This window comes from Stegostoma tigrinum, chromosome 5, assembly GCF_030684315.1.
Source record: "Stegostoma tigrinum isolate sSteTig4 chromosome 5, sSteTig4.hap1, whole genome shotgun sequence".
In the NCBI taxonomy this organism is placed as follows: domain Eukaryota; kingdom Metazoa; phylum Chordata; class Chondrichthyes; order Orectolobiformes; family Stegostomatidae; genus Stegostoma; species Stegostoma tigrinum.
In genome coordinates, this window is record NC_081358.1 from 114,885,443 (window position 1) to 115,002,190 (window position 116,748).

At 43.2% G+C, this 116,748-nt stretch overlaps 1 protein-coding gene across 1 annotated transcript; it reads left to right on the forward strand.

Annotated features, from left to right (window-relative positions):
- Window positions 1-1,928: 1,928 nt before the first annotated feature.
- On the forward strand, window positions 1,929-89,634 carry rab31 (RAB31, member RAS oncogene family). The gene is made up of 7 exons (XM_048529919.2): window positions 1,929-2,263; window positions 18,108-18,187; window positions 18,287-18,368; window positions 35,724-35,795; window positions 45,805-45,911; window positions 49,008-49,117; window positions 83,496-89,634. The coding sequence occupies exons 1-7, from the start codon at window positions 2,228-2,230 to the stop codon at window positions 83,591-83,593; spliced, it is 585 nt and encodes a 194-aa protein (XP_048385876.1). The 5' UTR covers window positions 1,929-2,227; the 3' UTR covers window positions 83,594-89,634.
- Window positions 89,635-116,748: the final 27,114 nt, after the last annotated feature.

The window sequence follows — 116,748 nt, forward strand, 5'->3', positions numbered from 1 at the left end:
TGAATTTTCCCCATAACCCTTGATTCTCCTACTGATCAAGGATATATCTATCCCAGCCTAAAATACACAGGACTCTGCACCCACACATCTCTTTGGCAAGGAGTTCCAAAAACTCACAACCCACTGAGAGAATAAATTTCTCTTCATGTCAGTCTGAAATTGGCACCCCTTAATTCTGAAAATGTACCCTTGACTCTTCTAAAAGGGTTAATACCCTCTCAGCATTTATCCTGTCAAGACCCTTAAAAATGTTAAATGTCTCAATGAGATTACCGCTCATTCCTCTAAACTCCAGTGAGTAGAGTTCCAATCTCTTTAGTCTTCACTCATAAGACAATCCTTCCATACCGGGGATTACCTAAGTGAACCTGCTCTGAACTGTTTCCCTTGAAATGTATCTTTTTTTAAATGAGGGGGTCAAAATTACTCACAATACTTCAAATGTGACAGCCTAGCCTGGAACTAGGGAAACTTCAAATGCCACCAAAACTGGGCTTTATGTAGATGTGTCATAACTTTTTTGGTTTTGTACTCTGTACCTCTATTGATATAACTCAGGATTCTTTTTGTGTTCCTAACTTTCCCTGCCTTCTTCATTGATTCGAAACTCCCAGGGCCCTCTACCCCCGTATTCCCTTTATAATTATTCATTTCTCCCTGTTTTCTTCTACCAAAATGAATCATGCACACAGAACTTGGGAAGTCTGCCAGGGGGTTTTGGAATAGTTAAGTCTATGTAACAAATCCTTGCGTGGACAAGGGTTTTAGTTCCAAACAAGTCAGATGAGGGTGGAATTGATTAATGTTACAGAAGTCAAAATTAGCCATTGTAGAGGTTGCACAAGAGTGAATGATAAAGTTTAGGTACAGATCAGCCATAATTTAATTAAACATTGGAAAACCAAAGCCATTGACTTCAGATCCTCTGAAGTCAGCCATTCCCCAACTACTGACGTCATCCTTTCCATGGCAATTGTGAGAGAAAGAGCTGAACCATTTTGCTACCTTGGTGACACACTGGATTCTGTGCTAAACTTCTGATCCCTTTTCCTCACCATCATCAAGATCACTAATGTCGACCCACGGAAGATTGTCCATCTCTGCACTGCCACAGCACATCTGTTGCTGAAACTCTCTTCATTATTACCTCTAGCTTTGACTATTGTAACAGTCTCTCAGTAGATCTTCCACACCCTGCACTCCATAAACGTGAGCATTTCCAAAATTCTGATGCCCTCATAACAAGTCACTTTTATCCATTTGACTCTTGCTCCATAACAGCATGACTTTAAAAATCCCTTCTTTTCTAATGTTTCCTAATTCCTCTTGTGTCTTACCCCTTTGGATCTTGATAACCTCCTTTGGGACAGTTTACCTTCTAGATTTATGAGCTCCTTCAAATCAGTGTCTTATGCATCCTCACTTTCCAATAGTTCAATATTGGTGAGCATCTGATCATCAGCTTCAATCCTAAGCTTTGGAATTCCATCCCTAAAATTCTCTGTCTTTTCCATGAACTAACCCCTTGTGTCCTTTCCATTTGACCAAACTTTTCTTCATTTGTTCCAAGATTTCCCCTTATGGCTTGGTGTCAAGTTGTGTTTGCTAGCACTCCTGTGAAACGCCCAGCAATTTTACACAGGTACAATATGAATATAAGTTGTTATTTGCTGGAGTGATATAATTCCAGATAATTGTGTCAATGTTCCCTGTGAAGAAAGTGAATACAACCTTTTAGCTGCATTCTTATCATGTTTGGAATTTTTAAATTTTTCTCTTACATCATGGTTTTCAACAAAAATAATTAACTTTAATAGCTGTGAGAACTGGAAATGGTTAACATGCGGATAAGAATTTGATATTCTGTTCTTTAAGTGCAGTACAGCGAGAATATTCTGCTGTGTCCCAGCAGCTAGGCACAGTGAAGATACTGTGCTAGAGATAATGGGAACTGCAGACGCTGGAGACACTTTGTTATCTCGAAGATACTGTGCTGTAAGCGGAGTGAGGATATCCTGCTCTTCAAGTGACTTTGGGAGAGGATTGTGAGGAGGGCTGTGGAAGAAGTTTGAGTGTCACGTGATGAGCCAGAGCTGAGAGTTGTTGCAGAAGTTTCTGTTCATTTGGAGGGGAGCTGGTTGCTTGCAGCGTTATAGGAGGTAACGGGCGAACAGCGAACTGGGTCAACCCAGCCTGCAAATAGCATGACACAACCCTTCAACTGATTATGGCTATTCGAGAATTAAAAGTCTGTCTCCTTGGGGTGAGTAAGATAGCCTGAGTTCATTTCCCATTTGAGTTCTGTGCACACCTCAAACAAAAAAAAGCCTGTTACTTCTCTTGGTGTCTAGCTGCTGGGACACTGTGGATTTCTGTGCGTCTGTGTGTGTGTGTGTGTGTGGTTGAGTTGATATCTCTGCCGTTTCTCGCTGTTTCGTGTCTATCTGTGGCCGTCTTTTTTACCCTGTTGGAGACTGGACTTCTTCCGAAGTCTCAGACACTGAAGCTTCTCTCCCCGTTGGCCCCCATCCTGCAATTGGAGCGTCTGCACTCGGGCGATTTGTTGGAATGCTGCGTGTCTCCAAGGAGGAATTCCACATCCACAGTTCCTGCAGCATGACAGCAGCTCGCCTTACCCCCAGATTCTTTCCCTTCATTATTTAAATTAAAAAAATAACTTGAAGGCAATTTAATACAATTCCGGAGCGTAGGATACTCACTTTTGAAACAAACTTCCCCTTTTGTTATGTTACCAGATCAGAAATCTGCTGCCGTTCTGAAATGGCTGTGGAGCTGCAAAGTGGGATTCTGCAAGTCTCGATCGTGCAAAAGTAGGAGGAATTGAAATCATTTTGGGCACTTTGGTGAGAGTGCAGGGAACTAGTCCATGCTGATGGGGTTCACGGTACATGAACCGCGAGAGGGTTTCTGACTGGTCCTTGTATTTCCAATGAAGTCACTGCCAAATGTCTGTTTTTGCTAAAAGGACAAACTGGTTTAATTGCATCTGAGTAATTATTCCGTTTGACTTCGCTTTGTATTGCGTTGGCAAATGGTTGCCCAATGCAGATGTTCACTGTGTGAGCATTGACTCCCTATGAAGCGACCCCCGCCAATCCCAGTCCCTCTCCCTGTCTCAATATCCCTACAAATGCACATCCCCGGGCAGTTATCCAAATTCTTTTTGAAATGTTTGATCTTTTTTGCTCCCACCGCACTGTGTGGGTAGAACGTTCCAGGTCAATCCCACTCACTGGATAATTATGAAGAGGTAACAAAAACAGAATTGTTGGAGAAACTCGGCAGTGTCTGTGCGGAGAAAGCGGAGTTAGGGTTTCATTTCTGGTGACTCTTCTTCAGAAATGGATTCTCTGCTTGTGATACTCTCCCATTTCTGAACAAGGATCACTGGACTTGTAACGTTAACTGTGCTTTCTCTTTTAGCACGAGCTATCAGACCCGCTGAATTTCTCCAGCAATTTCTGTTTTTGTTCCAGATTTCCAACTTTTCCAACATTCGCAGTTCTTGGTCTTAAATTATGAAGAGGTGAAAAGTCGCCTTGTTTTTTTTTGAAGATATTTACTTTTTATATATTTTTAAAAATAAAACCTCATTAATCTGCATACCACTTATCCAATGGAATGATTATCCTGTTAATGTACAGAAAGTTTTCCCTGCAAGTACACCTGACCACATTGTGGTCACAGTCAAGTAAGCTCACTTTTTTAATTGTCCTGGAATCCAGATCTGTGGAAGGTTCAAGGTGAAGATCAATTTGGAGCTGGCTGGAAAAATCAAAATGAGGATATAATATCCAGCTCCAAGCTTCAGCTTCAATACCAGGTTCCCCAGCTAAAATGAGCTACCTTACACTGTCAAAGAACATTTAGTTTCAGGTAAAATGTAGTCAATAATTTCTGTTTTCTTCCACATTAAAAAAAAACTTCAGCCGTTATCAATTTAGATTCACTGTGAGCCATTGAGTTGAATGATGGAAGGGTTGAATGTTTAAATCCTGTGTTTCAATGTAATGCACGCATGGCAAAAATCAATTTTAAAAGTGGAGCAGACCATGCTTTCCCTTTAGCTGTGGCATGGTAATGCGCCCCATCACTTGCTTGTTATGATGGTAATAAGCCACGTTGCCTGCAAAGTGATATTCTCTTGGACTTCAGCAGCTCCTCTTCCAAGTCATTGATAAAATGGCTGGGGATGGTGGTCCTCACAATTGCTTTCAGTCCTTCTTTTGGGAAGGTATCTGTTCTGAGCCATATGTATATGACCATTGTTCTTTTCATTTGTTTTTAAATCATGGAGGTCCTGTAGAGGTGTAGGTACGCCCACACTGCTGGTTGCGAGGGAACTCAGGATTTTGACCCAAAGACATAGAAGGAAAGGTGATATATTTTCAAGCCAGGGAGCCCGTGACTGGGAGGAGAATTCACGGGGTATGCTTCCTATGCACCTGCTGACTTTGTTATTCTAGGTGATAAGAGTTTTTGGGTTTTTATTGAAGGCATTGGTGAGTTATTTTTATTCATTCATAGGATGTGGGGGCTGCTGGCTGGGCCAGTATTATTGTCAACTCCAGGTTCCCCTTGAGAAGGTGGTGCTGAGCTGCTTTCTTGACTTGCTTCAGTCCATTTGGTGCAGATAGAACCCCAATTTTACTAGGGAGAGAGCTCCTAGATATTGATCCAGTGACACTGAAGGAATGATGATATATTTCCAGATCAGGATGGTAAGTGACTTGGAGAGGACCTTGCAGATGTTGGTGTTGCCATGTATCTGCTGCCCTTGTCCTTCTTGATGTAGTGGTTGTAGGTTTGGAGGGCATATTGTAAGTAGCCTTGGTGACTCTCTGCAGTGCCCCTTGTAGATGGTACACACTGCTGCTACTGTGACAATATTGGAGGAAAGAAAGTCATTGGGCAGCGTGCCAATCAAGCATGCTACTTTGTCCTGGATGATGCTGTGTTTCTTATTGAAGCTGCACTCATCCAGACAAGTGGACAGTGTATTCCATCACATTCTTGACCCATGCCTTGTAGATACTGGGCAGTGACTGGAAATTAGAAGTTATTTACCCCTATAGAATTCCTAGAATCTGAGCAGCTCTTGAAGCCATGGAATTTATATGGTTTGTCCAGTTCAGTTTCTGGTCAGTGGAAATCCCCAGGATTTTGATGATAGGGGATTCAGATGTGGTCGTGCCATTGAATCAAGAGGTGGTTTGTAGGAGATACTGAAAGCAGTGAACTCTCTGTTTTCTGTTGGATATGTTTTAGGACAAGCTTAAGCACTAAGCCAGAGGACTTTAATTCTTAAATGTCCACATGACTCCTCTTTCTCCTTGGCACGAATCATACGGGTGATATCATTGTGCATGATGTCAGTTCAACGTTAAACACAAATGTTGGATTCATTCCCTCCCAACTGGGATGTTAATAAGTGATGTAAAGATGCTGCACTCTTTTCTCTGAGCCTATAAACAACAGATCCTCAGCTACATAAAAAATATTTTAACTCATTTTATTAAATGTACAAGACACTCCTTATGATCCATATGATATCATGAAGTCACAATTTTCAAATTTTTGTTTTCAAATAAAGGAGTGATTCTTTGAGGTCGAGTTGGGGGGTGCGGTTGTGGTTATAAAGATGGAAGAGTGGATCCAAGTCTGCAGATGAAGATTTCTCATCTATTTACACCACTCCTGCATGGCATGGGTTTAACCTTTACAGTGCCCACATTCAACTTCCAGCCTTTCCCTGCTATTGTGGTTTCCTTGGCTTGAAGTCATAAAAATTATGAACTGTTGTTTTTGTCAACTTTGGAACAGATGTGCAGTTGGCCACTGTGCTCCACAAAAATGTGCTTGCATGCAAATGAGTACCAAGGGATTGTGTCACAGTTCTACACTTTATCAGTGAGTCTAGAAGGTGCCTCATTCAAGAGTCTAGGCGTCTTCAGTTAGTGTTCAAAAGAGGTAAAGGCTGCAAATCTGTCTGTCTGTGGGTGTAACATGCCTGTGTATATGTGCATATGTGTACATGTGTAAGTGTTGTACTCAAGCCGTTGGTAACCACAGTTATGATGTAAGAACAGTTGAACTTACTTGTTCCAAGTGATGAAATTCTCCCTTACCTTGGAAGAAGACCAGCTTTGCAGCTTTCTTTCTCTTAGAAGTGTGACTCGGAAGACCAAAGACTTATCACTTCCGTCAAAGTCACTTCAGGGTTGTCTCAGAAAAGGGAACTGTCTTCCGCCCCATGCCCTAAACTGGTTGGGCTCATCTCAGCAAAATATTTCCAAACAGGAACCAATATAGTGCACCGTGAAATGTTAATGCCTTTTTAATGAGCAGATGCTAAATATTGGAACTTTTGTCCAGGAAATCCAACCAATTAGAATTTCCTCAGTGGTGGTGGCTGCACCTTCAGTAATCTCAGTCCAAGCTCGGGAATTCCCTCCCTTCATCTCGTCTCCTCTCTACCTCACTTCTTCCCTTTCAAGCATTTCTTAAAGCCTCTCCCATTGACCAAGCTATTAGTCATTTGATCTAACATGTGCAGCTTAGTGCTATACTCTGTTTTATAATGCTCCTGTAAAGTGCCATGGGACATTTCATTTTTATGAAGTAGTATAATATACTTAATAAAATGCTGTTGCGACACATTTGTTGAAAGATGAATTCACAATCCTGCTCATCATGTGGTGTGACCTATCTGGTAGATTCACTGCCACCATCCTCATTCCTGGAAGAAAAGGGCTACTATGGTAGAAGAAACTCACATGCTGATCTAATGAGAAAAGGCCCTTGTCATAAATAAGATGTTACTGCATGATAGCAACTACGTACAAGATCCATTGAAGTGACAACATTGTTACAGAGGTTATGAAGAACGCACCCCCTCCCCCACCGGGCTTTCCTGCTCCAAGAACGTTTCACTGATTGTGAGGTCCAGGAAATTTCAGTGATGGCTCTTGACAAGTCCATTGTCAACATGAAGTGTAGAACCTGCTGTGGCAAGTGAACAACATGTTTCAGAATAAGACACAGTAGAAACAACAGATGCTGCAGAGGCCAGGCTAGGGAGTGGTAGTGGCATAATGGTAATGTCAATGGGCTATTACTTCAGAATGCCTGAACCAATGCTTTGGAGACTAACATTCAAATCCTGCCATGGCAGTTTGTGGAATTTAAAGCCAGTTAATAAAATCAAATTTTGTTCCTTAACGTCCCAGAAGAGAAATCCTTACTGGTATGGCATATATGTGACTTTAGACTCAACAGTCAGTTTTAACTGCCCTTTGAAATGATTGTACAACCACTCAATTCAAGGATAGTTAGAGACAGGCAACAAATATTGGCTGTGCCAGTGACACCTATATCTATAGAAGAATTTAGAAAAGAACTAGCCTATTTGTAAAATGTATTCAAGCCCACATCAGCTGTTGTCAGCTCTGTTCTGAAAAAGGATCATTGAACTGGAAACATTAACTCTGATTTCTCTCCATGGATGCTGCCAGGCCTGCCGAGATTTTCCAGAATTTTTTTTGTTTCAGCTGTTTTCAGAATTGAATATAAGTTTTAAATAAACTTTATAAAGTTGGAAACATAAGTTGCTTTTGCAGGCATTAATGCTTCAAGTCATCGTGTGATTTTTAATGGAAAAACTGCCGTTTAGCAGTGTCACTATCTTTAAGTGTTTGCTTTGATACTTCTCACTCTCTCCTTCTATAAATGTAATTCACATTCACCTCCTCTGTATCAAATATTGTGAATATTGTCAAAGAACCATTTCTTTCCAAAGCAGAAATGGTCCCTTTTGGAAGCAGCATTATCATGTCAGAGGTTGGCCTCAAAACTATTAGCAAACTGTTTTATTTGTTTTGTGCTGCTCTGTGATGTCTCAATTCAACAAGCTATTACAATTCTATGAATTTGGAGTAAGCTGTGCCTGGTGTCTTTTTAGAAGCAGCCAGGTAGCCCTGCAGTTGGAGATAGGTTTAATATTTCACTTTATGATCAATCCTGCTTAAAAGTGATGGAACCATCAGCACATAATTATGGGTCATGTCATTGTGAAGGAGATGATAACACAACTGGCCGCAATGAAGTCTCTGATGAAGGGTCTAGGCCCGAAACGTCAGCTTTTGTGCTCCTGAGATGCTGCTTGGCCTGCTGTGTTCATCCAGCCTCACATTTTATTATCTTGGCCGCAATGAATGTTGTTGGTTAAGGTTGTAAAGGTCTGAATGGGTTAATGCTGAAGAGTGCATGAAACATTGGCTAATATAATGATATCATTTGGACCTGTGGGGAGCACAGCTTTGTATCTTGAAAGGATAATGCCTGCTATCTGTCTAAGCCTTCTTCATAACCTCTGTAACAATGTTGTCACTTCAATGGATCTTGTACGTAGTTGCTATCATGCAGTAACATCTTATTTATGACAAGGGCCTTTTCTCATTAGATCAGCATGTGAGTTTCTTCTACCATAGTAGCCCTTTTCTTCCAGGAATGAGGATGGTGGCAGTGAATCTACCAGATAGGTCACACCACATGATGAGCAGGATTGTGAATTCATCTTTCAACAAATGTGTCGCAACAGCATTTTATTAAGTATATTATACTACTTCATAAAAATGAAATGTCCCATGGCACTTTACAGGAGCATTATAAAACAGAGTATAGCACTAAGCTGCACATGTTAGATCAAATGACTAATAGCTTGGTCAATGGGAGAGACTTTAAGAAATGCTTGAAAGGGAAGAAGTGAGGTAGAGAGGAGACGAGATGAAGGGAGGGAATTCCCGAGCTTGGACTGAGATTACTGAAGGTGCAGCCACCACCACTGAGGAAATTCTAATTGGAAACATGCAAGTGTTCAGAGAAATGAAGATATTTCAAAGGATTGTAAGGTTGGAGGAGATTACACAGAAAGGCAGGGGCAAGGCTGTGGAGGGATTTAGAAACAAAGTGGGAATTGTAAAATTAAAATGTTGTTTGAATGATAGCCAGTGAATGTCAGCGAGTGCCAGGCTGATCGGAGAATGGAAATTGCTGTCAATTAAGGCACAGGCAGCAGAGTTTTGGATGATATGTGGAACTTAGAGATTGCCAGGAATGTACTGGAATGGACAAAAAAAACTAGAGGTAACCAATGCACTTATGGCAGCGTAGGAGTTGTGATAAGGGCAAAGTTAAATAATGTCAAGATGTGAAAAGAGTGACTCAAAGACTCAAAAATGAGGTCAGAAGCTCAACTCAAAATTAATTTGACCCATTAAGAATATACCAATAAAAGCCATAGAATATCCAACTGAATATTAATGAAACTAGCATTGTTAGTCAGGACAGAAGTCAATGTAGTAGTGAGGAAGGATATTAGCTTGGAAAATCATGATGAAGGATCTGTATGGGTGAACATAAGAAACACTAATATGTAGATAATATGTTGGGATTTCTCCACAGCCCCTCAAAAGGAAAGGCATTAAACAGGAAATCAGAGTTGGTACACTGTAATCATGGTTGACTTTAATTTACATACAGAGTGGACAAAGCAAACTAACAATGGTATTGATGGATTCCCTGGAGTGTGTCAGTGATGATAATTTAGACCAGTATACAGAGAAATCAACTTGGGAGCAGACTATCATAGATTCGGTACTGAGCACTGAGAAATGATCAATTAATTATCTTGCTATGTGTCCCTATGGGGTGAGCAGCCCTGATGCAATAGAATTCCCTAGGAAGATGGAAAGTGAAATAGTCAAATCTGAAACTAAAGTTCCCAGGGAATGAAGGGAACTTCGAGGGTAGTAGGTTTGAATTGGGGAACCCTACCAAAAGGGTCGAGAGTGGACAGACAGTTGTTCATACTTAAAGAATGGGCCTTGCTGAGACTACAGCTGGAGCATTGCTTGCGGTTTTGGTTTCCAAACCCAGGATATATTTGCCATTGGAGGAGTGCAGTGAAGGCTCACTAGGCTAACATCGTGGATGGCAGGGCCATTCTAATAGGAGAGATTGGTTCAACTGGGCCTGTACTCATTAGAGTTTAGATGCATAAGAGGATATCCGATTGAGAAGCATAAAAGTCTAACAGGGTTGGACAGACTACATACAGGGAGGATATTTTGCCTGGTTTGCGTGTCTACAGCCTAGACGCAGTCTGAGGTTATGTGGTCATTTAAGATCATTTATAACTGAGATGAGGAAAAATCTCTTCACTCAAATGTACTGAACCTGTGATTTCTTTACCGCAGCAAGCTGCTGATACTGTGAATATAGACAAGAAAAACAAAGATTAATGTAATCAATTTTATAGGCTCTAGAGGGTTTGAGGAGAAAGTGAGAGTGTTCATTAAGAAAGAGGATCAGCTGTGGTCATACTGAATGATGGAACAGGCTTGAAGAGCTGAATGGCCTGCTGCTGCTCCTAGGCCCTATGCTTACACTGTGTGGAGTTTTGAGCCCTCTATGTTCAAAGATATTCTAATTTAAAGAACAGTGATTAAAGGCGTTTACATTTTTTTGCCTTTTGTTTATACACACTCACTCACTCAGACTTGATACTATTTTGACTCATGAATGATAAGAAAACAAATTGATGACTCACTGAAACGTTTGTTCCACCATGGGATGATGGTTCATCTGTATTCTCAGTTGTGGATTTAAAACATGAACAGATTTAAAATCATTACTGAGTGAATACATTGAGGAAGCAAATGCAAAAAACAAATAGTGAAGTGAAACAAACTACTTTGTTATTGTATTACATGTCAACCAATGCTTCAATATTATCTGACATCAGGACGCTCAAATGTGTTTCCAGCAAGCTTTATCTTGCAATGATCTGAAATGGCCAGCTCCTATCAATTGCAGCTTCTCCTTTCAACACATATTCATGATCTTACCTGAGGGAACCGCAATGAAAGGTCTTCAATGTATTTATTCCCCCCTCTTCAGGTGTTAGATCATTAACAGGCCATATTCCTCTCAGAATCATGTTCTGAGTTCTTTTTGCTGAAATCACACAGTCTGAATCTGCACTAAAAATGCCCATCTTTCCTTAGCTTTCTTTAAGTTTCCAGTATGTGAAGCCCCTTTATAGCCAAACTTTGAGGTAACGATGTTCATGGTTAACAAGACAGTTGTTGAGTGCCACTTGGAAGAGGTATTGAAGTGGCAAGTGGATAGAATATGCTCTGGGTAGAAAACTTCAATTTCCATCACCAATGGCTTAATGCCACGACCACTGACTGAACAGGCTGAGCCTAAAGGACATCGCTGCTAGATTGTGTCTGTGGCAACGATGAGGGAACCAATAAAAGAGAAAATTTGTTTGACCTCACCCTCATCAATCTACATGTCACATATCATAGAATCCCCAGAAGTGTGGGGACAGGCCATTCAACCCAACAAGTCTGCACCGACCCTCTGAAAAGCATCATACCCAGACCCATCCCCTTACCCTATCCCTGTAACTCTGCATTTCCTATGGTTAATCTACACATCCCTAAATACTACAGGCAATTCAGCACGACCAATCCACCTACTTGGCACATCTTTGGAGCGGACGAACTGGGCTGGTTTTGGGATGCGGTGGGGGAAGGGAAGATTTTGAAGCTGGTGAAGTCCACATTGATGCCATTGGGCTGCAGGATTCTCAAGCGGAATATGAGTTGCTGTTCCTGCAACCATCGGGTGGCATCATTGTGGCACTGCAGGAGGCCCATGATGGACATGTCATCTAAAGAATGGGAGGGGGAGCGGAAATGGTTTGCGACTGGGAGGTGCAATTGCTTATTGCGAACCGAGCGGAGGTGTTCTGCAAAGCGGTCCCCAAGCCTCCGCTTGGTTTCCCCAATGTAGAGGAAGCCACACCGGGTACAATGGATGCAGTATACCACATTGGCAGATGTGCAGGTGAACCTCTGCTTAATATGGAAAGTCATCTTGGGGCCTGGGATAGGGGTGAGGGAGGAGGTGTGGGGGCAAGTGTAGCATTTCCTGCGGTTGCAGGGGAAGGTGCCGGGTGTGGTGTGGTTGGAGGGCAGTGTGGAGTGAACAAGGGAGTCACGGAGAGAGTGGTCTCTCCGGAAAGCAGAGAAGGGTGGGGATGGAAAAATGTCTTGGGCGGTGGGTTCGTCCCTTCCCCCCACTGCACCACACACCAGCCCAGCTTTTCCCCTCCACCCACTGTATCCCAAAACCAGTCCAACCTGTCTCTGCCTCCCTAACCTGTTCTTCCTCTCACCCATCCCTTCCTCTCACCCCAAGCCGCACCTTCATTTTCTACCTACTAACCTCATCCCGCCTCCTTGACCTGTCCATCTTCCCTGGACTGACCTATCCCCTCCCTACCTCCCCACCTATACTCTCCTCTCCACCTATCTTCTTTTCTCTCCATCTTCGGTCCGCCTCCCCCTCTCTCCCTATTTATTCCAGTTCCCTCTCCCCATCCCCCTCTCTGATGAAGGGTCTAGGCCCGAAACATCAGCTTTTGTGCTCCTGAGATGCTGCTGGGCCTGCTGTGTTCATCCAGCCTCACATTTTATTATCTTGCGTCCATCAGCCCTGTTCTATGCCCTCCAAGGCATGTGAATTGAAAGTCAGGATAAATATTATGTCAGTTTGTTTCTCATGCTTCTATTCCTGCCTTCCTACTTCTTTACTGTGTTGTATGAAGACTCATTACACTGTTTACTGCTCAAATTTATTATTTCCCAAGCTTGTACAATGATAGAATCCTTTGCTTGCCTTAGTCTTTCCTGCAGTCTTTGTGTTGAACAGTGGGGGTGTCACATAGTGCTCAGTTTGTAATTGGTCTTCATTCCCAATGCTGAGAAGGAAGTCTCCCTCGAAACACAGCAGGAAGGCCAATGAGGGACATTAATGGTTGTGTTCTCAAGGGAAAGCAGCAACCTAGGGAACTGGTAGTGTATGGTCAGAAATAATTGAATGAGTAGCGTTAAGACAGAGGTAGATTAGTAAGGGGATCAACGGTAAGATGAGGGGAGGGAAGATAATGAGGTTGAGAAGCATATCAACCATGATTGAATGGTGGAGCAGAATTGATGAGCCAAATGGTTAATTTTTCTCAGTATCTTACTGACTTATAGTCTAATTAGAGGGGGCAGATAGGGTTAAGAATGTACCGAATAAAACATACAGAATCTTGGCTTTCGTAAGTTGGGCCTTCGAGCATCTTCGAGCATGTTTTTTAGGAAAGCTGTGAAGAATTGGAGAGGACACAGAACACATTGAGGAGGAAGGGTCCAGGGATGGGGATCTTCAGCTGTGTGGGTAGATTGGGGAAGCTGGGACCATTCTTCTTGGAGAGGGATGATGAAGAGGACCTTAGTTCAAAGTGTGGAAAACCGTGCAGGGTCTGGACAGAGTAGTTCAGGAAACTATTGCCATTGGCAGACAGAAGGATTGAGAACCAAAAGGCACAGATTTAAGGTGATGGCCAGAAGAAGCCACAATGACATAGGGAAATAGGGAATGGTTAGGATCTGGAATACACTGCCTGAGAACATCGTAGAGACAATTTCATTCTAAGCCTTCAAGAGAGAACGAGATAACTTTCTGAAGAGAAAAGAATTCCTGAAAGAAGTCAGGAAAGTGAGTGAAATTAGTTGAGTTGACTTGGAAGTGATGTACTATACCAATAGCCTGACTCCCTTTCAGTTTGGCTCCGTATAAGAGGCTTATTTTCTGTATTTAGCCTGCTCTTCTTTCACTTTTCAAACTGTGCTTTTACGAGTAGAAAATGAAGGCTGTGATTCTGTTTCTTATAATCCACTCATTGGCAAGTTCCAGAAAATGTATAAATTTCTTCTAAATGCAAACAGTGCAGAAAGCAGCCACAAATTTCGAAATGACAGTGCAATGCCAGAGTTGGCAGTGAGCCAAATTCAGGATATTTCCTGTTCGCTTACATTTATTACTTCTTCAGCTGGATTCTCAGTTTTGCTGTTTCTGCCTACGACAGTCAGTCACAGTACATTTTCTGCAATTGTCATGGGTTTCTGTGCCAGTGCTTTATTTTGAGAGAGAATTGTTGCTACCTACACATTTCCTTTTATCCATAAAAGAATTGACAGATACAAAACACTTTATGCATTTTGCAAAGTATTGTAGCAAATGAGTCATGGTGAGGAAACACAGGCTGTACACTATATTCACAGGATGTCATTTTGCAAAATCACTCGTTCCAATTTCAGCCATGGTCATGCTGAAAGAAAGCAAAGTGCTTACTTTTAAGGAACAGACTGAAATTGAAATGGAACGGTATCGCTCAGCTGTTCTTGGTTCAAATCAGAATGTCCCTTTGGAAGCATCTTTGTTCAACAGTGGCTTAGACAAGGACAAAGATTTGGATCAACAATGATGGCCTAGAAAATGTGGTCAGTTTTCTGCATCTGGGAATCTCCTCTCAATAGAAGCAATGGTGAATTTTATTATCAATGTATCCCTCCAATGTGCCAGCTCAGTCTTTGACTAACTGAGGGAAAGAGCATTTGAAGCCAGGACATCAAACGTGAGAATGGTATCTTGAAGCTAAGACATACTCAATAGTAGCATCCTCTCCAAAGCCAACCTACCTTGAGCTGTTAATTACTCAAAACCTGTTCCACAGGGCAGCATGTTCACCCATATGACTCCAGCTCCTGAATCAATTGTTTCATTCAGATCTCTCTGAGGTGCTGAGGATGACAGCAGAAACACTTTACAGATGTCCTCAGCGCATTCCTGAAAAGATCAAACATACCCGGGAACTTGGTGTGTGAAGAAACAGAATAGACAGGGGAAGTTATGGCCTGGTGTTATTATTGCTGGACTGTTAACCCAGAGACCTAGTTCATGTTCTGGGGACGCGGGTTCAAATCCTGCCAAGGCAGATGGTGGAATTTGAATTTAACTAAAAAAATCTGAAATTAAAAGTCTAGTGATGACCATGAATCTATGGAAAGACGCATCTGGTTCACTAATGCCCTTAAGGAATGGAAACTGCCATCCTTACCTGGTCTGGCCTACATGTAACTCCAGACCCACAGCAATATGGTTGACTGTTAACTGCCCTCTGGGCAATTAGGGATGGGCAATAAATGCTGCCTAGCCAGTGGATGTTCTCGTCCCATTAATGAAAAAAAGAGAAGGTACATTCAGGATAGCACTGATCGCGTCGAGCGAATTGATTAGGAACATGCAGAGGTGAGGTCGAGGTGTCAAAGGAAACACATAAACTTCTAAACAACCCATCTAGCCATCCTGTGGAGCATCATTTGCCCTGTGGATGGGAGAGTCCACAGATGGCTCATTCTCACGTATTATTGAAGAAGAGACCAGGACATTAGGAAGGAAATGAACAGATAGCTGAAACAATGCTTGTTGTCTAATGTTGGAATCATCCCTGCCATCCTCTGCAGTATATTGACCTTTGGTTGTTACATTAAGATCTGATGGTTGTCTGTAGAGGAGTGGAGGGCACTGCGAAGGGGGTTATTGACTGTAGTTCTGACCTGTGTTGCTGCCATGTTTGGAAAGTACATGTAATATATTCTAATAATTAATACTATATCATTGAGGCTGTTCAACTTACAGTTCATTACATTTTGATTTCACAAAAATCTTTGTGCCTTTGTAGAGTTACTGAAGTTTTAACTTCATACTTTATATGTGCTTCAATAAAGAGGGCATACCAGGAGCAACACTGGGAATTCCTGAAAATGAGGCGTAAGGGTGATGAAGCAACAAAACTGGTGCGCTGTGTTCCAAACAATGTCAGCAGCAAGTGATAGACAAGCTTAGAAATTCCATAACGATGGCGCAAATCTAAGTTCTGCAGTCTTTCCACATTCTGTCGTGGACAATTCAATAACTCACTGGAGGAGGAGACTCTACAAAAATTCCCATCGGTGCAACAGACAAGGCTGAAACATTTGCAACAATCTTTGGCCAGAAGTGCCAAGTGAATAATCCATCGTGGCCTTCTCAAGTAGTCCCAGCATCAGAAATGACAGCCTTGAGCTAATTTGTTTCACTTCATGTAATTTCTAGAAATGGTTGGAGGCACGGGATACAGCAAAGGCAATGGGCATTTTCAATATTCTGGTTGTAGCACTGAAGACTTGTGCTCCAAAACATTCCATGCCCCTAGCCAAGTGGTTCCAGCAATCCGAAAATGTGGAAAATTGCCCAGGTATGGCCTGTTCACAAAAAAAAGGACAAGGCGCATCCAACTTGGCCCAATCTGCTGTCTCTCAATGAGAAGTTTTTTTTTCTTACTTGTTCATCGAATGTGGGTGTCACTAGCTAGGCTAGCCTTTACCATCATATCTAACTGACATGGAGAAGGTGGTAGTGACCTGCCTTCTTGAAATGCTTCACTCCAAGTCAGGATGGTGTGTGATCTTGGGTAGTAATATTCCCACACATTTGCTGTCCTTGTCATTTCTATGTGGTAGAGGTCCCAGGTTTTGAAGGGGCTGTTGGAGGAACCATGGTGAGTTGCTGCAGTGTACCTTGGAAATGGTATACACTGAAAAGATTTACTTGTTTGTATTTTTGATTGTGAGTTGAAATGGGAAAAGAACTGATTTAATAAAGTGAGGATTACTGAAGAATTGCTGTACTCTCTAAAAACAAGCAGCCTGACACACTTTGAAAGTGCTGTTTTACACAGCTGCTTGTTCAAGCAGTAGAGGAAGCCAAGTTGGAGGTGAGCTGGAACCAAGGGGTGTACATGATTAAAGTTTGGACTGACAACAAGTAGCTGTCTTGTTTCTGGACTAGTGACCAATTACCGATGACAAAGGCCTTCTGCCTACCAACAAATATGTGATTGGCTCCCAGGTTGCAGAACAGCTTGGGGTGGGAAAATGTTCAGAATAACAATCAGAAACAAAAGGAGCTGCTTTTGCTCTGCACTAAAAAGCATTTCAAGCCTGAAGAGAGCCAGTTTATTTCTTCTTTCTAGTTGCTGTAAGCTGTGAACTTTAATTGATGAAGTCAAAGACCTTTGAGAACAGTGAATCAGTCATTCTGTATTTTCTGTAAGCCAGTGAGAGTGAACCCTGTGAGCAGGGAGCATTGCACTGTATTCCCAGTATTTCCCTCCACCCATCATATCCATGTTTTTTATTTGTCTGTGTATGTGCAAGGAGGGGACTTCATAACAGCCCACAGTTACGTGTCAACAGTTTATAATTATTTATCTATAGTTAAAATTTATGTACTTGTAATAGCAATAGTAGTTCTTGTAAATTATGAGAGCCTGGTCTGTTCTTTCTGTCACCCTGGCTCTGAAAGAATGGTAATTTGAGAAGCTCTGTGTACTTTTCAAATTCTTTAACTTTGTGATCACTCCAGGAATAGTGGGACTTGATTTCTATCCCAGTGAGGTTTGGCAACGCTCTGCCACTGTGCATTGGTGGCTAAGAGAGTAGATGGACTGCTGGTTAAGTAGGCTGATGGTGTCTTGAGTGTTGGAGCTGCATCCATCCAGACAAAGCAAGAGCATTCCAACACGCTCCTGAATTGTGCCACGTGGATAGCGAACAGTCACATGTCAGCCGGAAAAGACACACTGTGTTAGCTCACATCAGCTCATGTATCACGTGTAGCTTCAGCAGAGGGGAGGGGAGGAGAGTAAAGAATGAGGAGCAAAAGCAAGAAAAAGTTTAATTATCTCATAATCACTTCTACCTGACTGAGAACGACTCATTTAGTATCGAGACAAAAAAACTCCAGGTGCTAGAATCCAAGATAGACAAAAATGATGGCAGAAGAACGCAGCAAGGCAGGCGGCATCTGGAGAAAAGGAGGAGTCAACATTTCAGGTATTACCCTTCTTCAGGATTGAAGAGCCCTGAAACACCAACTTCTCTTTTCCTCCAGATGCTGCCTGGCTTGCTGTGTTCTTCCAGCTTCTTTTTTCCTCTTTAGCAGAAACTGGTTTTGGAGTGTGGCCTGTGTAATTTACTTGACTCAGCTAGAAACACACTTTGCAAAATAAACTTTCAAAAATCCTTTTGACTTACCAAATAATTCTGTGATCTGATTCTTTGTATGTTTAACGGTTTTAGGATACTGGTGTGGGAAAGTCGAGCATAGTATGCCGATTCGTTCAAGACACCTTCGATCTCAATACTCTGCCCACCATTGGGTGAGTACTGACACATTTATGTTGATTCTCCCGTTCTGAGAGTTTTAGCCCTCCATTGTTTTGAGACTAACTTCTTGCCTGCTCTGGACTGATTTCCAGTGCCTCATTCATGACTAAGACTGTGAGCTGTGGAAATGAGCTCCATAAGTTTCTGATTTGGGACACAGCTGGCCAAGAGCGGGTATGTAACTTTGCATGTTTTCATCTTGTGGTTTAAAACAAAATCTATGTATTGTTATTTTCACAGTGATCCAGGGAAACCTGACTGTGAATAAGTAGGTTGGAATCACATAAGAGTGATGCAAGAAAATGTATTTTGCTTTAGATGAGGGCTACGTCTGTATTTTAAGATGACGCTTGGAGTTGAAGCCAAAGACTTTGGTTGGCCGAAAGATAACTTTATTTTGTTTCTCTCATTCCTGTGGAGCCTTCTATAAATGACTGTCTTTTCCATGGACAGCAATGGAATAGTGACTTTGGTCCTGTTGTGCAGATTCAATAAACAATGCTCAGAATATCACATTCCTGATTTGCCATGGTGTAGAGCTGGATGAAAACAGCAGGCCTGCTGTGTTCATCCAGCTCCACGCTTTGTTATCTCAGATTCTCCAGCGTCTGCAGTTCCCATTATCTCTTGCCATGCAACTGAAAATATCAATCTTTTTAATGTGGGCTTACTATGGCCTTTCAATTGACTGCTGAACTTGGGAGAGGCCAATGTTGCATGAGCAAATAAAGCAATTCTCCATTTGCAAACCTTTTAGAGTCAGTTTCTCAGAACATTTGTTCCACTTTATAGCGATGGTTCCTTCTTGTTACATTTGTTTTATTTGTGTTTGCATTGGTGTGTTACATTTCATATGCATTTACGCCTGATTTTTCTTTTCCAAATATTTTTCCAAGAACAGTTACACTTCCAATGACCACTTTTGGCCCCTGGAGTTGGGCAGAATGCACGTGTCTTTGGGGCTTCAAATGAGGGTCTAAATTTGGAGGAGAATGATCAGATCCTGAACAGCCAAGAAGGACAAGCATAACCCCCAGTTTGGGGCTGACATTTATTGATCCTGAGGGGCCACGAAAGGATAGATATGGAGAGGATTTTTAATTTTTTGGCAGAGTCTGGATCTAGAGGTCACTTTTAAAAATAAGTGCTCCCTCATTTAAGTCAGAGATAAGGAGAAATTATTTTTCACAGACGGTGGCAAATCTTTGGAATTTTCTTCCTGAAAGGTGATGGAAGAAGAATCTTTGCATGTTTTTAAGGTAGTGGTGGATAGCTTCCTAATGAGGAAGAAGGTGAAAGCTCATAGCCCACATTCCCACCTACCTCTTGTCAGGCCAACTGAGTGTATTGAATGGCTGCACAGGTTTGAGGGACCCGAATCACCTCCTAATTCACGTGTTCTAGGATTTAAATTCACATTGTCTGGATTTTTCTCACATAACCGTCTCTTTACCATGACCTCATACCATTCCACAGAAGTTCCACCAACTTGTTTGCCTTCAACTTGTCCAGAAGGACCATTTTTGATATCTCAAGGGAAGTTAGAATATTGAAGCAACATCCCTCAGAGTCTGAACCGAAGCCAACCCTTGCTTTTCCTTATGGGAATGGCTGCATTGTCTGGAAACACCAAAACATGTCCATTGGCATGTTAAATTTTACAAAATCTGCAAATATATGAGCTTGAAACACAGAATAGTTTTACCTCCTCAGTCCTTTCTGCTGAATAATGGATAGAAAAAAAAAGCCAGAACATAATATTTGGCTGATAGGAATTGATAGTTCCAGGAATGTCCAAAAGCATTGCTGGCTTTGTGGTTATATGTTGCAATGAATTGACTGCTGGCAATGAGAATGTTGTCAGGTGAAGAACTGCTGAAGGAGTTATCACATTTTCTCTGCTGAAAGAATGAGAGCTGATGTCATGGGAACATATACAATTCTGAGAGGGTTTAACACAGTAAATGCTGAGAGGCTGAAGAATCAGGAACTCAAACACAATCTTTCAGGATAACAGTCAGCTATTTCAGGCTGAGTTGAGGAGATTGTGAACCTTTGGAATTGACTACCCTGAAGAAGTGTGCATGTCCAGATGACATCTCCATAACGGATCGGTAAAGTTTTGGATCCTAAATGAATAGGGGATGTAGGGAACGCATGGGCAAATGAAGTTAAAGTTGCAGATGAGTTATGGTCGTGTTGAATGGCAGGTAAGACTTAAGGAAGACTTGCTGCAGCACTTATTTCCTTTCTTCTTCCGTTTTGGTTGGTGGACTCCAGCTGTATGTGAGGGACATTTCTTAGACCAGAAATCCGGGCATTGATCCGTATGCTGAACCCATTCTATCCGAGTCCACTCAGCCTTTAGGAGTTTTGATCCTTTGGTATTCTTGCCAGTGAATTATAACAAATTACCAAAACTGCATGTTGGAGCGAATTACTGTAGATGCTGGAATCTGTACTGTAAACAACAAATGCTGGCAATCACAGTGTGCCAGACAGCATCCGTGTGGAGAGACCAAGCTACCATTTTGCATCTCGATGACTCTTCGTCAGAGCTCTGATCTAGATGAAGATGTGAAACCTTAGCTTGTTCAGTCTCCACGGATGCTGCCCAACCGGCTTGTGATGTCCAGTATTTCTTGTCTTCATACTTCATGTAGTTGGATATGTGTATCAAATTGTGTAAATTATTTTGTTCCCAATTTCAATAATGATACCCAACAATGATACTCCCAATGCTCTCTTTAAGTCAGGATAGATGAATTTAGTTTCTCCATTTCAGATTTAGGAAATGTTGTTCAGGCTTGGACTATTAAGCGTTGAATAACATTCACACCAAGAGAATCTAACCATCACTCCTTGAAACTAATGGCATCACGATCATTGATACCCTTATGTTTAACGTTCCTGGGGGTTACCATTAACCTGAAAGTGAACTGGATCAGCCATACAGATTACTGCAGTTACAAGAGGCTGGAGTCCTGCTTTGAGTATCTCACTTCCTGACTCCTCAAAGTTTGTCTACTTTCCAGAAGGCACAAGTCAGGAGTGTGATGGAATATCCCCACTTGCCTGGATGAGTGCAGCTCCAACAGTATTATTGGCCTTCATAACAAGAGGGATTGAGTATAGGAGCAAAGAGGTCATTCTGCAGCTGTACAGGGCCCTGGTGAGACCCCACCTGGAGTATTGTGTGCAGTTTTGGTCTCCAAATTTGAGGAAGGACATTCTTGCTTTCGAGGGAGTGCAGCGTAGGTTCACGAGGTCAATTCCTGGAATGGCGGGACTATCATATGATCGCAAATTTTGAGAAGATTTGTAGCTCATATGTTGAAAGATTGGAGCGACTGGGCTTGTATACACTTGAGTTTAGAAGGATGAGAGGGGATCTGATTGAGACATATAAGATTATTAAGGGATTGGACATTCTGGAGGCAGAAAACATGTTTCCGCTGATGGGTGAGTCCAGAACCAGAGGACACAGTTTAAAAATAAGGGGTAGGCCATTTAGAACCGAGTTGAGGAAAAACCTCTTCACCCAGAGAATGGTGGATATATGGAATGCTCTGCCCCAGAAGGCAGTGGAGGCCAACTCTCTAGATACTTTCAAGAAAGAGATAAATAGAGCTCTAAAAGATAGTGGAATCAAGCGTTATGGGAATAAGGCAGGAACAGGATACTGATTGTGGATGATCAGCCATGATCATAATGAATGGTGGTCCTGGCTCGAAGGGCCGAATGGCCTACACCAGGACCTATTGTCTAATATTCAAGAAGCTTGATGCTATCCAGGACAAAGCAGTTCACTCGAATGGCACCCAAATACCAACTTAAACATTTACTTCTCTCATTGCCAATGAACAGTGACAACATGTGTACCTTGAAGATGCAATGCAGCAACTCACTAAAGTTCTTTCAAAAGCCGCTTCCAAACATGTGAGCCCAGCCACCTGGAAAGACAAGGGGAACAGACACGTGGGAGCTTCACCATTTTCAGGTTCCTCTCCAGTCCACAAATGTAAACATAACTTGGCCGTATTTCACCATTCCTTCAATATTACAGAACCAAAATCCTGGATCTCCATTCACAGCAACACTGTAGAAATACCTGCACCAAATGGCAGCTAACCACCATCTACTGAAGGGCAATTGGGAATAGGCAACAAGTGATGAGGCTGTACCTTACAGCTTTTTATTCTCTTCAGAAGGGAAAGGCCCAGTTTTGAAGGAAGAAAACTAGATTGCAAAGTTTTGAGGTCTGATAGACTTCTGATTCTGATCGCCAAACAATAATAAATAATTTGATATTCTTGTACCAAACAGGATACAAAGCACCAATCATAGAATTGACAGGAAATCCCCTGGTTCCACTTGAAAGCATGAAATGAAAATTTAGCACTTAATAAAGCAAATAAAACAGAGGAACTATGACTGATATCACCAGGGGCTGTCCTAAAGATCTTTACAAAAATTAAAATATCCTTGAAATGCAGTCTCTGTTGTGATGAATGGAGCAGTGCCAACCAATCACACACAGCTACATTCCAGAAAAAGCATTGAGATTCAAGACCAGGTCAACCATTTTTTGGTGAAGGATTAATTATGGACCAGATACCATAGAAACTCCCAGCTCATTTTCCAGTTGTGGTGCAATGTGGTTTCTGTCTGCTGTAAAATATTTACAATGATAAACAAACAAACTAATCAAATTAGGGAGGCTGAAAGCCCTGGTGAAGGTGGATTACATCTGTGTTCTTAAAAAAACGGTTGACAAGACAGAGCGGAAGGCCTGATACATATACCAATGAGATTCTCCCATTTAAAGTGAGAAATAGAACAAGTCCAGAGATTAAAGCCGAGTTAATTTAACATTGTCAGCTGAGCTTGCCTGCTCCATTCTCCAGAGTGTTTTCTTTCTTATCCCCATTGGCTGCCCCTCAGTTTGAAGATGGTGTCTACTCAACGTCAGGCGTTTCTGCCGTGGGTCTCCATGTGACACAACAGGCCAGTTCTCAGCGCACAGATCTTTGAGCACATGGAGCTAGATGTTCCATGAGGTAGCGCTTTACCCTTTTCTTCTCCTTCTCTCCACCAAGCAGGTCAATTGCTAAACTAGTGAACTGTGCACTCAGTGTTTCCTTAAAGGTGAGGTGACATAGTCAGACCAGGATCCATCATTGTTTCAATCCATTCAAATCAATACATTATTGGAAATGATGTCATTTTGTGGTGTTATGTTCTTCTCTGCCTCCCAGTGTAGTGTTTGCAGGGAGCTGCCAAAATAAATCATTGTATGAGCTGCCCTTTGATCACTGACAAATTAATGTCATCCCTTAGCTGATTTGCCAATGTTTGATGTATCTCTGTAGACGTGGGGCCCTGTTTTTTATGATGTCACCTCTGGCAATTGGTTTTTTTTCATTTCTTGGCCAAAGTATTCATTGAATGTGATGGTATCACAGTGAAGAATATTCCAAACCAAACAAATAGCTAAATGGCCCTCCTAAAAAGCTTTAATCGCGGTCCTAGTTCAATAATAAAGCATGTTTCGTAGAGAAATGCTTTTATAATTCATTAGACAGAATGTCAACCTATTTAACCCATATATGTGTAAAATTTTGACTTTTAACATCCTCTTGGGGTCAAACTGTGCAGCTTATGGAACCCGTTCTGCTAGCAATCTTGCCTTTCAGTGAGAAGCTTGAAGTTTTAAGTCCCATTTTAGAGGCTTGAGCTGAAGACAAAATGTCACAAACCAGTGTAATGTGGCAGTATTTTTAAAATGTAACATTGGAGAAGAGAACTTGACACAAAAAATCCTTGACATTGTTAAGAATCGTAACACTGCAGATTGATTCATGCAGCAGAAAATGGGCTTTAATCAAATAAGGATCAAACTGTATGAATCCACCAGATGTGAGTACCCAATTTAAATGTGGAATCTACTGCAGTTGGGGGTACCGAGCTGAGAGGTAGCAAGGGGACTGCATTCACTGAGGCACTGGCACACCCAGAGCCTTTCTTCCTTATCAGTTCCACCGGGATTAAGTTCTGATTGGGAGGAGCAGGGTCAGCAGCTCTGCTATTTGAGGCCCTTGAGTGGTCTATTATAGGTCACTTGAGTGCCTCAATCACCTGCTGCTGGGATTAACATAACTGCAAATGGACTTGCTGCCATGTAACATGCAAGATGGGGCTTGATGTCTTAAGGGACTGGGTATAGGGCACAGGTAAGCCTGCCCTCGTAGTTCTGAATACCCACATCTTGTCTCTCCATGACTTCTATCCTGTGAGACCACCCCCCCCCTTCCCCACCACCAAAAATGACTTAATATTTAACCCTGGGGCTCCTGTGACATTTGGGAAACTCTCCTATTTTTGCCGGTCAAAACACACAGATGAAGGCCCACTGGTAGCTTTGCTACTGCCTGATTGGCATGGCGTTTGGTGACCTTTCTCTGGAAGAGTCATTTTGGATCTCTCACCAGTTCTCAAGCCAGATGATGAGATCCCCGATCCCTCAAAAAATATTATGCCCTAAATAACTGAAGCTGGTTTTTGAAAAATAATGTTCAGAGTCATCTGATAGTACTGGAGTACTACAGTCAGTTTGTTCATTTAAAGAAAAGTTCATGGACTTTTGAAATATGACTAATTGTATCTCTGAGTTCAAAAGAACCATCTTAAGTTTTAACCTGCCTTCAAAGATCTGCGAATGAGTATAATAAGCCAAAGTTTCCAATTGTGATGTATTAACCTTTGGCAGGGCCCACGTCTACACTGATTTTTGTTTCAAAACTGGCATAACCCAAAGATTCTTGATTTGAACTAAGTTCAATTTGCGTTTAACATTTTGCAATCCTTTTGTTACACTGATTCTTGGGTGAATTATGTCTAAATGGGGTAATGAATGGAAATGTGATCCAATTAGAATTTATAGTGAATCAGTGCTCAGGGCAGAACTTTTCAGACTTCTGGGTGAAGATATTGCAAACAGAACAAACCAGTAAGCAAGAAATGGAAGCACAAATCAATGATAATGGTGAATTGTTATTTAACTCCCATCTGTCTCTTCTTGCTATTTTTTTTTTACAGAAGTTTCAGTATACACTTAACACAATTTGCAAACTATTGGTGACCTATTCCATAAGTCTCTGATGAAGGGTCTAGGCCCGAAATGTCAGCTTTTGTGCTCCTGAGATGCTGCTTGGCCTGCTGTGTTCATCCAGCCTCACATTTTATTATCTTGGAATTCTCCAGCATCTGCAGTTCCCATTATCTCTATTCCATAAGTTGTATGGCCAACATTTCTTTATAAGGTAATGACTTGGGCATTGTTTCATGTGAGGAACATTTGAAAGACCATTTATTTCATTTTTCACTTCCCTTTTCAAGAAGTTTACATCAGTCATTTCCTAATTGCAAGGGCAGGCCACTGACCTGCATTCAGGGTTCTGTTAATTGCATTCAGAAGCCACTTGTTAACTGACATCAACTGTCTGCCGAGGTGACATCCACCTAAACTTATCCTGAGGTTGGGGTTGGTGCTGTGGGACTTGAGGATGGGGCAATGGTGGGAAGTAGTAGTCAGATAGAAGGAAGAATACAATCCCCTTTTTTCTTTGAACAGCCCACTTTCTGATGGGAAGTTCATTGTGTGTGAAATAGTTGCAGATAGTTGTACATTCCACTGTTTTGTGACTCAATTTGCCAACAGCTTTTGAATTCCTGTTTTTAAAAAGCATTGGAGAAAGGAACATAAGGGAGGCACGAAGGGGGATGCAAACAGTCCATTTCCAGTCTAAACGTTCACATTCTCTGTGCTGTGGATGAATTGACTACTCTTCCAACTTTGCTTCTCACTGTTGTCATCAAGGTCTGAAACTGTGAACTTCATGCTATAACAGCCCTGCACACCCTGACTGGGCAGTCCATTATCTTGGTTTAAACTTGCTTATGGTTAACATTTTGAAGTAAACCTAGATTTGTAGTTCGGGCCCTTCCGGGAGTTATTGCAGCTCGGTTTGAAATGTAAAATCCTGCAGCCTGGCTGAAGACAAACTGAAATTCATGGGATTTAACTTTTTAAGATAGAGTTGAGTGCACTATGCTGTGCACCTGAAATGTTTGATAAGGATCGAAAGTTTGAACACTGATGGTAATGTGTAGAATTTGCCATGGCAGGAGAACCAAAATAAACACTCAGAAAAAAAATCTCCAACTGCTACAGAATATGTCATACTGGCTAGGACAATTTGCCAATTTTTCCAAAGTATGGTCTGTTTCATGTTACAACTCATATTCCCGAAAATCAGTTTTGGCTATATTCTAAACTAATTTTACAACCTTTCCACAGGGAGAAAGAAAATTTTGATTCAGACATAACATAAAATTTCAAACCTTCCAGACAACCACTTCCACCATCTAAAAGGCCAATGGCAGCAGATACATGGGAATGCTGCATCCCCACATCCCCTCCAAGCCACTCACCATCCTGAATTGGCAATGTATCACTGACCCTTCCTTCACTGGGTCAGATCGTGGAATTCCCTTCCTAAAGGTACTGTAGCTATCCCAACATCCCAAGGGCTGCAGAGGTTCAAGAAGACAGTTCACTTCCTCCTTGTGAGGGGCAATTAGGGATGGGCAATAAATCCTTACCCACTGATGCCCACACCTCCAGAAAAGATAAAACATAGCCAACTCTGTCCTAACCCTTTGTACTGATCGGTACGTTTGTGATCTGCAAGGACTCAGCCACACAGCGCTCAGGATAAACACGTGACAAATTTCTAAAAAGCATTAACAGCACACACACCCTATGTGCTGTGTTTCTAAATTGTCTTTTCCCACACTTCTGCAAAATTACAAAACTCTCGTGATGAAAGGAATAAGGGACCAGGCCACACTGGAGGTGTTAGTGCAGTGAGCCAAAAGCTTGGCCAAAGAAACATTTTTAATGAGTATATCAAAGGAGTACAGCTTGGGGATAGCTAAATGAAGCTCAACCAGCCATTCAGGCTCAAATAAGCTAGAATCAAAGGAGCAGTGAGATTTTGAGGTGAGTGGGTTTTAGGGATGGAGAAGGGTATAGAAGTGGGATGGGTCATGGCCTTGGAGGGATTTCAATACCAGGGTAAGAATTTGAAGTTTGAGACAATGCTGAGAGCCAATGTGGGTCAGCATGCATGGAGTGAAAGGCAACTGGGACTTAGCACGTGTCACCAGCAGTATTTTGGATGAAGTGAAGTTTATGGAGAGAGCAAAGTTGGAAAGCCAGCCATACAACATTTCAATAATCTCTATTAAAGCATTGCATCAGTTGGATACAACCGTGTAGCATTTTGACTGTAGACCATAAGTTGTAGAAGCAGAAGTATGCCATTCAGCCCATCAGATCTGCTCTGTCATTCAATGAGATCTTGTCTGACTTCATAATCCCAACTCACTTTTCTGCCATTTCCCCACAGCCACTCATTCCCTTACTGATTAAAAATGTATCTATCTCAGTCTTGACCCAGCCTCTATAGACACTTGCAGCAAATAATTCCATGGGCCCACTACCCTCAGGGAGAATAAATTGCTCCTTATTGCCTTTAAATATGTGACCCCTTATTCTGAGATTATGCCGTCTGGTCCTAGACTCTCCCACAAGGGACAACATCTGCTTGATACCTTCAAGTCTCCAAGTTTTGTCCTTAACAAATCGCTTTGTAAATGCAAATTGAAAACACATTTAATGTTTCAGGTAAATTACCCTGAGTAGGAACTTCTAGATGGTGGACCTGAAATGATGGGCTGTATTTTCCCGGCCACTTGGATGGCTAGAATGGCAGCAAGGCTGGACTATGGAGATGAAAGGTGCCAGTTGTCTCCCAGCTGCTGTGGCATGGTGTCAGCATTGGAGACATTAGTGCTGCAGCTGTTCTTTGGGAGGTCGATTCATCCGAACATTTTACTGAGATCAGAAGGACACAGCCTCTCCCAATGAGACCATTTGAAAAACCCTCGTGGTCTTCTAATGGAAACCCCTCTCCCCCAAAACATAATTCCATGCCGAACTCACCACCAGCACATCACGTCCCAGTGTCCCCACCCTGTTCTTGATGGCCAGGCCTGGCCTTGGCTGCTCAAAGTGAACGCATCAGCTCCTCAAAGGCATCTAGGCCAATGAGGTGTTCTCCTGAGTCCAATGGTCACCAACAAAGTGGGTATAATTTTTAAGATGGAGGTTTAAAGGAGATTTGAAGAAACAAAATTTCAGCCAGAGGGGTTGAGGGGTGTGGGTGCAGGTCTGGAATTCACTTATTGAGTGGGTAGTTGAGGCAGGAAACCTCACAACCTTTAAAAAGTCCTTGGATAAGCATTTTAAATGTCGTAAAAGTGGATCAAGTGCTGGAAAGAGGCACTAGTAAGTCGATACAGCGTTGGTGGGCAGAAGGGCCTCTTTAGTTCTTCATGACTCTGACTCTCACGCCTCAGCAATAGCCATTACAAATGGTGTCACCGCTGAGTCACAGGTCTTCTGGTTCTGAGTGACCTTTATCGGTGGATTGATCATTAAATTAGATTAGCAATTAGATTCCCTACAGTGTGGGAACAGGCCCTTTTGGCCCATCAAGTCCACACCGCCACTTGAAGCATCCCAGACCCATCCCTCGAAAACCCACACATCCCTGAACACTACGGGCAATTTAGCATGGCCGATCCACCTAGCCTGCACATCTTTGGACTGCGGGAGGAAACCAGAGCAAACTCACACAGACTCGGGGAGAATGTGCACACAGACAGTTTGTTTGCATCCAGTCAAAATGACATGATCAGAATGGAGTCACCTCTCCCTCACGTTTCTGGCACAAGTGTGTAATTCTGCATCAAGGAAATTTGACCCATCAACTCTGCTTCTGTCTTGATGGATGCTGCTGGACCTATTGAGTACTTCCATCATTTTCTGGTGTTTTCTCCTTGCTCAGAATCCCAGCATTGTTTTTTGTTTTCGTGTTCGGGAGTCTTCCAGATTTGGCCGCACATCAGAAAAAAGCAGGAAAAGAGGCTGAGTTGTCAACCCTGATAAAATAATCTGGCCTCCTGGTTTCACAACCGGGAACAAAAATAAACGTGGATTTCTCAAAGGGGAAGTGAGTCATTGCTGAGTGCTTGCTGCCTGAGCAGCTAAAAGCTGTGTGGAATGATTTTTCCTTTTCCCATAAAAGGAAGAGGTCAGTGTAAGACCTTGAAATGGTCCAAACTGGGATTATTCCAGACCCGTACCAGTCATTTCAAAGTTTTACCGGTTTACCCTCCTCACTAATGTTCCCTGGATGCTAGCTGTGGAATGGCGAAGAAGTCTAGTGAAAGCAAAGGGTTAAAAGTGTTTTAAAAATTAGACAGCCCACATCCTTCAAAACCACTCCGCGAACCATCTTGGATGTTTTCCTGTCTGTGTGAGTATGCACATTTACAGACCCAGGATATGGGAAGGAAGGAATGAAAATATTTAACGTGCAGGAATTTTCACCATCTGTGCTTAAACCAAGAACAAGCTGTACGTTTAATTTCCCATGTTATTAAAAAACAAAAGCCCTTTACAGAACAGCTTGGAATCCAGTTTCAGTAAACCGTTAACTTTTGGCTGTCTTGCTTGTGGGGTCATGGTGCTTCAGGGTGTTTAGGAGGAGAAGAATTCTTTGTCCAGACCCTTTGTGCCTTGTGCATTCCCTTTAATCTGCACAAGCTCCTCCTGCTGCCACCAACAACAGCAACAGCAACCCACAAGATGTGAACAGTGGGGTTGTCTTTTGTACAAATCGTTGTACACAGCAGCGTGTATTAACGTGGTAGTTCATAACACAGGACATTATAGAGATATAGGGCTGAGTAGTCTTGTCTCTGCGTGATACGGACACTACGTGGGTGGGATTTCAAAAGGAGACTGTATGATTCTGGGAGACCCAGATACTGCATTTCCCAATGTTTGGGATTTTTAATGGTCCCCAGGGTAAATCACAGCAATCCTGTTGCTGTACAAGACATTGGTGAGGCCGTTTTTAGAATTCTGTGCTCAATTCTGGTGCCCCTGCTATAGATTAGGTTAGATTCCCTATAGAATGGAAACAGGCCCTTGGGCCCAACAAGTCCACGCCGCCCCTTAGAGCATCCCAGCCAGACCCATCCCCCTATAACCCACACACACCCCTGAATACTACAGGCAATTTTAGCATGGCCAATCCACCTAGCCTGCACATCTTTGGACTGTGGGAGGAAACCGGAGCACCCGGAGGAAACCGACGCAGACACGGGGAGAATGTGCAAACTCCACACAGACAGTTACCTGAGACTGGAATCGAACCCAGGTCCCTGGCGCTGTGAGGGTGCAGTGCTAACCACTGAGCCACCTTGACGCCCCATGTTGTTAAACTTGAAACGCTCCAGAAAAGATTGAAAGAGATATTGCTGGGGTTTCAGGGTTTGAGCTATGGGGACAGGCTGAATAGCTTGGGGCCATTTTCTCTGGAGCATCGAAGGCTGAGGGGTGACCTTATAGAGATTTTTAAAATCATGAGGGGCATGGATGGGGTGAACAGCCATGGTCTTTTTTCCAGGATAGGGAAGTCCTAAACTAGAGGGAGATTTAAAAGAGACCTAAGGGATAACTTTTTCATGCAGAGGATGGTGCATGTATGGAATAAGCAGCCAGAGGATGTGGTGGAGGTGGGTACAATTACAACATTTAAAAGGCATCTGGCTGGGTACATGAGTAAGAATAATTTAAGAAGGATATGGGCCAAATGCTGGAAAATGGGATTAGATTAATTCAGAATATCTGGTCAGCATGGACAAGTTGAATCAAAGAGCCTGTTTCCATACTGTCTAACTCTATCTCCTGCCTACTCTGTTGTAAGGTGGGCACTTTAGATATCTCATTATTTCCATGAAGTTGGGCCTATTTTAGTAGGCGATGTGGTTCCTGGCAACTCAGAAGTCATCAAACCTATGACCTTTCCTATGAAGATCAGTTCAAAAAGTGATGATAACTACATATGACTTGACATATAATGTATTAGAGTTAAATAATATTTTATAGTGATTAATGATAGTACTTTGCTGAGCAACATAAGTGACAACTAAGTTGATCAACATTTTGAAAGTGACCAAATGTGTTACAGTTCTGTGGAGGATCACACATCCCCCTCTACCTCCTCCCCCAAGTCTTCTTTGATCTGAGGTCTCAAGAGCGTGTTGCACCAGCAGCAACCACTGCCCTCCTGATGGCACTGTTGAGTACAGAGGAGCTGCTGCCCTGTGGTTCGTGCAGCCACTCAGTGGAGGTGGGTGGAGGAGTACACCTTCCTCCCTCAGGGCTACTGAATCCTAGTGATAAACCCAATGTCAAGTGCCTGAATGGAACCTGATGCAGTGGGCTTTCTCAAAAAGCCTCAACATAGGGATCTTCCTGGAAAATTAGCCTAGACCTATGTGCCTCCATAAGAGTCTGGTCTTCTGATAATTCAGTAAAATAGATGGGCTTCAAAGGGTACTTTTCATGCAGTTGTAGTGTCTCTACCTCTGGGGAAGAAGTTCTAGGTTCAAGCACCATCTGTACTGGAGATGTCTCATAACAACACGCCTGAGCAAGTTGGTTAAGCCAACTACTGTTGGGGTTTGGAATGAAAAACCGGAGGGATCCAGGAGAAAGGATGTATGGCAGTCCAGATTGTTTATTCAAACTTTTTTGTGTTGTGGTAATGGCAAAAGGTGGATTCCAAATGTATTGTTTCCTATAACTGTACCACGTAAACAATTTCACACATTGCGTATGTAAAGGTAATCAGAGACTATTATTTGAAATAATTCCACAGAGGCTGGTATTCCATTGCCAAGTCACCCTTTATTAACATATAGAGAGTTCTTGACACTGATCCAGCTCTCAAAATGAACAAGATGCCTGACACTTTTTTTATATATGTGTCAGCCAGGGCTCCCTGAATGGACCAGATTAACAGCTCCAACCAAGGAGTTTTTTTTTGAGGGCCACCTCACTGACCTCATTGCAATCACTGCATTATTCACTGAATCACATAAAATATGTCCACCACAAATTCTATCCTTCTGAGAGATGGAAAACAGGAAAACAGACCAATGTGTAGAGGTGCAAATGATGTGGCTGAATTTCTTTCCAGGTTCATTAAAACATAGAATACAAATGATAATGATCAATAGTGAATCAACATAACATTAACAATGAAAATGACACAGAAGGATTAATACGTACAATGTGTAGTATTATTGAGATTTATGTTTTTAATTTTTTAACTCTAAGCACTTTACTTTGTTCATGATGTTTAAAACTGCATGCTTATGCTTGTGATTGGAATCATATGATGTAGGATTCAAGACACATGTGCAGCCTTAGACTAATGTCAGTCTGAGAGCTATTAGTTTGAGTGTGTGTATAATGGAAACCAGAGCTCACATAATTTCTAATAAACTGCTATCAATTCTGAATAGTTTTGCTATACTTTCACTTTTAACTACAGTTCTGTGCAATAGCACAGCATACACATCCATCTTGTGGTCATTATGTTTTCTATGGGTTTTTTTTTATTAGAATGAATGGAAAGTCATATCTGTCAGATTTGAAGTGCTTTCTAACATGGTAGATTTTTCAGATGTTAGAAGCCACTTGAATCTCTGCCAAAAGGAGCCCCTAAAGCAGTTTTAATTTTGGCCTGACTTTTAAATGGGAGAGCCATAGGGCTGAAGGCATAAAGTCGAAAAACTGGATTGAAATGTTCAAGGCACAAATAGAAAGATCCGTCTCAGCTGTGCAACATGGATCACAGATAACTTACTATTTTTTGTCCTGTCATTTCACTATCTGGGACACCATATGCTTGGAGCTGCTGTTCTAAGACTTCAGCCATTTGGACTGGATGATGTGGTAAATTACTACACGCAGTGCAGTCTTTATTGTCAATTCAGCAGATTTTCAAACCGGGACGTGGAAGAGCCCTCGCTCAGCAAAGTTAGTAACAGTGATTGTTCTTACTGGTGACTTTGTAACACCATTTCCCATGCTGGATTCTGATTGCCTTTTTCTGTGGGCTTCTCACTCCATGGCCAGGCCTTCCCGCAATCTCACAGATAATTCCTCACCTTGGAAGGAAAGGGCACCAGACCTGAAACGGTAACTCTGTTTTTTCCTTCGCAGATGCTGCCAGACCTGCTGAGTTTTTCCAGCAACTTTGTTTTTGTCTCTCACGGATAATTCTGTAGTTAATGACTACTGATACATCTAAATGGAGTGAATGTGCCGATACCCTGGAAGTGAGATTCTCAGTGCTCTGGGCTGAGGGGAACACCAGCTGGCATTGGCAGAGGTGATCCACTTTGGAAGCTGTTGGCAGTTTACTTACCTTCAAGTGACAGGCTTCAGTGTCTGCCTCCAGGCCTTGGAGCACACTTGCGATGATTAGACGGAGGCCTGCCTCATCTCTCAGGTGGATGAGAAAGATCCTGCAGTACTCAGGGCAGGGACATTAATAAGACCATAAAATATAGGAGCAGAAATTAGGCCATTCAGCCCATTGATTCTGCTCTGCCATTCAATCATGGCTAATGGGCTTCTGAACTCCATTCTCCTGCTTTCTTCCTGTAACCCTTGATCCCATTGACAATCAAGAACATACCTACCTCTGTGTTAAATGTACTCAGTGACCTGGCCTCCACAGCATTCTGTCGCAGTGAATTCCATAGAGCAAGTTTTGAGAAGATTTGTAGCTCAGGTTGAGGTTCTGGATATGAGTTTGCTTGCTGAGCTGGAAGGTTAGTTTTCAGACGTTTCATCATCATTCTAGGTAACATCATCAGTGAGCCTCCGGCGAAGCGCTGGTGTTATGTCCCGCTTTCTATTTATCTGGTTAGGTTTCCTTGGGTTGGTGATGTCATTTCCTGTTCTTTTTCTCAGGGGATGGACATCACCAATGCAGGAAATGACATCACCAACCCAAGGAAGCCTAACCAGATAAATCGAAAGCGGGACATAACACCAGTGCTTTGTTGGAGGCTCACTGATGATGATATCTAGAATGGTGATGAAATGTCTGAAAACTAACCTTCCAGCTCAGCGAGCAAACTCACATCCAGAATTCCATAGACTCAACACTCTCTGGCTGAAGAAGTTTCTCCTTATATCTGTTCTAAAAGGTCTTCCCTTTGCTCTAAGACTGTGCCCTCGGGTCCTAGACTCTCCTACCAATGGAAACATCTTCCCAACATTCTCTTTGTCTAGGCCATTCAGTATTCTGTAAGCTTCAATTAGATTCTCCCTCATCCTTCTAAACTCCATTGACTAAAGACCCAGAGTCCTCAAACGTTCCTCATATGTTAAGCTTTCCATTCCTGGGACCATTCTCATGAACCTCCTCCGAAATGTTCCAGGGCCGGTACATCCTTCCCGGGATATGGGGCCTAGAACTGTGCACAATACTCCAAGTGCAGCCTAACCAGAGTCTCTTAAAGCCTCAGAAGTACATCCCTGCTTTTACATTCAAATGCTGTCAAAATAAATGCCAAAGATGCATTAACCCTGGAATTCTGTCAATGTTTGTCCCTTTATTAACAACAGATTATCACAGTACTGCTGGCGACAGTTTGCTATTTGCAAATTAGCTGCTGTGTTTCCTCCATCACAGCAGTGACTTCATGTCAAAAGGCACTTCATTGGTCAAAAAGCACTGTTTGTTGGTCATGGGTGCCATGAGATAATTGCAAGTCTTATTTCAGTTTAGCAAAGAATTAAATAAATTAAAGACCTGTTTACTGAAAATAGGTGAGGTTAGTAGGTAGAAGATGGGGGTGGGGACGAGCTGGGCTGGTTTTGGGATGCGGTAGGGGGTGGGGATTTTTTGAATGACTTCACAAGCTTCAAAATCTCCCTTCCCCTTTCTGCATCCCAAAACCAGCCCAGCTCGTCCCCGCCTCCCTAATGTCTCACCTATCCCCTCCTCCTACCTCGAGACCCAACCCCCATCTCCTACCTACTAACCTCATCCCACCCCCTTGACCTGTCTGCCCTCCCTGGACTGACCTATCCCCTCCCTACCTCCCCAGCTACACTCACCTTTACTGGGTCCATCCCCGCCTCTTTGACCTGTCTGTCTCCTCTCCACCTATCTTCTCCTCTATCCATCTTCTATCCGCCTCCCCCCTCTCTCCCTATTTATTTCAGAACTCTCTTCCCCTCCCCCTCTCTGAAGAAGTGTCTAGCCCCGAAACGTCAGCTTTTGTGCTCCTGAGATGCTGCTTGGCCTGCTGTGTTCATCCAGCTCCATACTTTGTTATCTTGCTTCTATTTTCACTGGTTTCTGATTTTTCAGGTCCTGAGTGTTATTTTTAATGAACTAAACTGTATGCATATAATCTAGCTGTCCTGAAGGCTATCCATTATAATGTAACATGTATTCATTTTGAAAACGTAGATGTCCCAAAGCTTGTCTAATTTGTTTTGTCTTTTGTTTCTCACAGTTTCACTCTCTGGCTCCAATGTATTACCGTGGGTCTGCAGCAGCCGTTATAGTTTACGACATCACAAATGAGGTAAACTGCTACAATATCCAGCTCTTCCGTTTAAAATCTTTGTCAGTCAGTTTTGGGATTCCAAACGATTGGAATTACATCTGGAACAGCAGATCACATCTCACTGTGTTTTCATGAGAGAATGGAACTAACTGAGTTACACATCAGAATAACTGTGAGAGACAGTATTCAGCTAGAGTTACATATTTCTCTTGTTTTGTTGCAGACACAACATATCTGCACAATTAGATTTAGCATAGCTTGTGCTTAATTAAATGTGCAGCATAGTGGCTCAGTGGTTAGCATCGCTGCCCCACAGCCCAGAGACCAGCGTTCGTTTCTAGCCTAGGGTGACTGTCTGTGTGGAGTTTGCACCATCTCCCCATGCCTGTGTGGGTTTCCTTTGGGTGCTCTGGTTTCCTCCTACAACCTGAAGATGTGCAGATTAGGTGAATTGGCCATGCTAAATTGTCATTAGTGTTGAGGGATGCACAGATTAGGGAGATCAACCATGGGAAATGCAGAGAAGGGGTGGGTCTGGGTGGATGCTCCTCAGAAGGCCAATGCTAAATGGCCTCTAACTGTTCTGTAGGGATTCTATTGATTCTAAAGGATAAGTTGGAAGATACCTGAAGGTTGTTTCAGGCCATGTACTGGCCAATTGGCCAAAGCTTGCTGATTACGTTAGCTGGAAGTATGCCAAATCTGAAGGCCTTATGTTCATTCCCAAACAAAAACAGAAGTTGCTGGAAAAACTCGGCAGGCCAGACAGCATCTTTGGAGAGAAATCAGAGTTAGCATTTTGGGTCCTGTGACCCTTTCTCAGAACTTAGATTCATTCAGTTGCTTAAGGACTGCCTTTTGGCTTTTTGGTGAGAAGGCAATTGCAGACCTCTTTTTACGATGCCTGTCTGCTACCTATTTAATGAGACTTATTTCCAGGTACAGCATGAACAGCAATCAACTTCTGAAGGTTTGTGGAGGGGAAATTCAGCTATTCCCAAGTTCTGTGAGGTGTCACCGAATACTGTACAGCCCAGGAACAGGCCTTTCAGCTCACCATGTCTGTGCTGACCATGAGGCCATTCTAAACTAATCCCATCTGCCTGCACATGGCCTGTATCTCTCTCTTCTTTGTCTGTTCACACATCTGTCTAAGTGCCTGTTTAACATTATTACTGTATTTACTTTGACCATCTGTCTTGGCAGTGGGTTCCAGGCACCGACCATCCTCTGCGTAATACAACTTTCCTTGAACATCTCCTTTAAACTTTCTCCATCTCAATCTAAACTTGTGCCCCCTTGTATTTGACATCCCTTTGAAAAAGGCTCCAACTATCCACTCTATTCATAATTTTATTTACAGATAACCCCTCAGCCCCTGACACTCGAGTGAAAACAATCCAAGTTTGTCTAACCTCTCCTTTATAGTTAATGCATTCCAATCCAAGCGACACACTGGGTTTGCCCCCTCTCCAAATCCTTCCTATAGTGTCAGGACCAGACTACACATATGTTCTAAGTGAGGCCTAGATAAAGTATTGTACAGCTGCAGCATGACTTACCGACTTTTATACTCAATGCCCCAAATGGTGAAGGCGATCATCCTTCTTTATCACCTTATCCACTTGTATTGCCATCTTCAGGGATCTATCAACATGGACCCCAAGATCCTTCTGTATATCAATGCTCCTAAGCATCCTGTCATTTTTTTGTGTATTTACCTTTTGCATTTGACCTTCCAAAATGCATCACCTCACACTTGTCCAGATTAAACTCCACCTGCTAGCTGATCTATGTCCTGATGTGTCTCTTGATAACCTTCGTCACTATTCATAACTCCACCAAGCTGTGTGTTGTCTGTTAGCTTACCAATCTGGCCACCTACATTTTTATCCAAATCATTTCCGTATGTTACAAACAACAGGGGTTCCAGCACTGATCTTTACGAAACACCATTGATCACAGAAGTCAAGTTGAAATACACCCCTCCATAACTCTGTCATCTATGATTAAGCCTGTTTTATACCCAACTTGCCAACTCAACTTGGATCCCTGTGACTTAATCTTCTGGACCAGCCTCCATTGTGGGACCTTGTTGACTGTTGTAGTAACGTCCGTACAGACAACAACTACTGCCCTAACCTCCTCAGTCATCTTCATTACTTCCTCAAAAAACTCAATCAAATTTGTAAGACAAGACCTCCCCCACATAAAGCCATATTGACTATCCCTAATAAGCCCATTCTTCTCCAAATGTGAGCAAGTCCTATTTATAAGAATTTTCTCCAATAATTTTCCACCCTCTGGCTTATAGTTTCCTGAATTATTCCAGTTGCCCTTCTTAAACAAAGGAACAACATTGGTTATTTTCCAGTCTTCTGCTTGTAGCTAGAGAGAATGTAAAGAGCTCTATAAAGGCTCCTTTTCTCCCTCAGTATCCTGGTCTAGATCCCATCAGGCCCTGGGGACCTATCTACCCTAATGTTTTCAAGACACCCAATAACATCTCCTTCTTAATGTCAACATGCCCCAGAATATCACCATATCCCTCCTTAATCTTACCATCATCCATATCCTTCTTGTTCGTGAATCCTGATGTGAAGTACTTGTTAAGGACCTCACCCATCTCCTGTGGCCCCATGCATAATTTGCCTCTTTGCCCTTGACCTAATCTTTCCATAGCAATCCTCTCGCTCCTAAATGCACTCATAGAATGCGTTGGAATTCTCCTTCATCTTACTTATCAAAGATATTTCATTGCCTCTTTTAGCTCTCCTAATCCATTGTTTAAGTTATTTTCTGCTTCCTAAATACTCCTCATAGGCCTTGTTTGATTTAAGTTCCCTAAACCTTACATATGCTTCCTTTCTCTTTTTGACTAACCTTTCAATATCTCTTACACCCAGGGTTCCTGAATCTTGCCATTCTCATCTTTCATCCTCACAGGCACATACTGGTCCAAACACTGTATGTGGATTTACCCTCAAACAACCACCTCCAATCTAATTTCTGCAGTTCCTACCTAATGCTGTTGTAATTAGGGAATTATGATCACTGTTCCCAAAATCCTCCACTATAACTTTGATCACCTGGCCAGGCTCATTCCCCAGTACAAGGCCCAGTATGGCCCCTTCCCCCATTGGACTATTTGTACATTGTTTCAAGAAACCCTCCTGGATGCGCCTAACAAATTCAGACAATATCAGACAATGCCCGCGTTCTTCCATCACTGTGCCTGTGGATGTCCTGTTCCCCCAGCAGGGTGGGACAAATAAAAGACATTTCTTTATTGTGCAGAATTATATTTACGTATAACAGAGCAGGAAAAACCCATCAGAGTGCTGGAGTGCTCAGCATTGATCCCAGACCTCATGATGTTTTATAGTATTAGGTCAGATGCAGGCTGCACAGGACCAATGCCTACTCAACTGATGAACCTGTACTCCTCCATGTTAAATGCTACTTGGAAGAAGCACAGTGTGAGGGCAGAATGGGAAACTTCAGTGTGCAGCAGAAGGTGTGACTGAGTAGAAGCACTGATTGAGATGAGTTCTGAAGGACATATCTGCCTTGGGGCATTGATGAGAGAACCAATGTGAGGGAAAACAAATCTGAATTCTAATCACCAACCTATCCGTTTCAAACGTGTCCAACGATAACTGTAATAGTACAACTGATAAATAAAACCAATAACAAAACAAATTGTCTGACTCATAACTTCATTAATCCCCGTGGAAGATTGTGAAAATGTGTCTTGATTTTGCTCCTACTGTGTGAAGGGTCAAATTTCATAACAATATTTTAGCTTTGGTTTTAGAAATGTGCCAGTATATTGAAGAACGCTAACAGGAAATTTCTTTTCTTCAGTTTTTCCTTTGTTACAGCCTATTTTGAACTTGGTAATCCAGATACCAGTCAGATGCTCCTGTTGGTTTAGAGCTAGGGTTCATGCCAAATCAATTCACAGCAGACAAATTTTTAAAAAATCATAAGGGACCTTCTGAAAACGATCACATTACTGAGTACAGCTCATTAGCGAATGCAAGCAAATGGGATACGTTTCTTATGTAATGTTGTGAACCTTGACTAGGTAATTTTGAGCAAAATGCAGCCAATATTAATCCATTTGCATTGATTGTTCTGTGGCCACTTGTATAGTATTTCAAGTTATCTGCTGTCTCTGCTACCGGCTTAATGGAAGAGAAGAGACAGAAGTTTTCATAGAATACTCATGTGTCTACCAAGATGCATTGAGTAATCTCAAAGCTCCCTGAACACTCAGTGCACAGTTCAGTGTGGAGTTAAATCGTCGAAACAGCAGAGGTTCGTGAGTTTGATCCCGAGTCAGTGCTGAGATCATTCATATTGCATCAATTCTGTCTATGAATAGCAGGAGGGGATTGGTTAGTTCAGTTGGAAGGATAGCTGGTTTGTAATGCAGTGTGATACCAATAGAAGGGGTTCAGTTCCTGCACTGGCAAAGGACTTGTATTAATTCCAACAATATACTTTATTCATAAAAATACCTTCATAAACATACATTGTCACTAAAGAATTTGGCTCTGTACTGTAGCACATGAAGGAACAAACAAACTGAGTTTGACTCTATCCAACAAACAAACTAAAGGCATTTCTTTCTTGTGTCGAATTATATTTACACATAATAGAGGCACCAGGAGGGTCTGATGATTGAACAGATCCAAGTTTAACTTCAGCAGAAAGGCTTCAGACAGTGGTTCACCATGAAGGACTCTCCTTTTTTATTTTCAAAAATACACTTTACGCATAAAAAATACCTTTATATATAAATACATATACATCGTCACAATCACAGTTCAGGTCTTTACAACAGCATATGAAGGAAACAGATATCTCCTCTCCCCTCTCCTGAGGCATGGTGACTCTCAGTTAAATCACTGTCAGTTGTCTCTTCCTATTGACAGAGCAGCCCTATGGTCCACTAGCATTACGATGACTTGATTGGTCTTGGGACAGGAGTGGTGTTGCCATCTTTCAAACTAACAGAAGCACCGGACGACTTGAAATAAAAGCAGTGTTTTCTTTCAAGACACTGTTTTGCTGCTTATGAGGTTGTGGGGCTTATTTGTGTAATCTTCACACATTTGCATATCAGTTTGTTGGTATTCTATTGTGCACTAGCAGACCTCTGTGAAGTTCCCCATTAGTTTATTGACATTGTTTTTATTTAATCCAGTGAAAATGTACTGTTACAGGGTGAACCTCTGTCCAACAGTGTTGCTTTCTGTTTAACATGTTAGAAAGTTCGAAGGGTTAATAATTTAACTGATCTGAATAACTATAACTAGTCAGGGTATAAATGTATTTCTGGGATAAACAGGAAACCACCAGGATGCTGAAGTAAATGATAGAATAGCATTGACCATGAGTGATTAAATCATCTCTTCATTGGTGGGAGTATTAAACATGGACAGAGTGTAATAAACATAATATCGAGTGAATGTTGAAGGAGATAAGTTCTTCACAAAACTAGTCCTCAAAGTATCCCAAAGTTTTGGTTGCTGGAAATATGTTTGGCGTAAGTAACTTTACATAAGCGGGACTGTTTTAAAAGGATTCATAAACAGATACAATGTGAGATCTTACTGTGGTGTGCATCATTGGCAGTAGGCCAGAAATATAAAAGAGCATAATTTTAAAAAGTATTGTTTGGAAAATTGAAACGTTTTGAAATTGAAAGCTATTCTGTGAAATTATACGTTGATCTGTTTGAAGTGTAACTGTACACTCTTGCAATCATTTATAATACTCGATATCAGCAATTGCTCTGGTTCCTAATGAATGCATTGCAATATGACTTGTATTCTCTCATTTCCGCTGAATTAAAATAATCAAGTGGAATACGCTTCATGTATGTGGTCATATGTAATGGAGCAAATACTGTTTGGCTGAGTATTTCATTGGAAACGCTGCCCATCTGATTTTTCTCCTACTGCCAACCCTGACTGCAAAGTTTAGAGTGGGTATTTAAACCATTAACATTCAAGTAATTGATTGGGAATTGCCAATGTGCATTTTAGCTGAAGTGTTTCTCTGTTAGGCTGCTTTGTACATCTTATACATCCTGGACAATAAAATGTGAGGCTGGATGAACACAGCAGGCCCAGCAGCATCTCAGGCATCCTGGTATTGGTTTCTGTAGCCTGCATTTTGTCATCAGACACTAGCGTGCAGTTTGGGCCAGTACTTGCCTTAGTGCAGCTCTATAAGGTGGGAGAATAACTTGGGTATTCCCATCGTACTTGGTGACATGGATGAGTTGAATTCTTAAGAGTTGGTGGTCTTCAAAGTGAAAAGAATGGTAGAAACTATGTGTAGTGGTGTCAATTTTGCATCGGTGTCTGACTATACAGCCCAGTTAGTCAGACCAGAAAAGCGTGAGGAGATTTGGTTTCTTTGGATCAAGTTTTCCCACGATGTACTTGCCCAAGTTCACAGGAGATGTCAGTTGGTGTTATTTTGTACTGTGTCTGCAACAGTGAGAGTGACATTCAATAATGTAGTGCTTCTCTACTCTCTGGCATTTCCTCGCTGATTCCTCTTCGGCAGTCTCCCTCAAGTGGGCACTTCTGCTAACTGCATAAGGAAAGGTCACCACTGCAGACCTCTCTGCTGTGTCCTCAGTGCTGCACCTTCCAGCCAGGTGCCCCATGAGAGGGGCCAGTAGACAGTTTATGATGTAGGTAAAGCCGGCTGTCATTACTGTTTCCAAATGACCACCCAGACTATTGGATCTGACAGCTGAGCAAGGTCTGAGCAAGAGGACTGCACGTCATGCTTGTTCCTTTTAATGTTTTAGGGGTGCTATTGCAGAATGTTGTAAAAAAAAATTAAAAGTTATGAGAAATCTGCCCAAGAATCATGTGGAGTTGTTAGAGGTGCATGTTCTCTAGTGGCTTCTGTCAGTGCTGGTGACACACTCAAAGAATGTAATAGCTCATTAGGGAATCAATCTATTACCTGGGCGTATCAAAGCAATATTGCATGACGAGTAATTCGAAGACCATTCGGCCCATACCAGCTGACTGAAGAACATTCCACCCAGCCTATCCCCGCAACCACACATTTAGCCTGGCCAATCCACCGAGCCTGTGGGGCGAAACCGGAGCACCCGGTGAAAACACATGTAGACACAAGAGAACATGCAAACTGCATATAGACAATCACTCAAGGCTGGAATCTTACGTTATGAGGAATCAATGCTAACCACTGTTCCGTAGTGCTGCATATAAAACAAATTTCCAGAGACTAGTTCAAATCCTAGCATAGCAGCTGGGGAGTTTATATTTAATTAATATATTTAATTAATTATAAATTAAATGCAAAGTTCATTATCCTTGAATGGGAAATTAGCAGGTTTTCTTAAAAAATACCATCTAGCTCTCAAATTCCCTTCTGAGATGCCCTTACCAAAAACAAAATTTTGTGATTGCTTGAAAATCAGAACTAAAAAACAGAAAATGCCATACATTTTCAGCTGGTTGAGCAGCATCTGTGAAGAGAGGAACAAATTAAACACTTCAGGTCAAGAGCAGTCCAGAATCCATGAGCTGAAAAGCTAACTGTTTCCCTCCACAGACGTTTGCCAGTCTCAGAAAGGGGTAATGAAAAGGGCCCAGTGTGGGGTTGTAGTGTACAGCAGAGCCCAGTGAATAGGGCCTGGGTTCTAAGGGGTCTGTTATGTTATGGCAGGTGTCCTGAGCCAGAAGTAGCTGCTGATAGTGAGATCTTTCATCTACCATTGAAATTCTTGGGTTAGACTGCATTCACTGGGGTGTTCGGGTGGACGTTCGAGGTTTTAACCTAATGACACTAAAGGAACGACGATGTTTCTAAGTCAGGATGGTGAATGACTTGTAGGGGATTTGCGTACAGTTCAGGTCACCCTGCTAATTGAGAGGACAAAGAATCGATTTACCAGGGTGTTAATGGAATGGGAGGGTTTGAGTTATAAAGAGAGGCTGGATTGGCTGGGATTTTATTCATTGGAGTGTGGGAGGTCAATGGGTGGGTGACCTTTTGGAGGTTATAAAATTATGAGGGGCATAAATAAGGTGAATAGCAAAGGCCTTTTTCCTAAGGTGGTGGAGACTAAAGCTGGGAGGTGTATTTTTAAGGTGAGAGGAGAAAAATTCAAAAGGGACCTGAGGGACACCTTTCCTACACAGGAGGTGGTGTGTGTGTGAAATAAATTGCTGGAGGAAGTGTTGGAGGCAGGTTAAAAAGCATTTGGATGGCCTGATGGCAATGAAAGGTTTAGAGAGCTATGGGCCAAACACATGACAGTGTTTACTTTGGGAAACCTGGTTTGTGTGGCCAAGAAGGACCTGACTCTGCTGAATGACTCAATGGTGCTGTTTGCACACATCTGGTACCTTCGCTGATAGAGGTCACTGGACTTGGAAAATGCTGTTGAGGCTGGTTTGATTATATTTTCTACACTGGTCAATCATTTGTTGCACTTCTCATGGTGAATGGGATGACATAGGCCTGACGGGGTGGAATTAACAGGAGAAAAGTACTTGTAACACTGAAAGGAAATGGCTCAAGTGTGGAGCAAATGACAACCCCATTGTGGCTTCAACCCCTGGACTGACTGTGTTAGTCCCTGGGGTCTCTACCTTCTCCTTGGCCTGTGCCTACTCAATGTGAAATTCCTTTAGTTATACCTGACCAATTATCCATCTCGAGTTGCCCTACAGCTCTTTGCAGGTGATGGTCAGTTAACATATCTGATTACCTTGACAATATCTTCCATTGCCATGGATCTCCTGAAGATAAATGCAGTGAGCTGCTCAGTTTTCAGAGTTGTAGGAAACTCCGCTTCTGTGAGCAGTCCTCACATCCAATACGGAAGACAAACAGTTAGCATTGAACATGAGGTGAAAAGGGAAAATGTTGAGGGTTTGGGGCTAGAAAGTGTTTTACCTAAGTGTTTTGAAATGTATATTCAAGAAACATTCAAGAAGGAGTTAGTTGGAGATAGGTATAGTTCGTAGGACTAAAGGGTCAAAAAGTGTGTGGAGAAGAGAGGAACAGAGCACTGAGTTGAATGATCAGGCATGATCGTGTTGAATAGCAGAGCAGGCTTAAAGGGCTGAATGGCCTACTCCTGCTCTTATTTCCCATGTTTCTATGTATTTCTTGCAATTAGGGGTGGGCAATAAATACTTGTCAAGCCAGCATCAGTCACATCACATGAACAAAGAACAAAACAAAGAATAAATAAGAGAATAAAAGTTGTACGAATTTGGTTAAAGTAGATTTGGTAGTAAAACCGGATTTTTGTTGACAATCTATTACGCAGCATCCCGTGACAGCCTCTACAGGAACAAGCTGAATGAAAAATGTGCAACAGTAGTCTTTTCAGTTTCCATTTCTGGCTGCACTCCCCATGGGTCAGTGAAAATATTTTTTGTTTAAATGTTCACATGCGACATTCCTGAGGTTAGGATGATCGTGAAGCACAGCTCCAGGCACCCAAACATATTGTCAGATCTCATGCAGTGCCTGGGCTGCCGTGAAGCCGTCTGTCTCTGTCTTGGAATGTATTCGCTCCAGATCAGAAGCTCACTCTGGCTCTCGAGTAAAAGCCAGTAAAAGCTGATTCACTCTGATGCATGGAAACCTTTGTTTGCTAACTGTAGATGACCACCGGGGACAGAGCCTTCCTGACTGAAGGAACCAATGCAGATGTAGAAGGAAATCTGAGTATGGGATCTGGGACTGGGAGGGCGAAGGGGAGAGAGAGAGAGATACAAGTATCACTTTTACAGCAGGTCTTGTTATTTACATGAATCTGAAGGATGAAGGGTTGCAGATTGGGTATTTGTGGCTGGGAGTATAAGTAGCAGTGCCTCACTTGGAAACAGTTCATGGTGATAGAGAGGAAACAACATTCATGACTGCAGCCAAATTTCCGGGCTGTGAGAAAATGATGCCTGTTTTATTTGGAGGCTCTGAGCATGTTCACTGTGTTTTCCCTCAGGAATCCTTCTACACTTTGAAGAAATGGGTAAAGGAATTGAAGGAGCATGGGCCTGAAAACATTGTAGTGGCAATTGCTGGAAACAAATGTGACCTTTCTGATATGAGGTTGGTATTTGTATAAAATTACGTCTTTTATCTGTATTTAAGGGATGTGCCACACAAAAACAGTGTGACACTGCAAAGTTCTGAAGAAAAGCCACTGGAATTGAAACATTAACTCTGCTTTCTCTCCACAAATGTTGCCAGACCTGCCGAGTCTGCTTTTGTTACACAGTAAAGTATCATCCTCTTGTTTGCAAATTAGTGTCAGGTAATCAATGTGATTAATAGAACATAGAACATAGAACATAGAACAGTACAGCACAGAAAAGGCCCTTCAGCCCACAATGTTGTGCCGACCATTGATCCTCATGTATGCACCCTCAAATTTCTGTGACCATATACATGTCCAGCAGTCTCTTAAATGACCCCAATGACCTTGCTTCCACAACTGCTGCTGGCAACGCATTCCATGCTCTCACAACTCTCTGCGTAAAGAACCTGCCTCTGACATCCCCTCTATACTTTCCACCAACCAGCTTAAAACTATGACCCCTCATGTTAGCCATTTCTGCCCTGGGAAATAGTCTCTGGCTATCAACTCTATCTCTGCCTCTCATTATCTTGTATACCTCAATTAGGTCCCCTCTCCTCCTCCTTTTCTCCAATGAAAAGAGACCGAGCTCAGTCAACTTCTCTTCATAAGATAAGCCCTCCAGTCCAGGCAGCATCCTGGTAAACCTCCTCTGAACCCTCTCCAAAGCATCCACATCTTTCCTATAATAGGGTGCCCAGAACTGGACGCAGTATTCCAAGTGCGGTCTAACCAAAGTTTTATAGAGCTGCAACAAGATCTCACGACTCTTAAACTCAATCCCCCTGTTAATGAAAGCCAAAACACCATATGCTTTCTTAACAACCCTGTCCACTTGGGTGGCCATTTTAAGGGATCTATGTATCTGCACACCAAGATCCCTCTGTTCCTCCACGCTGCCAAGAATCCTATCCTTAATCCTGTACTCAGCTTTCAAATTCGACCTTCCAAAATGCATCACCTCGCATTTATCCAGGTTGAACTCCATCTGCCACCTCTCAGCCCATCTCTGCATCCTGTCAATGTCCCGCTGCAGCCTACAACAGCCCTCTACACTGTCAACGACACCTCCGACCTTTGTGTCGTCTGCAAACTTGCTGACCCATCCTTCAATTCCCTCGTCCAAGTCATTAATAAAAATTACAAACAGTAGAGGCCCAAGGACAGAGCCCTGTGGAACTCCACTCACCACTGACTTCCAGGCAGAATATTTTCCTTCTACTACCACTAGCTGTCTTCTGTTGGCCAGCCAATTCTGTATCCAAGCAGCTAAGTTCCCCTGTATCCCATTCCTCCTGACCTTCTGAATGAGCCTACCATGGGGAACCTTATCAAATGCCTTAATGACACGAAGGACTGAGTTTGACTCATGGAAGCTGTCATGATTGTAACAAGATCAGAAAGGTGGACCTCATAGAATAGAAGTGGCCCTGATTGGGGCTGTTAATTGGTCCAGTCAGGGAGCCCTGGCTGACAGAAGTGTCAGACATCCTGTTCACTCTGACAGCTGGCTCTTAGGGAGCTGTATCAGTGCCAAGGTCTCTCCACGTGGAAATAAAGTGGAATGGGATTCTGGCCTCTGTGGAATTATTTCAGAAACATTGTTCACTGGTCCAGTGAACTGACATGATGTCAACACAAATAATAAACATACAAACAAGATGTACACCATTCAACCCCTCAAACATGGTCCACCCATGGGGAGGCGGATAGAAGATGGATAGAGGGAAAGATAGATGGAGAGGAGACAGACAGGTCAAAGAGGCAGGGATGGAGCCAGTGAAGGTGTGTGGTACCAATACTATGCACAGCATTTCAGATGTAGTCTCACCAGTGCCATCTTGTAACTGAAACATAACCTCTATACCTTTTCATTTAATTCCTGTCATGAAAACATTCTAGTAGCTTTCCTAATTACCTACTATATCTGCAGACTGGTCTTGTGTGATTCACGCAAAAAGACATATCATGAGCCAGTGTAGGTGTGGAGTTAGGGAGGGAATAGGTCAGTCCAGGGAGGGCAGACAGGCCAAGGGGGTGGGATGAGGTGAGTAGGTAGGAGATGGGGGTGGCGTTTGAGGTGGGAGGAGGGGATAGGTGGGAAGGACAAGTTAGGGACCTGGGACAAGCTGGGCTGGTTTTGGGATGCTATATGGGGAGGGGAGATTTTGAACCTTGTGAAGTCCACACTAATACCATTGGGCTGCAGGGTTCCCAAGCAGAATATGAGATGCTGTTCCTGCAACCTTCAGGTGACATCTTTGTGGCACTGCAGGAGGCCCAGAATGGGCATGTCGTCTAAGGAATGGGAGGGGGAGTTGAAATGGTTCACGACTGGGAAGTGTAGTTGTTTATTGCGAACCGAGCGGAGGTGTTCTGCAAAGCGGTCCCCAAGCCTCCGCTTGGTTTCCCCAGTGTAGAGGCAGCTACATTGGGAACAGCGGATACTGTATACCACATTAGCAGATGTGCAGGTGAACGTCTGCATGATGTGGAAAGTCTTCTTGAGGCCTGTGATGGGGCTGAGGGGGGAGGTATAGGGGCAGGTGTAGCATTTCCTGCGGTTGCATGGAAAAGTGCCGGGTGCGGTAGGGCTGGAGTGGAGTGTGGAGCAGACCCTAGTCCTACCTGTTTTTATATTTCTAGCAAGCTTTCTCTCGCACTAACTTTCTCCTAATTTATTTTCCAGTCATTCTCTGCTGTTTTTATATTCTGTTCAGTCTTCAGACCTGACATCTGTCTTTGCACAGTTATAAGCTTTTCTTTAACTTTCTTGCAATCTTTAACCTTTCTAATTAGCTAAAGTCCATCCCTTGGAATGACACTTTGAAATGTAACAATTCTGTGTATTCTGAAATATTCCCTGAAAGATATCATCAATTGTTTACAAGTTTAACATAATGAAAATGTACATGAATCAATAATAACCGATCAGAAAATATTTTAATTTCATTATGCATTCCACTAATTGGACAAACTGCTTGTATGTATGCAAACAACTGAAGATTTTTACAGTCTCAACCTGATCAATACAAATTTGACTAATCAATTGTTGTTTACTGTTCTAGGGAGGTCACAGTGAAGGATGCCCAGGAATATGTTAAATTCATCAATGCGATCTTCGTTGAAACAAGTGCAAAGAATGCCATTAATGTTGGAGAGCTCTTTGAAAGAATCAGTGAGTAACTCTTATTCCTCAAAAAAATGATATCACCAGATGATGAAGTTGTCGTATTGAATGTTGCCAAGGGAGTTCCTTTGAAATATTCAGTTTTTCTGGGCTGTGTGCCTATGTTTTATTCATTCATGGGATGAGGGCAATATTAGCGGGGCCAGCATTTATTGCCCATCCCTAATTTTTCCAGAGAGTAATTCAGAGTCAGCCACATTGCTGTGGGTCTGGAGTCCCATGTAGGACAGATCAGGTAAGGGTGGCAAATTTCCTTCCAGATGGGTTTCTCCCTGTCAATTGGCAATGGGCTCATGGTCATCGTTAGGTTCTTAATTGAGATTTTGTCTTATTGAATTCAAATTCCACCATCTACCATGGCAGGATTTGAACCTGGGTCCCCAGAACATTATCAGGACTGTGGATGAATAGCCTGGTGGTAATACCACTAGGCCATCAGCTCAATCAATGCATCATCAATTCAGGATTTGAATGATCTGGAGCTATTTACATTGAAAGAAATCAGCCATAAAGTAATATTCAGGTGCAGAATAAGTTTTCAGTAACTCCACGGTGCTTCCTTTTCAGCTTTGTCCTGTTTTAGTGAAACATAATCACAATTGGTCTGAAAGCAGTGCTATGGTGTTAGAAAGCAGCATTTGCCTGTCATCTTTCTTCCTTCACTCAAAGCCAGGATGGACTCAAGGTTTCACAGAGAAAAGGGACACATTGCCAAATACCTGTGAGAAAGCTTGGAACGTCTAAGTAGTATGAGCAATGGGAACTGCAAAACAGGCATTTTTCTGCTGAAATTTTCTCTGCCTTCTCTTGCTGACTGAAATGACTGGATGTTGCTGTAAGGGTTTAAGATTTGGGAACATGTCCTTCACTTTTGACCCACAAGTTCAGCAGCAGAATTATAAAAGAAGCCAATTGCGAACAAAGGAGAGGTGTTCCTGTTGGGTGCTTTCTTACCTTGCTGATCACATTCAATTCATTGTCGTCAGCTGGTTTGAGTTTGAGTTTGAACAATTGTTGTTACCTGTGCCAAGATACAACGAGAAGTGTTGTTTCGCATGCTATAGAGGCAGATTGTACCATACAAAGTATATCAAGGTAGCAGAATACAGTTACTACCGCAAAGAAGATGGGGGGGGAGGGGGGGGGGGTGGGGGGAGGGGAGAGAGAGAGAAAGAGAGCGAGAGAGAGAGAGAGAGAGAGAGAGAGAGAGAGAGAGAGAAGAATTAACATTTGAGAGGTCCATTCAAAAGCCTGATAACAGTTCTTGAATATATTTGTATATGTATTCCAACTTTTATATCTTCTGCGAAAAGGAAGTTGAGGGGGTGGGGGGAAGACAGTGCACCAGGGGTGGGAGGGCGTCTTTGATTATATTAGTGCTTTCCCGAGGCAGTGGGAAGTGTGGATGGAGTCAATGAATGGAAGGCTGGTTTGCATGATGGACTGTGCTGAGTTCACGACTCTTCTGTAGTTTCTTGTGGTCTTGGGAAGAACAGTTGCCATACCAAGCTGTGATGTATCCAGATAGGATGCTTCCTCTGGAGCTTCCATAGAAATTGGTAAGAGTTCTTGTGGACCTGCTGAATTTCCTTTTGCTTCCTTTGGAAGTAGAGATGTTATTGTGCTATCTCGACCGAAGTGTCAAAGTGGGTGGACCAGGACAGATTTGTTGGTGATCATCACTCCCAAGAACTTGATGCTCTGGACCATCTTGGAGCTGTAGGCAATATTAGGAGCCTGACGTGGCTCACCTTGTTATCGAGATGTTCCAGGGGTGGCACAGTGGCTCAGTGGTTAGCACTGCTGCCTCACTGTGCCAGGAATCTGATGCCACCCTTGGGTGACTGTCTGTGTGGAGTTTGCATGGGTTCAGAGTAAGTTTTCAGGAACTCCCTGGTGCTTCCTTTTCACTTTTGACCTGTTTTAGTGAAACATAATCACAATTGGTCTGAAAGCAGTGCTGTGATGTTAGGAAGCAGCATTTGCCTGGCAGCTTCCGAACACCACAGCACTGCTATTAGACCAATCGTGATTATGTTTCACTAAAACAGGACAAAGCTGAAAAGGAAGCACCGAGGAGCTACTGAAAACTTACTCCGCCCCTGAATACTAGTTTTTCCCCGTGTCTGCATGGGTTTCCTATGGGTGCTCTGGTTTCCTCCCGCAGTCCAAAGATGTGCAGCGTCTGTGGATTGGCCATGCTAAATTGCCCATAGTGCCTAGGGGTGTTTAGATTAGGTGGGTTAGACATAGGGAAATCAGGGAAGGGAGGGGAATGGGTCTGGGTGGGATGCTGTTCAGAGGGGCAGTGTGGCTTGTTTCCATGCTGTAGGGACTCTATGATCTATGAGTGTGCTGTGGACCTGTTGCACTGGCAAGTGAATTGCCAAGGATCAAGGCAATTTGGTTGGCTGGAGTTGATATGAGCCATGACTAACCTCTTAAAGCACTTCACAATTATAGAGGTCACACCAAGCAGGCAATTGAATTGAGGCACGCCACATGATTTTTCTTTGACACCAAGATGATAGCAGCCTTCTTGAAGCAGGTGAGGACTTCAGCTCGTAGTAAGGAGAGGGTAAAGATGCCTGCAAATACTTCCACCAGCTGGAATGCACAGGATCTGAGTGTACGGCTGGGGACCCCATCCAGGCCGATTGTCTTCTGTGGGTTAGAATCATAGAATCCCTACAGTGTGCTATTCAGCCGCTAGAATACCACTGACTCCAAAGAGTATCCCACCCAGACCTATCCCTGTATAACTGCATTTCCCATGGCTAATCCACCAATCCTGCACATCTTTGGGTTCACTGTCAACCAGGCAGAAATTGGGAGGGATTTGAGAGAAAGTTCCAGAGAATTAGAGGGTACACCTTGGATTTGCAACAGTGGCAGTGTAAACTGTTAAATTAATCACTGTTTTCAGTGGACTTTCCACAACAAATTGCAACTGCAAAGTGCTATGGAATGTGGTACCATTCCTTTTAGAATTCAGTGCTTTCTTCCTGCAGAAGCCCTGTGGGGCTGATAGTGATTCACTCTCACTGAGAACAAGAATCCAGGTGGTGTGGGAGATGGAAGGATCACGTGTTCTGTCAGAGAGTGCTCTGAATGTTGGGTTATTGGCAGATGGCTGCACTGACCTGCCCACTGAGCTGCTAACACTGGGTATGTTCGCAGAGCTTGGATAATGAGAATTGATCAATTCATTTTGCAACATTGAAATCTCTCGGCCTAATGAGCATCCGAACACATGCAACGCGCACAAAAAAAAGTGCGGTTAGAAATATGTATTTCAGACAATATATTAACAGCAGACCTCCAGATAAGTTTCCTCAGGCTCCCAGATTTTGGGAGGTGGAAAATTCGATGAACCGATTCCATATCCCTGACACACGCTTTAGAGCAGTGATCATGCTTTTTGTTATGTTCCCCGCTGGTGTTAGTACTATACAATCGATTCCCTGAAGGAGCAAAATGCAAATCTCAGAGATCTTCACAGGAAGTAGTTCAAGGCCAATGGAAGTACTTCTAGGTTAGTTGGTGTTGGCTAACCATCAGTGGGAGAGGAAGGGGTATTTCCTTAGGGAACTGTAGCCACCTTGCAACAAGCAGCGAAGACAGTACATGGTAACCCTGCATTCAAGATTACTTATCAGTTTACTGCACCTTTGATTCTGCAAATATATATACTGTAATTTCAAAACATCATATTTCACACTCTGAAAGGTCGAATCTACAGTTTAGAAAAGTTTTTGACCCATTTTTGTCCTCAAACTTTCACTGTAGGTGAGGTCTGAGGTCATAGATCCCTGCAGTGTTGAAACAGGCCTTTCGACCCAACAAGTCCATGCCGACCCTCAGACCCACCAGACTCATCCCCTGAATCTACACATCCCTGAACACTATGGGCAATTTAGCATGACCAAACCACCTAGCCTGCACATCTTTGAACTGTGGAAGGAAACTTAACCACCCGCCCCCCGGAGGAAACCCACGCAGAGTTGGGCAGAATGTGCAAACTTCACACAGACAGTCGCCTGAGGCTAGAATTGAACCCTGGCCCCTGGTGCAGTGAAGCAGTGCCAACGAATGAGCCACCATGTTGTCCCCTGCTGCAATAGGTACTAGCAACCTGGGATTTGAACCTGTGACCTTCAGGTAATAGGCCACACACATGCCTTTGCCCACTAGAATCTATAGTCTATTTATGTGAATGATAAATTCCTGAATCACATTTATAATGGCACCAACAATGTAGCTCTTCAGTCAAGTGGGAGAGAAAAGAGAATTATAGAATCCCTAACGTATGCAATCAGGCCATTCAGCCCATTGAGTCCACACCAACCCTCCAAAGAGCATCCCACCCAGACCCACCCCACAAATTAAGAGGTACTGATCAAGTTATTAAGATGAAAGAGCTTTATCATAGCAGCAGACTCTGCAAATAAGGGAGACAGATGTAAGGCAATTGGCAGAATTATTTTTAATACGTTGGTGCACAGGATGTTGGTATCCGGTATTAATTTGCACATCCCTTATTACCCAGAGGGCAGTTGTGAGTTAACCACATTGCTGTGGGTCTGGAGTCACATGTAGGCCAGACCAGGTAAGGATGGCAGGTTTCCTTCCCTAACAGACGTGAGTGATCCACTTGGGTTTATCTAAATCAGAGGGGAGAAGATTTATGGATGCAGCGAAAAGAGAGACTGTTGATTCTGCTGGTGAGCAAGGCATTAACTTACTGAAGTGTAAAACCAAAAGGACGCTGGATGCTGTAAATCAGAGACAAAAGCAAAAATTGCGGGATAAGCTCACCAGGTCTGGCAACATCTGTGGAAAGAAAATCAAAGTTAACATTTTAAGTCTGGTAAAATGTTAATCCTGATTTCTGTCCACACATGTTGCCAGACCTGCTGAGCTTTTCCAGCAATTTCTTTTTTTGTCTCTGAAGTGTAAAAGCTGTGACCAGCAGCAGGTTTCAAAGTGCTTCGGTCTCCAAAAACAGCCTCAGTTTAATATTTTGAGTTGGGTATCACAGAGATCTAAGTTATTTTCTGAAGGAACAGTACACTGTGTTCCTGCCAGAGCTGAAGCTATGGCTTAGATATTTTTAATGAGTGTAATAGGCAGTGAGGGGAGTGTGGTTTTAGCTTGGGTTTTTGTCTTTTAAGAAAATTGACAACAAGCAATGAGATCCTTGAGAGATGTGGAATAGATAGAATTCAAATGCTCTATGAAGTCCTGAAATCTCCACTCCAGGAATAAGTGTCTATCCACTATGTCCCTACAGTGTGGTGACTGTCTCTGAGACGGCTTTTGTTCTCTTCATATTTTTGTTCCCTTTGTTTATGCTCTTTCCCCTGGCATTTCTGTAGATAACAGTGAAGGAGAATTTGCAGTGTTGATAAGGCAAAAGAAAAATGCATCAGATGGTGGGAATCTGAAAGCAAAACAAAAGATGTTGGTCAGGCAGTCTCTGTGGAAAGGGATAAAAAGAATGATGCAGCATATTAGTGCCTTAGGAAAGAGGAGTGACAAACGACGTTGCTCACATGTCAAGCATTGTATGCTTAGTTGTACCAAAATGTAACTTTTTTATAATAGTGCCTTCTCGGGTCTTTATGGCCAGCCCTTCAGATAATTTCTTGATCCAAATGTGGGTCTGCAGCTGAAAAAGTCTCCCACCCCAGTGCAGGTGTGTTTCTGTGAAGGCTTCTTAATGTGCTCCCTGGGGAGACAGAAACCAGAGTGCTTCCATATTAATGAGTGATAATGGGAACTGGAGATGCTGGAGAATCCAAGATAATAAAATGTGAGGCTGGATGAACACAGCAGGCCCAGCAGCATCTCAGGAGCACAAAAGCTGACGTTTCGGGCCTAGACCCTTCATCAGAGAGGGGGATGGGGTGAGGGTTCTGGAATAAATAGGGAGAGAGGGGGAGGCGGACCGAAGATGGAGAGAAAAGAAGATAGAAAAGAGTATAGGTGGGGAGGTAGGGAGGGCATAGGTCAGTCCAGGGAAGACGGACAGGTCAAGGAGGTGGGATGAGGTTAGTAGGTAGGAAATGGAGGTGCGGCTTGGGGTGGGAGGAAGGGATGGGTGAGAGGAAGAACAGGTTAGGGAGGCAGGGACAGGTTGGACTGGTTTTGGGATGCAGTGGGTGGAGGGGAAGAGCTGGGCTGGTTTTGTGATGCAGTGGGGGGAGGGGACGAACTGGGCTGGTTTTGGGATGCGGTGGGGGAAGGGGAGATTTTGAAGCTGGTGAAGTCCACATTTATACCACTGGGCTGCAGGGTTCCCAAGCGGAATAGGAGTTGCTGTTCCTGCAACCTTCGGGTGGCATCATTGTGGCACTGCAGGAGGCCCATGATGGACATGTCATCTAAAGAATGGGAGGGGGAGTGGAAATGGTTTGTGACTGGGAGGTGCAGTTGTTTTTTGCAAACTGAGCGGAGGTATTCTGCAAAGCGGTCCCCAAGCCACCGCTTGGTTTCCCCAATGTAGAGGAAGCCACATCAGGTACAATGGATGCAGTATACATCCCAGTTCTCCCACTTCCTACAGACTAAGGAGGTGGCCATGGGCACCCGCGTGGGCCCCAGCTATGCCTGCCTCTTTTTGTAGGTTACGTGGAACAGTCCCTCTTCCGCACCTACACAGGCCCCAAACCGCAGCTCTTCCTCCGTTACAATGATGACTGTATCGGCGCCGCCTCTTGCTCCCCAGAGGAGTTCGAACAGTTCATCCACTTCACCAACACCTTCCACCCCAACCTTCAGTTCACCTGGGCCATCTCCAGCACATCCCTCACCTTCCTGGATCTCTCAGTCTCCATCTCAGGCAACCAGCTTGTAACTGATGTCCATTTCAAGCCCACCAACTCCCACAGCTACCTAGAATACACCTCCTCCCACCCACCCTCCAGCAAAAATTCCAACCCCTATTCCCAATTCCTCCGCCTCCGCCGCATCTGATCCCACGATGAAGCATTCCACTCCCGCACATCCCAGATGTCCAAGTTCTTCAAGGACCGCAACTTTCCCCCCACAGTGGTCGAGAACGCCCTTGACCGCGTCTCCCGCATTTTCCGCAACACATCCCTCACACCCCGCCCCCGCCACAACCGCCCAAAGAGGATCCCCCTGGTCTCACACACCACCCCACCAACCTCCGGATACAATGCATCATCCTCCGACACTTCCACCATCTACAATCCGACTCCACCACCCAAGACATTTTTCCATCCCCACCCTTGTCTGCTTTTCGGAGAGACCACTCTCTCCGCGACTCCCTTGTTCGCTCCACACTGCCCTCCAACCCCACCACAGCCGGCACCTTCCCCTGCAACCACAGGAAATGCTACACTTGCCCCCACACCTCCTCCCTCACCCCTATCCCAGGCCCCAAGATGACTTTCCATATTAAGCAGAGGCTCACCTGCACATCTGCCAATGTGGTATGCTGCATCCATTGTACCCGGTGTGGCTTCCTCTACATTGGGGAAACCAAGCAAAGGCTTGGGGACCGCTTTGCAGAACACCTCCGCTCGGTTTGTAATAAACAACTGCACCTCCCAGTTGCAAACCATTTCCACTCCCCCTCCCATTCTTTAGATGACATGTCCATCATGGGCCTCCTGCAGTGCCACAATGCTGCCACCCGAAGGTTGCAGGAACAGCAACTCATTTTCTACTTGGGAACCCTGCAGCCCAATGGTATCAATGTGGACTTCACCAGCTTCAAAATCTCCCCTTCCCCCACCGCATCCCAAAACCAGCCCAGTTCGTCCCCTCCCCCCACTGCACCACACAACCAGCCCAGCTCTTCCCCTCCACCCACTGCATCCCAAAACCAGTCCAACCTGTCCCTGCCTCCCTAACCTGTTCTTCCTCTCACCCATCCCTTCCTCCCACCTCAAGCCGCACCTCCATTTCCTACCTACTAACCTCATCCCACCTCCTTGACCTGTCCGTCTACCCTGGACTTACCTGCCCCCTCCCTACCTCCCCACGTATACTGTCCCCTCCACCTATCTTCTTTTCTCCATCTTCGGTCCGCCTCCCCCTCTCTCCCTATTTATTCCAGAACCCTCACCCCATCCCCCTCTCTGATGAAGGGTCTAGGCCCGAAACATCAGCTTTTGTGCTCCTGAGATGCTGCTGGGCCTGCTGTGTTCACCCAGCCTCACATTTTATTATTTTATTGCTTCCATATTAAAGTCATTTCGAATGGAATGAAACAATCAAACTGGAATGTACTTGCTATTAGCATTCCAGCTGGTAATTCCTGTATCTCAAGACTGTATCACACACAGCAAATTTCTGTTTCAAGTTTCTCTCAGTTAATGTTCTGCCTCAATGTCATTGGTCAACTCCCACACTCTGCTCCCAATGGCTTCCCTTCTGTTGCTGCCCCTGCTGTCCTAAGTCCCTAGAATCATAGAATCATATAGTACAGAGCAGGCCCTTTGCCCCATCAAGTCTCTACCACGAAAGCTACTCTAAATCTACACTATGTAGAGCTGGATGTAGAGCTACCTCTAAATCTAGACTAGTCCTGTTTTCCAGCACTTGGCCCATAGCCTTGAATGTTATAATACTTAAAGTACTGATCCAAATAAATGTTAAGACCTTAAGACATAGGAGCAGAAATTAGGCCATTTGGCCCACTGAGTCTGCTTTGCCATTCAATCATGGCTGATAAATTTCTCAATCTCATTTTCCTGCTTTCTGCCCGTAACCCTTAATCCCCGTGATAATCAAGAACCTATTTATCTCAGTCTTAAATGTACTCAGTGACCTGGCTTCCACAGCCTTCTGTGGCAGTGAATTCCATCGACACCACTCTCTGGCTGAAGGAGTTTCTCCTTATCTCTGTCCTAAAAGGCCTTCCCTTTACTCTAAGGCTGTGCCCTTGGGCCCTAGACTCCCCTACCAATGGAAACATCTTCCCAGCACCTACTTTGTCCAGGTCATTTCAGCCTGTTGTGAGGTTTCTTGCTTCAACTACCCTCCCAGACCCCCATCTTCCTCCGTGTAGGAAAAAAAAAACATTTTCCTCAAATCCCCTATAAACCTTCTGGTCTTTCACCTTAAAATTATTCTGCTTCGTTAATGACCCTCAACTAAGGGAATTAGCTGCTTCCTGTCCATCCTGCCCATGCCCCCAATAATCTTATACACCTCAATCAGATACCCCCTTTCTAGAAGGGCCCTGACCCAAAATGTCAGCTTTCATGCTTCCCTGATGCTGCCTGGCCTGCTGTGTTCCTCCAGCTCCACGCTGTGCTATCTCTGACTCCAGCATCGGCAGTTCTTCCTATCTCAGAGTTTATTCTTGACGTTTGTTTTCCTTTAATTACATTTGTTATTATATGTCTTTGATATTTTTAAGGTTATTTTGCATATGAATGTAAGCATTTAGGAATGTGCACCATTTCAAAATAATTTTCCTACGGGAAATGATTCAGCATGTAAAGTCGTCATTTTCAGAAATGCAACCACAACTTTCAGTAAAGACTTATCCCAGGTTTCCTGGACTGTTCTCTTGTAGCTTCCATACATAGTACATTGAAGGAACAGGCTGTTGTCTCGCGCTCTCACTAAAGATGAGCACTGAATGGACACAATTACAAATGTAAGCAATGTCCAACTGTCTCCAAGTGTTTCACACAATGGGTCATTTACTTCTCAATCGACATTGCTATTTATGTCGGCAACCATCCTGCACAAACATCAGAAGTGTTGTGAAGGAGAACACACACTCTTAATGTTTCAGGGCGATAAAACCATAAAGCCCATGAAGCCCATTTTTTAGACCACATTGTGAAAAGAGAAAAGAGCCTCCCAACTTTAATCAATTTTAAATTAGTTTAGCAACAGGTTACTTTTGTTTAACTGAAGTTGGAGCTGTGGTATATCCTTGGGGTAGAATGAGGAGAGCTTTAGCACCATTCTGCTTTCACTGAATTGCGAGTAATTAACATAAATACTTGATATCCAAAGTGGAATGTGTCCCATTCTGTACTTAAATAATTCCAAAATTCAGATATATTTAAGGCCTGAAAATGATTTAGATTTGTATGAGGAAAGGTTTTCTTAAGATTCTTGAACTTTGAGTATGCTTCTGTTCCTACTCAGGAAGATTACATTTCTTTATGTGTGGCTCTATTGCACTGACTGGGTTACAGTGAATGTGGATACTGAGCTCTCTCTATGTTTTGGAACATCCGTGTGTTTGAATGCGAAGTCGGATGCGGATATATTTGCACATGATGGCAGTATTGTAAAACACAGGGATGAATGACTCAACAAGAATATTTATCAAGGGCATCAGAAAATAAAACTCTTGACCTCTTCAAATGAGCTCCTCATTAAGAATTGGCTAGGCTTTAGATGCTATCCATTCCTCCAAGTTAATGATGCCTGAATTTGGCTCACTCAACAGTCTCATGTGAAAGATCCTGATCTGCCATCAGAATCTGCACAGTAAAGTATTGACTGACATACTGTATTCCTTAATTATTCCTTACTTGTTAATGATCCAAGAACAAAGTCATTGTGTGTGTGCGTGCGTGCGTGCGTGTGTGCGTGTGTGCGTGTGTGTGTGTGTGGGAGAGAGAGAGAGAGAGAGAGAGTGTGGGGGGGCAAGTGGGGGTGTGTGTGTGGTGGGGGGGCCGAGTCGGGGGGTATGTGCGTGTGTGGTGGGGGGTGAGTGGGTGTGTGTGTGAGAGAGTTGGGGGGCAAGGGGGTGTGTGTGTGTGGGTGTGGGAGCAGGAGTGGGGGGCAAGTGGGGGGTGTGGGAGTGGGAGTGGGGGGTGCAAATGGGTGTCTTTCTGGCTGGCCAGTATTTCTTGCCCATCCCTAGTTGCCCTTCAGAAGGTACTGGTGAGATGCTGTGAGTTGACCAATAATGCTGTTAGGGAGGGAATTCCGGAATTTTGACCCAGTCATGTTAAGGGAATGGCGATGTATTTCCAAGTCAGGGTGATGAGTGGCTCCGGGAGGAACTTGGAGGTGTTTCCATCTGTCTGCTGCCCTTGTCCTTCTAGATGGAAGTGGTCGTGCTTTTGGGCCGTGCTGTCTGAGGATCTTTGGTGAATTTCTGCAATGCATCTTGTAGATAGTACACACTGCTGCTACTGAGTGTCGGTGGTGGAAGGAGTGGATGCTTGTGGATGCAGTGCCAATCAAGGGGGCTGCTTTGACCTGGATGGTATCAAATTTCTTGAGTGTTGTTGGGACTGCACTCATCCAGGCAAGTGGGGAGTATTCCATCACACTTCTGACTTGTGCCATGTAGACGGTGGACTGTCTATGAGGAGTCAGAAGGTGAGTTACTCGACATAGTATTCTGAACAGCTCTTGTAGCCACTGTGTTAATGTGGTGACTCCAGTTGAGTTTCTGGTCAATGGTAATGCCCAGGATGTCTCTTGTTAATGGGGGATTCAGTGATGGTAACACCATTGAATGCCAAGGGGCAGTGGTTAGATTGTCCCTTATTGGTGAGGGTCATAGCCTGGCATTTGTGTGGCGCAAACGTCACTTGCCACTTGTCAGCCCGGGCCCGAATATTGTTCTGATCTTGTTGCATGTGAACACAGACTGCTTCAGTATCTGAGGACTCACAAATGACTCCAATCACTCGAGAGTTTGCCCTCTGATACCCATTGACTGAAGTTTTGCTTGGTCTCCTTGATGCCACACTCAGTTGAATGCAGCCTTGATGTCAAGGACTATCACTTTCACCTCACTGCTGGAATTTAGCTCTTTTGTCCATGTTTGAACCAAGGCTGTAATGAGGCCAGGAGCTGAGTGGCCCTGGCGGAACCCAAACTGGGCATCGCTGAGCAGGTTATTACTGAGCAGGTGCTGCTTGATACCTTCCTTCACTTTGTTGATGATCGAGAGGAGACTGATGGGGCAGTAATTGGCCGGGTTGGATTTGTCCTGCTTTTTATGTACAGGACATAGTTGGCCAGTTTTCCACATTGTCGGGTAGATAACAGTGTTGTCACTGTGCTGGAACAGCTTGACCAGGGGAGTGGCAAGTCCTGGAGGATAAGTCTTCAGTACTATTGCTGGAGTGTTAGGACCCATAGACTTTGCAGTATCCAGTGTATCGAACTGCTTTTTGTTTCAGGTGCAGCGAATCAAATTGACTGAAGACTGGTGTCTGTAATGCTGAGGACCACTGGAGGAGGTCGTGATGGATCGTCCACTCGGCACATCCAGCTGAAGATTGCTGCGAATGCTTCAGCCTTATATTTTGCAAAAATGTGCTGAGCTCATCCATCATTGAGAATGGGGACATTTGTGGGCTCTCCTTCTCCTCCAGTGAGTTGTTTAATTGTCCACCACCATTCATGACTGGATGTGGCAGGACTGCAGAGCTCAGATCTGACCCCTTGGTTGTGGGATTGCTCAGCTCTGTCTACCACTTGCTACTTATGCTGTTCAGCATGCAAGTAGTCCTGTTTGGTGGCTTCACCAGGTTGACACCTCATTTTTAGGTATGCTGGTGCTGCTGTTGGTGTAGTGTATGCGTGTGTTGGGGGGTGGGCGGTGTTTGTGTGAGAAAGAGTGCGTGTGGGAAGGTGGTCTATGGGTGTGTGTGTGGGTTGAGAGGGCAAGATAGGAGAGATACAGAGAGTGATGGGGTGGATGGGATGCTGGTAATTTTAATTTTACACACTGGCGTGATTTTATGTTTAACTGAAATCATTGGAAAATAAAGTCAGATGGGCAGTAGAATAAGCTGTTGGGTGCAGCTATTGGCAGGGGATCTGTGTGGTAACAGAATGGAGTATGCAATCTGGAGCTGAAAGATGGATTGAAAATCAGCTGAGCCCAAGGCATTCTATTATACCGTAAAGTCTGATTATAGAAACATATTTGATTCGAATTTCTTTCAAGTCTGCAAAAGTCATTGCTGCTGTTCATACATGTGTGCTACACTGCCATCTATTGGTTATGTCAGTTTGCACACGTAATGTTTTGAACTTGCCGATGGGTTTGTTCTGCTGAAGTAAACACTCTTTTTCAAACCACATGAAATGCAATGTGTCTTCGCGGTGGACACAATGGACAATGCACAGCAGTTTTGCCTTCCGCCCAGGATAATATTAAAGTGAATATTCCATCTCCTATCAAATGCATTTACTTCTTCATTTACTTTGTTCACTCTTCTTTCACAGGAAGTATTGCTGGGTTATTGGATCAGGCCACACTGCCTGTGTTAGTTATAAACTGGTCCCCAGTGATGCATGGATTGACTCAGCCATGTCACTTTTTTCTGATCATGGGATGCATCAGCCTTGGTTATATAGCTTGTCCCTGCCTGAAGTCTGGATGCACTGGATCATTTTTCTTCGATTCCTTCCCTCTCATTTAAACAGACCAAAGAAACAGCAAAAACTTGAAAGTGGGGGGTGGGGGGTTTGGAGTTTGATGGACATGATGGACATGTCATCTAAAGAATGGGAGGGGGAAGTTGAAATGGTTTGCAACTGGGAGTTGCAGTTGTTTATTGCAAACCGAGCGGAGGTGTTCTACAAAGCGGTCCCCAAGCCTCCGCTTGGTTTCCCCAATGTAGAGGAAGCCACACCGGGTACAGTGGATGCAGTATACCACATTGGCAGATGTGCAGGTGAACCTCTGCTTAATGCGGAAAGTCATCTTGCGGCCTGGGATAGGGGTGAGGGAGGAGGTGTGGGGGCAAGTGTAGCATTTCCTGCGGTTGCAGGGGAAGGTGCCGGCTGTGGTGGGGTTGGAGGGCAGTGTGGAGCGAACAAGGGAGTCACGGAGAGAGTGGTCTCTCCGGAAAGCAGACAAGGGTGGGGATGGAAAAATGTCTTTGGTGGTGGGGTCGGATTGTAGATGGCGAAAGTGTCGGAGGATGATGCGTTGTATCCGGAGGTTGGTGGGGTGGTGTGTGAGAACGAGGGGGATCCTCTTTGGGTGGTTGAGGCAGGGGCTGGGTGTGAGGGATGTGTTGCGGGAAATGCGGGAGACGCGGTCAAGGGCGTTCTCGATCACTGTGGGGGGAAAGTTGCGGTCCTTGAAGAACTTGGACATCTGGGATGTGCGGGAGTTGAATGTTTCATCGTGGGAGCAGATGCGGTGGAGGCGGAGGAATTGGGAATAGGGAATGGAATTTTTTCAGGAGGGTGGGTGGGAGGAGGTGTATTCTAGGTAGCTGTGGGAGTCGGTGAGCTTGAAATGGACATCAGTTACAAGCTGGTTGCCTGAGATGGAGACTGAGAGGTCCAGGAAGGTAAGGGATGTGCTGGAGATGGCCCAGGTGAACTGAAGGTTGGGGTAGAAGGTGTTAGTGAAGTGGATGAACTGTTCGAACTCCTCTGGGGAGCAAGAGGCGGCGCCGATACAGTCATCAATGTAACGGAGGAAGAGGTGGGGTTTGGGGCCTGTGTAGGTGCGGAAGAGGGACTGTTCCACGTAACCTACTGCCTCTTTGTAGGTTACGTGGAACAGCCCCTCTTCTGCACCTATACAGGCCCCAAACCCCAGCTCTTCCTCCGTGACTCCCTTGTTCACTCCACACTGCCCTCCAACCCCACCACACCCGGCACCTTCCCCTGCAACCGCAGGAAATGCTACACCTGCCCCCACACCTCCTCCCTCCCCCCTATCCCAGGCCCCAAGATGACCTTCCATATTAAGCAGAGGTTCACCTGCACATCTGCCAATGTGGTATACTGCATTCATTGTACCCGGTGTGGCTTCCTCTACATTGGGGAAACCAAGCAAAGGCTTGGGGACCGCTTTGCAGAACACCTCCGCTCGGTTTGCAATAAACAACTGCACGTCCCAGTTGCTAACCATTTCCACTCCCCCGCCCATTCTTTGGATGACACGTCCATCATGGGCCTCCTGCAGTGCCACAATGATGCCACCCGAAGGTTGCAGGAACAGCAACTCATATTCCGCTTGGGAACCCTGCAGCCCAATGGTATCAATGTGGACTTCACCAGCTTCAAAATCTCCCCTTCCCCCACCGCATCCCAAAACCAGCCCAGTTTGTCCCCTCCCCCCACTGCACCACACAACCAGCCCACCCCTTCCCCTCCACCCACTGCATCCCAAAACCAGTCCAACCTGTCTCTGCTTCCCTAACCTGTTCTTCCTCTCACCCATGCCTTCCTCCCACCCCAAGCCGCACTTCCATCTCCTACCTACTAACCTCATCCCACCTCCTTGACCTGTCCGTCTTCCCTGGACTGACCTACCCCCTCCCCACCTATCATCTTTTCTCTCCATCTTTAGTTCACCTCCCCCTCTCTCCCTATTTATTCCAGAACCCTCACCCCATCCCCCTCTCTGAAGAAGGGTCTAGGCCCGAAACGTCAGCTTTTGTGCTCCTGGAGATGCTGCTGGGCCTGCTGTGTTCATCCAGCCTCACATTTTATTATCTTGGATTCTCCAGCATCTGCAGTTCCCATTATCACCACACTAAACTGTCAATTTAGTTTAAATTTCTTTATTGTTAATTACATAACAGAAATGAGAATAAAATAAAACAAATGTAGCGTCAAAATAGAATGTAGTTTGAAAGAAAGATTTTATGACACTGCAAAAGTCTTGTCTGATCTCCAACATCATCACTTTACAGTTACTCATATAAACCAGAGAAATGTTCCACCTTGCCCAATGCCTAGGTTAGACTTATCTGTTCTCCTTCGATTCCTGTTATGTGAGCTGTGAAATCATTTCCTTGAATCCTTACACCACTGAGATCTTAGACTTTCTTGGCTTTGAATAACCAATGCAGCTTTCTAACCAAACACTCCTGGTCTGGAATTTTTCACAAATGGAAATGGTAACTTACTCTCAACTGCTTAGAACCAATGCCTTTTCCCGAGATAAACTCTTTTCACATCTGACTTTAGTTGGGTCTCCTGAGAACTGCATTCAGAGGCTTGTAATGAATTTTAAGAGAAAATAATCTTTGTCCTCTTAGCTTCTGCTAAGCTAACAGCTTAACATTTTTCCTTCTCCTGTTGTAAAGCTTCACAATGTAAACAAACATCCACTAACACCTTAGGTTTCCTCCAGTCATTTGCTCTCTGACACATACTAGTTTAAAATCATAGTTCCAAAAAAGACTACCTAATTAATTTTTGAACATCTTTGCACAATATTGCCTCATGGGTGTTGGTCTAAAGTAAAAGCAAAATAGTACAGATGCTTAAAATCTGAAATAAAAGCAGAAAATGCTGGAGAAACTACAGAGCTCTAACAGAATCTGTGAAGACAGAAATAGAGATAATGTTTTGAAACTGATATGATCTGTTTAATTCTGAAGAAGAGTCTTAACGGATTGGAAATGTTGATCCTTTTTCTCTCTCCACAGATGCTGCCAGAGTTCCCGAGTTCCTCCATCATTTTCATTTCTTATTCCATATGCCACTAGTTTGAAACCCAACTCTTTAAGTCTGTCCTTGTTTGTTCTGAAAAGGGGGTAGTGATGTCCCTTGTTGATTTTTGTTCCATTTTCAAGGATTTTCCAGATCTTTACTTTTACTGAAAAAGACATATTTGCCAAAGCTATTCATTTTGCACCCATCACCAATTTAAAGGGAAAACAATTTTATACAGTATGAGAGGAGAATGTTGGTTCATTGACAAATGATCTGATGATGGGAATCTCACAGATTTTGATTGCATACTTTTTTGGATTTACATTAAGCGGTTTCCTCTTTACAAGGTAAAGCTAAGAGCAGCCACTGGCTTGGAAGAACTGAACCATGCAGTCATTTTGTTAAATAGCAGTTGTGGTAATAGTTTGTTCTGTTCACTAGTGAGGCACCCATGGCATTATCCATAGTTAATATCAATTGATGAACAAATGTTTTAAAATTTAAGATAGAAACATTGTTTATAGCCTTCACAAAATCTACAATTATGTGAGATGACAAAGGAGAATTTAATAGGAGATGTTAATGTAGTAATTCATGATGGCAAATATAACTGTAAAATGCACCCAAAAATCATGGAAATGTGATATTACATTTACAGAAAGAGATTGCTCTGTGCAGAAATTTAATAATGTATGAATAATTAGACATTCCATTTATATACCATCATACGTCACTCCTTGCTTAAAGTTGAGGTTGTGTTGCTTCCTGTGATCATTTTTTGCTCAAAAAAAATGTACAGGTTAAATTACTGTACCATATGTATGCAGTACATGTATTCCTAGTTATAATAACTTGCAAAATTAAGTTTTTTTAAAAAAACTTATGAAAGAAACACTGCAGAGTTAGGTATTGCAGAACCTCTCTCATATTCAAGCGTCATTAAGTTAAAATAGTACATTCCTAAATGTCTACAATTATCAATAAAATAGCCTCCAAAATAAATGTGAAAATATAGAATTAGAAAATAAGTGTAATTATTACAAATAAAAATCAAAATAGTGCCATATAATTTTAAATAAAAACTGAGAGAACTGTGGACACATAGGTAGAAATTACTGGAAAAGCTCAGCAGGTCTTGCAGGATCCATGGAGAGAAATAAATATTTTGGATCGAGTGACCCTTCCTCAGAACTTGTTCTGAGAACCTGTTCCTCAATTCTATCCAAGGGTCACTCGACCACAAACTTTAACATTTAATTTCTCTCCACAGATGCTGCAAGACTTGCTGAGCTTTTCCAGCAATTTCTGTCTTTGCATCTTATAATTTTACCTTTATCTGACCACGTTCCATCTGGAGGCAGAAATTGGTCCATGCAGGCAGAAGTGCAAGCATTTGACATCAGACACGTTGAAGGTAAGAACAGTGGACAGTAACAGGGATGGGTGGCAAAAAAGTGTCAGGGGTTTGGTACAGGGATTGAGGAACGAGAAAGGCCAGGGAGAGGGTGCTGAGTGTGGGAGAAGATGGTTTTGCTGTACAATGTCTCACAGCAGATGTGCAACGTACCTTTCAGAGATATGATCAGGATGTCATCACCAATATAACACATGTGACCGAAAGATATAAAGCCCTCTGTCTGCATCTTACTGAGCACAATCCTCTTGCAATATGTCATGCTGCAGGAAGTGTACCAATTGCTTAGTTTGACCCCAGACATGCATATGTCTATGACTGTAATGTAGATATTTGGCACTGTTATAAAAGTTTTTTGTATTCTTCAGTACCATATGACCCACAGCCTTATGTAATGAGAGCTAACAGTGGAATTAATGTATATTAGTGTAGATCATAAACATACCACACCACAACAGATCATGGTAACATGACAGTGTCAGGCTTGAGCTAAGATAAATACATAGCAAACAAAGTAAAGCTGAAACTCTCAACATTAAACAAATATACTGTTATGATTTTATTAATGGCATTAAAAGGTGAAAGAGTTGAAATTAAATGTGGTTTTAGTGTACGTGCCTGTAATTTCCATGGAAACTCTCCTTCACATCTCCTGTTGTAACTTGGGCGGAGGATTGTGAGGAAACTTGGAGGAAGTGGCATTCATGGCTGTGTGCCATTCTCTGTTTTCCATTGATTTTCCTCATGAAGTGACAATGAGGTGTCAGGAGTCCTCCAACAATTTGAAAACATGAAAAGAAAGCTTTTCTAACTTGGTAAAAATGGCAAAATGTAACAATGGCCTTTTCATAGGTTGCTGGGCAGGAAAGGAGTTGATGCTTCCTTAACCCTAAAGCATGCTGTGATGGCTATAACATCAGGACTGCACTCTTTAATTTCGGTCAGAGTCAGTTTAACAGTTCTCATTCCAGAATCTAATGTTGACTTTCTTTTGGAGTTTTAAGTGGCATGAATTCCAAACTTATATTAATTTTGATGAATTCTGGGAGTAGACGATTTGAATTTCATGACAGACCCCATATCAGACCGTAGCACTACATGCCAAAATTGGTCCTTGCCAAGATGCAGAGGTATTGTGTGAGATATCCATCAGCTTGCATGTTTGGGGCAGCAGGAGTAGATGTTATTTGATTAATTGAGCAACTGTCTATTTCCGACAGAAGAACAGGTGGCTTTTCCACTGGAACTGCAGCTGAGTGCAGTGGGAGAAAGACTGGATTTGTTTCAATAGATCAAAGTGCCTTGAAGTAATTCTATTTAGGGAGTGGAGATGGTGATCTAGTGGAAAGATGGATGGCTCACAAACAAAAAGATCAGGATGGAATATAACAAAGGAATAATGTTCAGTTCAGTCACAGCTGCAAGCTGATCTAGGGAAGCTCGCCAAATCGGAGAAAGCGAAGAAATGTCAAGCGTGCTCTAAGATGACTAGTCTTTCATTGTTTATTTTCTACAAGAAAGATGGGCCAAATAAATGGTGAATGATGATGAATTTCTGAAGTCCTTAATTGTCAGCTAAGTGTAAATACAAAAATCGGGATCCTCTGCAGAAAACTTTGAAAGGGAAAAAAAAATCCTAGAAATTGTTTGAAGGAAGCTAACATCATATGGCATGTAAAATAACCCTGATATTAAATCTGCAGTTTCTAAAAGTTGCCTTTAAGTACCCTAGTTGGTAGAGGATGACCTAGTGGTATTATCACTGGACTAATAATCCAGAAAGCTGATATTCTGAGGAATCTGGTTCAAATCACGGCAGCTGGTAGAATTGGAATTCAAAAAGAAGTCTGGAATTAAGAATCTACTGGTCACCATGAAACCATTGCCAATTGTCAGAAAAACCCATCTGGTTCACTAATGTGAAATCTACCAGCCTCGCCTGGTTTGGCCTACATGTGACTCCAGATCCACAGCTATGTGGTTGATTCTCAACTGCCCTCTGGAATGGCCTAGCAAGCCACTCAGTTGTACCAATCGCTACAAAGACTCAAAGAAATGAAATTTGGCCGATTACCCGGCATCGACCCAGGCACCAGAAAAAGACAACAGCAGAAACTGCCCTGTTGACCCTGCAAAGTCCTCCTCACTAATAACTGGGGGTTAGTGCCAAAATTGGGAGAGCTGTCTTACCAATGAGTTAAGCAACAGCCTGACATAGTCTTACTCACAGAATCATACCTTACAGACAATGTCCCAGACATCACCATCACCATCCCTAGATATGTCCTGTCTCACCAGCAGGACAGACCCCACAGAGATGGTGGCACAGTGGGATACAGTTAGGAGGGAGTTGCTATGGGGTCCTCAACATTGACTCTGGACCCCATGAAGTGTCATGGCTTCAAGTTAAACATGGGCAAGGAAACCTCCTGCTGATTACCACATACTGTCCTCCCTCAGCTGATGAATCAGTACTCCTCAATGTTGAGCAACACTTGGAGGAAGCACTAAAGATGGCAATGGGACAAAATATACTCTGGGTGGGGGATTTCAATGCCCACCACCAAGAGTGGCTCAGCAGCTGTACAACTGATCGAGCTGGTTGGGTCCTAAAGGATATAGCTGCGAGATTGGGTCTGCAGAAGGTGGTGAGGGAACCAACAAAATGGAAAAACATACCTGACCTCAACCTTACCAATCTGCCAGCTGCAGCTGTCTGTCCATGACAGTATTGGTAAGAGTGACCATCGCACAGTCCTTGTGGAGACAAAGTCCCACCTTCATGTTGAGAACAACCTCCACCATGTTATATTGCACTATCACTGGGCTAAATGGGACAGACTTCACACAGATCTGCCGACACAAGACTGGCCATCCATGAGGTGCTGTGAACCATCAACAGCAGCAGAATTGTATTCCAACACAAGCTGTTCCCTCATGGCCCAGCATATCCCCCACTCAGCCATTACCAGCAAGCCAGGGGATCAACCCTCCTTCAGTGAAGTGTGCAGGAGGGCATTCCAGGAGCAGCACCAGGCAGACCTGAAGATGAGGTGTCAACCGAGTGAAGCCACCAAACAGGACTACTTGCACGCCAAACAACATAATTGGCAAGTGATAGACAGAGCTAAGCAATCCCATAACCTACAGATCAAATCTAAGCTCTGCAGGCCTGCCACGTCTTGCTGTGTGTGTTAGTGGACAATTAAACAACTCACTGGAGGAGGAGGCTCCACCAAATGTCCCCATCCTCAATGATGGATGAGCCCGGCACATCATAGCAAAATATAAGACTGAAGTAGTCGCAGCAATCTTCAGCTAGAAGTGCTAAGTGGGCGATTCATCTCGGACTTCTCCAGTGGACCACAGCATTACAGATACCGGTCTTTCGCCAGTTCACTCCACGTGACATCAAGAAGTGGTTGGAGACACTGGATACTGCAAAGGCTACTGACCCTGACAACATTCTGGCAATAGAACTGAAGACTTATGCTCAAGAACTTGCCACTCCCCTGGTCAAGCTGTTCCAGCACAGTGACAACACTGGTATCTACCCGACAATGTGGAAAACTGGCCAACTATGTCCTGTACATAAAAAGCAGGACAAATCTAACCCGGCCAATGACCGCCCCATCAGTCTCCTCTCGATCATCAGTAAAGTGATGGAAGGTGTCAGTAACAGAGCTATCAAGCAGCACCTGCTCAGAGATGCCCAGTTTGGGTTCCGCCAGGGCCACTCAGCTCCTGGCCTCATTACAGCCTTGGTTCAAACATGGACAAAACAGCTGAATTCCCGAGGGGAAGAGAGAGTGATAGTCCTTGACATCAAGGCTGCATTCAACCGAGTGTGGCATCAAGGAGCCCTAGCAAAACTGGAATCAATGGGTATCGGGGGCAAATGTTCCAGTGATTGGAGTCACACGTGACGCATAGGAAGATGGTCATGGTTGTGGGAGGTCAGTCATCTTAGCTCCAGGACATCTCTGCAGGAGTTCCTCAGGGTAGTGTCCTCAGCCCAGCCACCTTCAGCTGCTTCATCAATGACCTTCCCTCCATCATAAGGTCAGAAGTGTGACTGTTTGCCAATAATTGCACAATGTTCAGCACTATTTATGACCCCTCAGATACTGAAGCTGCATGTGAACACGTGCAACAAGATCAGAACAATATTCGACAAGTGGCAAGTGACATTCATGCTATACAAATGCCAGGCTATGACCCTCGTCACTAAGAGACAATCTAACCACTGCCCCTTGACATTCAATGGTGTTACCATCACTGAATCCCCCACTATCAACATCCTGGGGGTTACCATTGACCAGAAACTCAACTGGAGTCACCACATTAACATAGTGGTTACAAGAGCAGTCCAGAATCTGGGAATACTGCGGCGAGTAACTCACCTCCTGACTCCTCAGCCTGTCCACCATCTACAAGGCACAATTCAGGAGTGTGATGGAATAATCCCCACCTGCCTGGATGGGTGCAGCCTCAACAACACCCAAGGAGCTTGACACCATCCAGGACAAAGCAGCCGCTTGATTTGCACTACACCAACAAGCTCACTCCACCAGCGACACTCAATAGCAGTAATGTGTACTATCTACAAGATGCACTGCAGAAATTCACCAAAGATCCTCAGACAGCACCTTCCAAATCCATGACCACATCCACCTACAAAGGACATGGGCAACAGATATGTGAGAACACCACCACTTTCAAGCTCTTTTCCAAGTCACTCACCATCCTGACTTGGAAATATAGTCGCTGTTCCTTCACCGTCGCTGGATCAAATTCCAGGAAGTCCCTCCCTAATAGGTTTGTGGGTCAACCCACAGCAGGAGGAATGCAGCAGTTCAAGAGGCAGCCCACCACCACCCTCTCAAGGGCAACTAGGGATGGGCAAGAAATGCTGGCCAGCCAGCAATGCCCACATCCCACGAAATGAATAGAAAAAAATCCTGATTGAGAAATGTAATGCTGTTCCTTCACCATCACTTGGTCCAAATTCCTACTCACTCAAAATAAAACAAAGAAATGTGGATGCTGGAAATTGTTGGAAAAAAACTCAGCAAGTCTGGCAGTATCTATGGAAAGAAAACAGAGTTTTAAGGTTTTGGGTCCAGTAGCCCTTCTTCAAAACAGAAGGGTCCTAGAAATTCTGAGAGAGAAAGGTTTGCACTGATTTGGAACCTTTCATGACCACGGGACATCCCATCAGACCATAAGGAACAGGAACCAGAGTGGGAATACTGCAGTTCCAACAACATTTAAGAATACTGCCCAGGACAAAGCAACACATTTTATTGGGATCTGCTCTTCGAGCCTACTCCACCACTCAATATGATCATGACTCAATCAATATTCCACATACCCATGTTCCTACCCTACTCCCATAACCTTGGATTCCCCTGCAAATAAAGAATCTATCTATCTCGGTCTGAAATACACACAAGGACTCTGCCCCCAGAGTTCTGTCACTAGGATTCCCAAAGACTCACAACCCTCTAAGAGAAAAAATTCCTTTTCATCTTAGTGTTAAATTGCACCCCTTAAATTTGAGGCTCTGCCTCTGGTTTTAGACTCTCCTGTGATACCCAGTTTAGCCTTTGCTCATAAGATCATCCTTCCATATCAGGGATTGTCCTTGTGAGCCTACTCTGAACTGCCTCCAATGAAATCATATCTCTCCTTCAATAAGGGGACCAAAAAACTGCTCATTGCAGTCCAGATGTGGTTTCACATGAAACCTTGTACAGCTACAGTCAGATTTCTTATTCCAAAGAGCTTTACTGTCAATCAGTACTCAAACAATCCTCCGAGATACGTATGCCCTATGCAGAGACGATGACCATCTCACAGCAACTGAGATGGGCAGCAAGTGGTACCAGAATGTTTGGCTGAAAATCAGCGTTACACCAGGGAGGCTGGTCAGAACTAGAAAGAGGGGGCTCTCTGCTCCCATCTCAGCTGGCCAACAGCCCGATGTCCTCTGTGGGAAAGGCTGGCATACTAAGACAGAGCTCACAAACCATCTGTCAACCTCCAAGCAACACCATTTCAATCCAGCCCATCTGCAAGAGAGAATCAGTATCAACACAAGGGTTTGCAGAAGATGACTTTTGAAATGCAGTCACTTGTATGATAGCAAATGCAGCAGTCATGCCTGGCACATAGGAAGATGTGATTGTTGGAGGTTGGTCCACTCAACTCGAGGAGATCTCTGTTGGAGTTCCCCAAGATGGTGTCAGACCCAAATATCTTCAGCTGCCTCATCGATGACCTTCCCTGCATCACAAGGTCTGAACTGGGGATGTTCATTTTGCAATCTTCAATGTTCAGCACGATTCACAACACCTCCAGATACTGAAGCAGTACATGAGCAGCGCAGTGGGACAATGGTTAGCACTACTGCCTCACCGTGCCAGGGACCTGGGTTCAATCCCAGCCTCAGGTGGCTGTCTGTGTGGACTCTGTACATGCTTCCTGTGTCTGCTTGAGTCTTCATCAGTGCTCTGTTCTCCTTCCACAGTCCAAAGATGTACAGATGGATTGTCCATCAAAAAATACCCAGTGCTGTTCAGGAATGTGCAGGCTAGGTGGATTGGCTGTGGGAAATGCCATGTTACAGGGATAGCGTGGGGTCCTGGGGCTGTATGGGATGCTGTCTTCGGTGGGCCGGTGCAGACTTGATGGGCCAAATGGTCTCTTTCTGCACTGTGGGGATTCTACGATTCTATGCAAAGCAAATACAATAAAATTTGGACAATCTCCAGGATTGGACTGACAAGTGTCAAGTAACATTTGTTCCATTTCCAATAAGAGAGGATCTAACTGTCATGTCTTAACTTTCAGTGGAACACCATCATAGAAACCTCCAATTTCAACATCTGGGGAGAGGTGGTTACCATTTACTGGAAGCTGAACTGGACCCAGCCATACAAGTACTGTGGCTGCAAAAGCAGCTCAGAGGCTAGGAATGCTGCAGCGAGTAACTCACTTCCTGACTCCACGAAGCCTGTTCACTGAGGCACAAGTCAGGAGTGTGATGGAATATCCTCACTTGCCTGGATGGATGCAGCCCCAACAACACTCAAGAAGCTAGACACCATCCAGGACAAAGCAGCCCCCCTGTTGGGCAACATTTGTACAAACATTCAGTCACTTCACACTGATGCTCAATAGCAGCAGTGTGTACCATCTACAAGACACATTATAGAAATTCAGAAATGTTCCTTAAACAGCACCTTCCAATCCATCAACTACTTCCATTTAGTAGGACAAGGGTAGTGAAAACATAGGAACACCACACCTGCAAGTTCCCCTCCAAGCCACTCACCATCCTGATGTGGAAACATATCACTGTTCCTTCGGTATCATGGATCAAAATCCTGGACCACCCCCCACCCCACCCCAACCCACCCCAACCCCCACCCTCATCCCCTTCCAACTAAGAGAATTGTGGCTGTACCTACAGCACAAAGGCCACAGCAGTTCAAAAAGGCAGCTCACCACCACTTTCTCAAAGGAAATTAGGGATAGGCAATAAATGCTGGTCCAATCAATGTTGCCCATTTCCTGCAAATGAATTTTAAAATATTAATTTATGCACAGTGAAGCGACAAACATCAGAAAATCAGTTTCTATGACATTGCTTGAAGGATAAGTGTTAGTCAGAAGACCAGGGATAATCTCCTAGTTCTTCTTTTAAATAGTACAGATGTTGCTCTGCAAGTCAATCTTTCAAAGCTCAAATCCCTCCATAAATATGGTTGACTAAGATGCCAAGGATAAAAAACTTAACAGATGTATAGCTGTAAGTGGTTGCCATTTTGAAAGGTCATCTATATCAGATGCAAAAAGTGAGTGCCTCAAACTCTGCTTTGTTTTCACAACATAGCACATGGTTCCCTGCATCCAGTTCTGGTCAGTAAAACATGGATTTGTGGTGTGAGCAGGCTGATTGCTGAAGGAAGTATACCATTGTCACAAGGCTCAACACTTATACTGACTAAATGCAAAAGCATGGACCTTTAGTTGAAAAGAAATCTTATATTTCAGAATGCCTAATATATCACAATTTATGGTGTGAATGTTAACATCCACTGAGACAACTGGCACAGCTTTGGCTTAATATGTTGTCAGACAGGTAGTACCTTCTGCTGTCCAACATTGTCCTTCCACCAGATTGCTATGCTCCATTCTGAAAGTTGGACTTGAACTTCCATTGTCCTGTGGTTTTATGTCCACACCTAATAGTTTGTGTTCAAGACAGACTAGTAGATGAGAGAGCAAGTTTAAGAACTGTCTTCATTTATAGACTTATTTAGAACTCAGGTTATTGCAAATTAAAGATTGACACAATAATACATTGTTAAAAGGTCATTACCTGTGTGTTCTTTACTCTTTGCTCCCAATTAAGTACTCCCACACTGTGCTATTTATATCCAGTGGAGCTAGCTCAGTGACATCATCACACATTTGCTCCAGGGCCCTAAAGTCCTTCCATTTAGAGTCCATAACTCAAAAACAGTGGAGCTACCAACTGAACTTCAGCTGCAGGAGCATTGAGACTGTAAGACTTCAGTGTTTTACCACCTCGGGGACAAACAGAATGTTGACTTGCTTGAGACACTTGCATGGCTTGACTGAATTTTGTTTTAGAAATCTTGAAATGCCCGAACATTTTCAGCCAATGGTTGCCTATAGTTTGTGTGCGTGACGGTGAATATAACTATCTCTGGCTGAATTCATGGGAGTTGGCCATTTCTCATTTGCTGTTGGGATAGGGCATACTGCTGGTGAGGCCAGGCTTAATTGTCCATCCCTAATTGTCTTGGATGGTCATGAGTCATCTTCCTGACCTGCTGCAGCCCAAAAAAGATATGCACACCCACAGTGCTGTTCGGAACAGAGTTCAGGACATGGACCTTGCAATGCTGAAGGAATAGTGATATATTTCCAAGTCAGAAAATTGTGTGGCTTGGAGGGGAACTGACAGAGGGTAATGCTTCCATGTATCCACACCCTCAGCATTCTGAAGGTCACAGGTTTAGAAGGTGCTGTTGAAGGAACTTGGGTGACTTCAGTCTATCTTGTGGGTGGTGCACAATGCTACTGGATATCATGGATGAAAGTAATAAAGGCTGAAGGTGGTCGATAGAGTGCCAATCATATAGGCAGCTTTCTCCTGAACGATGTTCAGTTTATTCGGGCTGCATTAAAGTAGTGTGTTCCTGACTTGTGCCTCGTAGATACAAATATGCAAACAAAGAGCAGGGATAGGCCTGGGGCCTCTCAAGCCTGCCCCATTATTTAATAAGATTATGGCTGATCTGATTCTCAAAACCATTTGCTTAACAAGAATCTATCTTCCTCTGCTTTAAAAAAGGTACAAGGACTCTGATCTCATTGCCTTTTCAGGAAGAGAATTCCAAAGACTCATGACCTTCTGAGAGAAGGGCACTCACCTTATCTATTTCTGAATTTGATATAGAGACTCCTAATTCTAGATTCTCCCATTAGAGGAAACAACCTCTGCATATCTAACCTGCAGAATGTTATATGTTCCAAACAGTAAGTCTCTTACTCTTTTGAACTCCAATAGGTAGAAGCCTGGACTATCCAACCTGTCCTGGTGAGACAATATGCCTATTCTAGATATTGTTTGGGTAAACCTTGTTTGAACTGCTTCCAACGCATTTACAATGTTGCTTGTCTGTAAACACTGATTTAAATTGTTTTGAAATGTAATTTCCAATGTGATTTTCGTATGGATGGCAGTTGCTGTGTGGTGAAATTAGTATTTCACCAATTGTTGTTGAACTTGTCTTTCTGTTATCAGCTAGGTGAAGGTTTTTTAGTGGTTTGACCAGTTGGTCTGTGGTTTAATTTTGCTGACAGTAAGCAATCATTCCCAGGCAATGCATATTGGAAAGCAGATGTGCTGTTTGCACAATCCAGTAGGCTCTGTTAATGGATTAAATTGTTTGCCAACGTTCCCGTGAACTTTATTCCATGCTGCTTGAGTTGTTTAGTCGCAAACATGGAAACAGATTTGCTATTAATGATGAAGAAACAAACCTAAAGTATCTCTCAATTGATAACACTGAAGATTGTTCCTTTATATTAGATCGCTGATATAATTATGGCATGGATGAGATAATTTAAACAGCGTCAACAGAAAAGTAAGAGGCCATTGCATTCAACATAATCCACTACTGTGTTATCTGATATTCCTAATCCCAGGCAGAGAATGAAAAATGATGTTATAGTTGCCCTTTGTATATTTTAATTGAAGAGCTAAAAAAAACTTTGTTTTCCTAATCCTGATCAGAATCCAGCAATATATGCTCAGGTCTGTGAAAATTGGGTGAGAACAGGCTTAAGCTCTGCTGTGATGCGTCTGCAGTCCATCATCACTTTACATTTGAAGTTCACACAGGAATAATGTTATCACATATAGATTCTGCAGGGAGTATCCTTTACGAGTACACTTGTATGCTTGCAAGTGGCCTATGGGCTGGATGTTGCTCTTGGCACTGAAAATGACATTTGAACTTGCCCAAAGACTTGATGGACTGATAGAACTTGGTGTAAATTGGGAAGCAAAATCCCTGAGCGCTCTCTAAATAGGATCTCTAAATTGGGAAAGCAACTATATCTTCATAGCCAATTGGATTGAAGAATCACTAAAGCAAAGTGAATATCAGAACCAGGGATTGTAAAGTAAAATACCTAATGCAATCTCCAATCTGGCAGAGAAAATAAACGACAAATAGAGAAAGAAATAATTGATTACAAGGGTGGTAAAAAAGATGAATTAAGATTTTTTAAAATTACATGTTAATTTTTAAAAAATCTCTAACAATAATTACAATTTGAAGGAATGAGACATTCCACATGCATATTTTCTGAGAATGCTTTATTTCAGTCAGCATGGTGTTGAGAGGACAGCCCTTCTTCGTAACCCAGAATTAAATCCGTGCAGTTGGTTAAACCCGTACACCATTCTGTGTCACAAGCCAGCTGTCCAGCCAAATGAGCTAACCATTTGAAGCTGTCAATCAAACCGTGGACTTATAGAACAACCACTGTGAAAATGACAGGTTGTAGGATCAGTCATGTAGTACTGATTGCACAATGTTAACCTTGAATATTATATGAACAAACAGTGACTGAGATCGCAAGCATTTTTTCAACTGCATTTCTTTATTTAAAAAAATCTTAGAGATTGTGGACTTAGGTGCTTTGGTAATTCTGTTGAGCTCAAACATGTTTTACCTACATTCCTGTTTACTTTTAGCAATCACAAAGGGGTATTTAACCTTTCCCTAAATGGGTATCTGAACTGCTCTAAATTGCTCTGGGAATTTTAGTTATTTTGTTCAAGTGCCTAAAGCCCTTGAGTTGGGATTTAGATATGCACCAATGAAAGTGTCATCTATTGAAGGCTTCTGCTCTTGGGAAGTTGCACTCTTATATTTGAAAGTTAAAATTTTTCCCTGTTTCACCTCCTGTGGTTGAATGGTGGATGCTGGGCTTTGGGGTGGGATTGGGGCTCTGCTGTCATTTTGGTTAAGGCATGAGCTTATAGTGTAGCATGGAAAGAGTGTAGAAAGATTGGCTGAAAGGAGGCAATAATATGGTTAAAAGCTACATGCTGCATGTAGAAAGCATGGTGAAAATACTGTCAATATGAATTAATTATATCCCTTAGTACTGACAAGAACAGACTCTGTGTCTCAAGAATCCTATTTCTTGAGACGGTGGGATAGATATGCCTTCTTTCAATTTTCTATGATCTATGACAATAGCTGGTCAGATATTGCCTATTCTATCAGCATTTGAGGGATATGTTAGGAGCAGAATTCACCATCATTCATTCACAACACAACTGTGCTTTTAATCAGAGGCAAGATTTGACCGGGCTGGCTCTTTCTCAATATCTATATTTGAATGTCAATCCTGATGTCCTAAGGAAAGTAGTGAACATTTGTTTGGGGGCTTTGTTGCAAAAGAAAATGGGAATATGCCTTATGGTTGTTGACTATTCATGATTTAGGAGATTAATTAAAGCTTTCACTTGTACTTAGGGAAGAAAACAGATGTGGACGTGAAACAGAATGAGTCTGCACCATCCATTTTACACAGAATCAGAATCATAACATAGCATTTTGTTGAGATAGCTTTCAGCCTTTTTAATCTCATGATTGCTTCCCTGATTACAGCAATGATATTAGATCCTTTTATGTTTTTTTAAAGTACATTTGAGCATTCAAGGGTGAAAAATTTGCTTTACCTCATGGGAAAGTACCAAATGTACAGGGATGTTTTTATCAGGTTCAGTTTTCAGCTCCATGGATTAAAACACTCTCCCTTCCATGGGATTTTCCAACAACTGTAAGCTGTACTGTGAAGAGAAAAGGACGCAAGCCAGGGGAATCACCTGGCAGTCTATCACACTGCAAACTTTACTGCAATGCAGGCCAATTGCGTAATTTCACTCCATAGAGTACAAGCTTACACATAGGGGAGAACTGAAAAGAGAGCTGTCCTGATTATTAATTTCTGTAAAGAGACCATTAAGCTCTGAAAGACCACAGAGCTGCATTGTGCTCTGAGGAGGTTTTGTCAGCCAATTTCCTCTCCATGTTGTGCTTAAGTAAACAGCATTTGAGGAGTCAGTAAAAGTTTCAGTTGGCTGTTTGATCAGGCCTGCTTTCAGAGCCAAGACTAATTTTATCCCCAGTCATGGAATCGCAGAATTATAATGGTGTAGAAGGAGGTTATTCAGCCCATCACATCTGCACTGGCTCTCCATGTAAGTATTACAGATGTAGAAAACAGGAGCAGGAGTGGGCCATTTGGCCCTTCAATATGATCATCCAACTCAGTATCGCACTTATCTCCCATATTGTTTGATCTCTTAAGCCCTGTGTGCTATATCCAATTCCTGCTTGAAATAAGGTCATGCTAATCTCCTGTATTTTCCCGAAAACCCTGCACATTAGTTTTATTCAAATAATCATGAAATGCCATTTTGAATGCCTCCACCACACTCCCAGGCTGTGCATTCCAGACCCTAACTACTCGCTGTGTGAAAGAGGTTTTTCTCACATCGTATTTGTATCTTTTGGGAGTCACTTTAAACCTACGTCTTTTTCTTCTCCGAGGTAATGGTAACTGCAGATGATGGAAATCCAAGATAACAAAGTGTGAAGCTGGATGAACACAGCAGGCCAAGCAGCATCTCAGGAGCACAAAAGCTGACGTTTCAGGCCTAGACCCTTCATCAGAGCTTCTGATTAGATTCCCTACAGTGTGGAAACAGGCCCTTCAGCCCAACAAGTCCACACCGCCCCTTGGAGCATCCCACCCAGACCCATCCCCTTATAACCCACACACCCCTGAACACTATGGGCAATTTAGCATGGCCAATCCACCTAGCCTGCACATCTTTGGACGGTGGGAGGAAACCAGGGCACCCAGAGGAAACCCACGCAGACACGGGGACAATGTGCAAACTCCACACAGACAGTTACCCGAGGCTGGAATCGAACCCGGACCCCTGGCGTGTGATCCTGCAGTGCTAACCACTGAGCCACCGTGCCGCCCCTGATGAAGGGTCTAGGCCCGAAACATCAGCTTTTGTGCTAGAACATAGAACATAGAACATTCCAGCACAGTACAGGCCCTTTGACCCTCGATGTTGTACCGACCTGTCATACCGATCTCAAGCCCATCTAACCTACGCTATTCCATGTTCGTCCATACGCTTATCCAATGACAACTTAAATGTACCTAAAGTTGGCGAACCTACTACAGTTGCAGGCAAAGCATTCCATTCCCTTACTACTCTCTGAGTAAAGAAACTACCTCTGACATCTGCCCTATATCTTTCACCTCTCAGTTTAAAGCTATGCCCCCTCGTGCTCGCCGTCACCATCCTAGGAAAAAGGCTCTCCCTATCCACCCTATCTAACCCTCTGATTATTTTATATGTTTCAATTAAGTCACCTCTCAACCTTCTTCTCTCTAATGAAAACAGCCTCAAGTCCCTCAGCCTTTCCTCGTAAGACCTTCCCTCCATACCAGGCAACATCCTAGTAAATCTCCTCTGCACCCTTTCCAAAGCTTCCACATCCTTCTTATAATGCGGTGACCAGACTGTATGCAATAACTGTACTGTGCTCCTGAGATGCTGCTTGGCCTGCTGTGTTTATCCAGCTTCACACTTTGTTATCCTTTTTCTTCTCAATCCTTTTACAAGTCAGACCAATTTCTTCCTATCTCCTCTTTCCAAACCCTTCACAATTTCGAAAATTCCTGTTATATCTCTTCCTGGCCTTCTCTCCTCCAAGGAAAACAGTATTACCATCTCCAATCTATCTTCATAATCAAAATTTCACACCACTCACATTTTCTTGTGCACGCCCATGAATATGTTGACATCCTTTTTGAAATCTGTCTCTCAAAACTCCCTTATTTTCAGCTGAGGTCTAACAAGACTTACACAGTTTCAGCAGAACTTCCTTGCTTTTGCACTCTATGCCCCTATTAATAAAGCTTCGGCAGATACAGAATTTCAAAATATAAACAGCATGTGCTGGAGAAACTCCACAGAAAATAGCCCATGTAATCACATGGGCTGCTACAATACACAACCCACTGTCAGTAACTAATCATCTCTATTAGTAGCTATTGATTGTCCTAGGCTGTCTTTTTCACTCCTGTGTCTGTCCAACTGTTTTTCTGTCCCTTTGGGCTCTATCCCCACCTATTATTTATTGATTTCTCCCTACAGACGCTGCCACACCTACTGAGATTTTCCAGCAATTTCTGTTTTCGTTTCAGGTTTCCAACATCCACTTTTTTTTATCAGCAGAAAATAGGTCAGCTGTACGAAGAGTGAAAACATAAAAACAAGGGGAGGGGCCTGGGTGAGAATAGTTATCGAACGGACGACAGAGTTCATGATCTGATGACATCCCCAGTGTCTTATTAGCATGGGTTTACTCTCAGCTGAGTTGACTTAGTTTCAGCTGTTTATAACATATACTATTCACATCTACTCCTCTGTGTCTCTTCCTTACTACCATCAACACTCCCTTTTACCTTTTGTTTGAAGACACCTTTTACCATTTTTCAACTTACTCTTCCCCTTTTTCTAATGCTTAAAACCCACCACTTTTCCAGCCTCCTCCAATTCTGAAGAAATCATATTTGACTGGATTGTTAATTCCGTTTCTCTCTGCGAGACTTGCTGAGTTTCTCTGGCACTTCCTGTTGCTAGGAAACAGTATGCTTTATTAACTACTCTCTTCACCTGTTGTGCCACTTTGAATGATGATTGTACTTCGACACCCAGGTGCCTCTCTCCTCCTGTACACCCTTTAGAGGAGGACTCTTCATCTCATATGGTCTGTACATGTTCTTTCTACCAAAATATATCACCTCATACTTCTGCCAATTTGAATTCATCGACTGCCTTTCTGAACCCTGCACCAAATTGTCAATGTCATTTTGAAGTCATGTACTGTGCTCCTCACAGTTTACAATGATTGCGAGAACGTTGTACACTAAGGTCTAGATCATTAAACACATATATATGTGTATGCATGGACAGATAGATAGCAAAGGGAAAGGTCCCAGTAATAAATCCTGGAAAATTCTCCTATGAATCTTTCTCCAGCCTGAAAATTATCCAGTAATCACCACTCTTTTTCCATCACTCAGCCAACTTTGGTCCACCTTGTTCCTGTTCCCTTTATTCTATGAGCACCGACTCTGCTCACAAAGCTGTGGCACTGGATCAAATGCTTCTTGCAAATCCATGTAGATGATGTTTCACATCAGCAGCATTGCCCTGATCAATCCTCCCTATTAACTCCTCAAAAAACTCCAGTAAATTAGTTATCCATGATTTTCTCCTGTTGACTTTCCTTAATTAAGACCATATTTGCCTACGTGCTCATTAATTATTTCCAAATTATTGTTTCTCCACCACTGAAGTTATGTTGATGCGTCTGCAATTGCTGGGCTTAGCCTTACACCCTTTTGATTTGAATAGGGGCATAACGTTGACAATTCTGCAATCCTGTGGCACACGACCAATCTGAAAATTTAGAAAAATGATAGCCAGTGCCTCTTTGATGATTTTGTCAACAGCAATATTCGAGCCGTTTCCTTTAGCAGGGAGGTGATGAGCAATGGGCAACATAGCTGGTAATACTGAGTGAGCCAGCTCTAGTGTCCTCACTGTGAGTCAGATGTTGCCAGGTGCTAACTCATAGCTCAGTGACAGAAATTTTTGAGTTCGAGACGACATAGCATTTCATCAGTGCTCCAAAATTTTTTTCCTGCCTTTCCGATTTTAAACTAAAGCCTATTTTAATTGGGCATGAAACATCTGTGAAGAGGAAAGACTTGTTATGATATTTTAATGTATTGGAAGATACAAATCACTGATGTGCCAATTCTGTAAATCCAGAGTCTGGGATTTTTTTTTGTTTTGTTTTGTTCTGCAAGTGATCATTGATGTTTCTGTTGTGCTTTTTTTGCTTACAGGTCAACAAATTCCACCTTTGGATTCCACTCAGCTCAATAGCAACGGAGCTTTCAAAGTTGGAAGGTATAAGGTACAATCAGGCAGACGCTGCTGCTGAGGAGCCAGTTGTATTGGGAGAGCAAACTCATGCAGCGTTGAATCAACATCGTCATACCAAGCAGCCGTACTGGAAAAGCAAAGAAAAAAAGCCTTTTTTTTGTGTTATTGTTTGAATTATTTAGCAGTCTCCAGATTATTTGGTCAGTGGTTGGTCTGCTGATTCTTTCATTCTAGCACACTGCTGTCCTGCTTTCAGGAAGTTACTTTAGAATTGTCAGAGAGAACTCCTGCACTATGAATGAAAATATTGAAATGCCAGTTATTATTTTTGTTATTTTTCCTCCCTCCTTTTTCTGTGTTTTTTTTCAGCCCTTTTTTCTTCATTCTTCTAAGTACAGTGACTGAAATCCAATCCACGTTATCATACCCAGTCTTGGTCACCAGCAGCCAGGAGCAAATAAAATTTCTTCATATATTCTCAACTTGTGTCTATAGCCCATTGATAAGCACTTTAATTGTAACGATAATCCCAGTTACAAATTAATAAAGTGTCTATTCTGAGAAAGGGTCAGCGGACCTGAAACGTTAAGTCTGATTTTTTACTCACAGATGCTGCCAGACCTGCTGAGCTTTTCCAGCAACTTCTGTTTTTGTTCCTTGTTTGTGTTGTTAATAAGTTGACTGTTTATTTAGTCCTGGCTGATTTAAAGAAAAAAAAACACAACTAAATCTTATGAAATGGCTATGAAGCACTGTAAAGGCTAAACACTGGTTAAAAACTTTCCACTGTTTCTTACATCTCTGCATTTAAAAGGTTTATGGCATGAGGTCATATAAAAGTTAAAACTGTTCCTTTGGTAAGTCCATGAGCTTGATGGGAAAAATAATTGCCTTGTGTGCCAATAGGCTACAAAGAGCAGGACGTTGACATCACCAGCCATTGAGTCAGGGTGGGGAGATTAGTCAAGAATCTCACTTTTGTTACTGGCCAGTGACTCCTGGGAATACGAATGGTGGTACGAATGAGTGGATGTTGGATGAGGGAAGAGTGAGACAAAGTGGCAATGTTGCCATGGTGAATGGCTTGTCAATACTCATTGGCTAGGTTTATTCATGAACATGATAATTTAATGCCCCAAAAGGATCGGTGACCTCAGGGGAAAAAAGTGAAGAAAATTGAGGAGGTGGTGGCATTGAACTAGTTACTGGTCACTGGACTAGTAATTGAGAACACCGGGTTAATGATGTGGGAACATAGGTTCAAATCCTACCATGGTGATGAAATTTGAATCCAATAAAAAATTAGCTAATGATGATCATGTCAATTAACATAATAACCTTTTTTTCAGGAAAGGAAATCTGGCCACTTGTACCTTGTCCACTCTACATGCAGCTCCAGACCCACAGCAATGTGGTTGACTCTTACCAATCCACTGGGCAATTAGAGATGGGAAATAAATGTTGGGTGAGCCAGTGATGCCCACTTCCCATGAATGGCAAAAGGTATTAAAGCTTAGTTAAGCATACAAATGAATTAATCCGAGGCACCGGAAATACAATAAACTCAAGCATGCGACAGTAAATGCACTAGTACTTCTGCAGGTCTAGGCCTTTAATCAATATATTGTTGGCTTCAGCCAACTGTTCGTTATGATGGGTGCCGAAGTACAAAAAAAGTGGTGACATGCTGGACATGTGCACTTGGAAATGAATTCAAATTGTTTTGTACTCAGTGCATTTTTTTTACCACCTGCTCAGTTAAATACAAAGTGGCATGTAGCACCAATGGCTGTTTGGTCTTTTCACTGATCATGGGCAATTTCTATCTGAGAGGTAATTGAGGTAAACTCTGCAATATCTAACTAAGTATGCATCCTGCGTAATCCAACTTTGATTCTTTGTTTCATTTCCATGGTCTCAGATGCTCATAATTTGTGATGTATTTCATAGGGGAGAATTTACTGTTACTGGCACAGAAGCAATGCTTGTTAGACTTGTTTAAACTGGGAAGTTTGCATTACCCGAAACTGGGGCATGACAAATTGCAGCAATTGGAATGTTGAAACAGCATGAAACTTTTTACAGAGGATCTGGGATCTGTAGGAATAGAGCAAACAACTGTGTATCTCCTGAACAAATCATACTGAAGAATTGTTAATGGACGAGAATCTGATCAGAGAGTACAAGTTTGGAATTTGATGTTGTTTCAGAAAGAAAATTGAAGGCAAGTAAATAAAAATTGAACTAACAATGAGAAAGGGAGAAGAAAGGACAGTAAGAAAACGTGAAAAGAGTAATTTAGTTTTTGTTTTGATTTCCACCAATAACTAAAAGTTGAGAAGGAACAGGGTTTAATTAAGGAGTTCAAGGAGTTGATTTTTCAGAGTTGGAGAAGTGGTTTGGTAAAGTTTAAGATTGATCACTCCATTAAAAATGGTACTCAAACTGAAAAGAACATGCCCAAACTTTGTGTCGTGAGTTTGATCTGTATCTTTGAATCAAGTTGTCCTGTTCAATATATATGAATGGGGAGCCGGATGGCAATCTACCATATTTAGCATTGTTCCTGAGACAGTACCTTCCAGATTTTTGTTGTTCTTCATCTCTGTAAGTTCCTCCAACTCTAAAACTGTCTGAGATACCCATTCTCTGTGTCTTCTTGAGCTTTCAGCTGTCAAGGCATTCAGTTCTGTAATCCCCTCAACCTCTCTGTCTCCACCCTCCTTTCTGCTTTTTAAGATGCTCTCTAAAACCTACTTTGATGGCCATGCTTTTTAGTTATCTGCCCTAACATCTTCTGATCTGGCCCAATGTCAAGTGTAGTTCAGTAACATTTCTACGAAGCATCTTTGGAAATTTTATTAAATGAAGTAAAAATTGTCAACTGTCCACCCACGCATGCTTGACGTTATGGTCAGTTTAACAGAAATGAAAATGAATGCTGTCAACCTGACTTCTTTTTTTACATTAAATCACTGTCCTATATTACTGTAGCCCTTTCACCCGCCATGTTGCCTCTAATATTGATCCATCCCTTTTGGCGAAGTGCTTAAACAACGGCACCAGCTGCTGCTTTTGAGACTCAAATGATATGTGTCCATTGTGTAGCTTGAAGGGTGAATGTATTTTTTGCCCCCTCCTCGATTAGAAAGGGCTTTTCATCAATTGCCATTGGTTTAGACAATGTATTGTGCAGCTCCAGCAGACCATTCTTATTTTCTTTATGGTAACAAAATCCTTTAATTGAGTAATTCCAGTTGCTTTCATAGCTGAAAGTATTTCTCAAACAATTGCATTTTCTTAATGAAGCCATGTTGAGAATATTTTATATCTAAGAGGCAAATAAAGTCAGTAATGGGGTTCTGTGATAGAATTGTCCCTCAGTTTCTTTCCTTTTTGCCTTTGTCAATGGCATGGAGAAAAAATTCTTCTATTTCAAGCTCCTGTATTTCACTTAGGCCTTAATGGATTGGAAGTTAATGCAGGTTCTTTTCTTTTTGCAATTTCACTGCTCACCGTACAATGCTCACCGCATCATTTAATGCTCATATATGAGTATGAAGACTAGAACCAGGCACAGTAGTAGGCAATCAACTCTGCCATTCAATATGATCCGAGCTGATTTCATCTCGGCCTCAACTGCACCTTCCTCTCCATGACCTTTCAATGCAACACTGATTAAAAATCTATCTTCTCCTTAAATTCATTCAGTGTTCCAGATCAGTATATGAATAGGAAAGGTTTAGAGAGATATGGACCAAATGCAGGCAAGTTTAATTTGGGAAATTTGGTTGGCATGGATGACTGGGACTGAGGGTCTGTTTCCATGCTATTTGACTCAAGTAAATTCCAAATTTGCAATCCTTTGAGAGAAGTAATTTCGCTTCATTTCTGTTTTAAATCTGCTACTCTTATGCCAAAACCATGACTTCTCATTCTAGAATGCCCCACAAGTGGAAGCACCCTCTCTAAATTCTCACCCTAAACCACACCGTCTGTGCATCTGTCTCTTTCCTCCCCTCGAGAGACCCTTTAAGACCTGCTTTCTCCTGCTCAAGGGCAATAAATGTTGGCTTTTCTGTTGACCATGCAGCCCAAATAATCAAAATAACACATGCACAAGTATTTGTCCGAGTTGAAACAAAGGTAGAGGGCAGCTAGTTTAATACCAAGCCAGGTTGCAGTAGGTTCGGGAACCCTCAAGCACCAGGGTTTCCTCGAGAAGCAGTTTGCTTCAGACATCAATTTGTGCTGACACCTCATAGTGCACGGGGGAAGGTCTTCGGGTATTTACCCGTTCATCTGGTTTTTGCATATGTGGACCTCCTCCTTTGACCACACTGTGTCTTTTACTGTTCCTGGGAGGGAGCAAGTTTATTCTCATGGATCTGTTGGAATGAGCTGTGTGGGAGGAGCTGTTAAGTACTGTGTCTTTAAAACATTTTCAAATGAAAACACGCAGAACAATTGCAAGTTGCCAATAGCACTGACATTTTCAACCATTTAGGAGTTTGATTCTATTGTATGTGCATGGATCCAGTGACAATCTGGAACTAATAGTGCTTTGTGAAATTACATGCTTCATACACAGATTCAGCTCCTGGGTATTTGCACAAAAATGTACCAAAAGTCAATTTAAATAAAAAGTCCCCTGTTTGCAACTGTAAAACCTTGTTAGAGTGCACCGCCAACTGATTTAATTTTATTTGTTCCTGGGATGTGTAGATCACTGACAGAGTCAGCCATTCTTACCAATCCCAAATTGCCCTTGAGAAGGTCATCTCCTTTCTTGGTGCCTCAATACACGGTATGGCAGATTTGTTTTATTCCTATGCAGATTCAAATGGACACACCATCCACATTAAAGGCTTTATCATACTTTGAAGGAAGTTTGTATTATTTGGTATAACATGGTGTAAAGCTGGATAAACACAGCAGGCCAAGCAGCATCATATAAGCACGAAAGCTGACGTTTTGGGCCTAGACCCTTCGGGGTCAGCTTTCCTGCTCCTCTGATGCTACTTGGCCTGCTGTGTTCATCCAGCTCTACACCTTGTTATCTCAGATTCTCCAGCATCTGCAGTTCCTACTATCTCTTCTGCTATTTGGTCCCTGTTCTCATTTATTTTTATGCAAGGTGCTGTTCACCCTCCTGCACAAGAGACAGGTGTGTCATTCTTTGAGATTTCAGTGAAAATGTTCTGTTGTGGGCCATAGGAAAAATACAAAGATAGGATCAGGTCACTCTGCATGTATTTTCACTCTTTCTTATCTTTGTGGAGTGTCCTATGCTCTGCATTTTCTTGTAAAGTCTGCCTTAAATTGAGAACTGGCTGTGCAGGAAAACACTGACACAAACCTACATCCCCTCACTCTAATGTGTCGCAAAAATAACGATTGCTCCAATAGCTCTGTATTCCACAATTTTTATGACTCGAACATGTGGAAAATGTACCTGAATTGTGCAATGCAGATCACCCATGTGAACCAGCAATTTTCCTAATTATTGAACCTTTTTGTTTCAGAATTATTAAACCTCTGTTGTCATTGTCTTCTGTCATTGGTTCAGGTTAAAGGCTCTGAGATCACTGATCATACAGTCATTACTGAATAATCACATGTTTTGACTCTTTGGTTTAGCTTGTTGTGTAAAAACATGCCACCGAGATTTTATTTTTAATTTAGTCATCATTACAGAAATGCTGCAAATTAATTGTTTTTGTTATGACAGTGTTAGCTAAAGGGGAAACTTGGCTGCAGTTCTAAATAAATCCATCTGTGTGCCTTGATCAATATATAAGTTAAAGAATTTGTACAAATTGACACCAAACATAATCACATGGTTTCTCATGATCGGAATCTCTAATACCAATTTCGGTATTCTATGGTCAAGTGAATCTCCTTAAAAGCTGAGCACATTTTCAATTAAGATATGTTTTTCTTAGATTGGGCTGGTCCCATGTAGTACATGTCCATTAAATGGGTACAATGTTGATATTATTCTCAGCATTAATACTGTGTAGTAGTACTATTAACATAGCACAGTTGCTTAAGGTAAAGTATTTCAATGTACATTCAATAAACAACCTTTCATAACAATTAGCTTGTGAGCTTTGAGTGTTGTGTCAGATAGTCAGATTATTACTGTGTGGACAGAAGACTATTAATCACTGCATAATATTGTAAATTCTATAAAGGCCATAATTGTTGTAATGCTTTTTATTTGCAAATTGTTTTCCTCGCAACATAAACTAGACAGCATTTTAGATTTAGATGAAATCAATTGAGGTGGCTAAATGGTCATACATCGATCAATTTGTCAACATTTTATAAAATAAAGGGTGTTGGGGCTGCTGAAAGCAACTTTGCTGCCCCCCGTGACTTCCCCTGCGCACCCCTACTCCCCACAATCCCTATCCTGCCTTCATGTCCCTGGTCTGGGCTCTGTCCTCATCTTGAGGCCTGTACCAGCGGTCACTGTGGCAAGTAGCTACTGCTCTGTGATTGGTCAGCGACTTGAGGCAGTCAGGGGGCTTGGCACAGAGGGCAGACTCCTTGTTGTGTTGGGCCTTCTCCACATAATTGATCCTTGTCAGTTCTCTGACTATTCAGTAACAATACCACTTGGCCAGGGCCTCCCTTTAAATTGCTGACATCCACATTAAAAGAATAGACTCGAAAAAGATTAAGTGGAGGCTTACATATCAAAACAAGAAAGTGCCCCCATTTTCAAACCTTAGATGAAGTTCAAAGTTATGGTTTATCATTTGAAAACATTTATGGGCACAGAACTGCATTTTGCTGTGGTATGTTTCTTATTTTCTCTTTAAGGATGATAAAACTGAGTTATGGAGCTTCAACTTGAGGCTCAGTCAACTTGGCATCATCAGAGACATCATCACAAATCAGCAATTCAAAACAACATTGATTCCAGTTTATAATTTTAAAACTATTCATTGTTCTACTTTCATATACTGTGTCCAGCAAACATTTGCTGGCACAAGTACATTGGCCTGTTTTCCCGAGAATTTAGAAAGCTGAGGGTTGATCTGATTAAAGTCTCCAAGACATGAACAGGAAGAATACAGGGTTGATACAGATAAGCTGTTTGCCCTGGTTAGGGTTTCTAGAACTTGGGGAAATAGTCTGAAAATTAGGGCCAGACCGTTCAGGAGAGATGTTGGGAAGGTCTTCTATATACAAAGTAGAAATCAAAAAAACTGCGGATGCAGTAAATCGGGAACAAAAGCAAAGTTGCTGGAAAAGCTCAGCAGGCCTGGCAGCATCTGTGGAGGACAAAACAGAGTTAATGTTTCGGGTCCGATGACCCTTGCACAGAACCCTGAGGGAGGGGCACCAGACCTGAAACATTACTCTCCTCCACAGATGCTGCCAGACCTGCTGAGCTTTTCCAGCAATTTTGTTTTTGTACTATATACAAAGGGGTAGTATCTGTTTGGAACTCTCTTCCACAAATGGTAGTGTGTGCTGGATCAATTGTTAATTTTAAATCTGAGGTAGATACATTTTTTGTTAAGCAATGGTATTAAGGGATGTAGGCCAAAGGCAGGAATATGCAGTTAAACCATAGATCAGCCATGATCGCTTTCAATGGTGGAACAGACTTGAGGGGCTGAATGGTCTACTCCCATGTTCCTATGCATTAATTAACCTTAGCTGAAAATATTCTTGTCTCAGGTCAAAATGTATTCCCTGCCCCCAATCTGATGCTAGTGAGGAAAACTACCCACAAATAATGTGGGTTTGATACTGATGGGGTTTTAAAGATTTTGGCTGTTAAACAAGCATGGAGGAAGTCCCTGGTCAGAAATTGGCCATGCTGGTATAGACAGGATGTGTGCATTGGGATTTATTAACAGGTTGTGAGATACATTCATGTGCAGCAGAAACCTACAACTGCCTACTGGCACAGCTTAGACAAACAGGTAACTGACTTAAGATAATAAAGTGTGAAGCTGGATGAACACAGCAGGCCAAGCTGCATCTCAGGAGCACAAAAGCTGACGTTTCGGGCCTAGACCCTTCATCAGAGAGGAGGATGGGGAGAGGGTTCTGGAATAAATAGGGAGAGAGGGGGAGGCGGACCAAAGATGGAGAGAAAAGAAGATAGGTGGGGAGGAGAGTATAGGTGGGGAGGTAGGGAGGGGATAGGTCAGTCCAAGGAAGATGGACAGGTCAAGGAGGTGGGATGAGGTTGGTAGGTAGGAGATGGAGGTGCGGCTTGGGGTGGGAGGAAGGGATGGGTGAGAGGAAGAGCAGGTTAGGGAGGCAGAGACAGGTTGGACTGGTTTTGGGATGCAGTGGTGGGGGGGAAGAGCTGGGCTGGTTGTGTGGTGCAGTGGGAGGAGGGGATGAACTGAGCTGGTTTTGTGATGCGGTGGGGGAAGGGGAGATTTTGAAGCTGGTGAAGTTCACATTGATACCATTGGGCTGCAGGGTTCCCAAGCGGAATATGAGTTGCTGTTCCCGCAACCTTTGGGTGGCATCATTGTGGCACTGCAGGAGGCCCATGATGGACATGTCATCTAAAGAATGGGAGGGGGAGTTGAAATGGTTTGCGACTGGGAGGTGCAGTTGTTTATTGCGAACCGAGCGGAGGTGTTCTGCAAAGCGGTCCCCAAGCCTCCGCTTGGTTTCCCCAATGTAGAGGAAGCCACACCGGGTACAATGGATACAGTATACCACATTGGCAGATGTGCAGGTGAACCTCTGCTTAATATGGAAAGTCATCTTGGTGCCTGGGAGAGGGGTGAGGGAGGAGGTGTGGGGGCAAATGTAGGAGGAAGATGTGGGCGTCGGCTGTGGGTGGGGTTCCGTCGGTGTCTTCCGCATCTACACAGGCCCCAAAACCCACCTCTTCCTCCGTTACATTAATGACTGTATCGGCGCCGCCTCTTGCTCCCCAGAGGAGTTCGAACAGTTCATCCACTTCACCAACACCTTCCACCCCAACCTTCAGTTCACCTGAGCCACCTCCAGCACATCCCTCACCTTCCTGGACCTCTCAGTCTCCATCTCAGGCAACCAGCTTGTAACTGATGTCCATTTCAAGCACACCGACTCCCACAGCTACCTAGAATGCACCTCCTCGCACCCACCCTCCTGCAAAAATTCCATCCCCTATTCCCAATTCCAACGCCTCCACTGCATCTGCTCCCAGGATGAGGCATTCTACTCCTGCACATCCCACATGTCCAAGTTCTTCAAAGACCGCAGCTTTCCCCCCACAGTGGTCGAGAACGCCCTTGACTGCGTCTCCTGCATTTCCTGCCACACATCCCTCACACCCCGCCTCCGCCACAACCGCCCTAAGAGTATCCCCCTCACTCTCACACACCACCCCACCAACCTCCGGATACAACGCATCATCCTCCGACACTTCTGCCATCTACAATCCGACCCCACCACCCAAGACATTTTTCCATCCCCACCCTTGCCTGCTTTCCGGAGAGACCATGCTGTCCATGACTCCCTTGTTCGCTCCACACTGCCCTCCAACCCCTCTACACCTGGCACCTTCCCCCGCAACCACAGGAAATGCTACACTTGCCCCCACACCACCTCCCTCACCCCTATCCCAGGCCCCAAGACAACTTTCCATATTAAGCAGAGGTTCACTTGCACATCTGCCAATGTGGTATACTGTATCCATTGTACCCGGTGTGGCTTCCTCTACATTGGGGAAACCAAGCGGAGGCTTGGGGACCGCTTTGCAGAACACCTCCGCTCGGTTTGCAATAAATAACTGCACCTCCCAGTCGCAAACCATTTCAACTCCCCCTCCCATTCTTTAGATGACATGTCCATCGTGGGCCTCCTGCAGTGCACAATGATGCCACCCGAAGGTTGCAGAAACAGCAACTCATATTCCGCTTGGGAACAGTGCAGCCCAATGAAATCAATGTGGACTTCACCAGCTTCAAAATCTCCCCTTCCCCCACCGCATCCCAAAACCAGCCCAGTTTGTCCCCTCCCCCCACTGCACCACACAACCAGCCCAGCTCTTCCCCCCCCGGCACTGCATCCCAAAACCAGCCCAGCTTCTCTCTGCCTCCCTAACCTGTTCTTCCTCTCACTCATTCCTTCCTCCCACCCCAAGCCACACCTCCATTTCCTACCTACTAACCTCATCCCACCTCCTTGACCTGTCCGTCTTCCCCTGGACTGACCTATCCCCTCCCTACCTCCCCACCTATACTCTCCTGTCCACCTATCTCCTTTTCTCTCCATCTTCAGTCCGCCTCCCCTTCTCTCCCTATTTATTCCAGAACCCTCACCCCCATCCCCCTCTCTGATGAAGGGTCTAGGCCTGAAACGTCAGCTTTTGTGCTCCTGAGATGCAGCTTGGCCTGCTGTGTTCATCCAGCTCCACACTTTATTATCTTGGATTCTCCAGCATCTGCAGTTCCCATTACCACAGGTAAATGACTTAAGATGCTTTTGACTGGATTCTGCTGTTGCAATATTTGTGGAAATGCCACAAAATGTCCTTGGATTTACTAGGGCAAGTTGCTGGGTTCTGTGGGGGTTGTTGCAATGTCATGGGATGGGTGAAAGGAGGTTTGTAACCTGTCCATACAAAGTCTGTACCAGTTATTGGGGCAGGAGGTTGGAGTGCTTCTGGGTCTACTGACATAACAGGCAAATGGAGCTGTGACTGCAGAGGAGAGAAGCTCTCCACAATGGGGATAGCAGGAAGGTTTGCTCCAACCTATCACAGGTTAGCATACAAGTTAAACAACTCCATAGTATTCCTCGCCAAATCACCCTTTATTTCCACTTGGAGAATCCTTTGCACTGATCCACTCCTTCAGAATCAGCTGTCAAGAGTATGAGGATGTCTGACACTCCTGTTATTATCTGTCAGCCAGGACTTCCTGAATGGACCAGATTAACAGCCCCAAATTCTATGAGGTTCACCTGGCTGACCTTCTGTTACAATCACCACATCCCTCTCGCTCCTGAGACCAAGGAGGTAGGCTAATTCCTTTTTCTTTTGTAGCTCCTCCTGGGCCGTTTAAGCACTGGGTCAGGTTCCTCCAACTCTGCCTCTGATGTAGGCAGCGGTAAGACACAGCAGCTCGATTTTTGTGCCTGGAGAGTTTTGTAAGGAATTCATTCTCTTCTGAAGGTGGCAAAGGAATCAAGGCAGCTACATCTGCGGTCTCCATCTCAGATTCTGGGATGCCTTCAACGATTGACAGAAAAGGAGAACCCATAGGTTCCGGAACAGTCAGGAAGGCTGTTGAGGAGCCAGGCACATTTTGCTTCTGCACTGTTTGTGAATCTGCACCTTTCATATGGTCCATGTGCTTGTTCAGAACCATTGCATCGACGTGAACTTTATACGCCCCTGCATGAGCTGTTGTGTTGGCCATGCCTCTTATCCATACAGGCCCATTCCCGTGGTTCCTACACCAAACTTCATCCCCTGTCCCTCTCGCTTAGCAGAGTCTTGTGTCCAACATTGGCATTCCTTATGCTGTTTCACCCTCCACCCCAGGCCCTGAAAGATCAGATTTAACTTGGTGCAGATTCTTCACTCCATTAGCAACTCTGTTGGAGCTATCCCTGTAGTTGCAAGAGGGTTGGTCCTATGACCAAGTAGGAACTGGGACAGTTTGGTATCTAGTGAAGCTGTAGGCTGTTTCTTTAAGCATGCATTCAAAGTTTAGACTGCTCTTTTTTGTCGGACCATTGGTTGATGGATGGTATGGAACTGTCATTGTATCTGCCAGCCAGGGCTACATGATTGGACCAGATTAACAATCACAATTAGCGAACTCACATTCTATTATAATAATCACAGCAAGCACTGCTCCTACCTCCTCGATAGCAATGCCTGAGGTGCCTTGGATTCACCATGAAGGTGATTCAGAACATAGACAGCAAACAAATGGGGATACCACCATCTACAATACAGAATGGCCTTGACAAAATGGATGTTGCAAAGATGCTTCCATTGGTAGGAGAGTCTAGGACCCGAGGGCACAGCCTTACCTTTTAGAATGGAAATAAGGAGAAAATTCTTCAGCCACAGAGTGGGGAATCTATGGAATTCACTGCCACAGAAGGCTGTGCAGACCAGGTCATTGAGTACCTTTAAGACAGAGATAGATTGTTTCTTGATTATCAAGGGGATCAAGGGTTACGGGGAGAAAGCAGGAGAATGGGGTTGAGGAACGTGATTGAATGGAAGAGCAGACTCGATGGGCTAAATGGCCTAATTTCTGCCCCTACATCTTATGGTCTTATGGTGTTATGGTCTTACCTGGGAGCTCCACTCCAAGCCATTCATCATCCTGACTTGGAATTAGATCATTGTTCTTCATTATTGTTGAATCAAAATGCTGGAATTCACTTTGTAACAGCACTATTGATGCCCCTACACCACATGGATTTGGCAACTCACCACCACTTTCTTAGGGGCAGTTAGGAATAGGTAATAGAGACTGGCCCTTACAGTGTTACTCATGTACCATGAACAAATGTACACAAAATTACTCCAAATGTCTAAGTGGCTGGTCATGCCTGGCTGGAATAGGTAATGTAAAACAGGCAAGAAAGGTGCCCATTGCTGCATCATTGAGGAGTCAGAAGCCCTGTGTGTGTCCAGAGACATGTTCACTGTCTTTCTCTGGAGAGCCAGCTCAGAATTGTAAAAGACAGATCACAATGATTAATGCTATAGGATGTTTTGCAAACCAACAGAGAAGGTTAGTGAGGGAAGTGCAGTGATTGCTGTTTAAATGGAAACTGACAAAACACCAGATAAAAGGTTGGCTAACAAAAGTGAAGCAATAGAAGAGTAGGGACATTAGCAGTTCAGAAAATAAATGACTTGAGGATAGAAAACACCAGGCCATTGTAAAACAGGAGAGGTGGGAACTAAAGATTGAGGACATTTCTTCAGAACGCAATCTCTGCTCCAACCTTAATTGATAGTTTTGTCCACTTTTGAGTCTCAAACCTACAGCTGGAGTCAGCGTGCCCCTGCTGATGGCTACAGGATTATTTTAAGTTAAATCCACCACATCTGAAATGCAGGCTCGAAGGCTGAATGGCCTACTTCTGCCCAAGCTTCTGTGTCAATGTTTCTATGTGTCCGCTATTTCCTATCTTCCCATCCACCCGGGGTGGACCATCACAAGATGTCATGGACGAAAATGTGTAATGAAAGCTACCACCAAAATCGTGTTCATAACATCTTTGCCCAACAACCTCTTGAATTGTAGAAGCAAAAGTGAAATATTCGTTCTTCACCTCAATGTTTCAGTGCTTGCTATGCATGGCTGCTGGAACGAAGCTGCCTTTCAGTAGGGGAGATCGCAATTGCCTTTCAGGAAGATTTCGAGCAACTCTCGGTTTAGACAGCCCAGCTTCAGGCTGCGCAGTGGTAGTCTAGGGTGGCTGGCTGCGAGGTGCCAACAAATGCACTGGCAGAGTGACAGTGTGGCGAGGGCAAATACTGACCTCCTGAGAGAGGACCAAGGGTTCGAGCATGTTGTTGGGACCCCTCCCCCCACTGCATCCCAAAACCAGCCCAGCTCGTCCCCGCCTCCCTAACCTGTTCTTCCTCTCACCTATCCCCTTCTCCCGTCTCAAGCCGCACCTCCATTTTCTACTTACTAACCTCATCCCGCCCCTTTGACCTGTCCATCCTCCCCGGACTGACCTATCCCCTCCCCACCTCCCCACTTGTACTCTCCTCTCCACCTATCTTCTCCTCTATCCATCTTTGGTCCACCTCCCCCTCTCTCCCTATTTATTTCAGAATCCTCTCCCCATCCCGCTTTTCTGATGAAGGGTCTAGGCCCGAAACGTCAGTTTTTGTGCTCCTAAGATGCTGCTTGGCCTGCTGTGTTCATCTAACCCCACACTTTGTTACCCTGAGATAGCACCTGCGCAATCCTAAAATGCTGTTAGAGAACAGATGGCTGGACTGCTGGGAGAGTCCTCATGCCCCTTTGAACATTGGCATCTGCAGTCCCGATGGCAGCAAGCATGGGCCTCATGACTCCAGTCTGAGTTTCCTGTACTGCTCCGATACATTGGATGACTTTTGCCTGTGCTGCAATGACAGCTGATCCATTGACCTTCTGAAGCTCTGGTGTGATTGGATTGGCGAGTGCATCAATTCCATGCTGGAAGAATGGGTTCCAAGCTCTGTACGTGGTGCCTGCTGTAACACCAGGGCATGGCTCCTCCAGGCTCATGATGGCAAGAGGCTATATGGTCACTCAGCCAAGGTAACAACGATTTTGAAGTACTGCTCATCAGCATATAGGCCACCCATTGATATCCTCATTTCACTTTCCTGAGTCACAACCAAAGTGCAATGTTGTCATCGAGTGAGCTGTTGCGTTAACTCCCTTTTCCTACTGTTCTGCTGCAGCCCACTCATGTGTACATTCACATTCTGCGTAACCTGAATTTGCAAGCTGCTGATATTTGAGCTGAAATCTGCCAGTGTCTGAACAAGTAGTAAATGTCTCTTCATCAGTGACATAGTGTTTCTTTTGCCTTCTTTCTGAGGCTAGGCAAGCAGCTTTTCTTGCATCCCTGAATGTAGATGTTCAGAAAAGGAGGGTTTGGGTTGAGGGACATTGTGTGGCTTGGATTGTGAGATGTCAGTGATCACACCATGTGCTACTGACAGTTCATGTCAGGGAAGAAGACAAGGATGTTCAGATGGGGCAAAAGGCAGCAACATGGCATCTTCCTGAATGTTCTTGTTGACGCTGGAAGCAATGGCCTCTGTCACAGATATTGCCCCATCCTTGCAGAGGACTGTCTCCTCTGTAATGCTTACATATGTGTGGCCTCTTCATGTTCTGGCTCTACCCGCCGTGTTAGTGATGATATCCGGTGAAAGAGGCAAAGAATCTCTGCTTGCATTGCATCATGGTTGAGTGAAGTGCCCACTACACCTGAATAGCTAGAGGCTATGAGAGCTCTGTGCGAAGTTGGGCATCCTTGGTGGTTGGTTGAGGATGAGGTAAAGCATCTGTTGGATGAACTCAATTCCATCTGTTCGGGTCTGCTGATGGAGGAATGAGGCGAGGCATTGAACAGCTAGAGGTTTGTGGATCTGCAAATATGACATATCAGGCAACGATACCTTGACTTACGTCAGGCACTTGTGCAATGTCACTCAGTGTCCTGGTGCCTGAGGCCACAGCCCCAAGGACAGGATCCAGGATTTGACCTTCCATGTGACTTGCTTCTATTCGCTTTAAAGAATTGTCCTTGAGGATCTCTTGGTCCCCTGTGAAAACATGGCCTCCTCCTGTTGAATTGACACTGAGGCTCCAGTGACACCTCTGCCAATCTGTTAGTCCTCTTCCCTGATCCTCTATTTGTTCAATTTATGCAAACCAGTCAATTAGGGGAGGCAGTAGCACAGTTCAAATGTAATGCACTTGTAATCTAGTTGACCCAGGCTAATGCTTTGGATTTGGGTTCAAATCTCAGATGGTGACATTTGATTCAAAAAAAAAATCTGATATTATATAATCCATACAAAAATCCATCTGGTTCATTAACATCCTTTCAGGAAGGAAATCTACCACCCTTACCTTGTCTGGCCTATTTTTGATTCCAGACCCACAGCAATGTGATTGACCGAAATGGTGCTAGCAAGCCACTCAGATTAAGGGGCATTTAGGGTTCGGCCGAATATGTTGGTCCAGTCAGAGATGCCCAAATCCAATGAATAAAAGTTGACTTTTAAAGTGGCAAGTAACAGTTAAAAGCAGGTTCCTTCTAATGTGAGCAGCTTCCCTTTAAGAGAGCAGGCTACATGTAGGAGAGGTGACGTACATACCAAACACACAGGCTACCACAGTTCTTCAGAGATGATGGGAACTGCAGATGCTAGAGAATCCAAGATAACAAAGTGTAGAGCTGGATGAACACAGCAGGCCAAGCAGCATCTTAGGAGTCTAGGTCACATGGATCATACTATGCCAAACATTAAAATCATGCGAACGAGAAAACAACAACAAAAAGATTGCATGCTGCCCGGCTCAATGGGACTGTGTGTGGGGAAATTGCAAATTGTGTGTCTGTGCCCTTATAGGGTTGAAAGAGTCATTTTAACTCTTTATATTTTAGTTGCTTAGTGTTTTAATAAACCATGGGCCCATTATTAGGTTTCATAATTTTACCAAACAATTCTTGTTCATCGGATTTAATTCACTTTGAAATGCATTAACTAATGCTTTCCTAAATGTAATGAATGAGCTAACTTAATTTAACTAGATTTGCAATGGTTCTAAAATAGCGCAACCTGTACGCCACCAAAGAATATTAAACCCTCAGGCAAAGAATACACTCCATGCAAACTAAGTATTCAGCGCCACTTTGCATATCAGCATGTTGTTTTTCTGAAAACTATTCCGCTTATTTAATGTGCTTGCTATGAAATTATCAACAGCTCTGTACCATGACACTAATATAGTCAGGGTGACATTGGGACTACCAAAACGCACTTTCCTTAAGGTGGATACAACTCACATCCATTGCATTTAATTCTATCAAACTGAACAAAACCTACATAACAATGTCAAAAAGATAAAATGGCAATGTCACTGTTTATCTTGCCTGCTTTAAATATCTTTGCCATCATCATAACATAAGAATGAAGAGAAGGAGTTGGCCATTTGGCTTCTAAAGCACCCTCTACCATTCAATGCCATCAAGGCTGGTCTGATTGTGGCCATATCTCCATAGCCTTATCCACACTCAATAATCTGTTCAGATCTATCTTAGGTAGAGGACCCCTTATTTTGAAACTGAACATTCTAGTTCCAGATTTCTCCGTGAGGTGAAAACCCTCCCATCATCTCCCTTCTTGAGTGCCACTGGAATCTTATACAGGTAGTTCTGCTATAACGTATATTTCATTAACGCGAATTGGCTGTAACACAAATGATGAATGGGGACACTGTTTGGATAACACAAACTTTTTGTTGTTCAGGTATATATATTCTCTATAACACGATTTTCTATGGTGATTTTCTACAGTGCAAGGTCACATAAGAATGCAACTATTATGTTATAGGAGACATATGTGCATGTTTCAAAAACAAACACATTCATTCTTCTACAATTCCAATGGGTTTAGGTTCAACATGCTCAACTTTTCCTTATGAAACAAATCTGTCATCCCAGGAATCAGCCTTGTGAATCTACTCTGACTTGTTTCCAATTCAAGTCAATTACTTCCCTAATGGCTTTGTGCTTCAAAAATGTAGCTCATCACCTTCTCAAGAACAAGTAGGGCCAGGTAATTGTTTTTCTTAATTTCGGCAAAACTAATTTATTCATAAAAATATCTTTATATGCATACACAGCCACTAAAGCAGTTCGATTCTGTACAGTAGTAGATGGAGAAACAAACAAACATTGGAATATGACTCTATCCAACAAACAAACCAAAGGCATTCCTTACTTGTATAAGATTATATTTATATATGTTTGAGTCATTGGGAGGGCCCAATAACTGAGCAGACCCCCATTTAACTTCAGCAGAAAGATCTAAGATGACGGTCTTTCCCTATTGTGCCTTAGCATTAGCTGCCCCAAACTTTAAAGCATCCCTCAGCATATAGTCCTGGGCCGTGGAATGTGCTAGACTGCAACACTCAGTTGAGGTCCCTGGAAGACCAACTAGTTTCAGGAAAGAGCATCTTTCACCGAGTTGATGGTTCTTCAAACAGAGCACAGAGTCCTGTGTCACTGAGCTGCTCAGGACAAAACTCGACAAAAACCACTGCATACCTCTCTTCACACTTCCTTTGTCAGACCACACTCCAGTAGGAAATGCCCCTGGCATCTGCTTTGAGGGCAGCACATGGTAGCACTCAGAGTCCAGCTGTGTAGTAAGGGACTCACAGGTAGTGCCCTTCTCACCACCAGCCAAGCTATATTTTGCTGCTTTGCCTTAAGAACATTCAATAAAGTAGCCTCAACTGCTTCGCTGGGCAGAGAGTTCCATAGATTCAGAACTCATTAGACAAAGAAGGTCCTCCTCAACTCAGTACTAAATCTGTACTCCCTTATTTTGAGGCTATGCCCCCTAGTTCTGGGTTTTATCCACCAGTGGAAACAACCTCTCTGCTTCTATCTATTCCCTTCATACTTTAATTGTGTATGTTTCTATAAGATCCCCCCATATTCTTCTAAATTCCAATCAATATAATCCCAGTCTACTTGATATCTCCTCAAAATCTAACCCTCTCAACTCAGAATCAACATAGTGAATCTCGTCTCCGCCCCCTCCAGTGCCAGTACACCCCTTCTTAAGTAAGGAGACCAGAACAATTCAGTACTCTCGGTGTGGCCTCACCAATACCCTATTCAGCCGCAGCATAGCCTCCCTGTTTTTAAACTCATTCCCTCTCTCAATGAAGGACAAAATTCCATCTGCCTTCTTAATTACCTGCAAACCAAATTTTTGTGATTCATGCACAAGGACTTTCAGGTACCTCTGCACAGAAGCATGCTGCAAGTTTTTGCCATTTAAAAAATAGTCTGTTTGCTGTTATTCATACCAAAATGGTATTCACGTTTACCAACATTGTACTCCATCTGCCAGACCCTCGCCCACTCACTTAACTTATCTGTATCCCTCCGCAGACTTTTAATTTCTTCTGCATGCTTTGCTCAACCACTCATAGGGTCAAACAGTCATAGAGCATGGAAACAGATTCTTTGGTCCAACCAGCCCATGCCAAACATGATCCCAAACTAACCTTGCCTGCTACTGGCCCATTTCCCTCCAAACCTTTCCTATTCATGTATCTATCCAAATATCTTTTAAACTTTGTAATTATATGTGCATCCACTACTTCATCAGGAATTTCATTCCACACGCAAATCACTCCCTGTGTAAAATAAATTTGCCTCTTACATCTTTTCTAAATCTCTCTCCTCTCACCTTAAAAATTATATCCCCTGGTTTTGCAATTCCCCATCTTAGGGAAAAGCCAACTACCATCAACTCTATCTACATCTCAAATTACTTTATCAACTTCTTTCAGGTCACCTCTCAACCTCCAATGCTTGAGTCCCAGCCTATCCAGCCTTTCCTTATAACCCAAGCCTTCCATACCCAGCAACATCCCGGTAAATCTTTTCTGAACCCTCTCCAGCTTGTAATATCTTTCCTATAACTAGGCGACCGGACTGAACAGAGTATTCCAGAAGAGGCCTCACCAGCATCCTGTACAATCTAAACTTTCTCTTATACTCAAAGGACTGAGCAATGAAGGCAAGCTGCTACATGCCTTCTTAACTATCCTGCCTGTATGTGGTGCAAACTTGAAAGAATTATGTTATGCACCCCGAGTTCCCTTTGTGCTACAACACTCGCCATGGCCCTACCAATAATTGTATAAGCCCTACCCTTGTTTGTTGCATCAAAATGTAATACCTCACGTTTATCCAGATTGAGTTCCATCTCCCATTTTTCAGCCCAATGACTCATTTGATCAAGATCCCTTTGTAATGATAGGAAACCTTCTTCATTGTTTACTATGCCACCAATTTTTGTGTCATTTGCAAACTTACTAATCTTGCTTTCTATATTGTCATCCCAATTATTTACATAAATGACAAACAAAAGAGGATCCCTACAGAACACGGTGGGTCACAGGCCTCCAATCTGAAAAACAACCCTCCACCATTACTGAGATAACAAAGTGTAGAGCTGAATGAACACAGCAGGCCAAGCAGCATCAGAGGAGCAGGGAGGCTGACGTTTCGGGCCTAGACCCTTCTTCAGAAATGAGGGAGAGGAAGGGGGTTCTGAAATACTTGGGAGAGAGAGGGAGGCGTAAAGAAGATGGATAGAGGAGAAGGTAGGTGGAAAGAAGACAGACAGATCAAAGAGGTGGGGATGGAGCCAGTAAAGGTGAGTGTAGGTGGGGAGGTAGGGAGGAGATAGGTCAGTCCAGGCAGGACGGACAGGTCAAGAGGCAGGATGAGGTTAGTAGGTAGGTGATGGGGGTGGGGCTTGAGGTGGGAGGAGGGGACAGGTAGGAGGAAGGGCAGGTTAGGGAGGTGGGGACGAGCTGGGCTGGTTTTGGGATGCGGTGGGGGGGGGGAGATTTTGAAGCTAGTGAAGTCCACATTAATACCCTGCCTCTTTGGCCGGTCTGCCTCCTCTCCTCCTACCTTCTCCTCGAGCCATCTTCTATCCGCTTCCCCCTCTCTCTCTATTTATTTCAGAACCCCCTTCCTCTCCCTCATTTCTGTAATGTAAATTGGTCAAAGGTGTTTTTCTTTACAAATTTCTCCATGACGACAGGTGATATGGAATAGTGACACCCACATCCCATGACTAAATTAAAACAAAAGCTTCCTCACGTAAGGTGACTAAAATAATACACAGTACACTAAGTGTGGCCTCACCAATGACTTGTAATGCTGTAGCTCGACTTCCCTATTTTTATACACCAACCCACTTGCAACAAACGCCAATATTCCATTTCCTTTACTAATCACTTGCCTAACCTGCATGCTGATGTTTTGTGATCCAATCATAGAATCCCTATAATGTGGAAACAGGGCCTTTGGCCCAACAAGTCCACAGAGAATCCCGCCCAGGTCCATCCTCCTATAACCCATCTAATCTACACATCCTTGAACACTGCAGGCAATTTAGCATGGCCAATCTGCCTAGCCTGTACATCTTTGGACTGTGGGTGGAAACCAGAGCACGGGGAGGAAACCCACGCAGACACAGTGCGAATGCACAAACTCCACACAGTCACCCGCGGGTGGAATCAAACCTGGGTCCCTGGCGCTGTGAGGCAGCAGTGCTAACTATTGAGCCCTCCAAGTTTTGGGTGTTCAATATTTCTGGATACAAAGTGTTTAGATAACGAAGGAAACATGATGGTTAAGAAGAGCATTGCAATGGCTGAAGGGACGTTTGCCCTTCTCTACCTTTCATATTACCACTATCCAAGGGGTCGGAATTTGAACCCTTGCTTTTTGGGAAAATCCATGCACTGGACATTCAAATTGCTCTCTATCAGAGTGTTCTGCAATCTCTCAGCAATAAAATTAAAGGCTGTGTTGTCAAGTATATTCAAGGATGAGACAGATTTTTAATTAGCAAGAGAATCAAGGGTACAGGGGAAATGGCAGAAGAATAGAGTTGGAGATCATAAGATCAGCCATGATCTCATAGAATGAGGTAGAAGGTATGATGGGCCGAATGGCCTACCTCTGCTCCTACGTCTTACCTGACATGGAGAATAGGTCTGTCAAGAAGCTGTGGGGAATCTACATTCAGGGATTTCTCTACACGTTGAGGAATTTTTAAACTCCACATGTCCATGACATCTGTAATCTGTTCCTGCCCAGAGTCCTGGCATGGGATTTTTAAATAATGTGAGATTAAATCTCAGCTGGCCACTCTGGGAAATGTAATTTAATTAATCAGTTAAAAGCCATGGAGTAACCAGAAAATGGCCATGGCGTCAAAATTCACTGAGTTCACTCATGTCTTTCAGAATGAAAATGCTCCTCCACCATCTAGATTAGTCCACATGTGGCGCCTGTACTAGACAACATTCTGCAAGTGAATGCCCCGAAACAACTTGAGATAAACAATCACGCTGCTTTTCTCGAGTTACCCACATCCCAGAAGCAAATTGTGAAAAATAAAGATGATGATGTGACCAGCTGAAAGTAGAGATAGTCATACTTTGTGTTGTCAGAAAATCAGAAAACACACAAACAAATTAGCATCACTCTTGTGGAGATAATTGAGTTCTCCTGATTCCATACTCAGAGCTCATGACAAATTTCAATCATTAGGTTGAATGGAAAACTGATGCCTCCAGCTTTCTGACATTTAATTTTCCTGACTGGGTTAATGGATTACCTTATAAATCATTCTGTGGTATAACAATGTTAATATGCATCATTCATTCATGGAGATTCTACATTGTTTTTACACTATTGCTGTGCTAAATTAGCAGAGAAGCACTTAGAAGAACAGAGGTGAGAATACCATAAATCTGCACAGTAACATGAAGGCCAAGTATGTTTTGAGAAAGCAAATAGGATTTTCTTGCCTTTCATTTTTAAAAGAAAATTAAACCTATATTTTGTACAAAGTATCTGTCGGAGAATATAGAATATTTACTGTCTTCACAATGTAGTTTAAATGCTGTCCAAACATATATTCATATGTTGACATGATTCATCTATTTGACTAAAATTAAATGTAGTGCCTGTTCTTATCAGCTTATCATCTAGACCTCTTGAGGCACAGTGATGTGGAGGTGGGGAGACCAAATATCTCCCATACACCTTCCCTCCCCACCCCATATGGTCCAAGGTTCAAGTTTCACTGAGGTAAAGGTGTGTTGTAATATATTTCGTAGAACTGGATTTATGAGACAATCAAATGCAGCTCTTGACAAATATTTTAGAAATGAAAAGAAACCTCAACCAGAGAAGTTGGCATGCCTTGACATTTGCTAAAATCTTAATAGAGCTATTAAACATGTCTCAAGTCAAGATCAATTACAAATGGCTAAAGTTGCTCTAGGAATCATGTTTGCCAGAATCTAATTACAAACTCAATTGATTAAATGAGCAATGGATCATTTTTAACAGTAAATAAAAGGTCTAATAACATCTCCGTAGCATCTTTTGTTTCTTATTTCCATTACACAGTTTTAATTATGGATGAGGAGTTTAGAAGTGCATTCTCAAATCAGTCAATATATCGGTGTGTAACTGTAACCCCAGTGTGGATGTGAGGGAACAGCTTACAGAAATGCTAGGTTCAGTGCCTGGACTGTAAGCAAGTTTGCTGATCCAAGCTAGGGCAGCCTAAGTAGGATTGTCACAAATCTAAGTATCCCTAGCCTTGTGATCTAGAGTCAGAGTCATACAGCAGGAAAACAGACCCTCTGGCCCAACTTGTCCATGCCAACCAGGTTTCAGTGTAGGTTAGATGGGCTTCAGGTTGGTTTCACAGGTCGGTGCAACATCGAGGGCCGAAGGGCCTGTACTGCACTGTAATGTTCTATGTTCTAACATGTCCCACTCGCCTGAATTTGGCCCATATCCCTTGAAATCTTTTCTATCCATGTACCTGTCCAAACGTCTTTCAAATGTTGTAATTGTACATGCCTCTACCACTTTCTTATATGTTCGTTCCTTAGATGCTGTGTCCCTCAGAAAAGTAATCAAGTATGACCCTCAGAAAATCTGTCCCTCAGGTCCCTCTTAAATTTTTCCCCTGATACCTTAACCCTGTGCCTTCTAATTTTGAACTCCTCTATGCTGGAGAAAAGACCTAGGCTATTCACCTTATCCATACCCCTCCTGTATAAGTTCACCTCTCAGCCCCTTACACTGCAGTGAGAGAAGTCCCAGCCTATCCAGCATCTCCATGTAACTCAAACCATCCAGTCTCTGTAACATCCTTGTAATCTTTTTTGAGCCCTTTCCAGTTTACTAATATCCTTCCTATAGCAGGATGATCAGAATTGCACACAGTACTCCAAATGTGACCTTACCAATGTCTTGTGCAGCTGTACCATGATGTCCCAACTGCTGTACTCAATACTCTGACCGATGGGTAACCTGTTTTTGAAAAATTGATATGTAAGGACTGTGAGAGATTGATGATATTATGCTCCTGATAGTTAAGACACCCACTCATTGTTTTATTCATGCAAGAGACCTGTTAACTTTGATAGGGCCATGCGGCTGCATCTAGCTTCAGAGTGGATTATCAGCACTAGAGTTGCTGTCCACAAGAGAAAAGAGACAGCAAGAAACTTTCTAAGATCCCAACCAACTTCAAAAGAAGAAAGAATTCAACAATAAGAGCAATATGTTAAGAAGGTAGATGGATCATGTCCAGCATCTTTGATGTTGTTGGGGTTGTGCTTATCTAGCAAAGTGGAGAGTAATCTGTCAAAGTCTAATGGAATGCTCCCCATTTTCCTGGATGAGTGCAGCTCCAACAACACGCAAGAAGCTTTTTTGGCGATGGTCATTGCCTGGCATTTGTGTGATATGAATGTTGTTTGCCAGTTGTGAACAGATGTCTGAACGTTCTGTTTACATTTTGGATACTTACATTTCTTGTAGATCCCTCCTCCTCCCGCTTATGAGTTAAAAAAAACTTTGCCAATTTTAAACTTCCCTTTCTCACCAAGTCATGAGTCCTAACCCATTTTCAGGTAGCTTTCTTCCCATCATTTTATTTCCTTTCTTTTTCAGAACTGATGCCAGTGTCCCATGGAACGGAAACTTTCTTTTCTACCCCAATTTCCTTACCACTTGTTGTTCTCCAGAACTGTTTGCTCCTGTGCAAATTCAACACAATTTGGGAAATAATCCTGTGGTAATTACCCCTGAGTTCTTGCCTTTTAATTTAGAGGGTCATACTTGATTATTTTTCAGCAGGATCTCCTCCCAAAATTGTTCACAGAAAGACTTGCCCAGCTTCCACAAGTTAGATTCTGCTGCCTCTGATTATGAGCTACCTTGTGCTCCAAGAGAGAGGGAACTATGTCTGCAAACATGTTGCAATGTATTTGCTTGATGTAGCTGTTACAGCTGAGTAGCTGGCTGTGCATGAAAGCTATGTGATTTAGGAGTGAAGCATGCACTTCTTGAATGCTCAGTAAGACCTGTGGTGAAAAGAACTTTGGTTGGTGAGTGACAAGGGCACAATGTTGTCTGAACAATAACACGGTCAGCATAGAATGAAATGTGCTTTTGGACAACCCAAAGTGGAGGGATTGAGGGGAAGGTAGATGTTAAGCAGATGTCAGGAAGGAAAGACAAGCAGAGACGGGTAAATGAACATGATGGGACTAATGGGCTTCAGTATGTCTATTTCAGTGCCAGGAGTATTGTAGGTAAGGCAGATGAACTTCGAGCCTGGATCAGTACATGGGACTATGATGTTGTGGCCATTTCACAGACTTGGTTGAGAGAGGGACAAGAATGGCTGCTCAACTTGCCAGGGTTTTGTTGTTTAAGAAGAGATAGAGAGGAGGTAAAAGAGATGGAGGAGTTGCTTTCTCCAGAGAGAATCAAAGAGAATGTCACATCTGCACTCTGCGAGGACATACTGGAGGGCTCATCCACTGAGGCAATATGGGCAGACCTCAAAAATCATTCTGATACCCTTCTACTGTAGGGTCCACCAGCAGCCACCGAGACATTGAGGAACAAATATGTAGTTAGATTATGGAAAGATGCAATAACAACAGGGTTGTCATAGTGAGATAGGAACAGCTATTAATACTGGACAAAGAAGTAACAGAATGCGGAGCTGGAGGAACACAGCAGAACAAGCAGCATCAGAAGAGCAGGGAAGTTGGCGTTTCAGATCGGGATCCTTCTTCAGATTTTTCTGAAGGCCTGCTGTGTTCCTCCAGCTCCACACAGTGTTGTCACAGTGGGTGACTTTAATTTTCCTAATATTGACTGCGACTCCCTTAAAGCTTAGGCAGGGCAGAGTTTGTGAAATGCATCCAAGAGGGTTTCTTGAAACAGTATCTGATAGTCCAAATGGATGAGGGGCTACACTGGACCTTGTACTGGCTAATGAGCCTGGCCAGGTGACTGACCTTTCAGTGGGACAGGATTTTGGAAACAGTGGTCACGACTCGTTAAAGTTTAAGATAGCTATGAACAAGTACACATGAGGACCTTACAGGAAGGTACAAAATTGGGAGAGTGCAAATTGCATCAGTATTAAGCAGGAGCTAGCGAGTGTTAATTGGGAGGAGCTGATATCGAGCAAGTCCACATTTAACATGTGGAAGTTGTTTAAAGACCTACTGATCACAGTTCAAGACCGCATGTTCCAGTAAGGAGAAAGGACAAGGATAGCAAGATAAGGAACCCTTGGATAATGAGGAAGGTTGTGAATTAAATCAAAAGGGAAAAAGGAGTATATATAAGGTTTAGGAAGCTAAAAGCAGACAGGGCCTGTGAGGAATATAAAAAATGCAGGAAAGAACTCAAGCAGAGAATCAGGACGGCAAGAAGGAGCCATAAATGACCTTGGTAAGTAGGGTTAATAAGAACATACATTAAAACAAGGGGATTGCTAGGGAGAGGGTAGGACCACTCAAGGATAAAGGAGGGAAATTGTACTTGGAGGCAGAGAATGTGTGAGAGATCTTACATGAGTACTTTGCATCGGTATTCCCCCAGGAGAAGATTATGGGGGATAGTGAGATTAGTGTAGAGCATGCTAATATGCTAAGGCATTTTGAGATCAAGAAAGAAGCGGTGTTGGGTTTCTTGAAGAGTATTAAGGTAGATAAGTCCCCAGGTTATTGAGAGAGGCAAAAGAGAAGATTATTGAGTCTTGACCAAGATCATTGTAACCTCGCCAGACATGAGAGGTCCCAGAGGACTGGCAAGTATCTAATGTTATTCCTCTGTTCAAGAAGGGAAATATGGATAATCCAGGGAACTGTAGACCGGTGAGTCTCACATGGGTGATTGGGAAGCTATTGGAGAGAATTCTCAAGTATAGGGTTTATGTGCATTTGGAAAAACATGGCCTAATTAGGAACAGTCCACATGGCTTTTTGCGGAGCAGGTCATGCTTAGTAACCTGATTGAATTTTTCGAGGAGCTGACAAAGGTAATCAATGAGGGTAGCACAATGGATGTTGTCCACATGGACTTTAGTAAGGCTTTCAACAAGGTACCTCATGGTAGACTCATCCAGAATTCTAAAATGCATAGGTTCCATGGTGACTTCCTACTTGGCTTCAAAATTTGCTCGACCATAGAAGGTGGAGGGTAGTGGTAGAAGGGTGCTTTTCCGTTTGGAGGGATCCGTACTTGGACCTTTGCTGTTTGTGATATGGACTTGGATGAAAATGTCGATGGGTGGGTTTGTAAGTTTCTACATGATACAAAGATCAGTGGAGTTGTGGATAGTGTATAAGTTTGTCAAAAGGTATAGTGGGATATGGATCAGTTACAGATATGGGCAGAGAAATGGCAGATGGAGTTTAATCAGGGTAAGTGTGAGACACTGCAATTTGGGAGATCAAATATAAGGGAGAGTATAAAGTTAATGGCAGGGCCTTGAACAGCATTGATATACAGAGGGATCTTGGGGTTCAAATCCATTTCTCCCTCACGCAAGTAGATAAGGTGTGGCATGCTTGCCTTTATTGGTCGGGGAATTGAGCACAACAGTCAGGATATCATGTTGCAATTTTATCAGATTTTGCCTAGGTCACACTTTAGAGTATTTTATTCAGTTCTGGTCACCATATTACAGGAATGATGTGGAAGCTTTAGAGAGGGTGCAGAAGGGGTTAACCGGGATGCTGCCTGGATTAGTGTGTATGAGCTAGAAACAGAGGCTAGAAAAGCTTGTTTTCCCTGGAGTGGCAGAGGCTGAGGGGAGGCTTGACAGAGGACTATAAAATTATAATATGCATAGATAGGGTTGACGTCAGAATTTTTTTCCAGAGGTGAAATGTCTGATACAAGGGGGCATGCATTTAAGATAACAGGGGTAATTTTTTTTACACAGACAGTGGTAAGAGTCTGGAACACACTGCCAGGGTGGTTGTCGAGGCAGATCCAATAGGAGTGTTTAAGGGACTTTTGGATAAGCACTTCAATATGCAAGGAATGGAGGGATATTGACCAATGGCAGGTAGAAGGGATCAGTTTAATTTGACATCATGTTTGGCACAACATCGTGGGCTGAAGACCCCTTCCTGTGCTGTACTGTTCTATGTTCTTTGGAAATGATTGCCGGATATCGAAGTGCAACTTTATTTTTAAAGTGATGTGTTTGTCCTTTGAATGATTGGAAAAGGCAATCATTACCAATTTGAAATTACGTTCAAGACTGAAACACATCAAAGCAACTGGTGACATTTTTAAAACCAAAAATTGAATGTCATATCACAGATCTATGTCATTCACAAAACACCCTGCCGCTTTTTCTCTAACAGATCTTATGAAGGGGAATAACTGAAAATTTAAGAAGCATGTAATGATATCGAAAACGTGGACCTGTCAACATCAGGGAAAATTAGAAGCAAAGTGATATTGACTGCAAATCCATATAAATGTCTTGGGAGATTAAGACAGATAAAAATTTAGTGGTTTTGAATATTTTCCTCAGAATGGATGTTAGGCAAATCACTTCATAATCTCTATATTCATGCGTCATTTCTTTCTATTTTCCTTTTCAATAACAAGTTTGATGTAGTATTCTAAGGTCTTATTTCAGTACAGATTGGAAATTGTCTTCATCTCTCAAAATGCCTCAATGTTATTTCTTATGATGTGGAGGTGCCAGTGTTGGACTGGGGTGGATAATGTCGGAAGTCACACGACACCAGATTATAGTCCAACAGATTTATTTGAAATCACAAGTTTTCGGAGCGCTGCTCCTTCATTAGGTGAAAGTCTGGTGCCGTATGACTTCTGGCTTTGTTACTTTTTAAATCTCTCCACGAACTTGCACCGCCTCATCTCTGTATTCTCCTCCAGCCCAGCAACCCTCTAAGAATTCAGGGTTCCTGCAATTCCAATTCTTGTGCCTCCATTTCATTTGCCCCACGATTGGTTATTATATAATCAGTTGGCCAGTCTGCAGCTTTGGGACAGTCTCCCTGACCTCTCTTCTTCTCGGCATGTCTCTCCTCATTTATAACGCTCCTCAAATCCAACTGTTTTCAAGCTTTTGGTCAGCTTTCTCTCATCTTGCTCCTGGTGCCAATTTTTTTTATCCAATTAAGTTTTCTGTGGAATTTTAATCATGGTAAAGTCACAATATAAATGCAAATTGTTGTTATACTAGTCAGTTCGTACAATCTAGCAACTGCATAAAGACCAAGTATAAACAGAAGATGTTTGCAAATAATTAGCAAGTCTTATAGCATTGCGAGCAAAAGCTCATAAGATGGAGGAACAGAAGTGGGCCATTTAGCCAATCGAGTCTGCTCCACAATTCAAGGAGATCAAGGCTGATCAGATGTTCCTAAAATCACAATTTTTTCACTATAACCTTTGGTTCCCTCACTGTCTATGGCAGCCCTCTTCAGTAAAGAATTCCATGGATCCACTACCCTCTGAGGAAAGAAATTCCTCCTCATCCCCTTCTTAAAACAGAGAACCCTCTTTATGAGATAATACCCTCTGATTCAAGACACTGCTACAAAGGAAAACTTTTCCTCATGTACTCTGTTAAATTTCCTGAGAGTTGTTTGCGATTCAGTAAGGTCTCTTTCATTCTTCAAAACCGAAGTGAGTACAGACCCAACCTACTCAACTGGTCCCCACTTACACAGACCACCCATTCCTGAGATCAGCCTAGTGAACCTTCTTCAGGCTCCGCAAAGTTCACAGTATTCCAGCAAAAAAAAATGTTGCTGGTGAAACTCAACATCTCTGGCAGCATCAGGGGGAAGAAGGCAGAGTTAATGTTTTGAGACCAGTGGCTTTTCATCAGAATGGTTAGTAGCTTGGAAAAACAGGTATTTACCCTGAAGACAAGGCTGGGGTGGGGAATGGAGAGGTCAGTGGATAGGTGGAGATGTAGCCCAGAGGGAGAGAGAGAGAGAGAGAGAGAGAGAGAGAAGGGGGTGGGGGTAGAAGAGAGAGAGAGAGAGAGATGAAAGGGGGAGTTAAACAAGGAAATATTATGGTTTGCAGGCCAAGACAGCTGAAGAAGTGATAATAAGAACTAAGAGTAAGAGTGAATAGGTGAGCAACCCATATAATCTTTTAACAAGCTGAGGAGTAGGTGAGAAATAAAATAGAAATTGTTGGAAATCCTCAGGTCTGAGCAAGTGTCACCAAACCCTAAACGGTAACTCTGATTTCTTTCCACAGATGCTGCCAGACCTGCTGAGGTTTTCCAGCAATTTCCATTTTGTTTCTGATTTACAGCATCTGACCTTCTTTCAGTTTTTATTTAGGAGTAGGTGAGTATAGATGACTCTGCTTAAAGCACTCTATGTCATATTCCTTGATGGACTGTGGGGAAAACTTGCAGGAAGGTCAGCATTTGTTGACCGATGCTAAGTGGGCTGAATAGCTTGCTAGGCCACCTCAACTGGCAGTGGAAGTTAACCACATTTCTGTGGATCTGCAGTCACACCTAGGCCAAACCAATTAAGGACTCCAAATTTACTTCCGTAAATGAAGAGTATTAGTGTTTCAGTGGGTTTTTAAAACCAGTTTTTAATTTTAGATTTAATAGTGGAATTTACATTCCGCCAGCTTCTGTGGTTAGATTTAAATCCATATTCTTAGGCCTCTGGATGATTAATTCAGTGGCGTTCCCACTGCACCATTGTTGTCATAGAGAGTAGGTTCACATCTTCATTTAACTCAATCACACATCCCTCTATTCCTTCCTCACTCAGGCAATTATTTTGTTACTCCTTCAATGCTGGTCACCTCAACTTCTCCATGTGATAGCATTTCCATTTTCTCTACTCTGTTACCTAAAAATAAAGGTCAGTTAAAAGTGGAAGTGTTTCCTTTTAAGGGCAAGCAATAAATTATAATAAACTAATAGGAAGAAAGTATCAAATTATAATTTTGTTTCCTGCATCAAGTATATGTTACAGATTCATTTCTGAAGAAGGGTCCAAACCCGAAATGTCAGCCTTCCTGCTCCTCTGATGCTGCCTGGCCTGCTGTGTTCACCCTATTCTACACCTTGTTATATTAGAGATTGCTGGAATAGCTCGGCAGGTCTGACAGCATCTGGGAAGAGGAATCAACGTTTTCAGGTCTAGTGGCCCTTCTTCAGAACAGTTAGTAGCTAGGAAAATGTCTATTTATATGCAGAAGGTAGGTGGGGGATGGGGTAAGGAATAAAATGATAGATGGGGATAGAGCCCAAAAAGACAGAAGAACAGTCAGACAGACAAAGGAGTGGATCACGATCTGGCTGGGAGGGTGAATAGCTGTTAATGGAGACTGTTAGTGGCAAGCGTGCTATGGCAAGGTATGTGATAGAGTCACAGACTAATACAGCATGGAAACAGGCCCTTCAGAACAAACTGATCCATGCTGACCATGGTGCCCACTCATCCAGTTCCAAATACCCACATTTGGGCCATATCCCTCTAAACCTTTCTTATCCACGTACCTATCCAAAGGTTTTTTAAAAGCTCTATTGTACACCTGCCTCAAAAACTTTCTCTGGCAGTCCATTCCATTTACGCACCATTCTCTGCAGGAAGAAGTTACCCCTCAGGTTCTTCTTAAATCTGTCTCCTCTTACGTTAAACCTATGCCCTCTAGCTTTCAATTCCCCATCCCTGGGAAAAAGACTATATGCATTCATCCTATCTATGCCCCTCATGATGTCATACACCTCATTAAGTTCACCCCTCATTCCCCTACAATCCAAGGAATAAAAGTTCTATCCTGGCCAACCTCTCCTATAGCTCAGGTACTCAGGTTTACTAGTCCTGGCAACATCCTCGTAAATCTTCTTTGCACATTTTCATGTCTAACTATGTCTTTCCTATAACAGGGTGACCAAAACTGTACACAATACTCCAAGCGCAGCCTCACCAACGACTTATACAACTGTAACGTAACGTCCCTATTCCTATAATCAATGCCTGGTGTGTGCGATTCGGGCCAGGACATGGGAGAGTTCAGGCCTTAAAATTATTGAACTCGATATTGAATCCGGAGGGCTGTCAGGTCCCCAGGCAGAAAATAAGGTGTTGTTTCTTCAGCTTTTCCAGTAACACCCTCATTCCAGGAATTCTCCTTAAACTGAGATAACAAGGCGTAGAATTGGATTAACGCAGCAGTCCAAGCAGCATCTTAGGAGCAGGAAAGCTGCCATTTCGGGCCCAGACCCTTTTCTGATACAATGTTAACCCTCCTTTAACTGTTCTTATCACAGAATTGTTATGACACAGATGGAGGTCATTTGACCCATTGAAGCTGCATATGCTCTTCAAATTCAAACATCTTCATTACCTAGTGGAAATCTCCTGTTTTCTTCTCATTCCCTTGCACACTATTTCTATCTTAATAATGATCAAATATCCTTGAATATCTCAACTGAACTTGCCTCAATCATATTTCCAGGCAGTGCATTCTATATCTCAACTATTCACTGTGTGAAAAGATTTTCCTCAGTCTTTTGTGCATCTATGCCTTCTAGTTTCTAATGCAGCTATGTCTATTCCTAAATAAGGAGCCCAAAACTGTACTGCGGATACGGTCTCACCAATGGTTTTTTCAACTAAAGCAAAACATCCCACTTTCACATTCTATTCTCCTTGCAAAAAAATCAAATGCTAGGACACCTAGGTCCCTTTGCACCTTAAGGATTTTTCAATCTCTCTCCATGAAATAATACACTGCTTTTCCTGCCAAAGGGGACAAGTTCACTTTCTCACATTATACTCCATTTTCCTGTTCTGCTAACTTACCTAAATTCCATTGCAGACTTTGGCAGAGCCTACCTGTCTTTGTGTATTAAGCAAGATTTAGCAATGCATTTGGCCCCTTCAGCCGAGTCACTGACAGAGACCATAAGTAGAAGCAGGGCCATAAGACCATTAGACCACAAGACACAGGAGTGGAAGTAAGGCCATTCGGCCCATCAAGTCCACTCTGCCATTTAAATCATGGCTGATGGGCATTTCAACACCACTTCCCTGCACTCTCCCAGTAGCCCTTGATTCCTTTTGAGATCAAGAATTTGTCGATCTCTGCCTTGAAGGCATCCGACGTCCCGGCCTCCACTGCACTCCATGGCAATGAATTCCACAAGCCCACCACTCTCTGGCTGAACAAATGTCGTCTCATTTCAGTTTTAAATTTAACCTCTCTAATTTTAAGGCTGTGCCCACGGGTCCTAGTCTCCCCGCCTAACGGAAACAACTTCCCAGCGTCCACCCCTTCTAAACCATACATTATCTTGTAAGTTTCTATTAGATCTCCCCTCAACCTTCTAAACTCTCATGAGTACAATCCCAGGATCCTTAGCCGTTCATCATACGCTAAACCTACCATTCCAGGGATCATCCGTGTGAATCTCCGCTGGACACGCTCCAGTACTAGTATGTCCTTCCTGAGGTGTGGGGCCCAAATTGGACACAGTATTCTAAATGGGGCCTAACTAGAGCTTTATAAAGCCTCAGAAGCACTTTGCTGCTT

Excerpts from the sequence above, each read along its gene's own strand:
- rab31 (XM_048529919.2), top strand. The coding sequence starts at position 2,228 with ATGGCTATTCGAGAATTAAAAGTCTGTCTCCTTGGG. Across the intron at positions 18,188-18,286 it reads AATACTCTGCCCACCATTGG|TGCCTCATTCATGACTAAGA; the intron begins GTGAGTACTGAC and ends ACTGATTTCCAG. Across the intron at positions 35,796-45,804 it reads TTTACGACATCACAAATGAG|GAATCCTTCTACACTTTGAA; the intron begins GTAAACTGCTAC and ends GTTTTCCCTCAG.